We start from the raw sequence: 122621 nt of genomic DNA, 5'->3' as shown, positions 1-122621 counted from the left end.
AGTAACCTTATGTTTTCATAGAGTGGTGTGTGATGAGGAAGGGAAAAGGCATTGCTATCCTACTAAGCAGCATGAGTCAGAAAACTAGTTTGGAGGAAATGAGAAATCACCAGGGGCTTTGCCAAGAAACTGCAGCTTGTGAGACATAGCACAGTTCAGCCAGTTATTTTGTTTTCTTCATAGAGTGTCTCTGCAATTCTTAGTTTTGGCAGAAAGTGGAAAAGAAATATTGAAACATTGGATGTCTAAATTCTACAGGGCTCCTGGCTTTCCTGAAGCAAGGAAGTGTTGGGCATCTCTGACTGACTATAACTTTGTGTGAATTCCAACTCAAATAGGTATGGAAAAGCTTTTTCCTTTTCTTTTTCAATATTCTTAAGCCTTATTTGTCGGAGGCCAAATACATGGTCACAGTCTGAACTCTTAGGTTTGCATGTGCTGGCTCAGAATTCTAGACTGCAGAGGTTAGGGCCTGGTACAGGTGAATTTGTGATTGTGCTTGCAATTTCCTTTTGGGTTTTCCTCTTTTAGTGTTTGATCACAGAAATCAGTAGAAATGTTTTCCCTGTCTTTTGGGGAAAAAAAAATTTCTCTTGAGATGTATATGACACTTGTCACCTCCTGTCAGAAATCCCTACCAGGTGACCTAGAGACTTGCACAGATGGAAGATAGAAGAGATGTTGTTTTGATTAAAATACAATCAATCAGTGAATCAGGAGCAAGAGAAAAACTGTTTTCCAAAAAGAGCCAAAATAAAGCACTGTCATGTGTTTTGAACATCTAGCCAGCACTAAGATCACTAGAGCTGTATTCCATGTCCAACAATGGTCATTTGATTTTTGAAGGCTAATGCCATGTGCAGCCTCTATCTCATAAGCACAAACACAGGGACTTCATACACAGATTCTGTAGGAAATCACTTCCAGGAAAAGTTGAAGAAATGAATCCCAGCAGTATGCATCCATGCTTCCCTCAGCTTCATGAATGAGATTTTGTGGAAACTTGTATATCTTAGTGCTGATGAGTCTGGGAGTTGTGCTCTTTTCACTAAGGGTTTTGAAGGCAGGAGGAGCACCACATTCCATATCAGCTATAAATTATTGATGAGAGGACAAAAGCATCTTCTCATCAGCAATAAGTGCTCAGTGCAATGAGCTCTCAAGGCATTACAGCATCATTCACAGTAACACAGTGCTGTGAAGCGGACCCCCAGCCTGTTGAACCAAACAAATTAATCCCAAGTAACATCAGACCCCTCAGCACCAGATGATTGAGAAAGTCAAGTCTACTGTAAAAAGCACTTTGCAAATGCAGAGGACTTTCAACTTGTGATTTGTACAACCGGAAACTAGTGTGGGAAAATGGTAAATTTAAACTTCAGATGAAAAATGTGTAGATGAAGTAGCTCCCAGATGAAAAACATAAGGCCATGGTGCCACATCTGACTTTTGCTGTATGAACAATTTTTTTAGAAATGAGGAGTAGTCATAAGAAGGTGATTTTTCCAAAGACAGAATTTCTAGACAGCTGCAGCATTAAAATGGTCAGATTTGTGCCCTGAATCAAGCAGCTGCGAATAGTTCTGTGGTCCCAGTCACTGAAGAATGCATTTTGAGGTGCCTGCTTCTCTGCTGCTGAAGGGAAACAGCCGTAACTCATCTTCCCATGCTAGCTGTAAGCTAACAAAAAAAGAAAAAAAGGGCAACTTTTATACTTAGTATGACAGGATGAAAGCATATTCACATTTGTAATAACTTATGACTTTACTGCTTAATTTTCTATTGACTTTTCAAAGAACTGTTTTTTTTTTTTAAATTAAGCTGCATAAGCAATAGTGCACATGCTCATTTTGTTCTTGGGCAAGAAATTATTCTAGACAATAGATGAAAGCAAATCCAATTTTGCTTTTCTCTTTATTACAAGTTGGTAAATACTTAGCTATCAACCCGAGAAAAGCAGCAGCCTTGCTGCCTGGGTTATCTCTTCTGTTTTTGTTGCAGTATGTCACCTAGTTTTTCTGAAATTATACCACCTGCACCCAAATTCCATGGCCCCCATCAGAACTTTTGATACATGGATGAAAACAATGATCGCATGTTTATTTGGTGGCTGGTTGTAACAGAATGAAGAGATTGAAAAAGCTTTTTCCCTGGGTGCCAAAAGTAATTTATAAATTAAACTAGGGAAAAAAAGTAGTACCTTGAGTATGGGGTTGAAATGTAATTTTATTTGCATTTAATTACAGCTGTACATTTGAGAAGAGCACTTTTTAATCTCTTATCAAAGCATTCTATTTTTCTTTGATCTAACTAGATTTTATTGAGTGCAGTTGCCACCAGCATCTGTAATCCTTCTTAAAATCCCTCTATGCATTCCACTTTCTTCCAGGTTGGCCTTTTTCTGTCCATCATGGTGAACCTATTCTCCCTTTTGTTTATATGTACATCTTGCATTTGTCTCCACTGGGGTTAAAGGCACTCACATACAAATGAATAGTCCTTTGAAGTGTATGTTTCCTTTGTATTTTGTTTCACATGATCATTAATTAATACGATTATTGCCACTCAGGGAGATCTCAGTTATCTATATTAAGGCAGCCTTTAGAATGTGGGGGAAAAAAACCCCAACATTTTCTTGTTTGTTACTGCCTAGAAATAATGGCAGGGACATGTAGCAGCTTTCCTACATATAACACCACTCTATCACCAAGTGTTAGAGTTTCATTGGCACCCTTATGACATTTTTATGTAAAGAAAAACTAAAATGGAAAGTTCTGAACCTGTGAAATGTTGCCTCTGTCACCTGTAAATGCCAAGGTAAGTGGCCTTAGTAGTTTGAAGCCATCCCATAGCTGTTTTGTACACCCAGTGAAGTCCTGGTCTTCCTCACACATACAAGGCATCCTGTATTGATGGACTGTCCCAAAACCACTGACTTGGCACAGAAGTCCTGCAGTGAAGTGTACACCTCTGAAAATGGTATCTAATACACTCTGAGACCACAATACCCATTTCTTACTGAAAATAAAACCAAGCAGAGTAGGCTCTAGCAATTACTTAGCCATCAGAAATCATGAGGGAATTAGACACCAGCACAGAAACAGAATAATGAAACTTCAAGCTCATGGTCTGAGTGTATCTCCATGCTTATTATGAAGTTGCTGATGGGTGGAGTCAGTCCATAGGGTGCCTATAGACTTTTTTTAAAGTGTAAGCCTAAAAATACAAAACTGAGCAGATGAACATTCTAAATTTTGTACTTCCAACATTTCATTCAAGCAAATAATTCAAAGATTTTGGGATAAAATTTTAAACTTTCCCGTGCATTTTAGAATGTTATATCTATTTCTCTTTCCAGATAGTATAGGTTTCAGTTCATAACTTGTATGAGTTGAAGTCTATTGCCTAAAATCCATAATCTCCTCATATGTCATAAATGAGGTTGAAGCTTCCCCAATAATCAGCTCTTCCCTTCAAGTAGCTAAAACACAGTTGGCTGAAGGTAATATGTCCAAAACAAAGATGAAGCTTACAGAAGAAGCCCTTGACCTATTCCATTATGATGTAGGAGCACCATCAGTTAAAAAGAGAAATCCCAAAATCATAGGTTAGTCTGCCTTTTGAAAACCCAGTAACCACTAAGTAGGTGCTACCTTCAGCATCTTTGCAGAAGATTGTGCCATACTGGACTTGACCCTGGTTGCCTCAGTTCTCTCAAGATGAAAACCAACAATTTCACCCTCTCTTTGACCAGCACACAGCAAATTTATCTCATGTTTGCTCTGCTGACTGTGTGCTGTCAGCCAGTGGGACAATTCTTCAAGAACTGTCACATGAAGCAGATCATCCATATGGAAATCATCCCTAGATGCAATAAAATTACCACAAACCACCATGTTGAAGTGCACAATTTGTGCCCAAGACTTTTCTTTCAGGACGGTGTTTTCCTAAGTCAACTAAACACAAAAACTCGACCACAAGACATCCCAGCTGACAAGAACAAAGTAGTAATACCAGTCCTGCTCACAGCAGAGAAAATTAAACTCCTCTGAAGTTTCACAAAGCACTTCTGGCTCTAAGCATAGATGAGTTTCCACAGTCATCCATCTCTTCCCATCTTGCAAGGACAGTTGTCTGCGAGATTTCTGCTGGGCTGAACTAGTGCAGAGCTCTCTTAGATCTTAGCATACTTCCTCCCTCATTAAGATGGCTAGAGCACAAGGGATTAAAGTAACAGTACCTTTTAAGAAATGACAGGATGTATTTATTAGTCATAATAGTTTTGAGAAAGAGGAGCCAAGTAACTGTCAGAAGCACCAGTCAGTAGTGGACAAACTCAGCCACAGCAAGGAGCTGAACATGGAGCTACAAACACTCTTCTTGATCAGAGCAAGTGCAACACCACCTCCTCAGCCTCTGGAGCTGCAGGTTCACTGAGCCCTTAAGTCCAGGGAAAACATGTAGGGTCAAAAGTTTGCAGGGTTTTTGTTGAGGACTAAACCTCAGCAGCTGTTGACTACCCCTTCTACTGTGCCTGCACAGGGAATGCAAGACCTTCACACTAGAAATTATTCCCAGTTGCAGCTGCTAGATATTCATAACAAATGTCTAATGGCTAAAATTGTGTGCTGTGGGCAGTGTCACCTTTCATGTCATATGGGGACAATTGTGTATTCTCTGCTGTGGCTGGGATGTGTCATCCTAACATCCTCTGGAGCTGTACTCCCAGACCAGGAGCTGCTGTCACTGAGCAGTAAGTTCAGACTCCTGCTGCTGCTTTCTTTGTATCAAGTTACTGTTTTCTAACATTGTAGATATACCAGAACTGAGTAGCTGCCACTGTGTCTCACTGCAAGAGGGAAAGTGTAACTGTAGTAGCCCTGCGTATGAATTACATTTGAATCAGGTTCCATTCCAGGTTACAGCAGGACAAGGGACATGCGCATCCCCTTCCAGATGCAAGCTTGTGCTTCCAAAGGCAAAGTGCCTCTTGTGCTGATCTTGGGGATCACCAGGAGAAAACACAGAGAGGATTTATTCTGTTCATGAACAGAGGTGGATGAACTACTGCCAATCAACATAAAGTTTCTGCTGGATTACTCTGAAACACCTTTCTTCAGAATCACAGAATCTCTGAATACTCTGAGTTGGAAGGGACCCACAAGGATCACTGTGTCCAACTCTTACATGAATGGCCCATGTGAACCATGACTCTGGCATTATTAGCACCATGCTCCAACCAGCTGATCTTCAAGTAATCTGGAGTCAGTATTCTGGGAAGAACGTGCCTTTCTACTGGTTGACACTGTAGAACTAACCAGAAATAGTGTTTTCATGAATCAATCAATTTTCCAACCCCCAGAGTCTCACAATCCTATGAAAATCTTCCTTTTTCTAAGATACAGTGAGGTGTCACAAACAGCCTGAGGAGATGGAAAGCACAGAGAAACTCCTGCAATGTGTAGGGGTGCAGTGCCAGCCAGTGACCCAAAGTACAATGCACCCCACACCTCGGAGCTGCTAAGGACACTCTGCACCAGCTCCATATGGGCTCCAGTGCCTTCAGGGCACTTTGCTCTGACACAGCTGATATGTCCTGTTCAGACACGTCCTGGATACGCTGGGCTTAGGGGAAATACCTGGAACAATTCTGTTGTGTGCACAACAAGAGCTTGTCTGTGTTCAACAGCCAAATAACCAGAGGTTTCCTCTTGAAGTGGTAAGTTGCATATTGCCATTCTGAATCAGTAGAATTGGTGCATCTGATAATCATATGTGATTATCTGTCATTTTCCAGCTCTAAATCTTGATTTGACAGACTGAGATTTGAACTCAGTGCCGAAGGCTCAGAGAGAAGAGAAGGAAGCATCACTTGCTTTCTTTGCTTTGTAAGAGAAAAAAACATTAGTGTTCAGTGCCTTTCCTGTGGAAGGACAGGACACATTGCATTAGATGCTATCATCCTTTAACAGGTTCTGGGATTATTTTTGAAATGACAAAAACAACCAGATTAGTTCTTTCTTGTTTACAGGACAACTGTTCTCACAAAATAAATCCAGCAACAAAGGGGAGTGGCAGGGAAAGATGGATAGTATTTGGTTTCACTAACAGTCTAGTCAGATGAAAATATCCCCCCTATATCTGACCCTCAGGGTGTGTTGCTGGTCAAGTGAAGCCAAGTCGCATAATGTTCAGCCAAAAGAGCACCAAATTTGGCCTGATGAGGTGTTGAGGATGAGATGTATTACACCATATTTATGTGTATAGAATCAGTTTAAAGAAGCACTGCAATATTTGCCATCATGTAGGTAAATGGACTCACCCTAAAATGCACTCAGATCTCTTGCTGGGTGCTGAGTCACAACACTCCTGCCGGAGTTAATCAGAGCTGGGAACTTTGGATGTCTCAGGATTTGCCTCATACAGGGTGTGATGTACAGGATCCTGCTGACAAACCCTCCTTCTCCACTGCAGTTTAATTTTAGGATTTGGAACTGATGTGTATTTTGTGTTTTCTTTTGTCATCACTCATATAAATTAGGGTGGAATTCTTACAGAGAGATGAGGGGTAAAAGTGCTTTTTTGAGGAGTTTTGCCACAGCTAAGAGAACTTTTTCTTATGCAAAGCAGAAAAATAGTGTCTGTCCCACAGGAAAACCAAAAGTTAGCAGAACTTTGAGTCAGTAACACCTCTTCCCCTTTCTGTTGTGCATCCTCCCTCTTGACATGTACTAACTTAATCTTTCACTTCTTAATGAAGCAATCCCTGAAGACATGGGTTTTTTTAACATTTGCAAGAATCTTGTCTCTGAGTTTGACTTGGGTTTTGTTGAAGAAAACAATCTTAAAAAACTATTGGATTCAATCTATCACTTCATTGATCTGAATTTCTAAATTCTCTTACGTCTGTTACCGAAGAGAACCAAATATTTTAAGGAGAATTTTAGCTCAAATTCATGCTCTGAGCTGCCAAGAAATAAACAGTTTACGTGGAATGATGCAGCTGAGAATGGAGAAATAACCCTAATGATTAGCAAATTCAGGAACTTGTTCAGAATCTATATACATAGGTTTTGGCTTTCATGTACATGAGAAGAATCCTTCCCAGTCCCTCTAATGGTGGCATTGTGTCTGCAGCTAGGAATGTCATAAACAGATCATATCAAAAAATCATTCAAAATCACATTTCTTAAAATTACAATCACATTATTCACCATAAATGCATTACACTAAAAATAAGAGGAATGATGAACTGTATTAAATGCATATGTATACTTTGGTGTTTTCTATATCTCTATTATTCCTTCAGTGTTTATTTTATACCCTTTCTAGCAAGACAGTGAAAGTGAATCTCTAAATCATAACCTCTAATCTTGATACTATATTCTATCATATTGAGCTGTTCCTGAAATAAACCCCTCTAGTTTTTTATGTCATTTGTATTCTCCAAATCCCACCCACGTAATTGAAAGCTTTTGAGGCATAGTATGTGTGTTCACAACACAAAAGAGAGCTATCCACAGGCTGCAGAATTCTGGGGCATTAATTTACATAAGGTAGGAACTTATAAATCACAAGATACTTCTCTATGATAGTATGATTTAGCATAATTTATTCACATTCATACCATATATTCTTAAAGCAATTGGAAATACTTCTATTTGCTTATCTTTGTATTTTCAATAAAAGGTGTAAGAGTTTATTAGGATATTAGGAGGTATTGATCAAGTAAGCTGGTTTTTACCAGAAAAATGCCTATTACAGCTCACAGATAGTTAAAACTACAACAATCTTTATAAAGAATCATTAACTGTGTTCCTTTGTTTTAAATCCCAGCCACCCCTGTGCTCAGCTAGCAAGCTGTGCTGAACCAGGTGTTTCTACTAAGGACCAGGGACCAGCTGACCTTCTGGCAGGTAGCTCATAAGAGAGCAGAGGAGAGCAGACCTTCTCCCCTGAGAAGGCAAGCAGGAGTGGAGCAGCTTTAGATGCCAGCAGGCTCCTTTTTAGCCTTGAAATGAGGTAAGTGCTACCTTTATTTTGGGCTGCTGTTGAGGGAGATATGCTTGCGTTGTTTACACTGATATGCTGCAGTCTGTTTACTGTTTAATTGTCATTTATAATGTGCCCCACAGGAGCTGTGCTTTGAGATTATTGCCTTTGTGCTCTGAGATGTTTTGTAGAAGTTATGACTTCTGATTTGGTGTTTGGAATCTGTGCTTTAACTAGGTGCCTTTCCCTAGGGTGACTGATAAAAAAATGGTGTAAAAACTTCACCAGCTTCTGTGATTCTGTAATTGAAGCTGTTTGCTTGGCTTCTAAGAGTTCCCTCATGTTTAGGACAGAAGATAATTCAGAGAACAGGTTGGGTATAGCACCTGTTTCCTGTAGAACAGTGAGAAAGGAGGTAAGATGTGAATAGAAGCCTGAAGTTTGTGTGATGGACTACTTGTTGCTCTTCTACAGGAGCAATTTCTTCAGGAGGATGAAGGAAAAAAATCCTATGTTTGCTTTTTTTGATGGCTCTGCCTTTGTCTGCTACAGCCTTTTAGTTCCTCATTTGAAGAAAAAACCCTTGAATATTCAGATGGCCAAGCTAATATTTTGCCAAAGAAACCCCTACCCTCTCCCCACTTAAAAACCTGCTGGAAATCTGAGTTCATGGCACTCCTTGTTCCCTCGTTGATCCCAGTTCCTGCCTTCAGGCTGCAGAAGAGATGAACTAAGAAACCACTGAGGCATGGAGGCTGCCCTGAGGCCTCCTACTTGTTGCAATATATCTATGGAAATTACTGCCAAGTATTCCAGGGGAGAGGGAAAAAAAGGGATGTGGGATGCTTGTATTGAAATGTTCCCAGCCTCCCACAAGCAGAGAAGTGCTCGTGTTTGGCTGCAGTGGGGCACAGAGGAGCTCTACAGCTGTCCCCTTGTGCCCCCTGCTCTAAGGGCTGTGTCTGCACTCATGGCCAGGGGCTGAGTCCTGCAGGCAGCAGGTTCCTCTGTTTCTGTTACTTTGGGAGAGGCCAGCAGTTGTTTCTGTAAAGTGCCTGCTGGCATCAAGCTGTGTTTTGACTGGGAGTACTCCAATATCCGCCTTAATGCCTATTCATAGGTAGTCAGGAACTCAAAAACCGTACTTAGTCAAGTTGCCAAAAAACATATGTGAAGAAGTTAGATTTTTGTGGATGTTTTTTCCTTTTTGGTCTTGCTGCTTTACCAGAGTCAGAGGGATCTCCAGCACTCTTCAGCCTCTGCCTGTCTGCAGCGACCAGCAGCTCTTTGCCAAAAGCCTGATTCATCACTGACCTTTCTGAGGGACTGCAAGCCTCCAGGCGGGGCAGGGGACTGTGTGCCTTGTGGCTGTGATGGCACATGCTGACTCGCCTTCCCCCCGGTATGTTTAAGAACATCCGGAATTGTTTTGTGCCTCCTGTACCCTGTGGCACCCAGAGCAGCCCAGCTGGATGAGTAAATGGTGCTTGGCTGCAGGTAACAGCCAGAGCCTTGCTGGGACTGTCCAGCAGTGCTCACTCTCTGCAGCCCCGTGTTACAGGCACCCTCTGTGCAGACACTAATTGTTCCTTTCCTGTCCCCTGGCAGCAGATAGGCTGCAGAGGAATAATGCACAGCAAATAGTTTGACTCATGCACACCTTTAGCCTCTCTGCTCAGCAGCAATGAGACCTGCATTCGCACATCAGCTTACGGAGGAATGATTTCCATAGCAACAGCCAGGATATGTGGGATAGTATGAATGCTGCCTTGGAGAGCATGCAAAGCACCTTCTTAAGAAATAACTGACTACATGGGCTCTGAAAAAAAACCCAAATCACTCACAGTTGGCTATGTGAAGGGAGAGTTGTCAATTATTTTGGTTTTGTATTTTATTGCAAAAAATTTTGTATTAATGGATTTTTTTAGATATCACTTAAAAAACCCAAACATTATTGGGTAAAGAGAATGAGGGATTTCTGCTTTATATAAGCTGTTAGTGGATGCAGAGAGCATGGAAAGATCTGTGGTGATTCTTAAGCAACAGAGACAGTTTTTAATACCCTGAGTGAAGACCTGATAGGGAGTTACCTGAGGCAAGCACCAAGGGGAAGGGAAGAATGACTGCTCCATTGATTAAGGGGCAGGGAAGCAGGATCAGCTGGTAGTCCCTTTAAGTAACAGTTTTTGTGGCTATTACTGTGGGGTGGACTTTCATCAGAAGACAAGGGGGCAATGCTCTAGTACTTGGACATGCAGAGAAACAAGATGGGAAATAGGCATGAAGGAATGAAAGCCATTTAACTCTTGGTTACATGCATATGTATGTCTTCCCCTTGCTGCTGTTCGGCTTCTTTTCGTCTTTGGATGTTTTTTGGGGGGTTTTTTGCTTTTGTTTTTTTTGGGTGGGGGCATTGTTGCAGAGCTCTATATACCCCCAAAGCAGCCCAGTACCTGGACACCCCCACCAGGCTTCTCTGGGGAATGTGGCAGACAAGTGTAATGGCTTCTGTAGGGTCAGGTGTGTTACTGCTTCGGGAGGGTTTGCCCTTCCTTGGCCCTTTCACCTCAGGGGAGATGAGTCCCTGGGCACACATCTGCAGGAGCTCTGTGGTGCCAGCATTGGTTACCTGGATACAAACAGCTCTGTCTTCCCAAATGGCATGAGACTGGAAGGAATTGCTTCAGCCCATTATAGGTGGAATGAATAAAATCAACAAGGCTGATGTCATCACTTCCTTAGTAAGGTGGTATGTAATCAACCATGGGTGCTGCACTGCAGCACAAGTGTCTTAAAAAGAAACAATTTTGGAAGGGGAAAACTTCATGTTTCAGAAGTTTAACAGATTAAATCAAATTGGAAATTGAAAACAGCCAAATTGTTTTAGCTGTTGGAAACAGCTAAAACCATTGGAAATCTTGAATCTTGTACTTAAATTGGATGCTGCAGACAAGTTCTATGGGCTGTTGAATTCCTGCCCCTTCCACGCATTAAGAGATTTGGATAAGTTTGCATGGCCCATCTACCTAGATTTTTTTTTTTTGACTTTTTGCTAAATAATTACTATTCCTAAAAGATTTACCTGTTGACTTGTACAACCAGCTAATATTTTGTCCACCTGGTACTTTTTCAGTGGGAAGGGCAGTGTGGGGACAATGACAACTGGCTGTGGTTTTGTATGGACCCTGTGTGACTGTAAAGCACCACCCAAAGGATTAGCTGGACCCTAGTATTTGCAATTTCCTTTGGGAATATGTGTGCTATAGCTCTGGCACTTGTCCTGAGTAGGGATCCTAAATCTGTGTTTTCATATGGGAGCTAAGAGCAGGGCTGTGAGATTTTTGCTGGCAGTGGAGCTGGGAACGGCAAGCCCTGCCTGCAGAGGTCAATAATGGGGGGTTATCCCACAGTGTCTGCTGCTGTGGGGTTTAGAGCTCGGGAACAAAGCAAGCTATTCTCTTTTAATGAGTATCGTGTACTTCCAGCTTATGTTTTAATAGGATTAAACACTCTCAACATGGCCTTGGCAAGGTTGCACATACCCTAGGGCAGGGGAGTCTACACTCATCCCTTTCATGCTGGCATGTGAGGAGTGTGGCTCTGTGGGCACCCTGGCAGGTGTGGTGTGGCTGAATCCAGCCCTAAAACACACTGCCTTTGTCTGGCAGCAGCTTAATGCCCTGTGTGCATGTGTTGGGCTGCTCACATGGATTCTAGAAAGGCAAAAAACGAACTGGAATACTGCATTTACTGATGTAAACATTGTAGTGAGGGGTGCACTTCTCTCTAAGGAGAATTGGGCTGGAGCCTTTAGTAGCCATCTACTTCTGCAGGAATCTTTCCCCCCTCCTCTTTTTCTGTCTTTTGTTCTCTCTTCTGTTCATGATTTGGCCATATAAAGTCATTTAATGTCTAACTCAGTGTGACCATCTGAGAGTGTCCTTGTTTATAGGGTTGCTTTTTCCAGGTTGATGTGTTGCAAAGGAGGTTGAGTGTCTGAACCAGAGTGGGATGACAGCCACAGGTTGTTGACATTTGTTGTAAGCAGCAAGTTTCCCTCTGGGAGCAGGGAGTCTCATAAAGCAAGACCTGGGTGCCTTCTCCTCACTCCTCCTTCTCAGCAAATAAAATACAGCCTATTTTCATATGCTTTCCTCTCCCACCAGCTACATCTCCTCTGCCCACATGCCAGCTCTCCTGGCAACTCTCAGATATGGGAGTTACTGACCCTCATTTCAGTGCCTGGCCAGCCAATATTGTGGAGAAAGAGCATGTGCACTTCCAGGGTGATCTCCTCTTGCTGGTGTCTCTGAAAGCAGCTCTGTGGAAGTGAGTTCCAACTAAAATCAATGACTGTAGAAGACCAGTGCTGCAAGCTGTTTTTGTTTTATCCCATGCATCTGTTTTCTTCATGACAATGTGTCTGTGTCAAGGCTATAAAATAAGACATCTCTTTTCCAGAAATTAATTGTGAATGCATAAAGTGACATTGCCATTTATGCTGAATGGAGAACAAAAAGGAAAGAGCAGGCTGTAATAAAATTCCTTTTATTGAAGCAGTAAATGTCCCCGTGATCTTCCACCTACCCTTTGAGAAAGTGCCTCAGCTTACCAGCACTGGTAACAAAGAGGAGATGGCTTTAGAGTTGTTTTGTTAGAGGAAATATATATTGAACACAGCCTTGGATTTATCAGGATTTATATTAGCTCCTGAAATAAGTATGAGGAAGAGGGTCTCCCTTTACTGCTCTAGGGCTCATGCTAAGCCATTGCCTTGAAAAGAAATCATTCTCTGCTGTGAAGTCTGCCCCTCTGCCATCTTTCTGGGGAAGTGCATGTAGGGTGGAGCTGAACAAGCAAACAAGGAAATTCAGAGTGTTGCCAGAGTCTGGAGGGTGAGGCTGTGGCAGGAATGGGAAGATGAGGCTACACACAAACTTGCATCCTACATGGCATTTTTGGTAGCTCCCTTGGCAGGAGCTGGGCTGCATATCTGGGTTCCTCATGAGACTTCATTGAAGCATGACCCACATTGAAGCCTGACTCACATTCTGGACTTGCAGGTGAAGCTCTTGTGCCCCACATGAAATGCTATAGCCAGGAACAGAGGAAGAGATGGAAGGGGATATGTTTTGGTTTTATTTCTTAAGTAAACTTGCCCAGAGGCTCTAGGGAAGGGAGCATCTATTGGTGCAACTGCTTTTACCCCTTGGAGTCTTGTAGGATATTGGTGATTCCCTTCTGAAAAGAGTTTAGCTGAACTGTTATGGGACTGAGTGTTACTGGTCTGTGTCTTATGAAAGTACTCACATATTGACTGTGCCTATGGGATGTTCTCATTTCATGGTAACAGGGTGGTGGTATTGCTCCTCTTATTTCCCTAACAGAAACTGATTTTTTACTTTTTAAACAGTTTCTGAATCGATCCTCCACTTTGACCACTGAGGGCATAAAACTCTGCTTTCATCCCTGACAGGACCTACTGAGCTCTGGCTATGAGCCAGGAAATTCTGCAGGTCCGTACTCACACCCATACAGTGTTGCTTGTAATTTAATTATCTGCTGCTGCAGGTTGTGCCTGCAGACATCTGGAGTTCAGATTCAATCACCTGTGGGAAGATGCCTTAAAGGGTATCTCAGAAGAGCAGAGTTGAGCTGGTGCCCTGTGGGGCTTCTGTGTAAAGCAGAAAAACACCACGGATGGCTTTGGGAGGTAGAAACTAGATCAATTTAACTTGGAAACACTTTACAAGTGAAAACTTCACTGTTCAATGCAAGAAAAATATGCTGAAAGTATGCTGTTGAGGAACAAAATAGATTTTAGCTATTGTGCTGAAAGTCTTTGTGTCTCAACATGGCGGTGGGAGGGGAGAAGTATGCTGGTATTATCTTCCCAAAGCAGAAAATCTGAGGTCCTACCCCTGCTAGACTCTGCAGAAGTTTTTGGTAGAGAAAAGGATGAGCAGGAAGGTCCTGCATCCCAGCCAGCTGGGAAACAGGGAGAGAAGTTTCTGTTTGATAATGTGCTAGAGAAAATGCCCCAGGTTTTCCCAGAGTAGCACTAAACTGTAACAGAGCTTGGTTAGCAGCCTCTGGGGGTGAGAAATTATTCAACCTTTTCATCTGGTACAGAAATGGGTGTTCTGTTGTGAACAAAATGCCTCAATGCACTGCAGAGAAAAAAAGACCTCTCCAACACCAGCTCTTGGTGGGTAGGAATGGGTCTCGTGCCACGTTTCACATGCTGGTGCTTCTATAAGGTTCTGCAGACCCTAATTTTTAGCATGAAAAATCCTAGTAGCTCCTCCTCTGAGTGTTTGGGAAATTTATTGGGGTCATGTCTTGTGTTGGGAACAGATGCAGATACCCTTATTTTGCTCTCAAAGGGTATATTTTTTTCATGCAACAGCACAAGGCAAACTCCTCCACACACTCTTGGCAGCTGCTGACCTAGCCTGCACTCAGTGTGGGACAGTCTGGTGCAGCAGGACCATTGCCCTGGGCTCCAGCAGCAGTGGAGCTGTGAGGAGGGCTGCAAGCAGCACTCTGCCTGCCCTGAGCACTGCCCCATGTGAGAGCTGCTTCTGTGGTGAAGCTCACCTGGCTGTGCTCCTGCACTGTCTCACAGCACCGGGGCCCAGCAGAGCACAGAGGGACTTCTGAGACTTTGCCAAGAGCAGCTGCACCTGTAGCACCTTCAGCAAAAGTAGAGCTGGACAGGGATTTACACTCTGTCTAAAATGTCCTTCACTCTCAATTAATCTATTTCTCGCTGCTCTGCACTGTGTCCTGGTGAGCTGTCAGCCAAACCTGCAGGTCAGTGAGTGCACTTCCACATGCAAGGCTGGAAAGGAGATGAATCTTTCCTGGGATGGTCTTCAAGACAGTGAAACTTTCTCCTGCAAGCTAGAGGTTGCTGTAGCTTTCAACAAAAAATATCCCAAGAACAAGTCACACATCCTCCAACCTATACATAAACATACAGTAGTTAATGTTCTCAGGGGAAAAAAGGTTCCAAAGGAAGGGACTCTGCTGCACAAGCCTGGGGGAGAGTGGGGTTGGGGGGTGAGAGTGAGGAGCAGAGATTGGAATGAACAGCACGTGACAGACCTGGGCTGTGTTTTCTAATGCTGGCTGGAAGGTGCTCAGCTGATCAGCTGGGTGTAGGAACCTAGTCAGAGCACTGCTGAAGAGATTTCCAGGGATCACTCTGCTTTGGTTACTAGGGCATTAAGCAGTCTACTTCAGTCCTTTTAGAAATTTAATTTTAAGAAGGATATAACAGTTGATTCAACTCTGAAAGCTAAATGATATTTCTCAAGGTTGCCTTGATCTTCTTGGGTGGACATGGAGAGGATCTGGGTCAAGAGCATTAGCTGTACAAAGCACACCTCCAAGCATTATCTCAGGATGAACAATGTGGTTTGCACTGATTCGTGAAAGAATGCACTCACCCACACTCTTTTTAAATGAGGCTTGAGTGTGGTAAAAGATAAAAAAGTAGAAAGAAAACTTGCCTGTGAAAACTATGGTGAGCAGATGTCTAAAATGGAAGGGAAGGAGAGGAGGCAGAGTAGCTGTCTGAAAGGAGGTTGTTACTCATGATGCAAAAATATTTTTGAGTTCCCCTCAACGTGTTTGTAAGACCTACTGATCCATCTTCCTATGGATGGGTCATTTGAAGCAGTGAAAACTGGCTATGGAAATACTTCAGTCTTCATCACAAATTTGGCCTGTCCATATTTCTTTAATCACAGCAACTTATCTTCTTTCTTTTTTTTAATCTCATGATATTATAGAGGTTTTGGTAAAATGCCATAGACCAGATGTGGTAGGAGAAATGGGAATGTCATTGAGGTACTCTCTGCAGGTAGTAGAGATAGCTCATCAATGCCATTTCCCCACCAATTCTTCATGGTACAGTTTGCATAAGTTCAGCACTTCCTTACTGTATCTGTTAAAACTTATTATAAGAAAACTTTAAGCAACTCCTTGAGATAAAACTTCCTATGCTGCTATGTCTCTTCGGACAAACCTCCCTGGGAATTTTTCTCATTTTCAAGAGACACAGTTCAGAGCCCAGATCCAAGGATTTGCAATGTGAGAAACATTGTGGCAATTTTCACTAGGAGAAAATATTTTAACATTGTCTTGCATCAGCATCATACCATAAAAAACCATATCTGTGCTTTTATACTTGCCATACAAGAAATATATCAAAAGCAGATGGGTTTTTTCCATCATAAATCTGAACAAGTGTGATGCACACCTACTTAGTGCTCCGAGCACTCACATTTTCAGAGTGCAATCTTTCCTGTGGCATTGCTTCAGTCACTCCAGATGCCTTCAGCCTTCCCATGATTCCACGTTATGTTTTCTCAGATTCATAGTAAATATCCATGTGGACAAATATCATTGCTTTAGCCCAGCTGGTGCTTTTGCAGAAGGCTGCAGTGACATGGCAACCTGACTCCTTCAATTCAGTGGAGCTTGGAGCAGCCAACTCCAGGCTTCTAGTGGACACTGCTGTGTGGATTGTGGAGTCTCTGCTTTGACTCCAACAGTAATTGGTGATTTTGTACTAAAACTCTCTTGGTACTATTGTGTGAATAAACTGTGGTATTAAAATTATGGTACTCATCAGAGTGATCATAAAAAATTTAATATTCTTGTCCCAAGTTGTCCCCTTGGTAAGATGGAATAAATTTTTTCCCTGTCAAAGTCTGAATCACTGCAAGACCAACCCCAGTATTTCCTAATGCAGTAAAAGCCAGCCTTGTTTGTTTTCAGGTCAATTGAAGGTAATTTTTATGGTAATGATGTGATCAAAACCCAATTCTATGCAGTCAGCATCTCAGGGACAACCTTTAGTCTAAAGCTGAGTGAGAGGTCATGTAAGGCTTTAGGGAATTCACAGCATATGATCTGCAGGGCATTCTATCTGATAACTTTATCATTAATGTAAACATGTGTTACTCCTTTTCTTTTTCTTCTCCATGCTTTTCTTGTTTAGTTCTTAAATATAACAGACATGGTGCTGCAATTTCTCTCCTATTTCAAATAATTTATCATTTTCTTTCACTCTCATTTTAAATTCCTGAGGATAAGATTCTAGTTTTCTAACTTGCCATAATTCCAAGTTCTCCCAGCTTAAGCTCATTTTCCCCCTTGTACCTCTATTGCTCATATTTTAGGTTTTGCTGCTGCACATGTGGCAGTTTCAATTTGATTGCTTTTCATTTTCTCATCTGCCTAGAGCAAATTTCATATGGCAGCCACCCAGCTATTCACCACTTTTTGATCCTTGCTCTGCTACAATATAGTCTTAACATTACCTTCTCTCTACCCCTGCCTCTCAAACCTAAATTCAAATCACACAATATCAAGTAACCTGAGTCTGTAAATAAAGAATTATGTGCTTTTTCTCTTCTTCCATCCCTCAGATCTTAAATATTCACTAAGAGGGATTCTTATTAGTTGTCTTGATTTCACTCTGTTTTGTTGTTGAGATCTTCCTAAGAAGTTTCCCTTTGGAGTGCTCCTGCCATCAGGTCTAAGCTGGAGCCCAAAAGCTCCTTGGCCAACCTCAGGAGCCTTCTGCCAAGCAGGGACCTCCACCTGCAGGGAGGTGCAGGGTCCCTTGGGAAGTAGAGCCTCCCTCTGCATATTCTGGCTCCAAAGTCCTTTAGTGTCTCTGGAAGTAGAACTGATAAAGAGTTTGGGGTTTTTTGACATACCATTTTTCCAAACAAAAACATTGATTACTAAAACGGACTCATCTTTTAATGGAGACTTGTTCTTCCTTAAGTTCTTGTCGCTGTAAGAATGCAAAAGCAGAGCAGCAAATAGATAATTATTTAGGAAGTTTCCCCTGAACAAAGAGAAACAGGTGCAAAACTCTTGTCAGAATAGGACATGGTAAGGTTGTGAACTCAGGTATGTGGTGCCTCAGATAAGTTCTTGAGTCACTGAATTACTCCAGGATAGAATTTTTATGCCTGTTCACTAAGTTTCCTCTGTTTCTTCACTCTTCAGGGATTTATGTAATAAAACAGTGGAATAATGTTTCTATAAAATTCTAACCTTATGCTGAGTTTCTATTTTTGAATTGTATATTTGATTTGTCATGTGTGGAGGTTTGCTTAGGGAGCTCTTGGTTGGCACTTGTTAAATCTGTTTGCAGATTACTAAATCCTATTGCATAAGAGCGCATTCATATAGCCAGGGGCCACACAAATACCTAGATCAGTGCTCATGGGGCTAAATTGCTTCTAATAGCTTTTTTATGTGCACATAACAGTTTTTTTCCTGCCAAGGAAAAGTATTGCAATAAACATGAAATAAAAAACATGAATAATTGGAAGTACATCTATCAATTGAAAATATTTCTAAAGAGATAAGAAATGTAGAGCATTTAATAATATTTACATGTGCTGTTTGGCACTCGTTCTTTAAGTGTTGATGCAAGAACAGATAACTGTGAGGAAGATAGTTTATTCTACTGATGCATGCTTGGCTGTCTGCTGAGGTAGTGTGTTCCAAAGTGGTCCATTCTTAAGAAAGTAATATGTTCCCAGCTGGGTATATTCTTTCCATGAACTAAAACTAAATCATATTTTGTTGCTTTTACCCCATCCATCACACTGAATGAAACCTGCATAAATGAGCAGAAAAATAATGAGTGATAAGCAGGTGTTCCACTTAGCATACGGTAAAAACTTGTGGAGATGAGCAAGCACGAATGAAAATTATTACAGTGGAAAGTGAAAATATATAACTAAAACTTAGGTTTGACATAATCCTGAAAATGAAATATTTTTCTATATCTTCTCCTGTGGTGACTGCATATACAACCACCTCATACCATTTTATATGTGTTACGGCGATGAGTGTAGATTAAAGCAATCTAAAATGCAAGCTTGCCAAAGTAATGAAGCCTCATTTCAGTGCTGTGATGACTGCCTGGACTCTGCCTTTTTCTCCCTGTAAACACCTTTTTCCTGTGTGCTCTTGCAATCATCTGCTGTGCTAGTCCATTAGTGCATCTGCACCCACACAGTCCCAGGCTGCTGAATTCACTCTCACCTGAGCCATAACACCCAGGTCTCCTGCTCTGGGGAAAGCACTCAGCTGGCAGCTGGGTGAGTCCCTCTCATAAGGCCTTGGGCCCTGCAACTTGAATTCTTGGCTGAAGCCCTCAGGTACAAAATAATGTGAATAAGTAACTGCACATTATCATAGTGATTTGTGCATTGTTTTATGAGTCAGTCTTTTCAGTTAGCCAACAAATGAAAAATAAATTCTAGATTGAAGCTTGCTCTAATGTATTTGTGCTGATGATCTCTGTTGCTTACTGTTCTTATGCAGTTGTTTGGCCACTGCAAAAAGATGAGAGGAAAGGGCTTGTCCTTCAGTAAGGGGAGTGATTGACTTCCAGTACACAAAGAACAGTCATTGCAACTGTCTGAAAATGATGACAATGCAGCTACCCATAGTCAACACAGCCCTTCAAGAAGGAAACTGGATTGTGTTATCATTACACACCCTAAATTATAGTTAATCAGAGTTTACTCTGCCTTCTACCTGTGATGGTTGAGTTGTAAATGATGCCAGAAGAAAACTGCTGATTTGTGCCAGGCAGTCTGTCACGGCATGATGAAGTGTAGCAGTGCTGGGGTCAGTGGCTTTGCCTGGCTCTGGCTGCTCTGGCAGTGTGAGTACTCACATGTTTGCAGGGCCATGGCCCATGCTGGCATTACAGATGCAGAGTTTCTCTTCCAGTTCTGTGTGAGGTAAAACTTCACATGTAGCATCTACAGCTATGTGAAGGAAAACAGTGCTAGAAAAAACACAGTTGCTGCTGGGTTGACACTAAATTAAATTGGCTTGGATTAGTCTTCTCAGGAAAATAAAAGACCTCCTTACCTGCCACTGTTTCACTTGATCCCAAAGCAGTGTTTGTGCTCTGTTTGGTGTTTTATGGAAGGGCACAGCCTTAGTCCCCATCTGTGCAACCCTTAAACCAGTGTCAGCTCCCTTGCTTTGTGCTTCCTACAGGATTCTTGTTTGCTCTGCCTTAGGACAACTCAGATGTGCGTAAGAGATCATGCATATGTAGTTCTTAGTGATGAAAGCGTTGTTTGCTTTAATTAGTGCTAACTTTTATTTAACAATGTCTTTTTATATTTACTGGTGTGGCTGCCAAATCTGTAAACTGAGTGATTCAATAATATTGCTTGTATTCTGTAAGAATGATGATTACTGTAAGACAAGGTGATATGAAAAAACTACAGACTTCTTTCAATGTTGGATTGTAGATGTGGAATATTTGATGTAATTCAAATACTCAATTTTTACTCTTGCTCATTCATGAGGAAGGTTAAAATCACAACTTGGGCTGGCACAGAATTTTAGTCAAGAATAATACAAATTATATCATGACATCAGAGTATTTCAGCACTTATTAAAAAAAAAAATTGCTGAAGCAGAAAGAGAGATTTTGAAAAGATTTTCTGTTCTACAAAGCCCAAAAGGAAGAGCTTTGCATGCAGGTGTCCTGTTTGTTTAACTTTATCCTTTAAAGTTCTAAATGCACTCAACATTATATGAAAGGCTGCTCAGCGGTGTCTTAACATTGATGCTAAAGGGAGGGTGAATGTTAAGCTGCCATATGGGACTCTTGCAAAGCAGCATGGATAGAATCAAAGGAAATAACTTCATTGCCTTGGGTAACTTAAACTGGCTACATGATCAGCTGTGTCCTTAGGTCACCTGCTACCTGCTCACAGCCCTCCCAGGTGTGTGCTAAGCTGGCATCTGCAGTGTCTGGGAGTCTGTCCTGCTCCCACAGTCTTCCTGATGTACCAAAACATAGCTTCTTCCTTCAGTTTTGACTGCCCTCTCCTTGGCTTATTTAGGTGAAAAGCACCCAAAATGCAAGTTTGGCCAAGCACTTTGGACCCTGCTAAACTGCATAAGGCCTTTAAAAATTGGGGACTCTGAGCAAGAAGCTTTAAAGCCCATGTCCTAAATTTCTAAACCCCTAGTAAAAATTTTACCTCTTGCTAGACCAGCCCTTACATTCACCACTCCCTAATTTTATAAAATAATAGTCCTTGGGCTCCTCTTATTTGCCACTTGTGATATAAATGATTGCCAACCAATCTATTTTCTTTTCTGATTAGCAACAGGAAAGAGCATTGAAGTTGCTTTGCCCCTTGACTGACACAAGGGAGTTGCAAGCCTGAGGATGACACAAGATGCATTCTCTGCTGTAGACAACAGAAAAAAGTGTCTTTTTAGATTATTAAGAAGTTTTATGACCTCAAAGTAGAATAGTAGGTGCCCTGAAATTCTTAAATGTAAGGACAAGGGGAGAGTGGTTTTTTTTTTTTTCAGCTGTGTATTTAAGGGAAGAAAACCTGGCCACCCACTACCATAATGAACTACTTACTTCAGCAAAACACGTAAGAACTATAGTCCAAGTTTGGTGAGATATTATCCACTTCTCTTTGTGACCACAGGGCTATCTGGTGGTATACATTTCTTCCCGGGCAGGAAAAATAGATTATTATTATTATTATCATAAAGATCAGCCTGATAACATCACCTCAGTTTTCTGCCTAGGAAGCTACAGAAGAAAGATATGTTGGATACAAGTTTGTAACAACATCCCATAAGAAGCTCTCCTGGACACTTGCTACCCTGCTGAATAGGCACTTTATTTCATTGCTCTGACTGTGAAAGAGGATGTAGAAATTGTGAAGAAACATGCAAAATGCATTCCCAAACTTAAAATACCATGTTATGACTACCAACTGACTGCATCAGGTTTTACTTCATTTCTGGCCTAACCTAGTAACACAACAATAATTAAGACACATTCTCTTCATTAGAAGAAAGGAAAGGTTTGTTGCACGAAAGACTAATTAGATAGCTTACACCCTCAATTTTAAGAGCTTTTGAAATCAAACCAATATGTTTGATTGATGTATAATTGTATATTATACATCAATCAAACCAATATAACCAATGTATAATGCCTGAGACTAGTTTGTCTTTCATGTAACATAGAAAACCACCACTAAATTATCTACCTTTGAGGAGTCTGCAGCTTCTCTGCTATGGATTATAGGAATACATTAGGCCTCAAGAGTTAAAAACCAAAAAAAAAAAAACAAAAAACAAAAAAAACCAAAAACCAGTGAGACAGAAAGGATCACAGGGAACCTAGGCCATTTGTCCTCCACAAAGTGGGAGGGCCTATATTTTTAAGCCCTACTGATGATATGTTTACAACTGCTCACTCTCTCCCTCTGTCTTCCTTTCCTCTTGGAAACCCCTGGTGATGAATGTCCTATGTAATGTCTACAAAACCCTCTACAGAGATTAACTAAAAGGATGATTTCTGCCCCCTTGGGCTGTAATCTGCCTGTTTGAGCGTTTTGACATTCATAAATCCTTTTCCATCTAGCATGCTCCTGGTGCAGTGATCAGACATAGCCTTGATGATGTTACCAGCACTCTGTAAACGGCCCACACAGTATGGGTCTACTTAGCTGGAATAAAAAGTAGTCAAACCCAAACAGCAGAACCATGTAGTCAAGGTATATATTAAGAAAAATACCCAAACCATTACCTTAGGCTGTTTTCTGTTGAGATTGCAAAAGGTTTTCCTTAGGATTTTAATTGTGTGATTAAAATTTTGACTCATCTTCTGAATTGTACAGCAGCTCAGTCTGACAGAGCTAACAGAAATACAGAGCTTATACCTTGAGTTTTCAGTGATCACAAAGAAGTTAACCACTGGAGGATATTTCCAATCATGTAACTCTGTATCAGTTTTTGCCTTCTGGGAGTGAAATGAAGGAGTCCTAGTAATGCCAAAAGTAACTAAGAACATTTTTTGATGACTTGAAGAAGCTCTGGGCCAGATCTAATGCAGCTACAGCACTTAAAGGCAATTGATTTATGTCAGTCTATGTCAGTAGAGGACTTAATCCTCTGTGTTGAGAAGACACCACTTTGCAAAAGTGCTCCTAAGAAAGTGCTTCTTTGTCCTCTCTCCTCTCCACCCACTGTAAATAGCCTTGAGAATGAAATGGCAATGTTAGCTGGCTTACCCAACAGCACAGCCCTACCACAGAATTCAAGGTGCATAATGCTGCCTCTAAACTGATCCTCTGATGAACAACTCCATACTTGCCCACGCCATAGCCTGGCTAGAGAACATGTTCCTGTTGAAATGCTTCTGCCCTTCTGGACAGCATTGTAACAAATGGGCTGCAGCAGGGAGCTGAGAGTTTGGGGACTCTTTAACATTTCACAGTCTTATTTTTGTCTACAAGGTAATCTCTGCAGATAGGTGCAATATGTTGTACAGCTCCTCAACGCTTTCTGAACACCCAGGCAGAGCCAGGCAGGCACTGATTCTCTTGTACAGGGACACCAACACTACACAGCCTGAAAGGAACTGCTAGGATGTCCCCAGGGCTAGAGAAAAAGCACTCTAGGGCACTGAGATACATCAGTGTGTTTGCCATTGCAGTGGAGAAAAGATGGATCTGGGAGCTGTTAAAGATAGAATTGGCTTTATTGTTGCCTCAAACTTTTAAGGAGGAAAAAAAGTCTCCCTCTTGATTACCTCAGTGCATGCATGTCCTAGTTATGTAGGCTGTGTGCTAGGGGGTCAGGATTTGAGCCAGTGTTTGGCGACTCCAGAAATCAAAGACTTAGCATTTCAACTCATTTGCAAGTACCGTATAATGAGCTTTGAGAATTCTTCTTTAGTCTGAGTTTGCTCTCAGAAGAAGTTCTGTAGCCTATGTATATTAGGGCAGCATAAATGACAGATGAGTCAAAGCCTTTTTCAGTCTCTTCTCTTTTGAACCTGGAGAAGAATTATCAGACTTGACTGTCTGTGCTCTCCTGAAATTAATTAAAGCTTTACTACTTTTAGTCTCAGTGAAAGTTTTGTTTCCAACTTATCATGATGACAGTGAAGAGCTTCTTAATATTTATCAGCAAGTTCAGTACTTTCAAGTTCCCAAAAAAGTTAAAAGGTGAGAGCTTAGATTTTTTTTCCCTGTTTTCAGATTCTAAGAAGGTAACTAAAATCTTGATGCTAGGAGAAAATTCTGTACAGAACTTGGGCTCAGCCTCATTGCATGAAAAGGAGACATATGCTTTTAAGCTAAAAACCCCAAAACCAAGCCAGATCATAACTGAATTATGTTTCAAGGCTCCCTGTGAGCCTTCCAGTTTCATTGGATAGAAACACTCCGATAGTTTTTTCCTCATTTTCCTTAGTTTGAAAACTTCATTTTTAACTTTGAGGTGGATTTCAGACATTAGTTCTGAAAAACATCTGTATTGGCCCAACTCCTGTTGAAGTCAGCAGGAGCTTCCACTCATGAAGTCACCATAAAGCAAGCTCACCAGAGTGACCAATTGTGATGAAAAATGAAGGAATTATTCCCTTATTAGGGAATAAAGTGACTCCCTGGGACTTAGAAGCTTTGGTAGTGTGATCTCAACCTGTCACTTTTCCAGTGCTACAGTTACCCTTGCTCCATAGAGAGGATAGTTCCTTACCCAGCAGGAAATTATCTGAGATACCTGGCAAATAAATTATTTTATGAATAGCAACTATTTCAACTCACTAAAGGACGAGCTTCTGTCTAGTGCAACTGTGCAGGTCTCTGGAGTGATAACATTTTCTGTCCTTACCTTGAAATCAGGGCCACAACTGCCACCCTTCAAATTTTAGTAAGAAGAAACAAAGTGACAGTGAGGTTCTGGCACTGTAGCTGAGCCATGTTTTGATACTCCTGCAGAGGGCAGTGGAACATATTCTGGATATAGGACATGGCCAAAAGTTATGCTATTCTCTTTCTGAAAAATGGTGAAGTTACAGGTCTTGCTGGTGGTAAGAAATATTTTCTTGCATTTCTGCTCTAGAACTTGCATGGATCAGATGCCTGCCTGCCCAACATCAGCCAAAATGGTCCCTTCCTAATGTCTCCTTCAGAAGAAAAAGCAGGAACTCTGATATGGGTGGGGCGGTCTGAAAGGTGAGGAGGAGTGAGAACCAAACCTGAACAAGATGGCTGGGCCAGTAAAATCCATTCTGCTTCTTCCTCTGTTATTATTCAGGGTTATCTGGCCCTTAATAGTGAGGGAAGTCAGATAAAATAAGAGCCTCTTTATGTCCAATTTCTTAAACAATTGATAAAGCAAAAACAAATGCAGGCTGCCCAAAGTTGTGCTGTTCACAATGCTAAATGCCAGCTGTTCTCCTGTAGTATTTTTGGTCAGGACAGCTAAACAAGAGCAGAGAGGAGTGCAAGGTTGTTTTAACTATCTTTTTACATGTATATGTTTGTATATATATTTTAATTCTTATGTGTATAATTGAGTATGTGCTACTTTGGGGGCTATGTTTGGACTTTAAATTGGACGTGCCTTTTTTAGATTTGAGTTTGTTCCTGGGGTGGATCTTTCAGAAGTGAGCCAACACTACCGTTAAAGAGCCCATCAGTCCTGCCTGACAATCTCAGCTTTTGGCAAAAGAAGTACTATTGACATCTTACCTGCCCTGTCTCTGGTTTAAAATACAATAAATAACTGACTGAAACATTGATGTATTACAACTATAAGTTAGGCTCTGGTGTCTAAAATAGAGTTGCATACTGGACCACTTTTGGTGATGTACTCCTCCTAGTAATCACATTAGAATGAAATAGAGAATCCAAAGCTAAAATGCTTATTATAAGATCTATTCATGCAGAAATCTTCTTTGTCCTTTTTATTCTCTCTCTTGCCAAACATCCTCTTAGGTCCACTACAGGAAGCAGTATAAACTATGCCTTCTTCCACGTTTCTTAAAATGTCTCTTGTTGAAGGCAGAATCAAGAAGAGCACTTGATGTAGATTATATTGCAAGCTCTGCTGCTGTACAGAGATGAAAAGGACATTGGTAAAGGAAGGATTTGAATCCTGCCTTCTTATGGCTGAATGAAAACAGAAAACTGGGGGAAAACTTTCTGGAGTAGGATCTTGAGCTAGAAATAAGTCCTCTGTACAGGAAGTAATCAAATGAAAAATTATAATGGAAGGAGCTATTTTTATTACTTTTGGAAGGTGTGGGGATTTGCATCCTGCCATCTCGAAGGAGACCTAAGTGCCAAATGTGAATGTTTTATTGTAGAATAATGGCAGAAAATTATTTGTATGTGTGATAAAGCCACAAGGTAGGAGATGGGAAATGCAGCATGTCTCTCTGAAGTGTATTGTCCTCTAGCAAGAAAACAAAATGAGTTCTGAGCAGTTATATTTAATATTTCAAGGAAAAAGAAAAAGGGGTGATCTCTAATTAGTGAGATTATCTATCTCTGATTCCCCCAAGCACACAAGTCAAAGAAGTTTGCTTCATTTAGATATCAACAAAATCCCACCAGCAAAAATTCTGATCATAAGCCTGTATTAAATTGCATTTATGCTGCCATATTTGTAATTTTACAAACTGGTCCTTGGTGCAAAAATAGAAATATTAACATGTGCTGATGCTTGTATTGAATCTAGCACACACAAAGGAGAAGTTCAGGAGGTAGAGGCCACTGGCAAACTGCCATTTAGAGATGAGAAAACAATTCAAAAGTGATAAGAAATTTACAAATGCTATGTGTAAGAGAGCATTAAAGTTCTTGTCTGTTTTAATGCCTTGTTATTTCTGGGTTACTCCTAGTCCAGAGTCTGTGTATTTTGCAAAACATATGTGTTCAGTTGAATGAAAAAGCTTGAGTTTTAAACCATAGTGTAATTGCCAGAGGTAGATTAAGCTCCTTGGTGGTGGGGAAGGACTGAAACAATTTCAGCTGCTCGGGTTTCAGAATTGTTTAGGTACTTCTGGGGCGCTGTGTAACTGATGCAAAACACAGATAATGGGCTGGGGCAAGGAAAGTAAAGGCTCTTAGTAGATCAGTCCTGAATGAGAGTTTATTTGTGCTCTCAGAAATTGTAGCAGTCACTGCTGCTTGCTGGGGATTTTGTTGCCCTGGGAGAGGAGGCCATCAGAAAAACAACCACGTGGCAACTGCTACAGCTTGTCTGCTAAAAAGACAAAGCATGATTTTCATGAGAAAGGCTATTCTTGGAACTTGGCACTTTGCTAACTTGCCTCTGTACACAAACTTCCCAACCAGCTCTTTATGTGTACCTGAATAATTAGTAAGAAAAATTCTGCTGTTACCCCACACCAGGAGAAAACAAGACTCTGAGTATGTTTGTTAGACAATATCTGTATTTCTTGTGCCAGAGTACTCCATTAAGCACAAGAAACACTGAAGTCTTGAATTTAACCAGCATATATTGCAAGGAGCAAATTTGAGAATTAAAAATTAGTACTGAGACTGCAGCTAATTCAGAAGCAAGGAAACAATGTAATTTACTCCTTTGAGTGATGATAGGTTTCATAAAATCTTTGGCTTTATAGCCCCTTCTCATGGTATCAAATGTAATCTACCTACCCATCTAAGTATTCACAAAGACATCCTCGTGGTTAACTACTAGAGATTAGCATTGCCTTGCTGAGCTGAGCCCCTGGAGCAGTGCTGCACCCATCAGTGATGCTCCTGCGGTGAAAAAACTGTACAAGTTGTCATGGATGTGTTCCCCAGCTGAAGATTTGTTTACCATGAGCATCACCCACCTAAACGCACTCCAGTGGAACTCCAGCGAGCTCTTCCCGATCTGCAGGCTCTGGCAGCAGGGGCCGTGTCCCGCCCGGGTGCGGGGGCAGCTCCTGCGGTCTCCACCGCGGGACAGCAGGAGGAGGAGGAAGAGAAAGGCAGGGGGAGGAAACCGAGCAGGGGTTACAGCTGGGAGGACAGGCAAAACAGAGGATGGGAGGTGTGTGTAAGGCTGGGAGAGCACTACAAGTACCGCTGTCATTCCATCATTTATACATCCATTAATAATACAAATCTCAGTTTAGGGCAGAGGTGCCTTCCTTGTGCCATACAGCCTTGTCCCCTATCACCTGTGCAAATGTTTCTAGGACAACATAAATCTGTCTTCTCTTGTGGCAGGGAGGCCCGTTTTGTCTATTTGTCAGAAATAATTTCTTCTAAATATGATCAAATTGTGGATTCAAAGTAAGTTGCATCAGTATGCCCAGGGTGCTACAATTTCTCTGTCATTCTTATGATAAAGCTATTAGGAGAGAACCTCATCCATGACTTGTTTCTGCTTCATTGCAAAGCTAACACCCTCCAGGTCTGGTAACTTGTTATGACTAACAACTTGGTGGAAACACTGAAAATAGCTCATGGGGAGGGAGAAGGAAACAAAGGAGACAATTTTCCAGAGCAAACACCAAGGAGGTGTTTTCTGAAAGTTTGCTTTGATCCTGTTTATAGTGAAAAATACTGTGTAAAACAAAAACTGCATGGTTTACAGGATAAAAAAAAAAAAAACCTTTAAAGGGATTAAAACCTCATTCACCTACTTACCTGAACAGAAACTTGTACCTGACTTCTTGTCTATGAAAAAAACTAAGAAATTAATTATATTGAGCTTTTTGCTTCTACAGTAAGAAATGTCATTCACTAGGTAACATTTCTTTGATGCACTATATTGCTTTATTGATATTAGGATGATGAGGCATGCATTCTTTGGTAGTTAACTCAGTGAGGTTCAGTTGTGTTTACTGTAAGGAAAAGTAAAACTAATGTGGTAAATTAGTAAAACTAATGTGCCATTAAGATGTTTTTAATATGTGAACAATATTTGCCTCAATAACTTTCTTTTATGTGTGTAGATTTGCTGTGGACAGGAACAGGGAGTGCTTTTTAGGTGTTGTCAATATATGGCTTAAATTGCTCTTATTTGTGATTTCCTTTCTGTGGGTCTCAGAATTCCTCTTCTGATTTTCTAAGGAAATGGGCTTATGCAATCATGTGATTTGGATGTGGTTTGCATCTGTCTGTCCTGCTGCGGCAGCTTTTTAATCCACAAGTAAGTTAACCAAATTGGAGAGCAGCAGCATTCTCCAAACAATTTACATTCTTATATATTTATGATAATCAGGACGCTGTTACTAAGGGGAGAGAGAGGCTTTAAGAGTGCCTCTACTAAGGATTCAGCTCCTACAAGAACTATGTCCTGAGTATTCTAAATCCAGATAAAACTTCATTTAAAATGCACACACAGTTTGCTCCCAGTGAACTGAGCTCCCAGACAAAATCTACAGCAAATCAGGCTCCGTGAGCTCTCTTCACAGAGCCGTTTGTTTTGTGTGTGTGACCTTGGCCGAGGGTAAGCTAGATCCAAATTCTGCCTGTACATTAATAACCTTGTTTATTTAGACAGATCTGGATTAGGCATGAAGAAATAATCATAAAAATGCTGCATTTTATGATTAATTAAGCTTTTCATTTGCACTTCATGACATAATAAATAGAAGTGCACGAAAAGCATTTCTAGGGCTCTTTATTAATTGCTCTATTTCTGGGAAATGTGCTTGGAAAGTGGCCTGTTAGTGCTGCCTCCTTCCCTCTCCTGCAACAGCATGCAGTTCTTTCACCTCTAATGAAGTTTAATCAACACAGAAAAAGTGGTAGGCGTTCCAGGTCACAGGCATTGTGGTGACTCAAACACTGAGTGCTTTTGACAGACCAGAAAGTACTTTGCAAACCTTCCATTGTTCTTCTTGTAAGAACAAAGGTAAAAATACAGACTCCTTGCTGCATTCTCTTTTGTCTTGATGGAGGTGATTTGTCACTCCATTTTTGCATATATGAAATAGTGAATGAAATCATCCTTTTGGCACTTTACTACTGTCTGAATTCTCATTCTGTTGTTCAGTACTTCAGTCATTCTCAGGAAAATTAACCCCAGTGATCCACTAGTTTTATGTAGAGCAACTGAGTTTTTATTCTGAGATGTTAAATGTATTTTCACTGCATAAATCAAGGTGATATTTCTTACAAAAAACATTTTTACTGTCAGAGGGTATTACAGAGCCGATAATTGTAGTTTTCCTATTATTTTCTATACTCAAAAGTTAGTGTTTCTGCTATTATTTCCTTGTTGAGAAAAAAAAGGGAAAACTGAGAACAGGCTCAGTTTTATAGTTTCAATATTTTATACCTGAAACAAAAGTTCTGGTTTTCACCTACTGCTGTAAGAAAGCTCACACACAGAAAATGTTTCCCTTTCATGTTGTTCACCTCCCAGTTCCAGTAGTGATGGAAGGTAAGAACATTCAGCTAGGAGTCACTTGGATTTTTCTGGTTTTCTTTAGCAGGTGGCAACTCTTTAAAGATCTGTCATCTTTTTCTTGCCTCACTAAACTCTAGGCAGGGATTACAGTTGAGCTGAGACTGCTTTTTCTGCTGTGTAGTAACTTCATGTTCACAAAGGACTGGTGGTGGTGCAGCTTGCATCCCTCTAACAACATTGCTGGTGTGCAATGTGGTAAATGAAGGCAAGCCAGTGAAGTGGCATGCTTTTCAGAGATGCATTATTAGCTTTGTTACCAGCTGCAGACAACAATCAGGATTTGTGGCAAGCGACAATCCGGAAACTCCTTGACTATGTTGCAATAGAATTATTTCATCAGTGTTCTACTATTTCCAACCCCCTCCATGAGGACAGCTTTCTATTTTTTGCTGTTAGGGAAACCATACTGCCTGGAAAGATATCTATATTAAGATGACATATTATATGGTGTTGGGAAATAGATTTGCATTTGATTGGCTTATTCTTAGAAGATTAGTCTTAGAGACTAACCACACACAAAAGTATTTCTTCAAATGTCATTTCTTATGTTCAATGTATAATTTGAAAAGGAAGGCTCTGCTAAGAGCAAAGATGCTTAAAAACATTCACAGGGATTGAAAGCAGGCAGGGAATGATGCTTGACCACCAAATGCTTTATAAAACTTAGTATTATGTGTAAAAGGATGCTCTTGGCTTCAGCAGCTACTTCCCTCCAGTTCTTTTGCAATAACATCTCCTGGCTTAGCTCAGAAGAGCTGGCCAGCAATGGGAAGCCTGTGCAACAGGAAGGAGAACAACTGGAAAGACCCAGTAAGTTCTCCTGCAACCCCAGAGATGCTCTTTAAGCAGTGACAGGAGCCTCCATTGTTTTGCCTTCAGCAAAGTTTGCTGGGAAAGCAGTTATCCTGTGGTAGACAAAATAAGTACAGCCTTCTAAGAGGAAAGAATACGAATAGGTTTGCACTGCCATCTTCAGCCCTCGGAAAAAATGGAGTCTTTTATGTAGTAGGCAGAACACGTGGCTAAAGAGGGATTCCTACAGCCTGCTTACAGTAGGGCAGAAACATGGGCACAGGGATGCCAGAGATGCTCATAGGAAAGGTCAGGAAACTTCTGCTCCTCTTCATACCTCACTGAGCCCCCTTGCCAGTCACACAGAAGAGATGTAGAGATTTCCTCCATGCAGCCACAGGTAGCAGGTGCTATAAAGGGTGAGTGTACAGATCCTCCAAGTTATGGCAGAGGGATAGAAATATAAGGAGAAAGAAATTGACAGTGAGGCATGACCTGTGTTGGGGAGAGAGAAACCTGAGAAAAAAATGGGGCTGCTTAGAGTTCTAAAGAGGAAAATGAACCAAGAGCAGAGAGAGAGGCTGGGAAGAAAAAAGGAAATTTGGGACAACATATCTCCAAGTCTGCATTTCAAGTTTGAAAAATTGGTTGCTGTTTTCCTCTCTAATACAAACTCCTCTCCCCTTAAGCAAAACAGCTTCACTAGTGGTCAGAAGATTCCTTACCAGACCATTTATATGGTCTGGTAAGGAAGTGCTTAAACAGCACTTAAGACTTTTCCATTGGGTAGAAACTTATATTCAACAGAGAAATATATCATTATTGATTGAATTTGCTGTGATTTTTTTGGTATTTTCAAAAAATTCTTACTGATTTCTTGGAGAACATGGAGCATTAACTATTGAACTGAGGTTAGTGGGATATTTGCATTATTGACCCCTCCTCTCACAATATCTGGAACATATGTCATAGCAGTTTACAAAGGATTCTTCTCAAAATCCAAAAGTGTCTTAAAAATACATTAGTATTACTTTACATAAAGCCACCCATCTCTGGAAATCTAGCTGCAGAGTGAACCATCACATTAGTACAAAGCCAAATAGCTTTAAATACAAAATGCTGAATTTCCAAAAGCTGCTCGCAGCAGCCTCTCTGTTTTATGCACTATTAAACTGGTGTGCAACAGGCTGTCACTGAACATTTGTTCCACATTCTGCTGAATGAAGAATGAATGCAAGGCAGCTGAGGTACCTTCCCTGCAGAGAGCAAAGATGAACAAATCGGAAGCTGCTGCAGGGGTGGAAAAGGAGAGGTGTGGGCTAGCAGCAGTGTTGCTTATTCAGAGATTGTGAGAGAAGGAAGGTGCTGCAGCTTACTGAAATTGCTGGAGCTATTATATAAGCCATTAAAACAAAAGGGGGAAAAAAACACAACTAAAAAAAGCCCTGAAAAACACAGCCAAAAAAAAAACCCCAACCACCAACCCTCAAAAAACAACTTTAAGCTGTTAGCTATATGGCATTTTACAGCTAAATTAAAAAAAAAAGTCCTTATTTGGTGCCTCACAACTGGAAAATGTTTGGCAGTGGATGGATGTTCTCAGAAGACAAATAATCTGTAACAACTACTAGGAGTTACTACTGGCCTCAAGTCTGGCTAAGCATTAGGAACATGTGAACTGCATTACCTAATCCTGAACTGAGTAATTTAACTTCAATAATTTAACCTTTAGTCTAGGGCTTGCATAAAATCTGTTGGGTAAAGGAATGTGACCTCTTGCTAACAATTCCTCACCCTTCACACCCTTAGGAACCCTGTGGTAAAAGCTATTGGGAAAAGATGGGTGAAATGTTCTGAAAAGAGAGATGGCATTAAAGTAGGCATGCTGTCAGCAGGATTAAATTTGGGCTGATGAAATGTGCCTAAAATCTGTTCTGAAGACAGAAGTTTTCTACCTATCAGGCAGGCTTAGCATAGCTAATGCCAGTGTTCGTGGCTCCTGTCACACCAGCGTGCTTCTTCCTGCAGCTCAGCGAGCAAGGCACGTGTGACAGTGCACAAGGACACCCTAGCTCCGCTTGTCCCTCTTCAGTGGCTTTGCTATCCAGCCAACCTCCTGAGTCAAAGTGATGATAAGCAGAAGATCAGCACTTGTGTTTATAAGGGAGAAGGTGTATTTTGCATTCAAAGTCTCCCAGCCCCTCGGTGTGGTGTGGCTGGGCCACACTGGAGGTGTCTGTACATCACCGAGGGGCTCGTCCATACAGACAGAAGAGGGGCTCCATCTAATGGCTTAGGAACTCTTGTTCCAAGTGAAATAAGTAACAGGGGTCTTGGGCTAGCCTTACTCCAGTTTCTAAGGGTCAAGAGATGTTGAAACACTAAAGACTATCACTGCCCAGGCTGTGCTAGATAACCGTTTAGATAACCTTTCATTATTTGTTTCACCAAGTACTGTGACTCATTTTTGAGCCTGGTACTTGACAACTGAAAGAATTAATCTCCAACAGAAACTAATCTTTACCTGCATCACGCAGGATTTTCATTTTAAGACCCAAAATTCAAAGTCCTGCAGTCACAGCAAAATTATATATACTCAGCTCTATCTGTCAAAGCAAGTCTTAAAATATTTGTAAAACCATTTGAAAGGGAAAATAGTTCGCTAGTTAATAGGAACATTCAAATATCCATATTTTGACTTTTTTTACAAGTTATTTCTTTTATTGTTTTTATTTTTGCATTTACACAGATGGAGTTGATAAAGCTTTACCTGTGTGTCAGCTACTAAACCAGGTCTGACCAGCTTATTTTGTGTGGTGGAGCAGGATTATTAAAATTATTTCATTCCAAGTAGGAAATAAATTTGGTCAGGAACCAGATGTTTCCTATCTTAGACCTAATGTGTGAGGGTTTTTAAAATAAGTTTCAAGGGTATTTACTAACCTCTCTTTGATTTTAGGAAAATACCTAGACATAACATAGTGTTTTAAAGAAGGAATGCCTTTTGTGAATTATGATTTATACTTGACTGGTGCCACTGGTGCCCTTCTTGCCTTTCCTAAATGCATCCTTGAATCACAGCATCACAATAAAGATATGAGATTGTAAACAAGGACATCATCCCAGGTAGACAAAATCTATGCATATCTGTGTGATTCACCAGCTGGGTTGTACATCCATGTTTTTATTTGCTCTTCCACTATAATATCTACATCTAAGCAATTGTGCCATCTTCTCTTCCCCTTTGTTTGGCCTACACAAGTCTCTAATGCATTTACTTAGTATATTTAAAATTAGTGAGTTCTATCAGCAACTAAGGGTATGTGGGACTGGGCAGGTTGTAGCTGAGAAAATATAAGCTGAACACTGGGAGAGGAGGAGCAAAATTGCAGTGGTTACAGTCGTCCAGCCTGGTAAGCCATTAGCATCACTGGCACGTTTCATTCATGTGATCTTGTGGGCAATGGGATAGAAAAGAAGTGGCATTGCTTCTTTACTCCCCCCTGCAGATTTTGTGAATGAAAACCCCAATGAGCCTGACACTGCCATGGTACCTGCAGTTAACCTCTGGTGGGCAGAGCAGCTGCCAGTGCAGCTGACAACTTACACAGACACCTGAGTGAAACCCCTTTCTATGGCTTTTATTTTTCCAGTCTGTTTCCTCATGTTCTGCTGTTCTTCCTCATTTCATCTCTTCAGCTATAAATCAGTCTTTATCAAATATGCTATACACCAGCACAGAAGTAACACCTTAAATTCAAAATTCAAATTAACTCTATAGCAGTGCATATGGATCTTGAATTTGGCAGGAATTTAGATGAGATATTGAAAGTTTCATTACATAAAATTTGGGGGCGTAAATTTTTTTTTAGTTTCACCAATACATCTTGTAGATTCTTCCTATTTACAGCTTTAGCTGTGTGAAAACAGATTAAATGTTAAGCTTAGATGTCCACCTGCTTCCATTGATTTGTCACTAAGAACGTCTGTAAATTTGGTTGCTTAAAGCTCTTTCTCAAAACCTTGACTTTCAATTATATTCACCACTATGTTTACCATCACTTACAGAAAACATAGTTTGGACTTTTAACCAGTGTTATAGGAAATTGTTTGATTAGTATGAAGTTTTCTGAAGTCCAGCTCTGAGTTCAGCTGGGTTTTTGAAGGAAGTATGATCCATAGTCCTACAGTTAGTCCATCTTCTGGCTTCCCTTCCCTAATGATGGTCAGCTTACTGACAAGTTCCAGCTGTATTATGTGAGAGATACTTGGAGGACATGAAGCTTCTGGAAAAGTACAGTGTAATTTACAGTGAGGGATTAAACCTGCCTGCTCTATCTATGGGTACTGGGGTATTTTTAAACAGGATCATGGGTGGTAGATGTTTCAAACCAAACCCTCATATGTGCAGATTTGGGTAAAATACACCTTCTACATGGGGTGTTTTTAGGGGCCGTATTAGACCCTCTAAATACACATTTCTGTCCACACACTTGGTACAAAGCCATATGTCACAAGCTTCCATTTGTACCCTAGGAGGTGAGTTGTTTGTCTTTTGGTCTTTGTTCGCTGCCAGCCCTGCTGGGACATAAGCAAATGGATTTATGCTTTCTGTTTCATCCTTCTTTGTGTTCAGCACAAGGGTTTGTCCCACTAGAGTTCTACTGCCTGAAGAATTGGAACATCATACAGGATCATTGAGTTATCATCTGTTATTCTCCTTGGCCTTAGTCATAGCTGCACATACCTAAAATAAAATTCAGAGTCAATGTGTTTTCCTCTGTGATTGGGACACCATAAACATTGAGAAGAGAGAGGGTCTTCAGTGATTTGTTCATTAAAAACCAGACAATCTGAAGAGAGGGCTGAGCAGAGGGAGGAACCAGAAAGGAATAATCAGGCCCTGTGACCAGAACCAGCAAGAGCACAATTGGCACATGGCCAGACACAGGAAGGGGTCACAGGCAGTATTGAAATATCTATGCATAAAATTAGCATTATGAAAAATCAAATTATGAAAGCAATATATTTCTTCTGCATGGATTTGCAGCTATAGAATCTTCATGTTTCATTTAAAAATTCTCCCATAGTGGGAGAATTTTCATGCATTTGATAAACAAAAATATCTTGGTAACTGTTCTGATTAGAAGTATAAAGAACAGTCTGTCAAATTCTCCTTCCTTATCTCTTGGTTCAAAATCTTTTCTATGTTTGCCAAGAAAATATACTACTACACAAACATCTGATAAGTAAATAATTCACTGACTCATTTTAAAAATAAATATATAAGTATATGTATTGCCTGATGATAATTTAAGGTCTCAATAGCCATTCAGACTGCTCATGTGTGCTTTTACAGTAGTTTTACAAATAATCCAGGATTAAAAACTGCTGGATCACTGCTGTCTGCAAGGAAGTTTATAAGGAAGATTACAGCGTTCTCAGTGATGGTACCATCAGGTATATGCAGAGGGGATGAAAAATGTATAAAATATGTTAATGCTATGGAGCAGGAAAAAACCCTGAATTTATACTGTGCATTTTATTATGTGCTAAAAATAGAATTTTTGTAAATACATGCATGCTGTGTTATCCTAAGTATTTGGTAGTGGACAGGTTGATCTTTGAAGATTAGAAAAGCTCTCTCTTACATAGGAACTCTTCAATCCATCAGTGCTCTATTGTGTCTGTCTGCTTCTTTTTAAAGAAACTCAAGGGAGATCTCTGAACTGTAGAATGGATTTGTCACACAAATCTTTCTCTTCCCTCTTCTCCGTGTACTGTTGCATCCCATTGTACAGAAAAATCTCCAGTATCCATAGTTCTAGTTATCTACATCCAGACCTCAGCCACGTTGCCTCAAATATATAAACCCCTTAAAAATTGTTTTCAACAGCCAGAGACTAGACTGAAAAGAAATACTGTGTAAGAGGAACTATTTTTTTTCCTCTCTACCTTTTGAAAATCTTTACTTGTGCATTCTAGTTGACATGCAAATAAAAACTTAGAAAAAAGCTTCAAAACTTAAAACACCTTTAAGTACAAAGTTGTTCAGATGCCCCAGCAAGGATTGTGACAAAGTACACCAGACGGACCACTTGTCACCTAAAGGACTCTGAATTCTAATTTAGAAATTGGTGTAATACAAGAACTTGACTGGGTTATAATTTACTCTATTTGTTCAAGTTGCCCACAAGAACTGCTGCAGGTATTTTAGTTGAAACACTAGAAACTTGGAAAAACCCTGATTTCTAGGGATCTTAAAAAAAAGAAATGTTATCCTACTTTCTTTCACTTCAACAGTGGCTCAAATCAATATTAACAGAAGAAATAGATTCAATTCAGGAAATATTTTCCTGGAGGATGATGTAAAAATGCTTACATGGTAGGGTATACATAGAATCTAAATTTAGATATCTAGGTTCACCTCCTCCTCATGAGCAGCTACTTCTCTCAATTGCCTTGTGAGCTGTTTTGCACACCACAGGCAGGGGTAGTGCAGAAGACTAGTCATGTCCTCATCTATAAGCAAAGAGCAAAAGTCTCCCTGGAGACTTTGCTATTCCATCCTGCTTTCCTGCATTCATTCAATTTGGCAGTGTAAAAGTGATTGTCTAGTGTGTTGTCTGGGCTGTGAAAAGACACCATTCAGTAATTATGCTCTGAATTCCTTGGTAAGGGATTGTTTCCTCACTGGCAGGAGGGAGACTTTCTCAGAAAAAGCTGCTGTGATTACTAAGCACAGGTAGCAGTCTTGTCCTGCCATCCCTCTCAAATAGTGTTGGTGGTTAGTCTGATAAAATCTGCTCTTGTAATTCTCTATGAGCAGAATTCCCCAGTGTGAAATAGAGCTCATTACTACAAGACCACCCCTCTGTGCCCTTCTCCATTTCAGAGGAAGACTGCCCATAGTCATTGACAGATATTTTAGCCTGTCTGTGAAATGATATCTTGTTTCTTATGTAATTATCCCTTAGTTCATATTCCATAAAAGGATGTAAATCAAACTGGGAAACACCTTTCTCTGATATTATAAATGTTTCATAATAGTACTACCATGTAGAGCATGGTTGAGTTAAAAAGTAGTGAAATGGAAGGAAGTAGAGAAAGTTTCTGGAATAGCACAACTGGAGATGAGATATGACCTGCCTTAAAGCATGGAAGCAGGTCTGTGGAGACTCCTGGTGCCTTTGCAGGAGTACACAATTCCCTGCTGAGGGTCTAACCCTGATGTTGCTGTAGCTGTGCTCCAACACAGAAGATTTTTTTATTTTTATATACGTATTTATAATGCACCAGTAAATTATTAAATATCATGCTTACTGAAGGATCTCAACAGCCTCTGTCATGAGGAGAAAGCAAACTCTTGGATTTTCTTGTGGTAGGCTCTAGACCAACTTAGTAAATTGGTAAATTTACTGGAATAGCTTTGTAAAGCTATTCCAGCTGACAGTAGATATCTGGCAATTCTTACTCCCGCTGCAGCTGAAGCCAGGCTGAGAAGGTGTTTCACAGCTCTTCCCCTCTGCAACTGAAAGAAAACCCCCAGTCTAGTCCAAAGGCAAGAGAGCACTCTCTTCTGCTTCATAATTCAAATTCAGGGTGTTTCAGTATCTATAGAACAGAAATAAAACAATGCTCAAGTTGAAAATATACACCAAAAAGCAGAATTCACAATTTAGTCTCACTGTTGGTATGAGATACTCTGTAATTATAGCAACACTAAGCTGTGCTCAGTAAAACCCAGGAGTGCCTTTTGCTGACCAGTAAACAATTGATAACCTTGCTTGGAGAGCAAGTTAATTAGTAACACAAACAGAATGAAAAATCATAGTGTAAAATAGCATTTAAAATAGCATCATGATTCTAAATAGGGAGTTAGGAGTGATGATACCCTCTTTTAAAATGGAAGTGGTTTTAGAGTGGCCTAGTACTCTGCTAAAATAGTCAAATTCTGGATTAAAGGGAGAGAGGAATTTATCACTCATTGGCAAGAAGTCATAAGAAAGCTGCATAATTAATGCTAGACACTTTAAAGCCATAATTTTCACTTTATATGTAATCTTTGGAAAAGGAAAAATGTACCTTGGCAGTATTTCTGAGAAGGTAGGGAGAGCACCCATTGAGACTTATGTATATTAGATCAGAAATCAAGAGCCAGGGAACCCAAAGATCCTTGATATGCCAAAACATTGTGCCTTGCCCTTCACTGGAAATTTTGTGAGCTTATTTGACAGACAAAATCTACTAATGGCTTGAAAGTTAACCCACAATCTACATGTACCAACTGCTGAAAATGAATTAAACAAATATAATTGCTTATTTTTAGTAGTAGAAAATATTTCTAAACCACATATTTTACACTTGAGTACAATTTTCATGCCAGTTCTCCAAAAATGCATTAGCAGAAGAGGAGCTCCAGATGTGGCTGTTGCTCTAATTGCAACTAACTGACAGCTAATAAAAGCCATCATCTTAAGGAAACATCTACATTTTACAAAGATTGGGATCAAGAAGGAAGACCCAGGAAGCAGTTTAAGGCTTCTCACTCTACTAGAAATAAAATCAGCAGAGGAAGTGAAAGCAAGATAGAGAACTGAGTCTTGAACCAGGCAAACCATTTTCTCCTATATGCAAAATCTACCATGAAACTGCAAAATCTGTTTACACTAAAAATTCAGGATCGTGTAAGATAGGAAATAAAAATATAATCCATAGTTCAGGTTTTCACAGCCACTTCTTGGATTTAGATCTTTAGACCTTTACATTGCTGCACACAAAAGGAGTAGTGCCAACTCTTGTGCTTCAATTATTCGTCTCTCGCTATTTGGTGTGTCCTAGGAGCCAAGAAAACACATGAGAAGATGATAAACTTTCATATAAACTTACAGTTACATATGTATGTACTTATATTTAAATACATGGCCCTCTTGGCTGTGAAGAAACTCTTGAGAAGGGAAATCTGTATCCATCATTTAGGTAGACTCAGAACATTTGGTGAGAGAACTGTCAGTACTGAAGTACGTTTTGCATTGAGGGCTTTATGTGCCTTCCTTGCTGTCTTAGTAAAGAAAGTTAATCTGCTCGGAGCTCTGTCCTGCCATGTCTAGACTATCACTGGTAGCTACATTTCCACCTTGTAACAACACCTTGAATAATTTTATCTTCTGATATGTTTTATTCTGTGACTTTAGTGTTGGCATCAGTTGTTCCAGTAAAATCAACGAGTGCTCAAGTACTTTGATGTACAGGAAGGAATTTGTTCTCTTTCTGACCTTTCTTTTCAGATAAAGAACTACTGTCTCTCTCTGAAACTGTTCTTTCATGATTAAGAATTTCTCCCTTTTTTTTTTCTTCTTTTTTTTTTTTTTTTTAAAAAAAAAAAATTTGAACCCCCCCAAAAAAAAACCCCTACAGAAGTCCCCAAAACTTTTAATGATAGGACCCAGGTCTCAGTTTTCAGTGAGTTTGATATGATAGTCTGAAGTATAGTTTTTTTCCAGTGAAGGTTCTTTTAATCTCTAAAAATACTCTACATTGTGTGACACCTATTGACTATAAACTCTATGGAGTTAAATGCATTGCTCTGATAAAACCAATCTGGCTCATTATCAAAAATACAGTTATAACCAACAGCTGACCTAACAGTCAAGATCAACACTAGTCTGACCAGGAAACCCTCAGAATATATACTTACTGACAGGGTTCACTGCTGTCTAAATAAATGTGGTAATGTGACCTGATTCAGATGATGTTAAAGCATCTTTAATTCAGATATCCTGGTAATTTGTCCCAGGCAGTGACTAAAAGGGAAAAGTTCTAAGTAAGCAGGCACAAGAGAACTCTTCTCCAGATTTTTTTTTAAATACAATGCTACTTGGAAAGCATCATGGATATATTAAAATTAATCTTTCAAAACTGCACTCCTAGTTTTCATCTAAGAGTGAAAGTTGAAATTAGGAAAGCTGCTAACTTGCAGGTGAATGCTCAGCTCTAAGTTAGTATCAGCAGTCCTGACTGCTGGCCCACCACTCTAGTGGCTTGCGAGGAAATGGTTCTAGCCAGGGCCCTTGTGCCAAACTTTGTGCAAGTGGCAACACGGAACAGCTTCCAGGGACTATTGAGTCTGTTATCATATGAGGAAGCTGAGTGCTTTACCATGAAATGCCAGGAAAACTTGATTGAGAAGCTTACTCATCTGAAAATGAGTCAGGGAAGTTCCCGTGGCGCGTACTGAGAGTGCATAGTGGGGATTCCTATTGCAAAGAGCTCTCATGGCTTATGTTCAGCTATTACATTTATTGTCATTTGCTGACTGTGGGATGGGAGTAAAAGGAGCATTAAGGAGCTGCTTATTTAGAAATAATGAGTATATGAGTAATGTCATACAATTGTGTTATGTTCTGATTATTTCCTTGCTTTAAAACTGTTTATTTCAATGAAATTTACCAAGGATAAGATATGAGTCGCACCCACCCCAGCAGAAATAAATCAAGGAGAAAATAGCCATTGCGGGGATGGCCTTTTGCCTACAGGACGGAGGGAACAGCGCGGTGTTTCTGAGCAGCTGCTGCCCACACACAGCCCCTGCCGCTGCCCGGGGCTGCCTGTTCGCTCCGCACCGACGCGCGGACACCGCGTACTGCCCAAACTTTGAACTTTTCGGGATGCGATGCGCTAAGAGCAGGTGAAGGAGAAGGGTCTGACTGGCGCTGTGCTCTTGCCCGTCCCCGGCCCCGGGCTGCGGCCGCACCTGTCCGGGGAAGGGGCAGAAAAGGGCAGCGGCCGCTGCCGCTCCTCGGCGGGGGCCCGGCCCTGGGGCGGAGGGAGCACATCCACCGCCCTGCTCGGGAAACGCAGCCACAGGAGCGGCAGCCCCTCCTCACGAGGCGCTGCCGCTGGCACGGGCGGTGGCGCGGGGCCGCCAGAGCCACCCCAGTTACATAACCAGCGCCTGCGCGGGCGGTTCCGCCGGTCCCGCCCCCGCCCCGCCGGAGAGAAACGCGGAGCGCTCCGGCCGCGGTCCCGCTGGCACCGACCGGGCAGCGGCTCCGCGCCGGCCCCGCCGCCTCAGCGGGCACGCGCAGGGCGCATGCGCGTCCCGGGCGCGCCGGGCANNNCGGCGGAGCCCGCGGGGCACCGGCGGTCCCGAGCCCCGCAGCCCGGCGGGGACTCCACCGGCGGCCGAGCGGCGCCGGGGGCCCCTGGGGCGGCAGCGCCCGAGCCGGGCTGTGCCCCAGTTTGTGTCCAATCAGAGAGTGCAGCGCCTGCACCGGGCGGGCGGCAATGCGTAAACAAGCCCCGGGAACTCCTCCGCCCCCCGCGCTCTCCTCCGTGCCGCTTCCCGCGCCGCCCCGCAGCCTCCCCCGCCCGCTGACAAGTCCGGCGAGGCGCGTTCCCGCCGCTCCGCCGCCCTCCCCTCCCCCGCCCGCCCGCCCAGCCGGCGCCGCCCGCGCTGCCACACGCACCCACTCCCGCACACGCCCGCGGGTGCCCGTGGCCTCTGCAGGGGAAGGTAAGGGGCCCGCTGGGGGCCGCCGGGCAGGCGGCGGCGAGGTGCGGATGCGTGCGGGGGGGATCATGTGTCATAACAAGTTGTTGAACGTGACATTGCTCTTGAACTGCGGCGGCGGCGGACGCCGGGCCGCCGCCGAGTAACTTTCTCCTCCAGTTCGGCGCTGAGGACGGAGCCGGCGGCGGCCGGGCAGGGCGGCGGGGCTGGAGGCGGCGGGGCTGGGAGCGCTCGGGAGAGGCTGATGCCGTTCGCGATGCTTGCGGCTTCCTGGGGAGACGGCGCGCAGCGCGGCGGGGGACGAGCGAGGGCTCCGCGTCTGGCGCCTGCTGCGGGAGCCGCTGCCGCCCCGGCGAGGATTTTTCTAGCAAGGCGCCAGGGCGGGCAGTGAGAGAGGAGCGGGTGCCGGTCCGAGCATCTCCTCTCGCGGGTAGTTATCCCCGCTGATGCTCCGTGGCGGTTTGGCTCGCTTCCGGCGTGATTAGCTCGGCTTATTATGTAAGATGTCACCGGAGGAGGAGAGGCACAAGCCCTCGGTGGAACGCACCGGTCCGCCGCGCCTTGCCCGCTCTAGGTACCGGAGCAGCGGGAACAGCCCCGGCCCGGAGCGGCCGAGAGGGGACGGGAGCTCCCCTCCCCTCCCCTCGCAGTCCGCCGCTGGAATACGGCTGCTCGTTTTACACGTGGGTTGGGTGTGTTCCCCAAACCTTGCCTTTGAGCAGAAACGTAACCTGTCCTGGTTCGTCTCCCATGTTTAATTGCTTCTATTCTCTCTCAAAGAAAAAAATAAACATGTGAGCATAAAAAAGTTTAAGAACTTAATTTTTGCCTCCTTTATGTGCATATTTAGTAGATTAATACGATCTGGAGACGATTGAATGAATCATCAGTTCCCTGAAATAAAAGAAGTGAATCATCTCACATACACACACGCACAACTGTGAGGGAGCATAGTTGGTACCGTAGCTAGTGAAAGGTTGGTGTCAGTTTCTGACACGCAATGGAATGTCAGAAGTATAGACAATGCTCAGAAACCCAGCAGTTTCCTGTGGCTGGTTTGTGAACTGTGAAAGTTTTGCACCCTTCAATTGCAGTTTTTCTGGCTCAGCGGGTCAATGGTAACCTCTTTCAGTTATCAACTTGTTACCCATTATTTTAGCCAAATAGTTAAAAGGGGGGGGGGTAAATGGTAAGAAGTAACTGTGTTATTCAATATGTATTAATTCAAAACAAAATTGAAACAATAATACCTAAAAGTAGCATCACACTATGTCCATACCCTGAAGCCAGAGAGAGATCCCAGATGCTTTTAATCTGGGTTTTGCTTAGTTTTTTAAAGCAAAAATAGTCTCTGTAAAAAATACATAAATATGTATTTTTAACAGCTAAGCCAGTTGATTTAATAAACATGTTGGAGTTGTACCTAGATAGACTTCTGTTCCTGGTCCTCTTGCCTGTTGGTCTTTAAAATGGGATAGAGTCTGGATCCTATATGTAGTTGTCCTTTCAACTGCAGCTCGCTTCCAAAGTGGATTTTTCATCCTCCATGGCTTTGGGACACATTGTTGTCTTCCTGTACAGAGGCAGAACTATGAATTTTACAAGATTAATTTTTTCTTTTTTTTTCTCGGCGTACCTGCCACTATGAAGAAACAAAGTCACTGTTTCTAGCGGGGAGGTAGTGCTTCACACATCCAACCACCTGGATTTACAGTATAAAGTCTGTGAAAGTCTTTGTATGTCCTGCTAGTAGAGGATTCTGTTGCCTGTGGCATCAGGTATCCCTTATTGCACTGCCTGTGTTTTGTACCTCTCGTCATTCTCCACGTGGGAACGGGATGGATTGCTTTGGGTGTTTGTCACTATTGGGACAAAAGGAGCTGTTATCATTTTTGTTTGCCTAGAACTATGCAGTGGCACCTCATAGGATTAATTAGAGGATTAGAGCAGTAAAGTGCGGGAAAATTGTATTACTGCAGGGTTCATTGTGTGGATTTTAAGATCTCCCTATCAGAAATTCTGAAGTGTTAACCAGGTTAAGACTGCACATGGCAGCGAAAGCACTGTAATAGGGAATCTCTTAGGTATGTTGGGTGGTCAAGTTAACAGACAGGAAAAATACTGTTTTAGTTGTGCATTTCATTCAATGATCAAGTAGCATTCATCCTTATTTATTCCATTTCCTTAAAAAGAAGATAAAAACATACAGTGTGTGTGGTGTTCTATGTGCCCAGACCTCAGCTGAAAGCAGTAAAGGAGATAATACTGAAAGTGGACTTACCACTCTGCTCTAGCTGGTTTTCCCTGCTCTATTAGCACCCTAGGATTTAAAGTGGAAATGAAAAATTCTAGGTTTCACTTCTAAGCCTGCAGAATATGCAAAATAAAGTGAGATAAAAATGCATTGGTTTAAAGTTGCTCCTGTGCTGCTCCATTTTTAGGACTGATAAGCAAGTTACTGTGGAATGCCCAGAAGAACTCAGAGAAAAGTGGAGGGCAGTGCAGACAAAAATGAAGTGTCTGAACTTTGTATCTTAATTTTTGCCAAGTTGCAGCTACATAGGAATTGTTCTTATCATCACCTATTGATGTGTGTGTATATATGTATAAAAATTTTCACTACCTTTTTTACAAAAAAAAATAAGTTATAATCTTTCTATATTCTGAAAGACTGGTGCCAACAGCATCTTCATATATTCTTCCAGCTATCTCAATTAGAACATCCCAGTGAGGAAAAAAAAACCAACCCAAAAGATTAGTTCCTTTTTGCAGTTTTGGCTGTAAAGACCCTTTTTAGACCAGTGCAATAGTCCCAAGCAAAGTTTTGGTCATTTCCTGTAGAAAGACATACTGCTGATGTTGAAAAGGGGAATCCTTTCTTCAATTATTGAAAATTTTGCACCAAGTACGCCTTAGCATGGGGTTGTTTGTTCCCCAAATCCTCAGTTATAAAACATTTGTTGCAGTTGTCTGGGGAAAAGTTTTATTTCTATTATTAGACTAAATATTTGAAAGATTAAGAAACAAGTTAATTCTGTATCAGTGTTGTAGCTATCTCTTTTGAGTGATGGTGGGTAGTGCCTTAAACATTTCTTACAATGAAGCTTATTTTCCTGATTATTGTGGTTTCATCTTTAAACTTCTCCAGCAGGTGTAGTGCCGTGAAAAGTAACAGCTTGGCAGGCTTTGAGACTGAAGCCTGTAATGAGCAGAGCAGGTGTAGCACTGGCAGCCAGTTCCATCAGGCTGTGACAAGACAGTGTCTGTCTCAAAGTGTGTCCATGGGGAATATAAGTGTTACTGTCCTTATCTAGATTATTGCTTATAAACCAAAAATTGCTCACTCTCAAGTGTGGGCCACTTCTGGAATGAAAGATATATAGTGTTACTTGAGCACTATGGTCTCAGTAGCTGTCACTATTAGTTCTTAATTGTGAAACAAATAATTTTGACTGGTTGCCTAAAACTGAAACCATTTATTCAGTTATTAATAGTGAAATTCATGCATATGTCAGTAGCTTTCCTAACAGCTAACCAAACTGTTCATTTACTGCTGTGCATTGGTCATTTCTTTCCTGTAATAGAATAATTTTGTTTGCTATTGGTTTATGTATGATTTGAGAGGAATTAAGAAAGTAGCCTGCTGACTTGCCATAATATTCCTATTTTCATGAAAGATCTAACCAGGAAAAGACAAGAAAACTTACTTTCTCAGAAGAGGTCAAAGATGAGAACATTTACTGTGAGAATCTTCACTTCCTTGAGATACTGTTGTGTCAGTGACTGGTGCCTCACAGAGAGCTTCCAGTTGCTGTGGGCTGTAATGGTTCAAGATGTCACTGGCACTTGTCTTGGCGCTCATTGTTTTAAAGAGGGCACATGTGGAGATGGGGCAATGAGTGCTGAAGAACAGGTATCCACACTGCAAACAGGGGATGCCTTTGGTGGCTCCTTTGCTCAGCTTCAGTATGGGTTCTTCCACAAGGCGGAAAAGCACTTTGTGTTCCATGGTAATTCTTATCAGAAAGAACCCTTCCCACATACAGCATACCAGTGGAGATGTAGCAAGGAACAGCAGTGAGACCTAAATGGTGAAGAGTGATATTTTCCTCATTCATGGCTATGATTCTCATTACATGCATGATATTGATGGCAGTGTTACAGAATTACTTTCTGTCAGCTGAATCTGTGAGTACAATCTGATACCAGCAGGGAGAGTCCTAGTTTGTAATTGCTGTAAAATCGCTCACATCCGGTTTGTTATTCCCATCTTTCAAATTCCACCCTACACGCTTGTTTTGCTCGCCTGTTGTTGCAGCTTAGTTTTTGAAATACAAGCTCTTGGGGAACCCCTTGTAATTCAGTCTGACTTTTTGCACTGTGTTACATCTGTTAAAGTCTTTGTGTATAAACAAAGTACCCTAAAGTAAGGGAATCCAAATTTTAAGTATTCTGGAGATAGATTTCAGTGCTGGTTACTGCTAATCAGATCAGACAGAGAGAGAATTTCTCCCTGCCACAAAAAAAAAGTAGTAGATCCTGAGATAAAAGTCTTGATCTTAGAGAAGTGCCATCACTGATTAAAGCAAATGTAATTATATTTATTTCCTTCCTTAAGAAGAAGAATGGAATATGTAAGAAAGCAGACTCTTGATTAATTTCATAATGAAAACACAGTTCTTCTTTCAGATGAAAGATCATGTCTTAAATAGCCAGTATGTGTATTGAATGAAGTTAAAGATGTTTCTTTCTTTCATGGTTTTATAAAATTGTTGTTTACTTTTTTGAAGAATCATCAGTACTAGTGGCAGAGACAAAAGATCCTTTATATGATATAAATGATATTTTGAGTAAGTATTCTTGGTTGATTCTGGCTGTAGAATTTCCCTGCATACAAAGTGATTTTGAAGAGCTGCTTAATCAAACCAATATTTTTCAGCTTTCCATCTTAACTCTTTTGATATATCATAGATAAAGTAAATTTTAATGCTTTCATCCAAATACATATTTACTAAAAGTACAAGTGAGGGTTTTTTTGTGTGGGTAGTGATCAGAGAATGCAAATAGATTTACTTGAAATTATGTACTCAATGACAGTTGGTGCCTTACACAGGCTAGTGTTTAAAATCTACTATTGATGTGTAACTCTTGTGTATTTATTGCTGAAAATTTAAAATGTAAATTTACATGGGATTAATCTCCCATTCAAAATTGCCATTAATTGAAGAGAAGCTCTTTCAGTTTATTTATTATGAAGTTGGGTGAAACCAGTGAGACTTGTAACAGAGCTTTGCTTTAACATCTGGCTTTTCCAGGTGTAATAGCTTCAAGTACATCCACTAGTACAATAGGGAAAACCACACAAACTGTTGGGCATACCAGCCCAACAAGAAACTAGGAAAGAGTTTTCTGCTGCTCTAGAGTATTAAATGGACTTACAGATGGATTAACAAGCTCCAGAGTGGTGCTGCCCTTCTTTTTGGTACAGCAGGTTGGTTAGATCAGCTCTGCTGTTCATCTGACCATAGGTTTCAGCCAAATTTGGAACAGTTGCTGTAAGTTTATTTCAGTTATGGCAATGAAATAGCTCATTTGATAAAAAGTGTGGCTATCACCTATATTAAAAAGGGGATAATAGTGTGGTTAGAAATTCTGAGGTAGTGCTCTGTCCTGGGCAGAAAGAAAACAGATCATTCCCACTTAGGTGGAGTGTCACCACACACTATAGACAGTATCTTCAGTTAAGTCTATTATTTTTGATATCCAGAAGATCTGTGAAACCCTCATTTCCACGTTTGACTTGGTGATCAGGACTAAGAAGTGGGGGTTTCATTCTGGCACTGGAAGTCTTGCTAATACGTGTGTAACATTGAGAGAATACCATACACAGAACAGCATACATGAAGAAAACAGTTCTCTAATATTTACTGAGGGTAATCTCTTGTCTTACATTCTTGGATGGTTGCTAGGCTGCTGCAGTAGCTGTGTGTTTGGGTCACATGGACTAGAGTTGCTGGAGCAAGTTTGGTGTTTTGTGGTTCTGGATTATGAGATACAAACTCTGCATCTGACTTCTTTCTTGGCAGAAGAGAACCCTCCCCACTCCTCCCACCTACCTGTTTTACACCTCGATTTCTCAAGCATATCTGATAAATAAGGAACATTTGCAAACATCTGCCAAACATTGGACTTTTGAATTTACAGTTTCTATCTTTTGGAGTGAGTGGTAATACGAGAGGTCACTGACAGGTAATATGCTGACTGAAATTTCTTACAAGGGACGATAGCTACTTACTATATAATTTTTACTGGATGTTTTCAATGGAAGTGTCTTGACTCTCATGAACCAAAGGAAGAATCCATACAAATACAAATAGTTTGAAACATTAGCTTTAGCTGATGGAAACTGCTGTAACTTAAGCTTCAGTTTATCCACTTGAATTTATGCCAGTACTGAATATGCCTGTAGACAGAGTAACCACAAGTACTCCTTGTACTTACTTTAGTTAAGTTACCATAGGCCTTGCCTCGAGTTGTTTATAAAATTGTCAGTTATTAAATAATTCCAAGAACAAGATTAGGGAGAAATTGTCATTTTGCCGAGTGTAAAAATGTTTTTGGTAACCTTTTCGTTAAGCCAGGACCTCAAATTTGATTTAATTATTGCCCTTGTATTATAAATGTATTTTTTTCCTGTTCTTGTGAAAATAGAAGTGTTTGATCAAAGTATAAGCCTTTTAAAAAAATAATCTATGTTTATAAATGTTCTTAGGTGAGGTTGGTGGAGTTTGCCCATGATATTTTCCAAAGACAGTATCTGCTGCCAAGTCGTTGAGTAGAACTTTCCCTTTCTTTGTTCCTTCTTGAACAGCAGAGAGGACAAGCAAAGAACTTCTCTTCACTTCAGTGCTTTCTGGCTTGGTATTGATTCTGTTTATTCACAAATGTGAAGTCTGTTTGACAGGTGCAGAAGTCAAACTGCTGATGGCTTAGACTGCATGGAGCCATAGTAACTCAGCAGTAGAATTCCTGTATTTTGAGAATGGTTAAGTATAAGAATTAAACTGTTCTAATATAGCTAAAGGGCCAAAATGTTAGGACATTTCTTATTTTGGGTTGTTGGTGTGACTGTAATTTATCCATTTTAGTGCTCTTCACTTCAGTTCTTAAAAGGCTTTCTCCCCAGCACCCCCTTATCACCTGCAGGCAAGCGTAGAATGGCACAAGAGGAATGTTCAGGAAGACAAAGGATAGTCAGCTCAGGGAAGTTGAATACTGCCTTGGAGGACTAGTATCTGCCTGTCTTGGATACTAAATTACTATTACTATTTTCCTGAGTAGGTAATATAGGTCAGGGGTTCACAGATGGCCTTTCATTTTTAACAGCTGTGAGACACATGCAGCTAAATTTGCCCTTGTTTCGACATCACCAGTACAATCAAAACTGTGTGAAACAGAGCTGTTTACTTAGACCTGAGTGTCCTGAAAAGTTGAACCTTTGAACATCAGGTGTATGGAAAGAAAGAGTACTTGAAACAGTTTGGACCTAGACTTCTATGTCTCCCTTTTCTGTATCTGTAAATTATGGCTTACAGTGTTGTCTTGTTGAATAGGTTGTGGAGAAGATTCTTTTATTATTATTTGGGGAGCTGAAATACTGGAATACTGGAGGAACAAGTGGATATAACTGTGTGTGATATCAAACACCTGGAAAGAAAATACTAGAAAAGGGCATAACTCTCTTTTATACTAATTTGTTTGGTAGTAAATATAATATTAAAACCAGTGCTGCAGTTCACATATATGCAAAGGCACAGTTTTTTTTTTTTTGTCTGCAATTCTTTTGAAGTCTGTAATTTTTACTGAAGTTGTAGTGATCTCAGCAGGCCCATTTAGGTATGGAATTCTGTTGAGTTTGTCTTCATAGATATGTATAAGAGATTGGTTTTATCTAAAGGTTGTGTATTCAAACAAAGGAATATAATGGACAAATTGAGTTCAAGGATAGATATTGTCATACAGGTATATTTTTCCTGCTTAACGTGCTTGGGTGTGCTGCTTGGAAGTACAAAGTTGCTATTTTATTTCTTAAAGAAATTATGCATTGAGGTGCATCTGTGTAATTTTTAAGCATATGTAAGCTCCTGCTGCCCGAGCTTGAAGAAACTGAGAAGATATCTGCTTATGTTTAATGTAATATAGAGACAGAGTATATTAGCTGTGGCTCAGTGCCATGGTAACACCAGAAACCTGAACAGAACCCTGACTAGAATTTGGTTTCTAGTCCACTTCCAGCACATACACATCTTGCTACTAGTGGAACCATCTTGCAACTTTTCTTGTCTTTAAAACCAACAAGATTCATTAAAAATACTTTATTAAAGAAAGCATTCTGTAGGAAGCTGTGGTAGTATCCTGTGGATGAGTTCTCAGTATGGAATTTGCATGAAGAAAGGCAGAGTTTAGGGAAGAGCTAGCGTAAGTTTAGGACAAGACAAAGAAGTCCACAATACTTGAACCTGGACAATGCAGAACCTTCTCTTATACATCAGTGAGTGGGATGTTATTGATTGTGCTTACTGGAGTAGGTGAAATTTATATTGTTCACAGCAATAAACCTTCACATTCCTTGAAAGTGGCAATTGACAGTTAAGTGTTGATTCCTGTACTTTCCTACCAGTAAGAAAAGCATAAACATTGCTGAGCATCCTGTATTGAGTGAAGCCTCAGAAGTTTGTTTTACGGGAGCTTTTTGTAGGTTAGAGTAGATCTGAGAGCTCAGTGTGGTGTTGCTGTAAGAGTGGTAGAACATTGGCATTAATGATTGTGACCGTTTTTTCAGATACTGGACAGTGGTGTTGCATGAAGTGTTACATTGCATCTTACAAGCTAATTGAACTGCTAACCTATAGTCACTTCTTTCTGACCACTTTTTTTCTAAGCATTTTGTGGGCTGCACAGATTTTAAATAGTGACTAGAAAACCTGATACTCCATTTTTGCTCATTTTATCATGTTACCATGAGCAATATTACCTTGGAAGTCACCAGCTCTGCAGGCCTCAGTCTCTGTGCCTATACCAAATACAAGGAAAGCAGTGATTCCATTTAAGTTAAACAGGGCATGGAAATCCAACTGCTGACTGTGCAGTTGCTGCTCTTGTACTATGTACCAAAATTAATCAGTGTAATATGACCAGGAACTCCAGAACTTTTTTGAGTGGTCCTAACACAGGAAAAAACCTTTGGAAAAAATCTCATTTTCAACTTGTTCTCTTATTTGTTCAGAACATGCATAGGTGCAGGAGGAGATGTTTAGGCTGTATTCCTTCTCTAGAGGAAAGACAGTAGATCAGATCTTTGCAGTACCTTCATAGTTAGGATGTCTCTGCAGGAGTGAACTGCATTGCAATTATCTGCAGCAGACATTACTGGACTTCTTAAGAGTCTTCTTCAGAGTTGTATTCCTGTAAGCAAGTAGGTGCTAAATATTTTCATTTGAGGGAGGGACGGGGGCTGGAGTTGCTGTCTGTGTAAGCAAATGCTTACAGTCATTTGTTTTTTGGGTCTCGTGCTTTTCTCTGCAACACTTCTGAGTTAGCAAGGCTTCGTATTCAGAGGTCTGTTTTTCATTGTCTCTTTTTCTTTTCTTTGCATGTTCCCTCTTGTTTCACAAACACAAGGAACTGATCAAAATCCAAGTAGAAGATAAATTTTGGAATAAGAAGAAACCTGTGTATGCTGAAAAGAAATCATAGAAGGATTGTTGAAAAGAATTTAGAGTTCAAGTTCTGGTATGAAATTCTAAATATTTTCCTTGGAATTCAGGTCACTGTCTGCTCTGCAAGATAAACCTTGCTTAGCATAGATTATAGCATGCAAAATAGTTCCACTGACCTAGGTATAGATCAGTTTTGCCTAGAAAAACTATGTTTAAAGGGGTTCTGACTAGCTTAGCTCCTACTCTGTTGTACATGGTATCCACTAAGATATGTTTCATCCTTTTACCAAATGAAGTATCTTATATGTAAGAAAACTTTTTTTTAATATGGAAACTAGCCAAAAAGTCAGGTCAACTTTCTGGTGCTGGATTTTTTGCCACTATTAAAAATGTTTTGAGTATGATTTTTTGGTATGATTTTTTTTCTTCCTTAAGATGTAGGAAGGAAAACTATTTGTAAATACTACTTAAGATGCATTCTTCAGTCTCCACAATATAAAATCAAAAGACAATTCATTTTTTTTAACACTGAAAAGGTTGAAATATTGCACACATTTAAATAAAGCTGTAGCATTATTCACCTAGAAAATACCTTGGTCTATTTCTGACTCTGTTTTCACTGAAGGCACTAGTAAGCATTCCTGCTAATTTAAGGGCCCACAATTTGAATCCATTATACTTATTGCAGAAGTTCTAAATTTAAATCTGCAAATTTGCACAAAGCAATAAAAAGGGTCTTTAGTTTAAAATCAGATGGTTAAAACTCAATAAATTTTATTTAAATTTAGAAAATCTTAATTGCTCTTTTTTCACTTCTGTAGCACTAAAAATTATTTTTTTTTTACTGTGGCACTTTTCTTACAGTAATATAATCATGATTTCTGTACAATAGTTTGATTCAAAAGTTAGAGTCAGCTTAATTGTGAATCAAAAAAGCATCATAAAGGAGGTGGAAGCAAAACAATGAAAATGGGAAAAGCTAAGCATTCATGTCCTACCAACTCCTTCTGCACTTAAAACTGCAGAGATAAGTCTGCAGTGTTCAGCTGCTCATGAGGGAAACAGCAGAAAATGTCACATGGGAGTAATTCTAAAATTGATATATTCCATATAAATGTAATTAAACTCCCTGACATTTGATGAGTTCAAATAGAAGTCTTATACACTTCCATATGCATATTCCAGAGCTAAGATCTAAGATAATAAAATAGAAGAAGAGGATAGATAGCAAAAGAGAAATCACTATGTAGAAACTATTTGTAGGTTCTGTTTGCAGAGTGCCTCATTCTTCCCTCACAAAGCACAGGCTTCTAAAGGAGTTTTGAAGGGTCATGGTATAATCAGCTGCCAGTGTCAAGGGGACACAAAAGAATGAAGGTAGTCTTAGATGAATGGGCAAGGGGAATATCAAGCAGTTGTTGAATTACATTGATTCAGTGGTTTTTAGTGCTGTGATTATCACTCATTCTGAGCTTGATTCTGGCAATTGCACATCAAGAAGGATGCAGAAATCTTGAAAGTTGGCACACGTGCTTTATCATGGATGGCTGGGGCCACAGCTTAGTAAAAGTAAAGCTAAGGTGGCACTTCCAGACAGTAGGCAAGCTATCTCTTGGTATTATTTTTCATTAGCTAAATGGAAAGATTGGAGATAAAGTAAATCATATTCAAAACCAGATTATTCAGTCTAGATGATTAAAAAAAAATCAAATTACTGTATCTTAGCAAATGAGGTAATAAAAACCAGAGTAATTCAGACTACACTAAGTATTTAAAATTTTTTTTAACATTTGAAACTAGTGATGATTTTTGTAGATCACTCTTTACAATAAAAAATTAAGAAGGATGCTTTAATCAAAATAATCTGTTGAACTTCAGGAGAAAATTAATATTTTTAGTACAACTCAGATTGAATGATTGGCCCTTTTTTACTTGATATGTATTACAGTAAAGGTTCTGCAGTCAGTCTTTGCTGTAACTTTTGGAAGTTTAATTGCACACAGTCCTGGCAAAGAGTTCTTTGTGCAATTACCTGAAATTCTCCAGAATTCAGATTGCTATTTCGGAAAAAGCAGAACAGAGACATCTGTAACAAAAAGACAGCAGGATGACATTAATCAGGTGAGACATTTTCAAAGTACAACACATCTAGTGTGGTTTGTCAGCACTTTATAAAGGCATGATAGGGCCCCTTGTAAAATACCTGACTATTTAAGTTTTAAATAGTCCTTTATCTTCTTTTTTGATGAGTAGTATTAAAAAAGTGTGTGGAAAGTAAAGCAACAGCTAGTCTGCAAAAGATAGCCCTGGGATACAAGGGAGAGTTGTATACTGTATTTGCATAACATGTTGGTCTCAAAGTAGGTTAGACATTTGCTTAGCCATCAAGTTTTCTGTAAAAATACTGTTCCCTGTTTGTTCTGTATTAAACTCTTCTCCATTTATATTTTTATGTTATTTAAAAATAAGCCTAGAAAAGATGTGTTGTTTTAACCATTAATAAAAACAAACCAGCTAAGGTGCAGAATGGTCCAAGATCAGCATTCCAGAATTCTTTCAGAAAGAAGAAAATCAGACTCTATTAAATGGCTCATATTTATTTTTAAAATAAGGTTAGAGGAAATAAATATTGTGTGGAATTGTATGCCCAGCTTCCCTAAAGTAACACAGGGGTGTATGTTGTGTAAATAAAACTAGCATATGCTTAGGAACCATAAGAAGTCAGGATTCCTTTCTTTAAGGCTCCTTCTCTTCATTGTGGCAAATTTTTTCAGGCCACTGACAGAAAATAAATATTTTGTTATGATCAGTAAATATCCCTGTTAATAACCACATTCTTTAAGCCATCTTTGTACAATATTTCAGTGGTATGCAAGATAGAGCTTTACTTCAGATGTACAGTAATCTTTAAGCCCCTTTAGGAGATTCTCAGTTAGCTCCAAGAAGTAGGTGAAACTAGTTCTTCCCTATTCATAATATTTTTCATGTGACAGTAATGCAGTGTTTATTTTAAGGGTCAAAAGCCACAGATTCAAATCCCCTTAAAGTCAATAGGGAAAATTGCTTGCAATGACTTCTAACTTAGACTCTACATTTGATTTCTATTTTACCCATAAAATTTATGTATGAAAATTTAATGCTAAGTGTTTTTTATTTTTGACGTAATAAAGCATTTTAGGGCTCAGTGAGAGGACATTAAGAATATTCAGTAATACAAATGGTACCTTTCTATGAATTGCAGTAAAAGCAACAAGTATTTAGTGGGATGACACCCAAAAATACTGTCATTTGTATCTAGTATATTCCCAGCCTTAAAAATATTTAATAACTTTATATAAATATCTGAGATTATGCTATAAATCTGTGTGGCTTCTTATAAAGTATTTATTACCATAGAAATGAAACATCTTCCTGCATCATAGTAAACAATGTCCCTAACATCTGTCACAATCTTTTCACACATCCTCTCCTGTGGGTGAGAAGCATGTGCAGTTCATGGCTATGTTTTGATAGAATTCTTGTGTTTAGTTTGGGGCAAATCCATTCACAGCATGTATGTTGACAACTCATAATCAATGTATAGTGTTACACAAAATTATTCTGATTATGCTAATTGACATATAGGCAAACTAGAAATTGAGCTGGATGCTGCCTAGGGTAAGTACTTCATCTGGCACCCAGCCCACTCCTGCATTCTTTCCATCTCTCAGAGATGTTGGTCATGTCATACCATGCACATCTGCATCTGGCCATGGAGAAATGGGACAGCCTCTAACTGCTTGTAACACAAATACAGACTTAGTCACAAGGGTACATAAACACCCAGTACCTACTCATACATCACCAGACAGCACAACAGAAAGGTGAAAAAATCATTAATTTTGTTTATTGTGTTGTTTTTGTGGATTAAGCCCAGAGGGCAGCTAAGCACCACAAATTGCTCACTCACTCACCCCAAGCCCCTGTGAGATGAGAAATTTGGGGGTTGAGGTAAAAAAAAAGTTTTAAAGTTTATAAGGTGAAGGATAGATGAAAAATGAGAGGAAGGAAAGAAAACAAGTGGGGCAAAGGCAGTTGCTGTCCACATCCTGCAGGAAGACTGATGAACAGCCAGTTCCAAGGAAATGGCAGCTAACATCCATCCCATCCTTATCATGACTGAATGTGGTGTTACGTGGCATGGAATATCTCCTCGCTTAGTTCAGATCATCTGCCTGGTTGCGCCCTCTCCCAGTGTATTGCACCCCCTCAGTCCTCACTGTGGTGGGAGTGAGAAAGAGAGAAGGCTTGGGTGCTGGCCAAGCACTGCTCAGCAATAGGTAGAACCTTAGTGTGCTGTCATCACTCTTTTGGGCAGGTAACTAAAAGACCATATGAGCTGCTGGGAAGAAAGTTAATTCTGTCCTAGCCAGGCCCAGTACTGTTATTTAGCAGGAGGACTTAAGGAAGCATTTGAGATTTAAGCTATAAAAAGCCACAGAGAGCATCTGAATAACAAAACATTTTTCAGCAAGGAGGAACACATTTCATAGGTCACATGGTGCGCTTTTGAACACATTTCATAGGTCACATGGTGTGGGAGATGAATATTTCTAACTCAGACTGAGAAGGAAATCCACACATAAAAGATATTCAAGGTATGTATTTGTGTGTCCCATTGAAGGTGCTCAAGAGTTGAAAAATAAGAATTTATGTTTGTCTTGGACAAAAGTTTGTATTTAGGCCAGTAGGTACTCTGTTTCATTCCTTTCACTGCAGAAAACAGAATACTTATACAGTTGTGTGCATTACATAATCCTCAACTTTCTCTAATGAGAGTATCAATTTTCTTGTGCAGGAGCCTTTTGAATATTTTGACTAAATGTCTTATGTTTGTGCCTACTCCTGTCTAACGTAATGCATTCCTTTTTTAGAGAAATGAGAACTCAAAGATCATATTTGGCATTAGTCTGGTGGAACTGAATTTTTTGCTGGAATGTACTGAGTTTTGCAGGTCTACTCTCAGTGCTGTTTTGGGAATAGAGAGAAAGAAGGTTACTGTTATTTTTGTTGACTCCGAGTCCGTAGGGATGTAAGCAGTCTAGCATTCCTCATGTGAGTAGTTTTCTTTACATAACAATGGTTGAATATTGTGTGAAAACTTTATTCTTTCCTCATCTCTGCCCGCATGCTAGTGAAGTGAGTCCCTGACTCCAATGTGCAGTTAGAGAGCTTATGAAGTATTGGAAGTACTTTAGACAGAAGATACTTACGGTATCTTCCTGGGTTTGGGAGGTCTGAGGAAGGGACTAGAAAAAGAACACAAATTTGGCAGTTTTAAATGAGCAATTTCTGCTTGTGCAATGATCACAACCTAAGCAAACATAAAACCTTTGGGACTATAATGGCATCTTTGTGGCTTTAGGACTGAGAAGTGCAGCAGAGCAGTAGACCAGAGGACCACTTTGATTCTGAATAGTCCACAGGCTTCCAGCACACTTGCATTGGATAATGCACTGCAATTTTCTCACATAAGAATTACAGGAGTTAGAAGGAGTGACACTTTTTTCTCCCAGTTATCAATGCACTGAGGGCCCTGGTGGTATCCTTTATTTGATGTCTTCACCCCATGTTATTGGGAGATTGTGGTACTTGTGCATGTGTGGAATGGGAGTAGTTTACAAGCACATTTCTAACCATGCTGCAAACAGTGCGATGATAGAGATATTATATTTAAACCTCACTGCAGAGTGAATCTGTAACAGCATTCTTCTATTTCCAATACTTTCTGTTAATTACAAACATAAAATGAGATAGTATTTCTGTTTCAGTGATTATTAATATTAACTGCTGCTTTGTAAATGAGCATAACTGCGCATTTTTATTTCCTTTTTAGTAAGTCATGTATAGCTGTAAAACACTATAGCAGCACTAGATGTGTATTAACAAACAATCTCTTCATCACAGCAGAGGTAAAAGTACATTTAAATGCATCATAGAGACATAAAAATAACTTGTTTCAGGAAGTCGTGATGGTATTGTGTGGGATTAGGCTGTGTAAACAGCAATATTCATGTTCATGAGATGTTTGTTAATATGAAAAAGATGAGTTGATGGGTCTGAATCTTAGCCATCTTAAGTGATCATTTGCTCTTGCTTAAAACCAAATTCAAAAATGCAATTAAAACAAAAAGTTCTGTTTCACTTGCAAGCATATAAAATTTTGTATCTATAAATACACAGACACACACTATATAAGGCATGAAGTTCTGAAGAATCCAGCTTTTTATCTTCAAATACTGCATCTTGCCTCCATATGCTGAAAACTTGTGACTTAAGTCCTATTTTTTTTTACCAAACCTGTTCTAAAAGTATCTGCCAATATCTTGACTATTTTCAGGAGCTGGTATCATTAGCAGTGTGAGGCAAAATGTAGGCTAAATGTTCAGTATGGCTATTTTTTAAAAATAAAATATCTCACCTCAGAGATTAGCTGTCTGGTTTAAATGCATGTCAAATTAACATTCAGATGAAGACTAATGTTGTGATTAACACATTGTATTGGAATTTGAGAGTTGGAGGTTTAATTCCTAGGCAGTCATGTCTTCCTGTATTGCTGACATCAAAAATTTATTAGGAAACAGCTAGAAATATTATAGTCTTTATGTAAAACAGGCTCAGTAATGCATCTTTTTCTTAACACAATTTATATTGGAGACTTTTTAGAGCAGATGGACTCTCAAAAGGATATGTTTCAACTGCAGCTGAAGGTATTGGCTGAATGGATATATTTGGATATATTTGTCCTAAATGTAATCTAGCCAGTTTTGTTAAATACCAATAAAAATACCATCAGGTGTTTCAGTAAATGGGACTCAACTTGCCCTGGACCTTGTGTAACTAGATTATGCTGATATATCTGTTCACTTCTGTTATTAATAGAGTTGGCTAGTTCAAAGAATGAATCTGCTTTTCCCTTTCAAAAAACAAATTATTTTCTTTTAACAGCTTTTGTCTTACTCCTTTACTATATACTGCAGTCAACCTTTAGATTTTCTTCTGATTTATTTTCTTGTTGAGGCAACCATTTTCCATCCTCTGTCTTCCCTTGGCCCTCTCTGCCCCAAAATACCCAGGCTTTTCCTTTGTGCACAGAAGACCAAAAGGCACATCTCTGTGGCTGTTTTGCTCAACAGAGTTCTTTTACTGGGGAGTACTAGTTGACAGTTGCCCCAGAATTCCCAAGGTGTATGATTTCTTTGGTGCTTTCAGAAAAGCAAAAACTAGACCTAATTAAAACTTGAGTCCCTAGAGTTTTGCCCAGATTTCCCTAGAGCTGGATTGTGATAATACATAGTCTGGACCCTAAATTTCTCTACTCTCATTCTCATCCTGAACCACACCTAACAGAGAGCCCGTTTCCAGCCTGAGTTACCCACTTCTGGAATGGCAGTCTCCTCTAGGACAGTTGAGTTGTAGGTTTTCTAAATTCAAGTAGTGAACTGAATATAAAACTTTGTTGATTGAGTAGAATTCTGTACTGTGAAAGGACATCTTCTGCAATTTGAGATTATTGAGTTTTCCTCTTTGAGAAGAATTTAGACTCCTGTTACATAAATAACATGGAATAACATCTCTACCCCAAAGCTATACTATTTTGAAAACACAATTATTTCTCAGGAAGCTAAATTTGTTCATCAGATTTTGAGTTAAAATTTAGTGCCTCTAAGAAATGGAGTAACCCACAGAAGCAGGGGAATGCAGAAAGGAGATGAGAAATAGCAAAACTTGAAGGAAGGATAAAAAGAGGGAAGTTGGGCCATGCAAAGCAGCCATTAACCCAGTTTAACAGGGCTGTGTATTTTGCTGTTATGCACTATTCCAGAAAGCTTACTATAATGGTAGTTTTGTCCTTAAATTAGTAGCTTTTTCATAATTAAAATTTTTAGACATGGCATGGAGCAAATGGGAATGGACACACAGCTGCTGTGCAATCTGATACCAATCTGTACTGATCTTTAGGAGAACCCAGTGGCTTTTCTTTAGCTGTCATGATGCTCAGCATAGTGGATCCCAGTGGGTAATGTAGACAAGGAGGTGACAGAGCCAGTGCAGGCTTGGGTGTGTCCCTAGTAACCACTGGTCTCAGGAGAGACCAATGTCATGGTGTGAGACCAGACCCCAGCACTCACCATGGCATTCACCTCTGAGACTCAGGTCAGACTCAGCTGGGGTGACTAACACCTTAGACACTTTCTCTTTGCAGGTAGCCTGAAAATGCATGAGGTGAACATATTTCTGACTTATTGAGTAATTCTTGTTAGGATTTCACAGAATCCCTGAATCACTGAGGTTGGAAAGGATCTCTGGAGCTCACCTATTCCATGTCCCCTACTGAAAGTGGGATCAATAGATGAGATTGCTCATGACCTTATCCAGTTTGGTTTTTAAAGTTTTCGGTGATGGAGGCTCTACTTACTTTTACTATTTCCCATAGTTACAAGTTTATTGTTCTTTGGCCACTGAATGCCATTTAAATTGGCTCTTGTGTACATTAGTGACAGTGGTTTGGAAAATAGCACCATTGAGAGATCATGTTCACAGCAAGGATGTCTGCTCTGACAAACATAGTAAAATAGACTTTTTTTACTGAGTAAAAATTGTATGTAAAGATTTGGACGAGTGTTCCTAAAATCCAGACAAACTATGGAGTTACTTTTTCCTTTAAAAAAGTGACTGGATGCAATCTATCTTCAACAAACCAGTACGCTTTCCATTTCTCTTTGTTAGGTGGTTTTGTTAGCACCACATTAAGTGCACGAAAAGCATTCATTTCCAGAAGTATTTTTGAGTCTTTCTACTGAAATTCATTAGCTTTTCCTTATTGACTGAGGGACATTAACATAAAATAGGATTATAAGAAAGCAGTTTCAGTACTTAACTTTCATCTTAACAGTTTTCAACTATTCTTGAGTTTTTTGTACTATTAACTGATATATAAAGAAAAAGGCAGGGTAAAGGTATTGCTTCACTGGTACAAATATTAAGAAAAACAGATGCAATGAAGAAAATTGTACAATAGATTTTAAATATATCAGGTAAAACTGTGAATTGCTATTCTATATATGAATTTATCTGTTCTAGACATATTTTGTAACAATGGTTTCTGTCAGGAATTTGGTAAGTTGATGCATAATGGAAGACACAGCCCCCAAATACATATTTTAGTTGCTGACTGATAGAGGGTTATGATGGCACCAGTGTTTCTGACAAGTTTAAAAGACACAGGATAAAACATTAGACAGAATTCCATATTTCTCAGCAGGAAAAATGTAAATCGCCTTAATTTTATTCCTACTGAGCTGTGGCAACTGAGGTCTTGTATTTAAATGTGAATTATTAAATAGACAGCATGATGATGATAGGAGCAGACTATGTGTTACATGTATCAACAAGTTCTCATAAGCCAAATTCCTTGTCAAAATTTCATATTCGCATCTATGCATTTGTGATAAAGGGAAATAATTTTAAGAGCATTACACCTTTTACTCTTAAAAGCTTCCCAAGGATATTAGATTAGGGAATGGAGAGAGATTTGCCATATATATTGATAGGTAAAACCTTCTGGATTCATGCCTCTAGAACCTAAAGTTATTACAGCACTGAAGAAAATAGTCACATCTATAAAAATTCAGTAAAATGCATACAGATTGTGGTAATGTAGAAAGGTCAGAAATTGGATATCTTTAGCATAGTTTATAATTTGCTTTGGAATACCATTCTTGAAATGTATTTAACATTTATGGGAGCTCAGTTCATTACAAAATGTGAAAAAATTTGCAACTAAAAATGTTTAGGGTATGTTTGTGCTTTTTCAAGTGTGTTGATACAGTGAAAAGGCACATGGCAATCTGAAGATAAGCTATTATATCTGTGATAAATCTCATCTCATAGAATCTCTTCGTGTTTGACAGTCACTATGGAATTTGGAACTCTTGCAATACAGATTAGAAATAGCAGTGAGGTATGATGCATTCTCTCTGCTGACTTTACACACCTTTTTAAGATATAAGGAGGTGACTGTTATATATATCTGTACGTTCCTGCATGAACTTCCAGACTAAAGATTGATGAAAGCTGGTAGTCACAATTTTAATGAGCACTGTTGGTCTGCATGGACTCCGGGCATGCATAGTGAAGCAAGATAGTAATGTTTATACAATCCAGGCCTAAAGATGTAACATAAATATAGTTAACCTGCCATGTAAGTGTAGATATCCCTGCAGGGGAATGTAGTGATTTTTGTAAGATTATCATTCTTTGTGAGGAGGAAATTAAGATCTGTTTCTCTATGTATAAGACAGGATTCTTAATACAGTGATCCAATTTGTACATTTGTTAGATGTTCTCATTAAGTGCCATTATATGTTTAAGGACCAAAATAGGTATTATTTTGTTGTATTCGAACATCTTGATTTCTAGAAGGGCTTTGTCTGTACTGGTATGCATTTTAGACTCAAAAGCATGTAATCTCCTGAAGTATTAGCTACATTTCTCACCAACATTTTATTCCTTCAGAATTTTGTAGCAAAGTAGTCCTCAACCATGTCTAGTTGATAAGACTGGACAAGTTCAAAATGTGAAAATGAGCTTCAGCAGGCAGTACAATTTTGTAAAAGCAGGATCATGTATATTCTTTGTATTCTGAGAAAGACTCAGCTCTGCTCTGTCAAGAACCCTAAAAACAGGGAGTCCAAACTGCCACAGCCTAGTCAGCTAAAAGCCACATGGTCTCATTAGCATTGCACTAAATCCAGACTTTCAAATACTACAAGATGCCAGGATGGTAAACGTGGCCTCACAGTTCTTGGTTGATTTTGTGTTCATTCTAATTAAATGCACATAAACCAAGAATATGCTGTTTACATGCAGGCACAGTCTGAAGGCCAGGATTTTGTAATTGCAAAAACAATATCAAGCTTATTTTGCATACTTGAGGATTGTTTTATACATCTTTTCTTTAGAAAATTTCATTATGATAATGTCACATGCTGACACCATTTATACAAACTTCTTTGGTTGCATGCAGTCAGAACTAAGGTTGGGCAAACCAGTAGTCAACTTCCTAAGCTAATGTCACTGCAGAACTGGCAGATGATGCCAAGTCATGGGCTGATTGCTCACTTGAGAATAGGTTCTGGCTAGAATCCTGAATTTGTCTGTCCTCAAAACTAGCACATTATTCACATGAAGAATCAACTAAATATATCAGTTTTGCTTAATTGTTACCATTAGTATAGTGGATAAAAATCATTAGAATTTCAAGATGATGCTTTCAGTGAAATATTGCTTGTAGTGACTCTCATTTGTTAATGCAAACTGTTAAAAACATCTAAAATACTAAAGAGCTTTTATTTTTGCTTTTTCTTATGGAAGGTTTTTTTCTCTAACTCAGTAGGCCAAATTCCACAGTGACTATAGTCACATGATTAGATGGACAGGATCACATGGAACATGTTGCTGCACAGACCTTGACTCTCTACATACATATATATGTTAAAGTGCTGTCAAAAAAGATCATAGGAGGATGTGAAGCTTGGTATCTTGATCTGCCCCCTATTTTCTCTTAGTTTATCCAGAAGAAATATGCTCTGTTTTACAATTTAAATTCACAGGTGTCTGTGTTAAGTTTTCTCTGACAAAGCTGACTGTGTCAATGGGCTGACGAAGTGGCAGTTCCCATCAATGAGTCCCATGCAGTTCAAACGAAATGGAGTCCACCCAACATTGTGTTACTAATTTAAAGGTTTTATTCTTGAGAGAGCTGGAAATAGAACTCCTGTTGAAAATGGATTGAAATAGAGTAAACTCCCTAAGACATTGTGAATATCCTTAATTTGTCTTGTAAAAGATGAGGCAATTTGGTTGCTACTTTTCTATCTCCCTTCAAGCCTGTTTGTTTTCTGGTTCTGCCATCATAACAGCCGTGAGTAGATTTGTTGAGGATTGCTTTCGCTGAGCTTATTGATGTTTTAAATTTGTTTTGACTTAAGATCTAGTAGCAAGTCTTGTTTTTAATTTGCAGTGCAAGTTGATTGCATAATTGTGAAGCTGTTTGACATGTGTGATACAATTTGATTTGCATTCCTGCCAGTTTTCAACTGTAAGAAACAATCTGTTAGTAACAGTTTTAGTAGGAGTCACTGGAGACTTCTTACAGTTTGTTTTCATTGTTTTCATTTATCTTTTAATTTCATGGAAATTGAGAAATGAAACTCTATAAAACTATTTGAAGACTTCAGAATATTGTTTAGCTGGGCTGTATATGTTGATGTAAGTGGCTTTGATAATTTGAGGGGGAAAATATTATCTGTAATAATTATATAGTATTTTTATAGGTTTTCTTAGTATTTGGTGTTTATAGTATTTTTATATTATATATGTGTACAATGCAGTATAGAATGGAAGAGGATATATATTACTTACAGAAACAAGGATTTTTAAAAAAGTAATAGAATTATAGCAAGTAGCCATTAGGATGTCTTGTGAAAAGGCACAGACTATGTTGTGACGTGATTAGCAAACTTGAAATCTATGTTCATACTGTTATAGAAATACATTTCCCCTGGAAAGAATCATATATCAAATTGCAAAGTGTTTGCTCTGTGACCTACAGATCCTGGAAGTCTGTGGAGGAGATACAGTCTTGCCCAAGCAGACAACAGCTGTATCAGGCTGCTCTGTGCCTGAGTACACCACTGGAATTTTTCTGATAATGTAGCTCTGAGTATCACTGATTGATTTATTTTTTCCATTGTGGAGTAGCAGGGAAACTTGAAGTAGCATTAATTGCAGAGCAGATTTTCTCTGGAGAAGCCTCAGAATAAGCAGGTGATACTATTGTAGAGAGCAGCGTAAAAGAAAACTGAACTGGCAGAAGCATATAATCAGATAGCAATAGGTAAAGTAGTTAAGAAGTATTGGAGATTATATAATAATAGAAATGACAACACAAGTGGGATTTCCGTTAATTCAGAGACAGTCTAATAAAGTCTTCAGTAGAAGTGAAGTAAATGGCTGGAGACCAAAAATGTAATTCTGATGATGCAAGATGTTCAAGGTGCAAGGAGAACACCTGATTAAGTACCAAGGTATTTGTTTCAAATTATGCATCTTCTTTACAATGTTCCAAAGCACACCACCATTACTTGCTCTACTTACACAGACTTGCTAGATTCTGTACTTAATACAGAACTGCTAGAAATTTATATAAAGCATAGGACTGTAAAAGACTACTTTGGTCATGCCCTGTGGGTCTCCACAATAAGGCAACTCTAAAATAATGCCTGCTCCAATGCAGCCTACAGAACATACTAAGAACCACAAAACATTTGTTTCCAATACCCTACAAAAAGGTGAAGGAGATGTAGCACAGCAGACCAAAGTGCATGGAAGTCAGCGTGCCATGAGATAAATCCAGGAGAGGTTGAGGATACCACCAGTATTTTAGTTGCCCAGAGATCCTAACTCCACCACAGATCGCTGGTTTTTAACCAAGCACACAGGCACATGAAGGCACAGAAGCATCTTTGGTTTATGTCTTGTAAACCTCCTGCCACTGCATCACTCCCTGTGAGCAGTCTCTGATGCTTCAAAGGGTAACCCCACTTCACCAAAAATCAATTACCTGTGGGGAAAACAAACAAACAAACAAGCCAACCAACTCTTGTGGCACAATGCAGAGTTTTATACTATAACAAAGAATCTTTGCCTTTAAGGCCAAAATAATGTCACTTAGGTTATTTGCACATGAACAATCAGCTTGGCTACATGGCCATGTATACCTGCACTGTGCTTTAAAAAACCCAAACAAACCAGAAAGCAACAGCTGATCACAGTTCACACATCGGACACTGGGGTAATCGAACAGACCATTTGGTCTGTAAAATTTTCTAAGTTTGTCTCACTTCCTCTGGGAACTTTCTGGATATGTTTGTGTCTGATACATGTAATCATGCCTATTCAAAATATTCTTCAAAATAAAAATCCAGAATAGTGACAAAATAATCAAGGAAACAGAAGGAAAATAAATACCTTTAAAAAATATGCCCATCATACTTAATTCTATCTGCTTTTAGCTGAAAAGTTTGGATTCTGCTGAGATAGATTGTTGTTTGTATACTTGCAATACCTCTGAAGACTATAATCACAGTTCTTGAATTTGCTGTTTTCAGGGAGGTATGTAAAACTGGTCACAAGATCTTCACTCTGTATGTTTAATGGTCAGTTAATAATATGTTCTAAACCAGATATTTTTTCCCTTCAACCTCTGCATACAAGTGACTGAAGTTAAATTGTCTCCTTCATGCTTGTGACAATTTCTAGTCAATTTTGTTTCAGTTATGATTTTTTTCCCTTGCACTGGCAATCTCCCTCTCCCACTGCTGTGACCTTGTTTCTTGTTTTCTGGTTCCCTAGCTGGGAAAAGACAGTGTGTGCTATGGCTGACCAGTATTTCAGTGTGCTAAGGAAATGTTTAACAATACAGATCTGCTCATCTTTCCATTGCTGCAGTCACTTGTTTGATTCTCTCTTCTTTACTAGCAGCCAATTATTATAATAAGTCTGTAGGAACTTACTTTACGATTTCTCTTACTTTTTAAAAGTTCCTGGAATTTAGTTCAACACAGTTGGAACACTGTGTGACACAATTTTACCTTTCTCTTGAAGTGTTTCTCAAATGCATTTTTCTTGTTTATGTATTTGTCAATGGCCTAATAATACAGATGTTGGCATTTTGCAACCTGCTTTGCTACTTTACTTCAGGCTATAAAAGAAGAGTAAGCATTGAATAATGCTATATATATATCCCAGAAGTGCTATTATGTGCTAATATATGGCTTCTTATAGAGGGCTCAGTGAGGATGAAGAAAAACCCTCTTGGCAGAAATGCAAAACCTCATTGCTGATCATTTTCATGAGTAACTGATGGGGATAAGAGTAGCCCGATTCCTATTGTTTCCTATCAAATCAAAGGCAGCTTTCACACTGAGCATACTACTATTTTTATATGATAAACAATGTTACTACTCTTTGCCTAAAAAGCAAAGAAATATGTCACATCATTCCAAGATTATGACAAAGACTTGGCTAATGGCAGTAAGAGTGAAGTTTACTTGCTGCTAGTAAATTTCTCATATATATGAAAAAGTATACAAGATGGAGCAAGGAAAATTCCAACTGGACCTAAATAAATTAATTCACAATGAGGATAGTCAGGGGTTGAGACAAGTTACCTAGTGGGGTTATAATTGCCATCCTTACATACACTCAGACTTTCTTTGGATGAAGCTGTGAGCAATCTGAATTAACTTTAACATTAGACCTGCTTTGAGCAAAGGCATTAGACCAGATGATGTCCAAAGGTCCTGCCAACCCGATTAGTGTTCTTTTCTAGCTAATGTTCTGCTTGATTGGGAATTTAACACTGGAAATAAGAGTTCCCAGGTGGTTATATGTGAACTCTTCTTCCTACCTGAGTAAGCATGCAGTAATTTTAAGCAGGTTGCCTGGAGTTTGAGGTTGATTTTCCTCTCTGTGGTGCAGCACTGCTGAAATGACATACGGAGTGCTGTGTCCAGTTCTTAGAAAAAGAAGGACATGAAGCAACTCTCAGAGGCCCAGAGGGACCACGGGACCCCAAAGATGGTTAAGGTATTGGAGCACTGATCATATAGGGAGAGGTGGAGAGTTTGAGTACTGCTCAGCTGGAGAAAAAAAAGTCTCAAGGGGATGTTTTCAGCATATATAATTCCTTGATAGAAGGGAATGAAGATGAAGAAGTCAAACTGTTCTCAGTAGTCCCGCTGACAGGAAAAGAGGTAATAGATACAAATTGAAACACATTAAATTCTACCTGATAACAGGAAAACTTTTTTTTTCATTATGAAGTTGATCAAAACTGGGACAGATTGCCCAGAGAGTATGTACAACCCCATCTATGGACCTAGTCAAAACTCAGCTGGATACAGTCCTGGACAACCTGCTTGAGCTGGCCCTGCTTGAGCAGACAGCTTGGATTAGATGATCTCAAGAGGTGTCTTCTGACCTAAGGAATTCTGTGAAGGTTTCAAGTTTTTAAAAGCTGTAGAATTGCATTTCCATCAGATGTCTAGAGAATCAGTATCCACTGAAGGTGACGGCTGTGGTTCTCTCTAAATGCCATTCAGATTGCTATACAATTCTATCAAGAAAACTAAGGATTTTTTGTTTTGTTAGTTTCCTAGTTCAGATGGATTTCAGTAATTCTTTCATCTACGAAATACAAGTAACTCTTAGAATAACTGGAGGGTACTTGGAGACTTGCCTAGAAACAGACTCCAGAGTAGCTTGATAAGGATGTAACATTGTACCAATGTGGATCTTCTTGCGAAGTTAGAATTATTCACTCATTTCAGATTTTGCTGAAAATTTGGCTTTATTGATCAATGTTTATTTTGTCTCTGAAATTTATTTGGGAGCTGACATTGAACATTGGTATATTTCAAAAAGTATTAGAACTGCTTTAATGAAATGCTTGGAGTTGACAAATTCTTGTGTGTCCTGGCTGTTCCTTTCAAAAGATACATTTTATTCATATTAAATGTAAGTAATTCTGTTTCACATTAGAATGATACAGTAGTTCTTTAGGGATTTCAAGAAACCACTCCTCAAGGATGATAATACTTAGAAAGCAGCATTTTTTTTGTGTGTTAGGAAAGCTCATATATGTGAAAAAGAACTTGCCTTTTTTATAAAGTAAGCACTGTGTTAGAGAAAACTGAGTACTGCTGAGTAAAATTCAGTTGATGAGAAAGTCAAAAGTTGAAGAAACAGAGAAAAATTAGAGCAGCTGTATTTTCATCACTCATTTGAGGGCTACAGTCACCACCTCTGTCATACCATGTGTCCTAGGATGACTTTATGATACTGTATTGTATCCCCCACCACCTGCTGATGCTGGGTATTGAGTTCTGTGCCAAGAGCAAAGGGAGGGAGAAGCAGTGGTGTGCAGTTTGGTCTGCAGAAGCTTCACTTCCTCCACCAGATTCCTTTCTCTTGGTGTGCTGTCTGCAGCACGGATAGAGGGAGGACAGCTTTCCTTTGCTTTCTAAGCTAGTTTCTCATCTGTGAGCTGAGTCAAGAAAGTTTTTCCTGGGATGGTGTCTTTTTTTCTGGAATTGCTCAGCTTTTCTCTGGTCTGGAGCACCAGGACAATTGCTCAGCACTCCCTCTCCCCAAGCTGCACTGCAGCCTGGACACCGGGCCTGAGCGCCAGAGAGACTGAGCGAGAGCCAAGCCACAACCACAGAGGACCCTGTGAACCACAGAAGGACTCTGAATTTGCCATCTCCTCAGAACAGAGAGAGGTTTCATTGTTTAATATTATTCATTTTTCCAGGCTTGTGAATACTTAGCTTGTTAAATAAACAGCTTTTCCCCATTTTCTTCAAGGAGATTTTCTCCTGAATTGTTTGGGGGAAGGGCTGCTGGAATCTGCCTTTTCAGAGAAAACACCTTTTGGGCATTTCCTCCCAAATTTTTCTTAAACCAGGGCAAATATTTTGGCCCCAAACATGGAGCTTGAGGGGCTTGCTCTAATTGCATTTTGGTTTTACTTACCCTGTATTAGGATAAAGCAGTCAGTAGCCATGCTGCTTGAATTTATAATGTCTCTGGCTTGAGGCACTGATGTCTTTCTGGTCCCTATGTTTAAGCTTGTTTTCTTACCCACAGATAGCTCCAGTACTGTCCCTAACATGTAGCTTTTACAGAAGAAGGGCACTGATTTGGATTGCTATTTTTCTGGGTGTGATGATTATGATTTATAGAGAGTTAACAAAGGTATTGGGGTTTGTTCAAAATGTGCATGGTCTGTTGTTTATTCGTCCTAGCTTCTGTAGCCTGTTTTGGGGATTTATTAGTAACTGCACCTAGTTTGTTAGAGGAGGAGTAGGGGATGAGGTTTCCCAGTCCTTCTTCTCCTTCTTCTCCTTTAAATCTGTTATGTCTAATCTATATGTTATTCTCACCTTTTGAGAATATTCCGTTTTCCCTGAAAGGGACCACTTTCTTGGTATTTTATCTGGTAAGCTTCCACTATATACAGCCTGCAGCTTGTCTAGAGTGAGGGCTGAGATACCTAGAGGGGTTGAGGAGGCACCTGACCCAGGCATGGAAAATCCTGAGTCGTGTGGGGAGTGGGAGAAAATGGGCCAGACCCTGAAGGAATTTTCTGACCCAGTAGCCTGGGACTTTCCCTGTGAACAAATTCAGAACCCAGATGAGCTGGGGAAATATTTGCAAGAGAACCAGGACACCATGTTTCCTGTCACTAATGACACATATTTACTCTGATGATCTCAGTTCATTTCTTAATTCTGTTTCTTTCATAATATGAAATGAATGCCTTGTTTGATTCAAACACTGTTCTTGTTGCCTTTGAACTGCTATAAGTAGATCAAAATGCTCACATCACATATATGGACCTGTATGTTTAAATAAACCTGTTGCATGCAATGCTAGGAGTTAACTCTCTGAATTTATAATTAATTCATAAGCATTTATTAACATAATTTGCTTCCTGATGATATAAAGCATAAGTATTTAAGGATCTACTTTCCTCTGATAATGAAATGAGAGCTTTTTCTGTGCTGCTTCTCATTTGCTCTTTATGTTGTGGTCTGGAAAGGTGCTGAAAGCCTCAGCTTTCATCACCTTCAGTCAGTATCACTTGGTACCAGCAGGACTGAGTTCCTGCATTGTGGAGAGATGAGGCAAGAATTTGTCACGTACACTATCACTTACCTGGCATGGGACTGCTTGTCCTTAAAAGAGGGACTTCAGCATGACTTAAGGGGATCAATACTAGTTGTGTGTGTTTGCAAGTGTCCCAACTGCTGTGTGAGCATTACTGTATGGCCTACACAGTATAATGAATGACATAACTGAGTTTTAATGTGCTTGAATAGAATACTGTGCATTCATTACCGTGTAAACATGAGCCTAGCTGATTAATTAATTTAGAAAATGTTGGGTTCTTCCTTTTTTCAAATGGAACACCTGATAAAGTATGCTGTGAAATCTCACTTAGAATACGGTTTAGTTTTAAAAAAAGTCTTACCAGATGCAGTGGTTTGGAAACAGCCAGGAGAGCATCAGCAGCTGCATGTTTTAAATGCATGTGTATATAAGTTTAATAATGCTGTATCAAACTACATTTGAGCAGGACCACTCTTATGCACATTGTGAAATAAGTCAAATTCTACTAAACCAACTGAATGTGACTAATGAAAATATTCCCACGATATATATATAGTTTTGTTGTATCTTTCTCTGTTTAGTGTTCTTTAGCCTGTGACTTGTCAGTGTATGTTTTGTGGTATAAAACTGCAAACAATGGTTAAGAATAGAAGGTTTAAACCATCAAAACACTGTTAAGCTATACCAAATCCTGGGGTGCATCAGGCACAACATCACCTGCCAGTCAGGGCCCGTGGCTGACTCCTTCTCCTCTGCACTGGTGCAGCCTCACCTTGAGTGCTGGGGCACTTGGGACACCTTAATGGAAGAAAGATCTAAAGCTGTTAGTGAGTGTCCAAAGGAGGGCTATGAAGATGGTGGGGGGCCTTGTGAGGAGCGGAGCCTCAGGTCACTTGGCTTGTTCTGCCTGGAGGAGATTGAGGGAAGGCTTCATAGAGTCTGCAGCTTGTCATGAGAGGATGAGGAGGGGCAGGCACTGATCTCTTCTCTGTGGTGATCAGTGATGGGACCCAAGGAAATGACCTGAAGCTGAGTCAGGGGAGGTTTAGGTTGGATATTAGGAAAAGGTTCTTCACCAAGAGGGTGTTTGGGCACTGGAACAAGGTCTCCAGGGAAGTGGTCACATCACCAAGCCTGACAGAGTTGAAGAAGCAGTTAGACAATGCTTTCTGGCACATGGTGTGACTCAGGGATGTTCCTGTGCAGGAATAGGAGTTGGACTTGGATGATACTTGTGGGTTCCTTCCAGCTCAGGATACTCTATGATTCTATGCTGCTTCAAAAGATTTTTAGCTATATAAACTTTTGTTCATGTTGTGGATAAATAGCCTCATACAAGATGAACATTTTATCAGGAAAAATCATTCCGATTCTGTTGAATTGCTCTGTCTGGTTTATCTTGTATTTATCATTGCACTGTAACTTTAATTGTAACACTTTTTGATGCACCTGATTCAGACTAGCCATTGAATTGATGTTAATGGAGATCTATTGCCTGATAAATATTACAGCAGTAGGACTGGATGGCAGAAACAGGTCAAAGTTATTAAAGCCTTCAGCTGTTGCAGCACTTACACAAGGATGAAAGGGAAGAGTGCACTGGAGGGCCACTGCAAAATGCGCATTTATTTAAAAATGCAAAACAGAAGAGCAAACACCTAAAACAGTTGCAGGTAATGTGGTGGCATTGCAGCTGATACAGGAAATGTCTCCTTATGTTTCTGTCATTATTGTAAAATGCAGTATACAAGAAATTTTCTACAAACAGTACAATTGGAAAATTAAGGCAGCATTAGTTTTGTGGGTAATTACCTCATAATATGATGGATTTCTGTGACTAGGGGGAACAAAACCAGATGCACTGAGCCACGGAGACAGCTTCTACTCGTGCAAAGCCGTTGGCTAGTTGGTCCCGGTTCGAGGAAAGCACACGTATTTTCACGGGATTCGGGCTAACTTAGTGCAGTGTTTAGTGTTTGCGTTTGCGGGCTGGAGAAGTGGGTTTAACTTCCACCCTTCCACGGGCAGGAGCTGAAGTTATTTTTAAGAAACGGCGCCGGTGCCCCAGCGGGTGTGTGCCGAGCGGAGAGCGCGGGCCGGGCGCCGCCGCCGCGCTTACCGCCGCGGCCCCTGCACCTGTCACCGCGGGCCCGAGCCCGTCCCGCCGGCGGCCGGAGCCCGGCGGGGCGGGGGGCGCGGCCTCGGAGCTCGGCTGCCGGCGCACGGCGGCTGCTGTTATGTAAATTACAGCCCCTGCCGCTGCCAAGTTCATGGCGACATTGGTCCTCCGAGGCATCGCCGCTGTCCGGCCAGGTTCACGTAGCATTCTTTTTCCACGTGTGTTACAGGTAGGAAAATGACTCGCCCGGCGCAGGAGCAGGAGTTATGAGCCATGTCTCAGTGAGACCTGCGGAATTAAGATCAAATGCCTGGAGAAGTCCAGTTGCACAGAGCAGCGCCACAGCTCTTGTGAACTGTGGACATCGACGCCTCTCAGACTTGCTTCTCTGGCCCCAAGCACTCTGCCAGCGCTTCCTGCTCCACGAATGGCTACTCAGAGGAAGCACTTGGTGAAAGATTTCAATCCTCATATCACCTGCTACATCTGTAAAGGCTATCTCATCAAGCCAACTACAGTAACAGAGTGCCTCCATACCTGTAAGTAATACTTCGCAAAATAGTCCCTCCTTCATAAGTTGGTTTTTTGGCTTTTTTAAAGTGTTAATGTGTTTAATATGACCACTGTGCTTGTTTTTGTTTACTGAATTTTTACATTGAATATTTTGAATTAATCCAGTCTTTTCTGAAGTTTTCTAAACACTGGTCTGTAGTTTGGATTATCTTGAACTGTGTGCAGTTCTGTGCTCCACAGTGCAAGAAAGATATGGAGCTCCTGGAGCAGGTGCAGCAGAGAGTAGTAAGTTGATCAAGGATCTGGAGTGCCTCTCTTACAAGGAAAGGCTGAGGGAGCTGGGCCTGTTCAGATTCAGGAAGAGGTGTCTGAGAGAGGGCCTCGTTAAGGTGTGTAAATATCTAGGATGGCTGTCAAGAGGATGGAGCCAGGCTCTGCTTGGTAGTGCCAACAATAGAACAAGAGGCAATGGACAGAAAGTGATGCACAGGAAGTGCATCCACCTGAACATGAGGAAGAATGTCTTTACTTTATGGGTGGCCAAGCACTGGAACAGATTGCCCAGAGAGGGTGTGGAGGCTCCCTCATTGGAGATACTCAAGAGCAGTCTGGATGCAATTCTGTGCCATGTGCTCTGGGATGACCCTGCTTGAGCAGAGAGGTTGGACCAGATGACCCACTGGGCTCCCTTCCAACCTGACCCAGTCTGTGAGGGTATGTCAGCTCTGCTGGACCTGGCAGAGTACAGAGACCCTTTTGTTTGCCCTAGGCTAGTGGAGATTGTGCTGGCTCTAGCACCTAACTTATATCACTGCAGCCTGTCTGATCACAGGTGAGATCATTAGGTCAGGTCTGCTCCGTTGATGATATAACCATGCTTGAAACTTAAACTAATGTATCTGTTGGCAGTATGTGTGTGGATAGACTAGTTTGGTCAGTAGTGGCCCACATCTCTCTAATGTGTTCCATGGCACAATGCAGAGAAATATTTGAAGGTGGCAAAATATTTACTTAGGGAATAGATCTCTTTCAATGAAGCTGTCTCAAGAAAAGTTGTTTAGGTTGTCTTCTGCTCCTACTACATCATCATACATTGTCATGTATGAATTATATTAAATGTATGAATGGTCCTGTCAAACTCATCTTACTTTCACAAGCTTATTTACATGCTTGCTTTTTTTGCATTTATTTCTGAATAGGCAGTAGTTTCACTGGACTTCCTTTAGAATTTGACATCTTTCCAAATAACATTTGAAGTCTTCTAAAAGAAGAGTAAGGGGAATTGTCTGTCTTTTGGGAGATTTCCCATTTTTAAACCTTTAATGAATATCAGTTAAAAGTCTTGTCTTGGCATTTCCTGTAATTGCTGTGCAGTGTTGTTCTTGCAGTTGTTAATGTCTTCACTGTTAATTTTTACAATTTGGTGTTACATCCCTACTATATGAAGCACACTGAGAATTAAAACAATGGAAGCCGCTGCACAGCAGGAAAATTACAGCACAGTGGCCATCACAGAAACAGGCAGGATAACTCACACAAGTGGAGGGATGCAGTGAATGGCTATAAAACTCTCCAGAAGGGATAGGCAAGGAAGGAGACCTGGTGGGGTAGCAAAGGTTTGTTAGGGAGTGTTTTGAGTGTCTAGAATTCAGTGATGGTGATGATAGAGTTGAGTGTTCATGGGTAAGAACTGGGGGAATGGCCAACAAGGCAGGTACCACGGTGGGAGTCTGTTATGGCTCACCTAACCACAAGGAAGGGGTAGATGAAACATTCGAGAAGCAGCTGAGGGAAGTCTCACAGTTACTAGCACTTGTTCTACAGGAATATTTCAACTTACCGGATGCCTACTGGAAATAGCAGAAAGAAGACAGTCTAGGAGGTTCCTGGAGTGGGTGGAGGGTAACTTCTTGACATAGTTGGTGAGTAAGGCCCTGCTGGACCTGGTGTTTGTGAACAGAGAGGGACTGGTGGGTGGTGTGAAAGTTGGAGGATGTCTTTGGGCACAGCAATCACAAAGAGATAGTTTTCAATTCTTGGAAAAGTAAGGAGAGCATTTAGCAGAACCACTTCCCTGAACTTCTGGAGGGCAGATTTTGTAGCCTGGTTGATGAAGTCCCTTGGGAGGCAGTCCTGAAGGGCAGAAAAGTCCAGGGAGGTTGTATGTGCTTTAAGAAGGAAATCCTAAAGGCACAGGAGCAGGTTGTCCCCATGTGCAGAAAGATGAGCTGGCAGGGAAGGTGACCAGCCTGGCTGTACAGAAAGCCTTCTCTGAATCTTTGTAAGAAAAGTAGAGATTCTCAGTTTGGAAGAAGGAACAATCAACCCAGAAGGACTGCAGGGACATCATGAAGTTATGAAGAGAGAAAATTAGAAGGGCCAAAGCCCAACCAGAACTTAATCTGGCTACTGCCATAGTAGACAATAAAAAATGTTTATATAAATACATTATCAAGAAAAGGAGTGCTAAGGAAGATCTTAATCCTTTATTGGATACAGGGAGAAGATAGGGACAAGGAATCAGGAAAAGACTGAGGTACTTAACAGAGGTAAATTTATTAACGAGAGGTAAATATATTATTAAATTCTCTTTCCCTTTAAAGAAATTGGAAAAATTCCAGTATTAGCTAATTTTTTGATGCTTTAAGTGTAATGACCATTAACAACTTTTAAAAGGTTGGGGTTAGGGGAAAACAGTTACATCAGAAATCAGATTTAAGAAAAAAATGTTTTTATTGTGGTATCTTTTTGTTTACGTAATCTATTTTTTATTTACTTTTGGTCCTATTACAAAACAATAATGGCAGAAGGTGCATTCTCTTCTTAGCAGCATCTGCTTCTTTTGTTCTGTTGTAGTTTGAGAGCTCTGTCATTGCCTAGTTCCCAGGTCAGCACGTGAATTTTACTGAGCTGCCATATAGTTATGCAGGTCTTCTCACCAAAAAACTGCCCCACATTTGGGTCCTTAAGTAGAAATGCAGAAAAGAAGGTGGTGTTTCTTTAAAGCAGTCTAGTTTCAGTTGCCAAAATACAAAGATTACAGTGATGGAAAGGAAAATTTAAAACTTGAAAACAGTGGTGATAGTCAAATCTTATGTCTGCAAAGGAAAAGGTGATGGAAGAATTGAGGAAGGTATTCTACTAAGTTATCTTGTAGAAAATATTTAATGTTTTTAATTTTTTTTTTTTTCAAATACAGGTATGATACCATACAGGTATGATTCTTCAGTATTGTCCAAATAGATACCACAGTATACAATTATTTTAACTGGCCTTTGGTATTTGTCTTGTACTTACTAATTGCCATAATTGAAAACAGTGTTGAACAAATGATCAAAATCTGCAGGTATTAATGGTTGAAGAAGCAGTGTAAATTCATTAGATACTGGGAGTACAATGTATTACTTTGGACAAGATGAAAAGCATGTATTCAGATAGATGTTCTCCACTGATCATAGAGGAACTAATGTGATCGGTAGTAACTAATCCAAAGCAGGGAATTAGCAGTTGATTTGCATATTATGTATTTCTGGAAAATATTAAGTCCTGCTCTGAGAAATGAGTGCCTTTTAAATAAGAGGTGTTTCTGCTGGGGCTTTTGAAAATGTTGGACAGAAAACTCCACTATTCACTGGGAAACCTAAGTGCAACTTGGGTACCAGAAGTGCAAAGTTTCCTATCTCTGTTGAAAAGGAAACTGTTATGTTAGTGCAAAATTACTTAGTCTGCAAATTCAGTACTTAATTTCTTTTTTGCAACTTTCAACAGAATGGCTTTGTGTTATGGACTGAAACCTTTTTTCCTAGTCTGCTACATAGTTGTCAAGGATGTTTAAGAACTACTGATGGAAGCAGGCTGTATGTGAGCTAAAGGGCATGTCCCATCATCTGTCTCCTGAGTCACTCCATTGTTTAGTACAGTGTGCACTTACAAAATTTGCAAAATAAACTTTCCTCAAGAACATTCTTTAGTATCTTAAAAAATAATGGGCTGTTTACACAATCACAGAAATGTTGGTTGAAAACACCAACAAACATCTGGAGTTGTCTAGGCTAACTTCATGCAGGACGCAGGTTAGTTGCCAGCACTCTACCAGGTCAAGCCATGTCTCTGTGTCATTGACATTTCAATTTCTAAGCATGAATTCTCCACAGCCTCTCTTAATAACCATTTCCAGTGCTACAGTCTTTATCTAGTTTTTCTGAACGTCCTGCCAAATGTCAACATGTGACCATTGCTTGTGATACTATTTGCCACTCCCCAGAAGATGGGCTCCATCACTCCTGTAACTGCTGTTCAAATGGTACAAGCTATTATTACATCACCTGCCAGTCTGTGGCATGATTTGCTTTAGGCAAATTGCTGTTGCCACTTCCTGATTACATTTTTGTCCCACATATAGCTGGAAATTGACTCCAAGGGACATGATGTAATCTGCCATCTTCCCAGTGAGCTAGAGTTTAGCTGTACTTCCCTGGGCCATCCTTCCCCTCTTTATTACAGGTGGGCATAACACACCACCCTTTTCTAGTCATCGGGTACCTCTCATAATCATCTGATTAGGGTGATAAGCTTTCATCTCTGTGAATGCTGTCTGGCCTGTAGATTTAAATACATCCAGTCTTTCTCAGTAAGTTTTAACCTGTTGCTCCTTGGCTGTTGATTATCCCTCTCCTTCCCAAATCAAGCTGGTATGCAGGGAGGATCAAGCACTGCCTGTGAAGACCAAGGCAAAAAGATACTGAGGGCTTTATAAGCCATTCCTGAGTTGTTTCCATCATTCATTAACAGGCATATTTTGTCTAAGCTTCCTTCAGCTACTAGCATACTTACACAATTCCCTTGTGTCTCTCATCAGTTTTAGCTATGGCTGGGCCTTGGCTTTCCTACTTTTGTCTCTCAGTGTCAGAGTAGTGATTTTATATCATTTTGTTTCCAATTCTTGTTTCATTCTTTTCTAATATTATCTACTTTTGCATATTAATTAGGAACTAAGCAATTCTTGTGCAGTAAGCAATTCTTCTGACATAATTCCCTGTACAGTGGACTGTATAGCTCAGCCAGCTCTCTTAAGTCTCTTTCCAATGATAGTCTCCTTGGGAAATCTGATGAGCAGTTGCTTAAACAAGCTAAAGTCTCATCCTCTGAAGTTCAGAGTCCTAACTGTGCTGTTTTAAGTGTGTATCATTTCTCAAGATCCTCAACTCATCTCAAAGCAAGCTGCTCTCTGTGGCTGTATTCATCACCAACTTTTCCCTGTTTATGAACAGGAGATCAAAAGGTACATTACTCCTAGTTGGTCTCTCTAATATTTGTGTTAAGAAATTGCCAGCCAAGGCAGTCTAAGAATTTTCAGAAATGTCCTTCCCTGCAGGAAATTTACCAGAGATATAATTTTCAATATCAAATAATCTTTCAACCAGAGTGGTTTTCAGATTTTGCTAAAAACCTATGCTGTCAACACAGGATCCCAAAAAAACTTCAGCAAAATTTCTCACCCTCAGACAAGCAAGCTGAGCTGCCTTCAGACTTCTTCTGCAGAAACTTTAGTCAATGGCATGTAGCAGGGCCTAAATGTTATTTTTAAATAGTTTTCAACACAAAAAGTCTTTCTTGGTTATTGCAAACTGAAATTTTCTCTCCCTTTTAACAAAAGAAAATCTAATGTGACTGTGTCTGGAAGTAGTAATTAAGAGAGGAGTAGTCCCACTTGTATAGTTTCTGAAAAGGGTGGTTAAGTGAAGGTTTCTGTCCTGTTTTTAAGCAAACACTTTCCCTAAAAGTAAGTGCTTTTAAAGCAGGCTTAAGGTAGATAATTAAATACTTCAGTAAACATATCAAATGACTTGTTGCAGCTCTGTGCCATCAGTGAGATGGGTTTGATGTTCCATTGGATGAGTTTGATGTTCCACTATCTGTGCATATCCTGTGCCCTTCCTTTGCTCACTGAATCAGTGATCAACTTTAAGAGAGGAAATCCTTGGAAGAATTCAAAGGATGAGTTCTGACAAAGAACTTGTACCACAATTAACTAATTAAACGTTATCTTGTAGAATACTTTATTCTAAAAATGCAGTATGAAGTTTTATTTAGGTACCTCATTAATCAACATTTAAACAGTAACCTGGCCAGATACATATGTATGTAGATATTCATAAGAGATGTATTTTTTTGTTTGTTTGTGACATACAGCACAGTCTTGGCACTTGCATCTATGTTTTTCATCTGATTACAAAGATCTGAAAGAATGTGTGAACCAGATATCTCTGTATTGGGAAACAGCATTGTTATGCAGCCAGCCAATTAGCATATGTCACACAAGTACTTTTGTCAACCATAGAAAGTCATCTTACATGAGTTTAACTTTTATTGTGTCTCTTCTGAAATGTCATTGTGCGACTATGAAATTCAAGGTCTCGTTTCACTGGCATGTATAGCACATACCTCAAAATCCTTCAAACTGTACATTTAGGTTAAGCAGTTTTCTTTTGCTTGTTTGTTGCCCTACCATGACCTACAGTAAAGCAAATGAAACCATGTTATTTTGTTAATCTGTACTGGAAGCATTAAAGGGTTTTGGTTCGGAGTTTGTTTTTTTCCGTAAGTTGGTGAATTAATGATATTTGTCATTTAATTGTGTTTAAGGATTCCTTTTTTGCCTACCTTTTTCACCCAATATTTAGATTTCATCCCATTTTCTGAAACTGTAAAGAGATAGGCTTTGAAAAATGTTCAGTGTTTTACGTTGAGAGTAACAGAGGACGATTACACCTATCATATAGGAAAATATTTGGTTGATGATCCCACTAGGAGTATCATGTATTAGTTCATTATTCTTGCATGCTAGAATTTATATGTATTTTTTACCCTTATATTCTTGTTAGTAAATCACATTTAGTTTTGGTCAGCAAAATCTTATAGCGCATTAGCTGTACATGAGAAAAAGCAAAAGTTGGGTAGATTACTTCAGTATTGATTTACAGTTTCAAGGGGGTTGTTATGGTATTGAGCTGGCTATACAAACAGATCTGTGTGTTTATTGGCATAGAGAAACATCCATAATGTTTCTCCAGTCCTTATTCCAGGACTGAAATAAGGTTATTGGTTCCTTATGATGTCTTCTCTGTATATGTTCTACTCAAAAACCTTTCCTACACTGAAATTAAGCTCTTCATTAATCATTAGGTCCTTTCTTGGACCATGCATGCCTTCCAAGGGTGTCACCTCCTCTGAAAAACAGAAGGTATAAAGAGAGCAAAAAGATATATTCAGACTGAAGAATCAGTTCCTTTCCATAGATTCGTTTATATTATAAATATTTCTTCCAATTACATTATTGTGGATATTAGCATGCTTTATGTTTAGCAGTATTTAGTGTTTGGGAGATTTTATGGAGACAATTTTCTGACTTAAATTAAGTGTATTAGTTATTGACCCCATAGCATGGAGTTCTTCTGAATAGTAATAATTTCAGCTTTCTTCTAGATGTAAATGAAAGCTATAGCTCAGATAGGCCCTATTTGTCTTTAGTTTGGAAAACAAACAAAAAACCTAGGAAGCACAAATGTATAATATCTTTTAATGACAATGCAGTAAGAACAGCATCATCTCATCACAGACTTCAAGAACTTCTCTCATATCAGTGGAGTAGAAATCCTGAGAGCAAGTAAAGGGAATTAAATTCTCTTAAGAATTTCAGAAAGTTTTTCTAAAATGCAAGGAATTTTTTTCAGAAGGAGGCTAATTCTGTTGCTTACAGAAAAGAAACCAAATCACTCTGGTATTAATGCAAAGCCCCTTCTCCTTTTGAAGAATTTTTGCTAATTCTCTGAGTCTCTGTTGCAAAAAAAAAAATTCATAGAATGGGTTGGGCTGGAACAGACCCTTTCTGACCCTCCTTCCATGGGCAGGGACACCCTCCACTGGTTCAAGTTGCTCAGAGCCTCACCCAGCCTGGACATTTTCCAAACAAGAGAAATTATGGGGTTGAGCTTATCAATTCTGAAATTAATATTGAACAATTGTAATTACATTTTTACAAAATTTTCCACTTTATTTATTCTTTATCGTTTTTACTTGGTGTCAGGCTAGAAAGACTCCACAGAGATGCTGCTGTTTATACCAGACAGAAGGCTTACCAAAAACATAAAGACTAACTCCTTCCTTTGTTATAGGAGTTAGCAGATGAAACTCCATTGAAAAACAGTTATCTTTAAGCTCAGTTTGTATGAAGTCAAGTTAGAAGAGGTCTAGAATAAGCCAAATTCTTCTGTTATTTACCTCAGTGACTTTTAGCTGAATTTCCAGATGAGAGTAATTTACATCTGTGTTAGACTTCACTATTTCGTCATCATACATGATCCTCAGCCCTTTTCCTCCCACACTCTTTAAACTGAGGTTTCCAGCTAATGGCATTTCTGAGACAGCTGGTCACTTGGTGGTTCATCAGTATTGTCCTCACCCACCACTAGCCCATACACCTTCTCCTGACACAAGCAGTGAATTCAGCACAATATAGATACCAGCATTAGGAGCTAGCAGGTGCTGCAGCTGAAAAGCTTAACTGGCAGAAGAGTTATTTTACAATTCCTTGACAATCTTGGGAAAAAAGTTAATGTCTTTAAGTTAGTGATTTAAAGCAGCTGGAAAAAACACCTACATGGAGGTTTAATGTGTCTGCATTACCAGCATCAGCTGATTTCATATAACCCTTCTGAGCATTCTAAGGCAAAGACAAATACAGGCTTTGTTTGTTAAAGGAAGTTCAAGATTCCTAGAGTTGTCTTATAATTAGGATTTACCAACTTGTTTAGAGATGTTCATACTTGTTTAAGTAATTGATGAAAAAAATTACAGTGTTTCAGCAGAAAGCATATTGCAGTCACAGCAGTCCATTTATTTTTTCAGTCCATTTACTGATGAATTTGCAGTTCTTATTTCAGTGTAGGTGAATTAATAATAAGAAGAGGGTAGAGTTTATCTCCATCCAGAACATTGTTGTGCAGTAGTAATAGCAGACATATTTGTTCTCATCAGCTTGGCTTCCATAATTAATGATATTAAAATCTACAGTCTGTAATTGATCATTTGGAAGCAAGTGTAGTGTAGCACCTTGTTTAGTTTACTTTCAGTTGATTGGTTTTTAAATTCACGTTGTTGTTGGTTTGGGTTTATTGATACTTGCCATGGTCCTGATCCTGATTTTTCATTATAAGGTTCAAATATTAAATGTTGAGTGTACATTCTCTCATTGCTTTGGAAAGCACTGTGTCAAAAATGAAACACTTGGAACCTGTGTACTATTTTTGTGACCTTTTCTCTTACAATAAGTATTTAAATCAGTATTTTCAGCGGCAAGCAGCACCATTGAACTGATGTATGTAAGTTATTTCAGATCAGCTGAGGTGATGGTGGGCTCTGCTGGCTGAAGTTCCCCAGCACACACCTGAGAACCTGTTCTTTAAGGTGGTACAGGCTATGGGCTTCATGTGTTAGGATGCTGGGAGAATTCTAAGTAGCAAAAATATCTCATCATTTGAAGTGCTTGTCCAGCCTGTGCCGCTGACCTTGGTGTCCCAGCGGAGCAGAAAAATGGTTTTGGGGAACAAGAAGGGGATAAGATGTAATTATTAACTGTAGGACAATGCTCTTTTATTTCTGATGTATGAGGTAGCTACCAGGTATCATTAGGTCATACTTGAGCAATATTATTTAGATTTTGTCTAAGTGGGTTTTTTTCTTTTATTTTTCCTTCTCTGTCTTAGTTTGTAAGACTTGTATCGTTCAACACTTTGAAGACAGCAATGACTGTCCCAGGTGTGGCAACCAAGTGCATGAGACCAATCCACTAGAAATGTTAAGGTAAGAATCTATTTCACAGTATTTGCTGAAATGGAGGAAGAAGAAGAACAAAAAATCTTAACTTCTTTATCCTAAAAGGGAAATAATTGTTTTTCTTATTTGTATAATGCATATCTTAACTGTTCTAAGCAATATAGGTTGTCATTTTCTCAGCTCCCACTACATTCTAAATTGATTTTTTTCAGATACAGTAAAAGGAGGAAACATAAGGGAAAGACACAGAAATAGTGCTTCTACTGTACAAGTTAAAAAAAAAATTAGTATCTCTATTAAACAAATAAATGAACCAGATACCTTTTATTCTTTACATGAAATTAAATTCTAGAGGGTTGTTTTTTTGAAATTATTCAGGGCATTCCAAACCTCATGGCAGCTTTTTATTTTTAGAGCAAGATATAGAAAATGAATCATGTTAAAAGCAATGTCTTTCAGGGCATAAGTCCACCAATCTGAATTGAAATCTGCTGTAAGATTAATGAAAAGACACTCATGAAAAGAAGTTTTTTACATTAAAATACCCTTTTTTGAGATTTTTTTTATATTGTGTTAACACACCTTTTTAAAAACAATTATTTTTCATAAAATTTTGGATTCACTTTTAGTGATGTTATGTTGAAACAAAGATGATAAATATCTGATAAGATGGAAAAATCTGGAAATGTCATCATAAGTGGGAGAACCTCAAGTTTTCCTGGAGTGATGAAGGCTCTGCATGCCCTCACTCCCAATACCTCCACCCCATCCCCCAGCATTATTGTTTTGTAATACTGGTGTGAACTTAGAAGGACTTATTCTTACATTAACGTAAAAATATAATTTACATCTGGAATTTACTAGGCTTGGTATAATTTTCTGATGTCGTTGGTTTTATTATGATTTGTCATACATTGCTTTGATTTTTGACTGATCCATGTGTGCACAACCATTCCCAGTTATGTACCAAGAGCATAACTGAGAGAGATTGAATTCAGCAACTGTAAAGGGTGTTATTGGCCTAAGTCTTTGTCATCTGAATATTTTTGGAAGGGTGAGCAGGTTCATGTAGATTATTTTTCTGATTTCCTGTCAGTTTCTGAGGTGCTGTGTGAGTCATAACAGAATATGCTGTAGGCTACTAATGAGCTGAAAACAAAAGCATTTAGAAATATTTCTTTTATTCTGATAGGACCACTTCATATGAGATGAAAAATGCATTTTCTGAAACATATAGTAGATGTTTAGTAAACAAATACTGTCCTTTGAGCAGGAAATTATAGATGGGTGAGGAAAGTTGAGAGCTCAAGCCAGAAATGTGGGAAGAGCTATTTTCTCTGCAATTATTTCCTGAAATTCCTTTTAGAGTCATTTGGTCTCTTTGCCAAGAAACTGCATATAGTTAGTAGTTTCCTGGTTGTATTTTATGAACCAATTTTAAACATTTGCTAAACTAATAATCAGAAGGGCACGTGAGCCGTGCATTGGAATTATCTTTCCTGGATGTTGCCTGCTTAACTTAATAGAAGAGTTAAACTCTGACCATGGAGACCAGCCCCATCATTGCTAAAGAATGCAGTCATTTTCTGAGAAATTGTGTCAAACACCACTTAGGAGTTTTAACTAAGATCTCTCAGATAAGCTTTATAAACTCCTTCTAAACTCAGTTCTGAGTAACTTCATAACTATGTGAGCTTTTTGCATGTATCTCTTAGTTGGCAGCACTTAGGGTTTCTTGTAACTACAAGACTAAGTCTGAAATTCAACATTGAGCTCTAAAATGGAAATGTAGGAAGACTGTTAAACTTTATGAATTCCCTTTACTGATTTAGCAGAATTCTGCATCATCAGTACTCAATAGGGTCTGTGTTGATAATGCCTTGAGGGCAGACTTTTCTTAACACGCTCCTGTGCATGCAAGCTTTCCTGAGCAATAGTCCTAGCTTGGTTCACTTTTGATAATTATCAGAGAGTGTTGACCTTGTAACTCGTTCAGTATTACAGAAGAGGTGAAAAAAGGAGCTATACTAAGCTGACAGAAATGCTTCGTTATTCTTTCTGTATGTTCTGGTTTGGAGATTTGGAAGATGGTTGGAAGATGTGGGAATGGAAGTAGGTGTCTGTAAAATATCAATGTTCTTTTTTCAGCATTAATGGGAAGTATCACAGTAAATGACTGAGACCACCTTTTTCAAGTTTCATTTTGGAATGGGTTTGATGTAAGACACAAAAATACAAATCTTCATGTCAGAGTGCTTGCATGTGTGGATTATGGGAACACTGAAAGATGCATCTGAAATTGAGAGTCTTGTGATAATTTCATTTTTCCCTAAAGTTTTAGTTTCTATGCATTTCAATATCAGATTGGACTTTTTTTTTTCCTGTTCCATGTCAGAGTATTGATTACTATTTATCCTCTGTAAAGAAATAAGGTTTTTTTGTTTAGTTTTTGGAAAAAAAATTAAGTCATTGACTGGAGTGGGAAGACACTTCTTGCTTCTAGCATTGTAAATTTGCAAAGTATACTGGATTTTTTTGCTATTTTAGCATTACCACTGACTTTTGTTTTGGGCCATTGAAAGTAAGTTAGAAAGTGCTAAATGGGAATTTTCAAAAATAAATTAGAGAAAACCAGCATGTATTATACCATCCTCAAGAACAGAGGGATTTTTAATTAAGGTAGTGGCATTCTCTTTTGAAGTCCTTATTTTATTTCTTTTAGTGAGTAATTTATGAAGGTTGGAGCTTTCTTACAGTGTGAAATGAATTCCATTTCTAAGGCATGTTCCCAAGTTCCCAGTGCTCTGCTGTGGGTACCTCACAGAAAGCAGCACCGTGTAGTTCCCTCAGATACTGACAGAGGAGGCTGCAAGATCTGGGGTCTACCATCTGGGAAGGTAGACCTACATTGTCATCTATCAGAAATCAAGCACTCAGACATCCTACAATTTTAATTTCCTTCTTATCTGTGGGAAAGTGCTCTCTCTGTGCTGCTTTATTTTATGGGAGGTATGATTTTGTTGTTGTTGTCCCCTTAAGAAGAAGAAATTAAAAATGGATTGTGATTGTAGCTGAAACATGACTATTTCTATGGTATGACTGAATCTACTGATGGATGCCGCAGGGATCTAGTCTCAGAACTTGATGGTTGATTATTGGGTCTAATTGTAAAGCACAAGTACAAATTCTGTAAGGAGAAACTTGAATACTCATATATTTCTTTTAAGATAATTGTTATCAATTTATATGGATTGTAGGCTTTCCCCAACAATAAAAACGTTCATTCTTACTCCTACTTTGCAACAGTTGGTGAACAAATGACAAAACAGCTATGTTTTTTTAACAGGCCTATAGTGTATCATTAATACCATGTACACATGAGTATTTGCAAATATATATATATAAAGAAATACATTGTTATTGAGATGAAAAAATAAGGCAATTTAAAATATGCCAGATTCTTATTGAATGTCAAGATACTTAATTTCTCTATTATTTAGTGGTTTATTTTGTCATGAGTTTTTGTTTAGGCTGTGGGCAAAGGGAGTTTCTGTAGACAAGATAGAGCATAATGGGCAAAAGAGAGGAAGGGAAAGGAAACAGAATGAAAGCCAGAGGAAACTGAAGGATGAGAGACCAGGAGAGGAAGTAGAACTAGAAAGCAGATGATAAACTAAATGGATAGAAGAGTTGGTTAAATTCAGAGAAAAGGAAAGAAAAGTTTTTTTAGCTTCAGCAACAAGGGTAACTTCAGTGTGTACACTGCAAGGGACTGTGATAACAAGTTTTGGCACTAATATCAGGGTATCAGAGGACATGCCTGTGCTGTGTACTCTCTTCTGGTGTACTACACATGGCAGATTTAAATAGTTCAGATTAACTGTGCTGGGTACTGAGAACTGTCAAGTCAGAGCAGCATGGATGCACTGTGGTCTTTATCCTGCCAAGAGTGCTTTGTCTGTGGTGTGGTAAGGAGGGATAGTCTGTTCAGTTTTTCATAACAGGCTTATTACCAAAGCACTTCAACACTCAGTATGATAATGGAGTTTATCATTTTCATGCTTACTACTCATGAGCTGGACCTTAAAATTGGATACTACTTTGCCAGTCTGTTCCTTCTAGTAACACTACTGTTTGTGTGTAATACAAATTCAGAAATAAAATTTTAGAATATAATGCTTTTATCTTTTGCTTCATTCTTATCTTTATATGTTTAAAAAGTAATTCCTTAATTATTTCTATGATAAATCCATTTAGGAGATGGTTGAGATAAGCTTTAATACGTGTTGTCTCTCAAACTAAAATCAGTTGGCTTTGACAGGATTCATTATTTACTAGAAAAATGCAACTCATTATTCAAAAGCTTTTGTTATTTAAACACTAAAAATACTTAAAATGCTAGTATCCATTTAATGTGAAATGTATTTTTTCCCTCTGAAAGGCTGGATAACACCTTAGAGGAAATTATATTTAAGTTGGTGCCTGGACTTCGAGAGCGTAAGTTCTTCATTTGGTTTTGGGAACTGTTTGGGTTGGTGGGGGGAATATGGCTCTTTCTAATTATATACCTGGTATTGATTTTAAAATTCACTTACTCTTACTGTTCTTTGATGTTAACTAGAGGAACTGCAGCGAGAGATCGAATTTTGGAAGAAAAACAAACCTCAAGAAAATGGACAAGGTGATGATTTTTCCTCTCATCTGTGTGTTAAGTAACACTGCTTATTAAGACCAGTTTCTTCACTGACACAAGTATATTTTGTTTTTCCTGAATTCAAAGCTACTACAGAAACTTGTAGTGAATCTGTGCAGATGTGTGGACCTTCACATACTTATCCATCAGCCAGTTGGTTAACAAACTCTAGCTGTTTTACCATTATTTTTATTTGCATTACCCTAGGCTCTCACTTGCAACGCTCTCACAATTGTCCAGCTGAATTCCTAATTTTCTTAATAGAGCAGGACAGAATTTTTTTACAGAGTTTTTACAAATTAGTTTCTGTTACCAAATTTGACCATCTGTTAAGTAGGAGGTTGTCAAGAATTAGTTATGACAAGCAGTAAAACAGTTTTCCACACATGCTAAATAATTGTTTTCTATAGATCCCACAATGCTTTTTTGTTTCTTTCTTTCTTTTTGGTTGGGATTTTTGGTTTGTTTTTTTGCTTTGTTTTGTTTCATTTTTTGTAGTTGACCCATGAACTTTGAAACTCAGTACTGAGGTGCTAAGCGAGGACTAGATCCAGCTGGTTTTATGCCCCTTTAATTTGGCATCAAGTTTTTAATACCATAGCCTATTTGATTTGATTTTAAAGAACTTTTGAAATTCTGCTAAGTTAAAAAATAGCTATTTTCAGTAAAGGGTAACTGTCAAGTAAACACCTTATAATATTCTTCTGCGTTCATTTCTTTATAATGTCTTCTTTTCAACTTCATAACATTTAATTTTCTTTCTCACAAGTTTTGTTGACTTGCATTTGGCATACATTGTGAGGGACAATGTTACTTTCTCTATTATATAAATAAATTATGAACTGCAGAACAGTTTAGATGAAATTATATTCGTTTATTACAGTGTACTATGTAGTGTATGCCTGTTCAGTTTTAAAAAAACTTAGAAAATATTTTTGTAAGATAGAGACATTTCTTGACTGTTTAGAAAATGGTCTTCTGCTATATACATACAAAGAATCAACAGATAATTTGCAAATTTGTAGAATGTGACTTACTTTTGACCAACTTACACTTCTGGTTCTTACCTTCCTCTCCTAATTTAATGACAAACCCAATGGAGATGAGTTAGTAAGTGTAGTGAGAGCTTGGATTAGTTTTTTGTGAATGAGAGGAAGTCTCTAACTCCCAAATTATACTTTTGAGTAGCTACAGATGTATCCAGCTCCATTAGACTGTAGCCTGGGGCTGTGGAACTTTGTCTCTGCAAAGTATTTGAAAGTCATGACAACTCATTGATAAAAATTATGAGCACTTAAGCTGTTTTCTGCCACACAAAAGCATTTAGAATCTTGCCTAGGAAGAAAATATTTGCTGAGGATATTTTCATTTAGAAGAGACTGTTTCAGTTGTCAATACCATGCCCTGCAATCAGATTGTCACTGTAGTTTGAGAGTCTTTCAGTTATGTCCTGTGCCACAGGTTGCAGCACAGCTCCTAACCTAAGCATCTAAGAGCTGTAAAAAAATCCCCAGGACTTAAAATTTTCACATATCAGAAGGAAAAAACCCCAAACAATAAAGCATATCTCAGCCATTGGTGACTCCTGCAGGAGAGTGGTTACCAGAAAGAATTGATGAACGATGAAATACTATGGTACAGAGAAAAAATATTCATTGGTACTCTCCAGTCTGAAGAGAACAAATGCTTGTGACAGGTGGACTGCACCTGCTTGATTGATAGACTTTACTGCCGGGACTTTCAGGATAAAAAAAAAAAAAATTTAAAAAATCTGTAGTTTGATACTGTAAATTCTTCTCATAGGAAGATGATAGGAACAAAATGTATGTATGATACACATTCAACTAAATGTGTCAATAGTTAATAGGGACTTGGGGATAAATCTTTCATAATTAGTGAAAACTTAAAAATTGTAAGAGAGAAAAGTAATGAATATAGCTTAAAACTCATCTTGAATATGTAAAATGAACAAAGGCAACTAATTACTGTGTCAAAAAATTCGGTGATGGCTTGGTGTTTATTAAAGTTTACTTTCCATTTCTCATCTGAACTCTTCTAAATTCCTTTAGAATCTGGCAAGTGTAGGAAAGCAGCAGAACTTGATCTGAAAGTGTTTTAAAAAACATGGAAGCAGCTCATTCAGGCTGCTAATTTCAAGTTAATTGTGGTAATGTTTTATTCCAATAGACAGCAACCTTTGTTTTAAATCAAAATAAGTAAGTTGGGGATACAGAAAAAAGCTAAATGTATACAATAAGATACAAATAAGATTATTGTATACTGTACTCTAAATCTGTAAAACTTACTCCATTTTATGGTTATTATTTACATACATTGCAGCCTTATCTAGGTGTACTTGCTAGTCTTAGCATTTGAGAGCTCAAGTTTGCTAAACCTTTCTAAATATACAAGATGGTACTTTCCCAAAGAGTTAGAATTTTAAACCAGGAACCAATAGAACATGTTAACAGCAGAGTGAAAGAGGATAACATTTTCTACGTGATTATGTAGTTTGTATAAGCTTTGCTAAAAAATACACAGACCTATCATCTTTTCTTATATTTTTTTTTAAAAGGGAGTAAGTAAATATATGGCTATTTACTTGTAAAATCCTTCTGGAGAGAAACACCTGAAGTTCTTACAGTGGCCTGTTTAGATCTGGTCAGAAGTGGATGAAATCTAAAGTTTAGTTTATCTCGTGATTGCATTACAGGGACTTGTCTTCACTGGATTATTGTGACAGTTAATATGAATTGATTAGCCATGTTACTTTGATATATAAGTGTTGGGATTCCTCATTCTATTGTTAATTTCTTGTCACTGAACTGCCACACCATACAGTAGGTTTACACGTCTGAGTGATTGTGATGCATGTAGAGTTGCAGGGTTTTAATTACTGAACATATCAGAAGTACACAGCCATACCCAATATAGTCCATCATCTAATTATTTTCTGTTCCATAGAAGTCTGTTGTTTGCATATTGCATTGAAATTTCAACAGTAAAAATTTGTTTCCAGAGGTCTTTAGGTTGGTCAGTTTAAGAATTCACTGAATTAAAACTGTGAAGTTAATGTGAAGAAAAATTATGGCTCATAAAAATGCCTTATTTTCTTAAATATATTATTTTTTTATCACTTTATACTTAAATAATATGATCTTCCTATTTTACAGATGAAAGCCCAAAAGCTGATAAACCCAAAGTAGATGAGGAGTGTGATGAAAATGAAGAAGATAAAGACTATCACAGGAGTGACCCACAGATTGCAATCTGCCTTGACTGTTTACGCAACAATGGGCAGTCAGGAGATAATGTTGTCAAAGTGAGTAGCAAACAAGCTGTGCTGTACTTATTGATGACAGAACAGCATCTTACAGGAACCAAATCCTTTTTTAACCATTAAAAGTAAACCTTAATGTAGTGACCTATTCGACTTACACACTTATTTAGTCCTTCCCTTTGAGGCATTTCAGTGCATCTTTGGAATTTTGTGGAAAATACAGTTCTATACAGAAAGCCATCTGTGACAGTGGAAGTTTTGTTTGTGTGTGGATTATAGTTTTGTAGTCTACAGCCTTATGATATATAACTGCATTACACAACAGATTACAGCACACCACAGAGGTATTTATAAGGCTAGCTGTAGGTGAGCTGCCTTGTACCTTCAGGATTACTGTCTTAACATGCCAGAATGAACCTGCTTATCAAATATGTGGTGCCCTGCATGACTGGGATCCAGATCTTCTGAGCTGTAAACCTGATTCTGACCCTCATGTGTTGTCTGTGGCCTTGGGGAGATCACTTTAATCTGCAAAATGTGTGGCCATTGCTGTTTGAAGAATTAGGGATATTTGGTTTCTATTCCTGAAGGGGATTACCAAACATACTGAGTCTAGAAGAAAGTCTTTAGAAATCACCTTAGATTTTAACAATGTTTTATTAAATTACAAATAGAAGAATAAAAGGAAAAATATATTTAAGAACTTTTCTAATAAAGCTGTATTTTCTAAGTGTTATGTTACACGTATAACTTTGGAGGTTCTTAGCACTTCTAAGAAATGCAACATTTGTTTGACCCACAGCATTACTAACACAAGCACACTGATTATTTAAGTTCTTCTCGGGATTTTGATGGGTTTGGTGTTAGCTGGGTTTTGGTTTTTTTCTTTCTTCCCTTCTGTATCTTTTAGAAATATCTTTAGAACTAGAGATGGCTCAAATGAACTTGTCATCTTTTACATTTTGAAAACAAGTGAACAAAAATGAACCTATGGTGTCATTATGAATTAGAAGAGAATGCAGTAAATTGGTTTCAGGTGTTCTTGCCCTAAAGATTGCTCACATTTTCCAGAATTTGTAACATGTTCTTTTTTTTTCTGATTTGTTGCTGTTGCTTTAGGGCTTAATGAAGAAATTTATCCGCTGTTCTACTCGAGTGACCGTGGGAACTATCAAAAAGTTTCTCAGCTTAAAATTAAAACTTCCAAGTTCCTATGAGGTACATTTGTAAGAAAGATGTTTGTATTTTTATTTCCCTGCAACGTAATATATTTATATGAAATTTAATCATGTTTGAACCTGCTTTCCCTCTTTCCAGGGATACAGGAATTTAGACTGAAGCACAGACTGTTTCTTCAGCCTGTTCTCGTACAGGAGGCAAAGGCTCCATGCAGGGCAGGCTGTCTTTAACACCAGCAGCAGCCTCCCAGCTGTGGTCAGGGGTAGGGCTGAGTTAGGTTTGTATTTTATTTTCTTAGGTTTTTATTTGTTTTGTTAGGTTTGGTGCACAGGTTATAACTATACACAGGAGTTTGTCACGGTGTCATGACATGCTGACCAGCCTTTTCGGTGTTATTTGGTTTTTAATCTGTCTGGTACCTTAATGGCTGGTGTTACAAAGAAACTGCTTACTTCAAAATTTTTACTTTTTTTTTGTCTAAAACCCAGAAAATATTACAGCTCTAATAATGAAAATACTGCCGAACATTTGCAGTGGCGGGCAGCAGTAAATGCTCTAATACAGTTTAAAGTAGACATTTTTCACACTGAGATCACTGTTTTTCTCTGTCTTTTGCTTTCAGTTAAGGAATGCCTGTATACTTTGAACTGCATTTTTCTTGTAATTTATAGTTACTTTTAAACTAATTTTTAAAAGTTTCTTTACAATCTATTTTTAAAATGAAAATTACTGTACTTCTGGTTTATATCTTTGGTTTTGAAATAGCACTGGCATAGCAAGGTGGCCTTCAAAATACAGCACAAGGCTTTCTCTTCAAATGGATACTGTCTAGTGTAGCTAAATGTAGGGAATGTTTGTCCACTGGTGATTTCATACCTCAGTAGCAGACTACCTTCTGTCCACACTTCAAATAAAAACACAAAAGTGAAAAAATACCAGCTGAATGCCAGGGTACAAAATAACCCATTGTCAGCATGCTGTATTCATCCAGGTTTGATATATGTGTCTGATAGAATTGTTGTATAATGATAGGAGTGGAGGTATTAACTCTGGAGATTCACTTAGCAGTTCATTTAGACATTAAAATTCTGCATCCCTTTGTCTTACTGTTTGTTCTGTTGTATTTTAAGCTGGATGTACTATGCAACGGAGAAATCATGGGGAAGGATCATACTATGGAATTCATCTATATGACAAGATGGAGACTAAGAGGCGAAAACGTAAATGCTGTTACATTATTGATAAATGATCTTTTGGTGTATTTATTATAGAAACTACACATGCTTTCAAATCTTAGGCCCGAATATAATCTGTGACCCTTCAAAAAAGCCCTATTTAAAAATGCCTTCTGCATGGTTTCTGAATTTCTTGTGTAAAACACTATGGGTGAAACCCTTCCGCACATACATTGTGTAGATTTGGAAACTCTAAATAGTGGGTGTATGATGTGTACATGCAAGTTTTGCTCAGAGTTTTAAGTCAAGTAACTGAAAACCCAAGCCCTTGTTCTTCTTCAGCAAATTTACTTTTGGTGACCTTTTGAGTTACAATAGTTGGGGAATCTGCATCCGTTCTTCAGTAAGAACCTGTTTTATTCAGTCAATAAACTGAAAGTGACACTGAAAAATTACCAGTGAAATTTAATTGTTACTGTTTCTGTTAATACTAAATCTATTCTTTTTGGATATGCTGTATAACAGTGACATTGAGATAACAGCCAGATGGGTTTTCCTTGCTGCATGTGTATATTTTAGAATTGCAGTATTTAACATTTTAAAAGACTTTTTTTTTCAGAAATTATATTCAGTTTGGTTTAGTATTGCTTGTATTTTTTTTACTAGAAGTCATATTCCCTTTTCTTCTCTTTCTTTTATGCATTTGTTTGTGTGTGCCTGTTGATTGGTCTTCACTCTTTATTGCTTTGTAGTACATGCAAGTTTGACTATCATACTAGTGGAGGCTAAATTGGAGTGCAGCTAAGGTTAAGCATTTAACATACCTTAATGTACTGATCTGAAGAAAATGCCAAACATCTTCTATTCTTCTATTCTTTTTTTGTTTTAAGCTTCCTAGTGCTTAGAATATTAAGTGCTGGGGCATGGACAGAGAAGACAGAGGATTAACACACTGTAGAATTAACAATTCACAAGTTTCCTAAAGTTTTACCTTAATCTGAAGCTGGAGGGGAAAGAATAAATTTTGGTAGGAATTAGGGAGGTCAATGTATATAGGCAAGTATTCGATAAATTTGAAAGTAATAGTGCACTGAAATTTGGTGATTGCTGAAACCCCCAGGGGTGCTTTAACCATATCTTTTCCCAATACTGCCTTGAAACCAGTTTTGGATTCTGTTTGGTTTGCCATCTTGTATTTTTGTTAGCATTGGCTGTCCTATTAGGAAGTGTTGAGGCAACAATTTCAGTGATAATGGAATTTTTTCATGGCATTTCATCCTGCAGCCCTTGCCTATAAATGGACTTTTGGCAGCTGCATGAAATTGGAGGCAACAGTGACTATGTTCTTGATTTAAAAAAATTTGCACTAAAAATTTTCAAAAATCTCAGAACTATAGTTTCTAACATTTAGTGAATACAAGAGTTCACAACTCGTGATTAATTTTGTAAGTGTATTTATAGACACACAGCATAGCCAGGTATGAGTGTTCTTCTTCTATTTCATGTAGTTTTAAATCACACCCCTGAAGGCAAAGATGATTAACACCTCTAAAAATTTAATTGTGCTGGTAATAAATCCAGTAATAGCTAGGCTTCTATGATTTTGTTTTCCTCAATGAAGTTGCAATGGTAATCAATTAACAATCTCTTCTTCTGAATGAAGATCAAGTGAATCCATTATCTTTGTCTCTGGTACTATTGACCGTGAGCTTTTACTGCATAGCTGTGGACCTTACATGAGATAAACAGGAAAAGGGAAGAATATCCATTTGTTCATTAAACAATTCTTTCCTATTTTAAAATAAGTAAATTGATTGTAACCTTTACATTTAATTTTTTTTTTTAAATCAATAAATGGTAAATTTGTATGTCCAGCTGTGGATGCCTCTTATCTGATCAGAAAATCATCTCCTTCGCAGTTTCGGTGTCAGAACTGCTCATCTTCGCAAGTCTGCTCACAGGATGGCACTTTCTATCAGGTAAGAGGCACTCACGACTGTGCATATTACAGTCATTAGGGTCCTGCCAGCACCTCCAGTGTATTTCAGCTTGTGGAGTTTTTATAATTCCTCACTGCAAAGTGCTAAAACTCTGTGAGTGAGGTCTGAGCATTTTCATTCCTGCAGCACAAACTTTATTCAAAAGATTTAGGAGTCTGTCTTACTTTGCCTTAGGCCAGTTTTTGTTTGTGATTTTTTTGAGAGATATCATTCTATAGGTTGATATCCATATCAGCCTCAAAGGATTATCTACCTCTTCCTATCTCATTCCTTTAAGTGTTGGGCAGTCACTGGCAAGGGATGAAAAATGGAGAGTGTGAATTAAGAGACTACACTGGTTTCATCTCTTTATGGGAATTCATATATCCTTTTTGATGGAGTAAAAAAAATGTTAGGTATTTCTAAACTCTGTTCCTTTCACATTTTTAAAATTAGTAATGGAATAATCTCTAAAAGCAAAACCTCCAGAGCCTGCAAACTGAAGCTGATTTCTAAGTTTCACTGACCAGTCTGGTTCCCAACATTATTTGAAACAGCATTTCAGTTTCCTTATTGAGAATTTTTATTTTAACTGATTTCTAAAAGTTTGGAATACTGTTTGCAACTTTGGAATACTATTTTTGTCTTGAGTAAAAAATTAGAGCTAGTGGTAGAGGTCACTCCCCACTAGTGATGGAAGTGAACTACTGCACTCATGCCTCCTTCAATATTTAGAATTGTCCTGCATAGTGCATTTGATTTGTACAGTTTTGTGATTTTGTTTGCTAAAACACCGAGCCTCACTGGTTTACTTGGCAATTTCAGTGTGGTGATTGCTGTGTCTCTGCCTGTGTGCACTTTCAATTAGATCTGCACACTTTTAGAGACAATTTATATACTCAAAGTCAAAATGTGAAACAGCATTTAAAAGAAATGGTAGTCATGTCCTGTGCAAAGAAAAAAATTAATCAGAGACCAAGTAATTTATGATACCACAGATACATGTTTGTTAATTGCACATGCAGACTACACATGGTGCTTCCTGTCTTCTCTCCTAAATACTCCTGGTATTGTTAATACCTCTGGCTTTACCTTGTGATTTCTCTGAACTCCAGTTTGTTAAGCCCCTGCAAGTGTGATCACATTTAGTTCTGATGATATTTCACTACCATGGCATGGAAAGTTTATTAACCCTGTAGGTCTCTGGAGCTGTATCTTTATTTCTTCATCTCTGTTGTATTTGAAGGATGAAGCAAAATGTTTCTGGTTTTAAGGATAGCTTCTGTAATAATTCTTTGTATTTCCAAATTTGAAATTAAAAAAAAAAAACTTAAATTAGCTTTCTTTCTCTGTTTTATAGCATAGAGGTATTTAAGGCCATGCAGCTGCTGAGACAATGATATTTGACAGGGTTTTATGCTATAGAAAATATCCAGTATGCTAATAAAGTTAAGAGGAAAACTTGAGACAAATGAAATGCTGACAGACTGAAAAACAAGAGGTTGAGTAAAGTAACAGTTTGAGCAACAAGTGCCCAGATATTCTACAGCCCTTTCGGGAAACCCATCCACTCTTGCCTTCCAATCCATTCTTGCCTATCCAATTTAGGGACCCAAGAAGCTGATTTGCTTTTTTTTTTTCTTTTTCTGTTTATTTGGTTGGTTTTTTTTCAGTAGGAATCAATAGAAACTTATCACTAGATCTAAGGTTAAGGAGTTTGGATTTGGGGAGAACGTCATCTCTCAGAAAACCAGCTGACAGCAATTTGACCATTTTTTATAGTTTAGCTGTGGAATCTCGGTATATACATTTCCAAGTACATCACCTGTAAATACACTTTGGTTTAGAAAGTATAAAATGTCAAGATTGGTTTTTATCAAACACAGCAACACAGAAAGACGACTTGTGTGAGCACTCCCAAGTATAAATGTAACAAAATATAAATATTGAAATATATAAAAGCAGATACAGAAACTGTATATCAGTGACAAATAGCTAATAGATTTGAAGTACAGGGGTGGATTTAACTGTTGAAATGTATGGAATTATTTCATATAAATAATCATATGCATCTGTCTTAGAGATAAGGTCTGGCTATTCTTAAGGCAGTCTTTAATTGCATTTTCTTTGTATGGTTTATGAATCATGTCTTCATGCTTTTTTGTCTGTTTTTGTTGTTGTTTTTCCCTTGCTTGTTTTCAGTCTTACCCTATGGTACTTCAGTATCGACCTAGAATTGACTTCGGTTAGACCAAAGGGCCAGATCCCACTGAGATGAATCCTGCACTATTTGTTTACCCATCGACAGATTGCACAATGAATGGATGTGCCTGGATTGGGGGGACAGCCAGAATTTCAGCATGCAAATAAGGACATTGTCTTTCTTAAAATTGTCAGTTGCATCTCTGTTGTTTCTATTAGAGCAAGCCAAGTGCCATTCTGCTACTGAAATGTGCATAAGATATTTGTGCATCTTAAGAGTGTGCTGCAAATCATAGCCAAAATCATGAAGTGTACAGTCAAGACTCAAAACCTATGGAATATTTTTGCTTACGTGTTAGAAAATTTTTCTGGTCCTAATATTGATTACACTAGCAAAATGGCAGAGTGCTCATTCATGTGGTGTTGGAATTTCACACACTTACTACTTTACTGAATATTGTTGTTTAAATCATAGAGTACTGTAAAAATAACTAAGGATTATACCTTGACAATATTTTGTATAGAAAATATATTTAGAAAAGTGGTGATTAGGCCACTACCTTTTCCTTGATAAGGTTCTCATGGGTCCAGGTATAGCTCACTCATGAGTGTGCAACAGTCCTTTTGCAGTGAATGAAGATTAATTACACTGAACAAAAGATGTAGAACATGATAATTCAAAATAGTAATTTTAAATCTTAAAGTTGCTAATATTGCTTGAAAGCATTGTAGCCTTTGTGATTGCACTTTCCGATGGTCTCCCTGAAATTTGGAATTTGGGATACTAGCTATTTTTGGAAAAATGGCTTCTGGTCAGATTACATTTCTTCTAATAAAGCCTCCATAAAATCAAGGTAAAATAATACAAATGTCTATGGAACAACTAAATTCTACTACAAAATTGTGACCAAGGCAAAATTTTTCATAATTATTACTTTTCATAATAAATATTTCCTTTTAAGATTGAATAGAGGTCTATAATATACAAAGACAAAAAAAAAACTATATAGCTTTAATTACATACTGTATCTCTTGTGACTATCTGGAGTTTAGTATTCATTACAGAAATTTTCATTAGTTAAAATCACATCATAAAACTATTTCCATAAAATTAGAGATAATGCAATACTGAAGATTAGCAGTCTGACCAAAATAATTGTTCAGGTCATTTTTTTTTCATAAGACCTGGTAGTGCTGGATAAAAAGTGATTGTTGCCTTAGGTATTACAAGCATAATGGTTCTAGTATGGGATGTTCCTTGAGGTTTTTGGTAATGTTGCAGGGAGCATAGCAATGTGTATGTTTTCTGTCTTCCATTGTCTTTGCTTAAAAGTCAGTTGAGTTTTTCTGATCAGATTCTCTGGAGATACTTATAGTTCAGTCATGTTATGTAATTTTTACTTAGTTCATGTGTGCTGGTGTTGTAGATAGCTATTTACTTTCTTTATGCCTTTTGTATACAGCAAAAAGGAACCAAATCAATTTTTCACAAGCTACTGTAGGGTGAACTGATCATTCTTTGATAGACAAAGTGAAAATTCTTTCTTGGGATCAAGTACAAAAGATAGATGTAAGGCTGTAATTCCTTTGTAAGCTTATGTTCATGTACAGTAGTATGTTCTGTAGGAGAAATAAGCATGTTGTGGATTAGGTCTGGCCCCTTTAATGTTGTTAGGCATTCTAACATTGGTGACTCGAGAATCCCATGAAGCTGGGTTGAATCCTACCAGTGCACTCCAAAGCCCATATGACATGCAGAAATCAAGATGCTGTCAATAGCAGTCTCTTAAGGAGCCCTGCCATTACAGGTCAAGGTTTCACATATTGTGGAATGCCAGTGGAACTGGGGAAGGATAATGTCTAGGAAGAAGCTGCTGCCCCTTTCTGCAGTGTGCTGGCCAGCACAGGCACTGCTTTGGCCAGAAACAGGCAGGAGGGATGTGCTGGCTGCAGAGAGCAGACATCCTACTGCCCACCCAGTCTGTGATGCACTGCTTGACAGAAAGAAGATGCTCCTTGTAGGGAGGGCCCTTCTCTAGGGAAAAATAGATTCTTCTTGTATATAGAAGTCCACCCCATGGAGCAGCTTGGAAGAGCAGAGCATGCTTTCTGATTGAAAATCATTCTTCTCTTTAGTATATACAGTTGTTTTGTACAGTAGAAATAGGATACTATTTGTAAATATTTACATGCACATACCAATTACACCTTACAATTTTTATATATTTCATGTGTTTTTATACCAGAATTTTCACTGTAAATTTGCTTGACATAAAACACCTGTCTCAGTTTATCACAAAACTAATGCTAGGATGCTTAAGCATAATTTCTGCTTGGTTCACAGCTCAATTTTTTTCCTCAGCAATTTTGAAAAAATTTGAACAGATTTGTTTTAAAAAGACAGGAACATACAAGTTTTAATCCATCCACCTAACAGGACCCTTGGAATAGCAGTGTTTTGCCTTGGCTTTGGAATGGCAACTGATAGAAGCTTTATTTGATTGTTTGATAATTTCCTGTACTCATAATTCAGAGAACCATGAATTTTCTCAATCAGAGATGGACATTGCTTTTGATCCCTGGTATTTTCTTGATGCAAGTTAAAGCTAGATTACAGAAGGTAAATCTTCATTTTAAGCCTGGAAAATACTGGCAGATCTGAACCGCCATTCCCAGCTGTGAATGGTGGCATTAAATGCATATGAACTAACCACCTACAGTTTCTGCATTTCTGATTTGATGGCATGGTGCCTGACTGCTGCTATAGTTTAATCATTTTTGTAAAAGTAAAGTGCCAGTGACATGCATATCTTAACTGGGCAGCTTGTGCAACATCGGCACTGCCTTCTTTACAGGAAATTTTCACTCATATAGTACACACGTGCCATGTCTCTACAGATACACAGATTTAATTCATTTGTGCCAATTAAGAGTATCTGAGCACCATAGGAATACGAGAAGAATGCGTGTGCAGATTCCTGTGTGCCAAAGATGGGGTAAAGTGAAATGAGTACCTAGGCATTCCCTTCAGACTGCACCATATGCCATGCTAGAACTGACGCCTGGATAAAGTCACACTTTCTGAGCATTTCCATGACAAGGTGTCACCACTGCATCCTTGTAAAACATAGGAATATAAAATAAGTGTTGCTGCCACTGTGTTTCTATGACTTTTCCATATTAGCAGTATCTAACTGCAGAGAGACCTAAAAAAATCCACACTACTACCTAACCTTGCTGTCCCTTATTTAGCACATTTGGTGCTGCTTGGGTTTTTTTCCCTAGAAGTGAAAAACTCATTAATGAAATCATAAACAGCTTTTTGTTGAGCATTGCTGGTTGCTGCATTTATCTAGTAACAAGCCGTCAGCTAGAATATAAAAAAAATTATAAGATCTTGTAATATCTCAAACAATATGGAATTAGATGATTAATCAAGAAATGTATCTTCCATGATGCGTTACTACACTCCTGGTAGCTAAGGGCCTAGTCCTATGAAGGTATTTTTTTCATGAAATACCAAATAAGATTGCTACAATAACTGAAGTGACTCATTACTATAGTTGGTATTGTTCACATGGAAGCTTTGGGGATTTGGGTCCCAGGAGTCTGCAGTGCAAGAAGCATATTGTGCATACTCAGCTAGCTTGCAGTTACGCAAAAAAAGTTACACAAGTATTATCTTGACTTTACTGAAAATGTTACACAAAGTGAAGTGCCTGATTACTAATACAGAATACCTTTCAAGCCCATTATTTTCATTTGACAGGGTAATATTTGCTTCTGAATTTTATCTATGCTCTTAATATTTTCAGCAAGAATATATCATAAGCATACTGTATTGAGATGCTTTCATGGGAAAAAAAGGATAAAAATTGTTCTTTTAGATAGTTTAAATTAAAACCAGCCTATCTCAGTAGAAATTATATTAAAATAAGTACTTTTATGTTGAAAATATTCCATTTTCTGCATGAGGAGCCCTTTTATTCTGGATCTTGGTCTTTTTTTCTCCGTAGGTTTCAGCAGCTTGACTTGACTTTTCTGCTCTTATCACAAGCAGTTCTAGTGTATCTGCAGGAGGAAAGAGACTGATCCCATCCCATTCCATTTAGATATAAGCTAGACTCCTACTGCAGACAAAATAATGGTCCAGAGTTCCATCTCCATCTCATCGCTCCCATGAATAACTGATGTACATGACTTAGTGAGAGAAGTGAACAATTTTTTTCTTCTCTGCTGTTTGGCTTAGTCCTTTAATTGAACCAATCACTGAGTTGTATTGTTTGCTGGTTTTGTACATTTTCATATAACTGCAGACAAGGGGTATTTATTCAATCCCCAGAAAAAAAGTCATTCTTGAGAGGACTTGCAAGAAAAGGCATAGCATCCAGCTCAGCCAGATTTTGTGTCTGGTAGAAATACTAGAGAACAGGTAGCTTTTCAAAACCAGTCTTAAGTCTCAAAATAAATAGATTGAGCCTTGTTTATAGAAGGGCTACATAAAATACTGGTTACTAGCATTCACTGATCAAACTCATTTTTGTCCTGGAAAAGTGCATATTCCCCTCTCATTTTACTTCATGCTTTTTTGACTTACTATTTTTCTCAGTTAAAATGTCTAAACAGGCACCCTCTCTCCAGTAATTAATTCTAGGTTCTTATACATATTTTGGCCATTCCCATACTGCATCCCATTTCTTACCCAAAAGTCAAAATGTTAAAGACTTATGAAGGTGAAATTGCATATGAGGTGTCAGCTGACAGGTTGCATTTATCAGGCAGCTCTCATGGATTTCAGCAAAGTTTTCACAGCTCTGCATTTTCAATCCTTTACAGTCAATTTGAGCAAGGTCCTGTTTCTGTACAGGTTTCAGCTAAAAACACTTCTTTGAGGAGGGATTGTAGCCTACTGGAGTGTGTTCCAGGATGAGTTCCAAGACACGAGGGGATTGATTCACCTGAAGGAAACGTGAAAACCTCCAGCTGCACATTTACCTCTAATTTTGTCACATGGGGGTTGTCTGACCTTCAGACCTCAGCTGAAACATCCTGTGCAGCAATGTCCTTCAAAAGATGATCTTGCAATGTTTAAATATTTTTCTTCATAAAGAGATCTACCTATTGATCTTTTCTACCTTCTATCTACACTGTCTGTAGGTCAGATTAAAACCTGAGGTTCCAGAATAGGAAATTAATTAATTAATTCCCAACAGATCCTTCCATCCATAAATCTTTTGCATTCGGGTAGCTTTTCACTACAGCTGAGTAAGGATGTTGTTTCATTCTCTAGTAAGCGATTTAGATCTCTGTGGTCCTGGAGTGGGGTGGTGAAGCAGAGAAGCTCTGTACATGGGTAGAGATGTCCACGCTATCTTTTGTATTTGCAGTAGACAAAGTTGGTAAGCTCAGGATGGAGGAGAAATTCTGGAATGAAAGATGTCTGTAGAGAGGTAGATGTTGCTGTTACATTAATTTTAACCAAAGATAGGCATTGATTTGACTTTGCTTGGTTTTCTGAACCATTAGGTCCTCTTCTTTGAAGTAACTTCTGTGTGTATTCTTAGGACATGCGTCTAACGTGGCTGACAGTTGACAGGATGAGGTGAACAGAAGTAGTTACTGTGCATTTTCCTTTTTCCTCATGACAGTCAATGTAAAGCAAAGAGTTGAGAGTAGATTACAATGTACAAAACAGCTGCACAGTAAAATGGTTTTGCTGCTAGTTAACATACTGAGGGTTTTATTACAAATGAAGTTGTAATGAAGATGGTTTTTGTCAAAGTGCAAGGCACATATTTTATAATGGTATTCTACTCTTAAAATTCAGTTTTGTACTATATTGAGTATGGTAGATATTGTTCCTGTTGTCTCCTGAATTTTGTTGTGGTAAAAAGAAACATGCTCCATTTTTACTGAAAAAATATCACATACTTATTGATTTAGGATTAGTCTTTGTTGTCAGATAGTTTGTTCTTAAAAACTAGGGTTTTTTAAAAATAAACTATTTTTATGGATAATCTGATTGCCTAATAGTTTTAAGGGACCTATTTAATACCAAAGGTAACGCCACCCAGAAATGAACTTGGAATATGACATTGACACCTTCCTGGAGAGCCTGAATTGTCAGGAGTCAATCAAGCAGAACTGAACCAGTGGCAGTTGTCTGTGTCACCAAGTTAAAGGGTTAGGCACACCTAGCAGTTTCCAAAACAAATTAGAAGAGAAAAGAAACAACAGGAATAGCATTGAGGTTTAGTCAACAGAGATAGAGTAGCTCTGAGTCCTAGCTCATGTTCCTGAAGAAAAGCACAAAGGCTTGCATTTACTGATGTGTCTGCTATACCTGGCCTGTGAACTAACAAAAAACTCAGTGTGCTGTCAATCCTGTAAACCTTCCAAAGCACAAAATAGTCACCAAGCTACTTTTGGGGTTTCTAGTCGTAGTTCAGTGATATTTTGGAGGGTGGAAAGGACAGATTTGGAGGATAATGAGAAGATATTAAGTATGTTTAACAGATTTTTATAGCTATTTTTTTAGCAAATGGCATTGCTGTCCTTTATGTGAGACCATTGATTAGTAAGAAGTGATTATTTTACTTGTGCAGTATAAAACAGAGAGAGTAAAAAAATCCAAATTGTCTTGATTTCCCTTTCCAGGATAGTGGCTAACTAAACTGGAAAGTAATAGGTCAATGTAATTATTTAGCTGGCTGAAAGATTTCACTCTAAATACTTACTGATCATATTTTTTTCTCAAATAGAAGCTTCTTAGCACAAACATGAAGCAATGCATCATTTTTTCCCTTATTGCAGACTTAACTATTGAAAGGAAAATATTTTGCATTTTTTTTAAATTAATGCAAAGCCTGAATTGTTGGGTGTTCCAGGCTACTGAATAGATGATATAGAGTTACTCTCAATGGATTTTTTGGGGGTGGGGGCCTAAGTGTCCTTATATAAGCTGTGATCCAAGTTAAAAGAAAGGAGCCTATGGTGAGCAGTAATAATGTTCTAATGCTTCCTTGCATTTGATCAGTAGTTACCAGTTTTTAATAAAGCAGCCCTCACAGTACTTAGGAGCTCATAGAACATATTGTGATCTTAAGTTGCTAATTTGTTTTAAAATATAAAATGTTTTAAGCTTTTTGTCAAAAGTGATAACATCCTATTACAAATAAACCTTTTTGTGGTTGTAAAATTTAGCTTATAAATCATTCAAATTGAAGTGAAAAAAACACAGGTCATTGTTAATGACAGTCTATCCTACTCTTACGAATATATGTATTTTTGTAAAGGAAAAGCACTTGTAGATATTTAATCAGTCCAATATCTATCTATGTTAATGTTTTGGAAAAAAAAAAGAAGAAAACAAAATGCTGCTTAGAGAATCACTTAAATATTTTTTATTTTTTGTGCTCAAATGCAATTTCTGTTGATTTATGGAATGTTTATTCTGTGTGAAGCTGTATAGTTAGTACAGCTGGGCTAAATGCATTTCTCACCTTAATCAATTGTATCTGACTATGATAATATATTGTGTCCAATCAGAAAGCAATTGCAAAACACAGGCTTGTGGTGCTGTTTTTCATCTTTGATATTAGCTTCATCCTGCCTTATAACTTTTCTACTTCATAATAAGTATAAAAAATCCTAACCATTTTTTGCGATGCATGTGTTTCAATGGACGTTTCAGGGTATATCTGGTTGTTTAGTTGAATCTTACTGTTACTAACATTTTTATAAGATGACAGAATTTTACTTACAGTATTTAATTAACAGTCCTCTGGATGAAAAAGTATACAAGATTAATCAAGTTTAATACTTACCTTCCTTCAAAGGAAACTACTGCTGGGTACATGCATGGAATGTGAGTGCATCACTAAAGATTCTGAGAATTTGTGCTCATACTATTTTTAAAATTCAGAATGATTCACTTCTTGTAATCTTTTTCAGCTGTTTGAAAACTCACTTTCAACTGTATTTTGGTTCATCATAATGCATTAACACAGTTTAAGGGAAGAAAAAATACAGTAAAGAATTTTATTGAAGTATAGTAAAGAGTGGCAACCATATTTGTTTGTGTACGTATTAGTACACAAACAAATCCAAAATCTCTTTACTTATTTCAGTGGGATTCTACAGGGATCTACTTCATGGGTCTGATGCTCAGCTTGACCTCACTGGAGTGACTTTCTATAATTATCCTTGTAGCTGAGACTTGAAATGAGCCAGGCTTCCCACTTCCTCACTTAATTTCCTTTCACAAGTGACTAATATTGTTTAAATTTACTCTTATTATATTAACCTTCTCCTAAGTAAGTTTTGCAATAATGAGTGTGTACACTAGCAGTAGATTCATTGGTAGGGACTCAACTGAGTAAATACTTGTGTCCTTGACAAACTGGGGGAGAATTTGACTCAGATTATGAGCACTTGAAATGGCATTCTCTCATTTATGTTCATGCTTTGCAAAGATCTGCAGTTGATCAGAATTTGATAGGTTTTATTACATGAATATTGTCCATTTTTATAATTTTTGTTAAGAGCTAACTTCTGTTAGTAATTCATTAGGGTCAACATCTCAGGGTCCACAAAGCAGCAGTTTAAAATCCATTTGATCTGAGTGCAATACCAGTACTGCAGGCTTGTATCTTTTGAAGAACCAAATATGTTTTTTTTGAAGTACTTTTAAAAAGCACTGTAAATTTCACCCAGTTCTACCAAAGGAATGTGAGGAGTTTTTTAATCTTGAATCTGAGTGTGGCCCTAGAAAAAGTGAGACACTTGTAATTGAGTCAGCACTAGTGATCAGTTTTCCATTTAGGGACGGGAAGTGCTGGTACTTGGGGTTTTTTGGCAGAACCTCGTGGTCATGCCTCTTGATGTAGAGTGAAGCCTGTTCAAATCCGCATCAACGTTTGTAAGCAAGATTTATTTTGAAACAACAGCTCATGCAAAGCCTGTGAATAGGCCTCTGGAACTTGTGTATAAATGTGTCAGATATGTGATGATATTTCCAATAGTGAACTACCTGTATGGCTCAGTACTGGTGATGTTAAATTGCGTGTTTCATGCTAATGTCAAGAAGGTTTACAGCACCTTTATAATGGTTGATAACAAATGACAATTTGGCCTGACCTGTATGCTGCAAGATGCCTCTAGCCCAGTTGGATTAATTTTATTAAAAATCTAGATGAGCAAGAAGTATAACTAATCTGCTTACTAGCACTGAATTGCTCCTTTCTCAAAGCAATAAATATATTCATGTTGTAACATCTGTTGTGCAGCCTACAATACGAGTTGTTTTGTTGCATTGTTTCTATATAATTTATTTTGTGCAATAAAAAAAATCTCTGGTTTTATCTGACTTCTTTCTAGTTTGTAATAATATTTGAATTAAAACATTTACTAGTTTTATATCTTAATCATGCAGATGTACTGTCGATTCACAGAAGTGTGAGTAGAAAACAGAATGCAGTAATATTATTCATTATAGAAAAAACAGAAGGTACTCACATGCCTGATTTCCTTCTAGTTAATGTCATAGATGCTACCATTAATTTTCACGGGTGCAGAGTTCTGCCTAACATTAAAGCTGTCTGGACTTGGCACCCCATTTGTAAAATATAACCAGGTGGGTTACGGTGTGACTGTGTGCTTGAGGCTTTTTTTTAAAAAAGAAAAGAAAAAAAGACAACAAAAACAATCCATAGAGATTCTGCAACTTTTTTTTAACCTAATTTCACTGCTTTTTGTTCTTTCCCTTTTTGATGTTTTTCTGAGTTAATATGGTTTCAGTAGTATTTATTATTCTGTGCACTTACCTTTATTATGTTGTTGAGTTGTTTTAACTCTAAGGTAGTGTAAAATAAATGTGCATGCAAATTGGAAGATAGAGAATATCCTTACCAGTGAGCCCTTGGTGTGAAGTAGCATTATTCACACGATATACTGAATTACTGCAAAGAAAAACAATGGAGGGAGCCCTGTTATTCAAGAGAACTTGTACCTTTTGTCTGAGATTCTCCTACAAAACCTGCAATACCACCTCTGAGCTTGAGATGTGGCTCAGATTTAGAAATAATAGAAAGGATTGCTGATTTAAGTAAAATAATCTGAGACAAAGTACATTTTGTATCTTCTTGTAAAAACCTTCTACATGTTAGCAGGAAAAAAACAATTGCTTGTGAGTACAACATGTGAAATGCAGCACATTGCAATAGATGCATATGATTAAATAGGATTTGTTAGTTATGTTGCAATTGGCTGTTAACAGGCTGAGAGCAGCTGTGGCACCACTGGCTGCTCTGTAACCTGTGCAAGTGAAGCAGTGCAGCCCCAATAGGTTTCTTTGGACCTTTGTCACGTGGGATATTTGGCCTCCAGATTTGTCAAAGGTCATAAACTTACTTTCCCTTCTTCTAAAAGCGTTCCTGAGATTTAAGGCTATTCAATGAAAAAAACTCCAGATTTTACATAATGCTTCTACATTTTTTATTGAACAGAAATTGAATTGTATATGAGTGCAAAATTCTGCTCCTAAATAGGGACCTTTTTCTCAAGCAAGATTTCCATTTAAAATGCAGTAATTAAATTATTCTAAATAATTACTTTGTTTCAGGTAGCTAAAAAGAGAACCATTGTGGGGAAAAAAAAAACATGCATAAGAATAGTAACAAATGCCTGATAAGTCATAAAGCTGGATTATGTTTTATAGAAGGAGGAAGTTAGGTGGTATACAAATAGCTGTTTACATCAACGGTGTAGCACATGAATTTCCCTGTTGGAATTGTGATTCACTTTGCTTTCTGCACTAATTATTTTTTCCTCTTTTATTCTAGAGGAGAATATGCAATGCAGTGTCATTATAGGCAAGAATAATGTTTTCCAGAAGAAAAGTGCTTTCGTAATTTAGGTTTCATTAAAGCAACAGAAATTTGCTGGCAGTATGTAATATGAGCGCCTTGTTCCAGTGGCACACTTCCAACATCTTCATTTGGAAAGAAGACTGCTGCATTCACAATTCATAAAAGCATTGGCATCTATCCCATTAAACTCACACAGGAAAATAAAACATTCTTATATGCAAAAACACCCTATCTTTTCTAAGCTATTTATAGGTAATGTTCTGTCCTTTCCTGTAGTACACAAATAATGACAGTAAGTGCACTTTTAGATATGGAAAATAGTTACAAAAATGAACTTAAGAAAAGCTGTACTTAAAAGCAATTTTGGAGACACTTTAAATGCCTCGGGTTTAATGTCATCCTTTTGCACATGTATGTGTCCCATGCCCCAGAGACTTCCAGTCCTGCTGCCTACAGGCTGCCTCTACAGATTTGTGTCCTAGTACATCTCCAGAACCAGCAGAACTTGTTACTTAGCCAATATTCCTCCTTTAATTTCTCTGTCCATGTCCTTCTCAAAGTAGTGTGATTTGTCTTGACTAGTTTCTAAAATGTGTTTTATTCCCATGTTCCTCCACTGCAACCTGGTAGAAGTGATGCAGATGTAGAGAGAGTGCTCTGTGTGCTCTTTGTGTCCTCATGCTACACCCAACATCAGCAGTTCTAAACATCCTAAACAGCGAGCTCAGGAAAATTCACTGCTGCTCCTGTGCTTTGCTAGTTTATGATGTTGGATTTGTAAAGCATCTTGGTACTCACAAAGAACTCATGGAGTATTTGACACTATTAACAGGGAAAGAGAAGTAGGTAGGGCTACCAATGCTGTTTGCCCTTGCAAGCAAACAGCATCCAGAATAGAAGCTGCACTGCTCTGAGTACTGCCCTCACCTCCAGTGTGGATTGCTTTGTAAAGCTAAACAGCAATTGCACCGACTTCTTCCAGAGCCTTTCTCTGTCCAGGTGCTGAGCATAGATTGTTGCTGTCGGTGCTCAGTGTGTGGTGACTGGGGGGCTGTGGCCCAGCCCCATCCCCAAGGCACAGCTGTGAGCAGCAGGTGAGCAGCACTGACAGCAATGAGCCATGGAGTGCCCGGGGGCACTGACCAACACCAAAGGGAGCAGAGGGCACACAGGGGCAATGCATCAACATGAGGGTACAAAAGGTTGGGCTGAAGAACAAGGGCAGACAGACACTTGAAGCCTTCTGGAGTGCTAAGGTCTTACTCTGTGTGGGTTGAAGCCTTCTGAACTTGCATGATGACACTCTGTGTATGGTGGCCGTCTCAGCTGTGACATGTGCTGCAATAGTTATCCTCTGGTAATCCAAATCCCTGGAACAAGAGAAGAAAATGGCATGGGTCTGTACTGCTGAATAGTTCTGTAACTTGCAGCAGTTAGCCTACCCCTGTTTCTATGTTCTGCTGATTGCCAGAATCTTTCTTCTTAGACTGAAAAGGTTCTTCCAGAATACCTTATTTATCAGCAAAAAAAAAAAAAAATTATTACAGGGCTTGAGGTAAGCAATATGTAACTTGGTTTTTAATCGTTATTTGGGAAAATAACTATAAAATAGCTCTCTGGCTAATACTTTGAGTGGATGAATGTGCATGTTCAAAGCATAACCCATGTAATTTAACTTTTTTTTAAAAATTTATTCAGACAGAAAAAGTCAGAAATGTTTGCTAATCAAAATTTTTGTTCATATAAAAATAAATACATAAATTATGCTATTATAGCTTATTTAAAGAAGTGATACTATGAAGGAAAAAAATCTGCACTGTTGCTTTTGACCCAGAGCTGCTATAGTTTAATCTTCTATACTTGCTATAAAAACAAGGTATCATGAAACCAAACATGTATTATGTAGATGCCTGATCCTACAAAGGCTTGTGCTGAAAGAATACTCACATGTGTAACGTGCAAGACACATACATAGGTTTTTAGTGCTGTGGAAATACAAACTGTCCTGCTGGTAGCATGCTCTCCATTTGTTCTACAGGTTGTATTAAAACAAGAAAATCACTTGGAAAATAGATGCCTAGCATTTCAAAGGAACCCAAAGTGCTTTGTAGGTTATGTATTTAAAACATACACACAAGGAGTGACTTTGCCATGGCAACGTGGCCATAGGTAAAAGTAGACTAGAGCAACTCATCCCAATAAAGTAATTCAAGTGCAAGTGTTCAAGGTAACAGTAATGTGAAATCAGAATTCACACCTAAATCTATTCAGGTCTATTCCCTGACTTTGGAGAAAAGTGCCAGTAAATCTTTTCAGTGACTGCACAGTGAGCTGCCCACCATCTGCATCCAGCCTCAAAACACTGACTTCTGCTTGCAGCTCCTACTCTATGGCAATACTATTCTGTGGCAAACAAACTCTCAGGTAAAAAAATCAGAATAAAGTGCTTTATGAGCCTTAATATAGTCTCAATGCCTATCATGGGGAAACTACAATGATCACTGCTTAAAGAAGCTGACAAGAAGCTAAATTATTCTGAGTTCCTTGTAATATCTTCTAGATTTTGAGAAGGAGGTGGATGTGATAGGAGAACCTACTTGTCTTCCTGAGGGAGAGGGCTGTACACAAATTTCCTTTATCCTGATGTCATCAACTGCCAGTCACTAGAGGAGGCTGGCTAATACCAGGTTTGAATAGCCCTAAGAAATTGAGTCTTCAGCTCTGGTAGTTCTTTTCTCTTTCAATTGCACAAGAGTAGGTGAGGACAAGAATTGCCAGAGATGTAACACCACAGGGAGCATCATGTGGAGGAAATTGCTCAGCACACCAGCACAAGGGTGTGCCAGGCAACCATGGAGCAGGAGTGAGCCAGTCAGCAAGCTCCACAGCTGCATTGCTGCAGGACTGTTTGAGCTATTTGCAGCTCTGTGCAAGGAAACTGGCAGCACAGAGCCAGTGGCTGTGGATCCTTGTAGAGCTCAGATCACTGCCAGCCAGACTGCCTGTAGCCCACACTTTGCTGTAGACAAGGTGTCTGTCCATGGGTTATACAGAAAATACTATATGGACCTTTCACCAATAAACATTTTTAATGCCACCCATTTCTTAACTGCTGCCAGGTTAAAGTACAGAGTCAGCAGATAAACTGTGTTTTCTAAAGGTGTTTTCTAAATTTCACATTTTGCTACTAGGAAGTGTAGACTTAGTTTCAGCTGCTGTTTTCAGCCTGACATTAAGAGTTGGAAATCAGTAGAAGAGCATCCCTGAGCCTTCCTATAGGACTGCAGGCAGAAGTTCTGACAGAAAACAGGAGACTTGTTGGTGTGGCCATCAGCTTGAGATTGAGGCTGTGGATTCTTGTTGCTAAACTCTTTGGCAGCAAAGGTCATGGGGAAGGAAAACACCTGTTGTGCAGCAGCTGTATCATCTGCTCTGCTTTTATTTGCCCACAAGGAACCACTGGAATAAGAATAGTGGTAAGGAATATACTGTGGTAAGGAGTGCACAATTGTGAAGATAAATCAAAGGTTTCTGCAGGAAAGTAAGCACAAGACAGTGCTTACTATTACTATTACTAGACATACTATTAATAGCTTCTGAGAAAAGATAGCATGTCCCAAAAGCAAAAGCATCATGGGTTGTCACCTGCTTCTCAGAGAACTCATCCAAATGTAGTCCTCAGAGATTATCATTTCCATTGACTCTGTAAGTCAAAAGTGTTTTCTTCCACTTCAGCACAGGATCAATATAATCATCTCTAAAAGCCTCCTCTAGTGCAGCAGACCACAAGGCACATGTACATTTTTAATTTGAGGACCCAAAGCTGAACTGAATCCCTCTCACTTGTCATCAGTAATATTTAGAATGATGATCAATGAATGCTGCATTAAGAATGCTTAAAATGCCACTGATCCCTTCAAAGCAACACTTTAAGAGGCTCCACTTGTGCCTCTACAAAACTCACAAAGGGAGGTGGTTAGATTTTTCTGACTTCCATAAATACCTGAGCAAGACAGCAAGACCCAGGTGCTGAAGCAATTCTGCGTAAGAATGGGGAGCAGCAGCCCAGCACACAGCTGATTGCTCTCAGCAAAGCCCTGTGGATGCATGCAAGACCCACGTCTCAGGGTAGGACACAAAGCCCTGACAGGTGTCTATCCCAAGGAATGCGAGGAAAAGTTCCTCAGGTGTTCTTCAGAATCAGATGGATCAAGGCTTGTTTAGCTTTCACCCACGCCCTGATCTTCCATCAAGGGTGGAATTCATGTAGAGTTTGTGCTTTGTATTCAAAGAAAAAGTACCTTTTGATAATTTTGCAGAAGCCCCATTAGGCATTTTATTTTTCTAAATTTAATGATGAAGACCAAAAGGCAAAGCTCCCCTTTACACTGGGAGAACTTCAGTGGTGTAGAGAGACTACAAATATGACAAATACAACTACAGCAAAAGAAAGAGGGTTCTGTGAATGGAAAATGTCTTATTAAATAGAAAATACTACAAAAAGTTGTTTTTGTTTTTTTTTTTTTAATAGCTGAAGTATATCAAAGTAAAAGCCAAGGAAATAAGAAAAATAAAAGAGGAAAAACCAAAAGCTTGTTAATGTTTTTATAGATGTTCTCCGTGTTCATTAGTATCTGGTGTTTTTTCCTGTTGAGCCCTAAGCAGTTGGCACATAATATACTGCTGTTAATTATCAGTGCAGAGCAGCCTTCCCCTGGGCTCAGATGTGTCCAAGTCAAGACTTTGAACTGTAAAGGTAACCACCTTTACAGTGGTTGGGTGAAAACTGAGCTTAAATGCATGAGACAGCTGCTGCAGATCAGATGTGATTGCTGGGGAGGAGGTGTAGAGAGTTATCTTAAGGTCTGGAAACTCCATCTGTGTGCAGTCTGTCATCAGCCCCGATCCTTAGGAGCTTGGTGTTAGTAAAACAGTGAGTCCATGCCCAGGCAGGATGACACACCAAACACTGCTCTACAGCTGTAGTCTCTTATGTGCTAAACATTTCTAGCAATATCCTTAATCTTTGTTCTTTTCAATATGTGACACAGCTGGAGCTGGACTAATCTGATTTTTTTATATATATATAGCATTTATAATATATGTTAATATTATGGCATTTATAGCATTATTAATATATGCTAATATATAGCTTTTATTAGCAGGTAGTTATGTAGAAAAACAAGGGTCAATTGACCTGGTGCTTTGCTGCCCAGCAATAAGCAGAAGAGTTACTCATTTTCTGGAGCTGTAGGTATGAATGTGCTGGACCTCCACATTTTAAGTTCATTGTATATGATACGTGTTACAGATGTCTGTTTAAATCACAGAAATATTTTGCCCACCATCTTTTAGTATCAATTCAGTTGAAGCAGCCCATGGGCTGCTGAAGGTATAAGGTTTTGCCATTGATTTTTCCCAGCAGCAGTGACTGTTGTTCTTGCTCTCCACACCAGAAGTCCCATGTAAGGAGCCAGCTGCATTGTATTAAACTGCTTCCATCCTTTCAGGCTGGATCTCCTATCAAATCAGGTACTGAATTATCAGATTTTCTTAGAGAAGATTTCCCTCTGTTTGTCATTAACCTGCCTTTGTCCTTTTAACAGCAACAGCTCTGCTTGAAATTACAGTGGTTAATTTCTTTGCAAGCAGCTCTCCCAGTGCCCGTTGTGTCAGCAGGATGGAAATTGCTGCCAAACCAGCAGCACAGGTACGTGCAGTTGCTAAGGTCTGAATGCAAAGTTCTCTTACGACTCAACCTCTTCCTTATTAGCACAACATCAAAGCATGGGACATCCTCCCCAAGTAGCTCAGCTCTGGAAAATCCTTATCCCACCTGCATGGGGTGGCACAAACTCACAGGAGGGTTCCTGGGACATCTGCAGCATCCCCACCCAGCCCTACACTGGATCATGGGGCAAGCTGATTTGCCTCCCCCTCAGAAGATTCCTGAGACATAAACTCTGGGAGATGGGCTAATTTTTTCTCTTAACTGGTGCCACCTGTAACATAAATAGTGCCATGCTGGGCCCATGGTAGTGGGACCCTTGATGCTGCAGAGACAGGAGGATTGTTCTGGATATGTGAGCAGAGCTGTTCTGTAAGTGCCCTGAGTGGCAGTAAAGAATGCATTATAGTGATCTAAAATCCTGGTAAACAATAGGTAGTTAAATCAATTTCTCCTTTCATTCTCTCTCCAATAATTAGTCACAGTGTTCCTCTCTTGGTTTAAGTTCACTTGATGGTCCCAGTTCCTTTACACCTTTCATACATTACTATTTGCGTACCTCAAGGGGAAATGCACCACACTGATATTGCATTTCTGACTAATTTCTGATGCATGTTTCTCCATGAAATCCTCTTCTCCTTAACTCCTCCTCTTCTTTTTTTGTTGTTTTGTTTTGCTTCCCTGAGCCTTCTGCCTCTGTGGAGACCTGCTTCAGCTGTTAATAAATTGTCTTGATATATTGCTGAGAACATCTGTATTTTTTGGTTTTTTCTTAAACATTAAATTGAAGCCTTAATTTTTCTATTTTCTCCCAAACTTTATCTAAGACCAGCTAATGCACTCACTAAATCTGTGCCCCTTCCACCCAAGTGTGATTCACACAGAAATTGAAACTGGGGCCCACTGCCTTTGCCAACATGTTCATATCAGGGAGATTGCACATCCTTGTGTGCAAGAACCTAATTCTGAACTTTCTCAGTTGAAGTCTGGACTTTCTCTGTGAACATCAAGCTCATGTAAAGCAGAGTAGATTAGATCCCAAGGTACCTTTTGTAGTATATACAATGCTGAATTTCATTTTTCTTATTCAAAGCAGAAGAGAAGCAAAGCTGGTGCTGTTGTGTATTTCATTCCTGTGATCAATGCTATTATTACTTCCCACAGGTTTGCAAAAACAGACCCTACTCAGGTGGTTTTGAGGGTCTCCCCAGGAACATCCACGTGCTGCAGGGTCTCCTCAAGCTCTCCAGGTGAGTCTCTTTGTTTCCAGTGCAGATCTCCTCCTGGGATGAAAGCAGGCATGGGACTGGCTCCTGCTGTCCCACTGGGGCAGTTGTAGAATGGTGGTGATCTGTGCTCTGCACATCAATGGGCTTTATCATTAGCTGGACTTAATGTCAACTTTGCATTTGTTTCAACATGAAAACAGTATTTATCATAGAAGTGGGTTGAGTCTAAACATAGTGAGAATGGACCAGAGCTCATCACTGCTCTTTAATAATCTTTTAAGCCAGCTAATTAAAGAAGCAGAACATGTTCTTGCTCTTTGCAGTGCTTACTAGTATAGACAAAGTATTAATTTCAACCTTAGCTGCAGGAGGACATTGGCAAGAGATATTTGGATCTGAGTAGGTTTCCAGTTTTGTTTTAGTCTGTTTCTTAACATCTGCTGAGGTGGGTGGCTGCTTCAGGGGGGAGTGAAAATTAACTTTATTGATTGAGTAATTTCCTTTATGAAGGCTCTGAAGGGGATGGCTGCCTGCAGAAATAATATTTGTTAAATGGCCATATTTGGAAAATGAGTCAGTGAGAAAATAGCATGCAAAATCACCAGCTTATCTCCAGCAAGGAAAGAACAGAAATGTGCTAAGAAAGGAAGATAGATGCTGACTTGGAGATGACAAGATAAAATTACCCTAATAGGATTTTTAAAAATTTATTAACTAAGAAAAATATATTAAGAAAATGTTGGAACTGGCCATTCCAAATGCTAAGACTTTTTAAATTAGAAAATTTGTGCAGAAATAACTGCCCATCTGCAAAATATATTTAGTTCACGTTAATGCTGCGTTTACAGGGTTTTGCAGCTCTGTCCTTCCCCTACCTTCACCTGCTTTTTCTAAAAAAAAAAAACCAAACTGAAAGAGGACACAATGATGTATTCAAGACATTAACAATCAAGAAAGAGAAAATAAACATCTTGTTGCTGTATGAACTACTTCAGCATAGTATGGAAGGATGGCAAGACCCTGAAAACTTAAAATACCTCCCAGGCAAATCCTGAGGTTTCAGAGACCCCGGCAGCAGCCCATCTAACTAGCTCCAGTTACTGTCTCTTTAGCAGCTTTGTCACTGCTGACCCCTCTCATTTACTGTGAGTCTTTATAAGAGAACATTTTCCACAGCCTTTTGTCCTGGCAGCTTACTCTTTAAACCCAGGAGCAGACTGAAATAGTTTCTTCTTTCTACCAGTTCGTGGGTGTCTTGGGTCTCATTTCCTCTCGAGTTCCTGAAGAGATGCCGTGGCCTCACTTGGCTTTTATGATGCTGTGGGCTTGGAGTGCCTGCTAGGGAAATGATAATGCTTGTTATTTGGAAATCTCGGGGAAGGAGAAAGGAGACCAGCAGCAAATTGATGTGAAGTTAAATTATTGCTTTTGTCCATAGCCTTGAGACTGGGGTGGGAAGTGGTAGATGAAACACTATGAAATCTGATATTTACTAAGTAAGCTTTTAAAACTCACACATTAGCCTGGGAGGCTGCCTGAGGAACAGAATAACTCTGCACTGATGCAACTGAAATGCTCCCTGCCAGAGCTAAGCCCGACCAGCTCGGCACTAGAGGCGTGTGCGGGGAAACGCTGGGGCTGAGGGAGCCGCCGTGCTCGGGCCGACAGGCCCCGGCAGCTGGGAAACGCCTGGAGGGCCTGGGCTGGAAGGTATAAAAGGTTTGCAGCAGTGGGACTTGTTCTCTCTGCAAATCCCTGCCCACCACTGCTCTAACACGGGTAACAAAGCGTGCCCAAGGAAAGGCAGGGTGTCCGGGCCATTGCAGAGCAGACACGCAGCAGCGGCAGGGACTGCGGGCCTTGGCACAGCCCCATGGCAGCGCCTGCCCTGCCCTGCCCTGCCCTGCCCTCCTCAGGGGCACTGCCTCGCGCCTGTGCTCTTTCCATGAAATTCCCAAGTCTCATCAGTGACAACGTGTGTTTCCTAGCCCACCTGAAAATTCTTCTCTCTGGAATGGCTTTGCTGTATGATTTTTCAGAGACATAAGTGCCTGTACTGGGCACTGGTGAGTCTGCACCTCGAATCCTGTGTTCAGTTTTGGGCCCCTCACTGCAAGAAAGGCTTTGAGGTGCTGGAGCATGTCCAAAGAAGTGCAACAAAGGTGGTGAAGGCTCTGGAGCAGCTGAGAGAGCTGGGTGTGTTTAGCCTGGAGAAAAGGAGGCTCAGGGGAAACCTTACTGCTCTCTACAACTGCTTGAAAGGAGATTATGGCAATGTGTGGATCAGCCTCTTCTCCCAGGCAGCTAGTGACAGGATTCAAGTGACACCAGGGGGTGTTCAGATTGGATATTGGGAAACATTTCTCTATGGAAAGCATTGGCAAGCATTGGAACAGACTGACCAGGGAAGCATTTGAGTCACTGTCCCTGGAGGTGTTTGAGAAGTGTAGATGTGGCACCTGGGGACAGCTTAGTGGTGGACTTGACAGTGTTAGGGTAGCTGCTGGATTTGATGATCTTAAAGGTCTTTCCCAACCAAAACAATTCCATTATTCTGATTCCAAATGTTCTTATGGGGAATCAGTTGATCAGAGCAGTATTGAAATACAGTGCTGTAAATGCAACCAACAAAAGGAGGAGTGCAAGGTGTGAAACAAGGACAGAATGAGGTGTGTGATGGCCTTTCCTAAGGTTATCACAAAGAAAAACATTTAAAAAAATACAACTTCCTACAAGTCAGAAGGCACCAGCTCTGGCCAATGAACATTTCAGCAGTTCTTTAAAAGATAATCCTTCCAAGAATAATATTTAAACCCCCTGTTTACAGTGAGGGTTGTTTTCCTGCCCTGGATTGCGGAGTAGTTTTATCCTTACTCTGTTTGCTTTAATAAAGATGGATGTATCACTCTCATGTCCCAGAGAAATATGAATTAGGTTATTTCCCTCTAACTGAAGTGTCCTCTATATCTTAATTGGATGTACTCTAATTTGCCCTGTGAGGTTGGGGAAGAGGAACATTCTATGCAGAAAATCCTGTCCAGTCCAGGTCACACAGGAGATCTAATGAATGAAAGGCTGCTGAGGTTGTTCCATCAGCTCCTTTCATCTGCCCCAGAGCCTCCATCAGCTTGCAGAACAGAAAATAATTAAGCATTGCAATAAAAGTTTTCATAGTATTTACAGGCAGATGAAGATCTGCTCTACTGGATGTAGTGTAACTCAATTGTTTAAAGGGGCAACAGGTCCTAGTCTTCCACTGACTTTTTTCCCCGAGGCAGTACACTCAGAATTGAAAGAAGTGGTGCTAGTGCCCCTTTTCATGCCAGCCACGCTACCTTGAGCTGCACCCTTTCCCCTGGGCTCTAGTTATATGTTAGGAAGCTCTTCCACTGGGAGTGTCTCCGGGACGCCCAACCAGTGCCAGTTCTAATCTCTGTACCAAAATGGCAAACACTGATCTGCTTTGTGTTGGATTTGGTGTAAAGGATGGGCTCAGTTATACCTGTTTGAAGTGCAACATAAACATTTTCTATAGTAGATTTACTCAGCTCTGTCTGGTCTCCAACAAATGACTCTTGTAGAGTGGACTACAACTGATGCCATAGGCGAGAAGCAAAATCCCATCTTTTTTGAACAAACACAAGGCTTTAATGTCTTTCATCTGCATTCTGGTGTATTTGGGCTTACTCCCAGTAGGACAACTATTAAGATATATTTCTTCTTAATCAAGTGTTGCTATTGAAAACTATATTAATTCAATGACAAGCCATTAAAATGGGGGTCTGAGGAGGAGCATATGACAGGGGAGGAGAGGCAAAGGAGGGTGGGTTTGTTTGTCCTGAGACAAAAGGGATTGGGAGGATCCAGCTACATTCTTCTGCTATCAAAAGGGGTGTTAGAGAGTTGAAAGGTAATTTCAATAAACAGAAACTTTGTTAAATAGTAAAATGCTTCATAGGCAGAAGAACAGGGATTGCCCCTGAGGTTACACTACTGAGAATTAGGATATACCTCTGTACTGGTAATACCTGTTCACTGCTAGAAGCAAGCCAGATTAAGCAATGTTCCTCATACAGTCACTTCTCAGAATTTTGGGGGGTTTAAATGTTCTTGTGATTTCTGAACATGTACTGTGTTCTTGAAGCTGCTATCCTGACAGTGGTGGGGAGAAATAAAAAGCCTCAAGTTAGAAGCCTGAGTTTCATGGGAATTATAAATGTCTCAGTGAATTTCAGTGGTTCTTTAAGCAAGCAAAATGAGAGACTCCAATGCCTCTGTGTAATCAATTTCAACATTTATGACTCAGACTATGAAACATGCAGCGCTGAATTATTCATTCTGGGCCAAGAAGAAAAATAAGACAACATCTCTTACTACACTGTGATATATTATTACAGGACAGCAGTGGTATGTTGAACTCCCAAAAATCCTCTTAGTGTAAACTAACTGAAAGTAGCAAAACATAACAGTCTTGGCTTTTGGACATGTACAGTTTAATTTCGTAGTCTTTTGAGGTTTGTTTTTAAAACTGCTCTTTTCTTAAAGCACAGGAAAAGCTGAAGTGAAAAGACACACATTTGTTTATTGGAACAGCACGATGTAACATGATCGTTGTTATTTCTGTTGCCTTTGATCCTCGGCACACAAGACAGTGTGGCTTAAAGGTTGGGCAGGGTCGCAGTCTCTCTGGCCCCTAGGCCTTTGCTATGGATGCCTGGATGCCTGAAGTGGTCTTCATTTGACACCTTCACAGTAGCCTGAAACACTCAGCAAGTGATCTGTGTCCAGCTTGTGAATCTCTTGGCATTTTTACAGAGAGATCATGTCCTGAGACAACCTTTTTGCACTTTGACTAGCTGAAAGTAACATAGATCTAATGTTAACATTGCTTGAAAAGAAGCTATGGGGGAAAGCACTTTTCAGGGAAAAAAAAAAAAAAACCAAAACAAAACAAACCACAACTAAATCAGGTATAAACCCATTTTACTTGTACTTATTCCTACTGGCTTGATCCAGAAAGCCTCATTATTGTCACCCAACTTTTAGGCAAAATCACTGGGTTTTTTCTTTCCTCCCTGACATATTGTATTAGCAGTCAGAAAGCCTGAGGAAAGAATCATGCAAAGTCTATGTGCTCAGCAAGAAGTTGCTTGGATGATTGCATGAGTAAAACGTCCGACTACAGCTTCAGGGAAAAGCCTTTCTGCAGGAGCCTGGTCCTGGCTCTGTCCTGAGGACACTTCCATGGTCCATTTCTTCAGGGAGTGATCTGCAGCTTGCTGTGTCTCAGATGTGCACCTTTCCCATGGCAGTGCGTGGTTACTGCCCTTGCAGATAAAGCAGGGGCTTTATATTTGGTTCTCTTCTCTACTAGAGAGAATTGAAATCCACATGTCCTATTTCCAAGGCAACCACTTATCCTATAAGAACACCTTTCACTCCTTTTGAATGTGTTCTTCCAAATCAAAGTTAATTGAATTGAGAGAAAGCATGGATACAAAGAAACAAAAAGGCTGCAGGACTGTGCAGCCGCTTAGGGCACTCATGAGGAAGAGGGAGGTTCTGAGCCGTGGTTCTTGCTCCCCAAGATGAGTTTGGGGTTTGAACAGCAATGTATGCCAGCACTTCTGGCAACAGGGAGAGTAACCAGAACCCTCTGCTGGGCCTGGAGCACTCTGAGCATGGTGATGCTTCCCTGAGCAGTTCCATGGCTTCAGCTGGTGAGATGAGGAGTGTTGCCTCGTGCAGGATGAAGATGTCACCCAGCGACAGAGACATCCTGCTCAGAATCACAGCTTTCTTGCCCACAGGCAGAAGGAGCCAAGCACCAGATTAAGCAATTGAGAGCACCCCTCCTCATTCTCTCTTCTACAGGAAGGCAGGAGGTGCCATGACATCTGTCTGCATCTCTGAGACTTGGGAGCCCACTGCCTGATGGCTGTGTTTGCTGCCCCCCGGGCTGAGCTAAAGCCCTGCTTCTGGGTGTGGAGTGGGTTAAAGCTGAGCATCTCTGCTAACCCTCAGCTGAAGCAGTTCTGGGTGTGTAAAGTGGTGCAGCTCAGGGCACCTGGATGGGGAAGTAGAAAAAGTAGGTATCTGTCAAACTGAGTTTTCTCTAGTGCTAGGGGGCAATCAGAAAAAGAGAGTCTGGGATGGGATATTTGAGTCCTGCACAACTCTTTTTTGATGGCCTTGTATGCTGTTTTTGTCTCCCTCTCTCTTTTTTAAATTTTTTTAATTATCACAGGTCTCTTGGTCTGAATTCCCTCATTTCAAGAACCCTAACAGGTCTCTGAAAGGATAAGAATTTAAAGGCATTAGGTACTTCTAGTGCAACTAAGCATAAGAAGTGTCCTCCAGTATATGGAAAAGATAGTCTAAAACCTGCTTCCTGTTCCTCCGTTTAATCTAAAGGTTGTTTTTTCAAGAAGCTTGTGAGGAGTCCTGTTCATACTAGTACTTAGTGTTACAAAGTAATACTGCTTTTGGGTATGTGCAAATTTGGCTGCAGTGATGTTTTAGCCTGGACATGCTCAGCCAGGACATGTTACAGGAAGAGGGATCAGCACTGGCTCACTCCTGCTGCACTGGCAGGCATTCCCTGTCACTGATGTCTCTGCTGTTGGAGCCAGGCAGAGGAGGCTGAAATGAAAGTTCAGATAGGCAAGGGAAGAGTGACATGTAAAATCATGAATCTCAGCATTCTAATCACAACCATGGTTATAATTAGTGGTATGGCAAAGATA

The 122621-nt window shown here is 39.2% G+C and overlaps 1 protein-coding gene across 3 annotated transcripts; it reads left to right on the top strand.

Annotated features, from left to right (window-relative positions):
• The first annotated feature begins 8000 nt into the window (after window positions 1–8000).
• Window positions 8001–107410, top strand: PCGF5 (polycomb group ring finger 5). 3 transcript variants are annotated; one of them, XM_041460996.1, is made up of 12 exons: window positions 8004–8022; window positions 52259–52369; window positions 56862–56933; window positions 73425–73734; window positions 83473–83569; window positions 87984–88039; window positions 88164–88223; window positions 91409–91557; window positions 92635–92733; window positions 93825–93914; window positions 95789–95848; window positions 98051–107410. In XM_041460996.1, the coding sequence occupies exons 4-12, from the start codon at window positions 73623–73625 to the stop codon at window positions 98096–98098; spliced, it is 771 nt and encodes a 256-aa protein (XP_041316930.1). In that variant the 5' UTR covers window positions 8004–8022; window positions 52259–52369; window positions 56862–56933; window positions 73425–73622; the 3' UTR covers window positions 98099–107410. The 3 variants fall into 3 exon arrangements, with proteins under 3 accessions (XP_041316932.1, XP_041316930.1, XP_041316931.1); XM_041460998.1 differs by lacking the exon at window positions 95789–95848 and having other exon boundaries at window positions 8001–8022; XM_041460997.1 differs by lacking the exons at window positions 8004–8022; window positions 52259–52369; window positions 56862–56933 and adding an exon at window positions 73286–73315.
• The last annotated feature ends 15211 nt before the right edge of the window (window positions 107411–122621 follow it).

Source organism: Pyrgilauda ruficollis, unplaced genomic scaffold, assembly GCF_017590135.1.
Source record: "Pyrgilauda ruficollis isolate IOZ18807 unplaced genomic scaffold, ASM1759013v1 scaffold15, whole genome shotgun sequence".
Classification (NCBI taxonomy): Eukaryota; Metazoa; Chordata; class Aves; order Passeriformes; family Passeridae; genus Pyrgilauda; species Pyrgilauda ruficollis.
The sequence above is the reverse complement of the archived record's forward strand: the minus strand, read 5'-3'. Positions and strand labels throughout refer to the sequence as shown.

Bases quoted from the DNA above. Each gene is read 5' to 3' on its own strand.
- PCGF5 (XM_041460996.1), top strand. From the start codon at position 73,623: ATGGCTACTCAGAGGAAGCACTTGGTGAAAGATTTCAATCCTCATATC. The intron at 73,735-83,472 runs GTAAGTAATACT...TCTCTGTCTTAG, and splicing joins AACAGAGTGCCTCCATACCT to TTTGTAAGACTTGTATCGTT. The intron at 93,915-95,788 runs GTAAATGCTGTT...TCTCCTTCGCAG, and splicing joins GGAGACTAAGAGGCGAAAAC to TTTCGGTGTCAGAACTGCTC.